At 42.1% G+C, this 143064-nt stretch overlaps 10 protein-coding genes across 17 annotated transcripts; 5 read left to right on the top strand and 5 right to left on the bottom strand.

Moving 5' to 3' along the window:
* The first annotated feature begins 10725 nt into the window (after positions 1-10725).
* LOC117543511 (high affinity choline transporter 1-like) lies at positions 10726-28480 on the top strand. Its single transcript, XM_034211858.1, has 8 exons — positions 10726-10945; positions 19630-19743; positions 21922-22077; positions 22186-22334; positions 23933-24076; positions 24901-25054; positions 26927-27144; positions 27571-28480. Exons 1-8 carry the CDS (start codon positions 10762-10764, stop codon positions 28120-28122), a joined length of 1671 nt encoding a protein of 556 aa, XP_034067749.1. The 5' UTR covers positions 10726-10761; the 3' UTR covers positions 28123-28480.
* Positions 28481-29246: 766 nt separating this feature from the next.
* Positions 29247-32443, top strand: ttc9c (tetratricopeptide repeat domain 9C). 2 transcript variants are annotated; one of them, XM_034211890.1, is made up of 4 exons: positions 29247-29370; positions 30549-30887; positions 31197-31379; positions 31856-32443. In XM_034211890.1, the coding sequence occupies exons 2-4, from the start codon at positions 30551-30553 to the stop codon at positions 32011-32013; spliced, it is 678 nt and encodes a 225-aa protein (XP_034067781.1). In that variant the 5' UTR covers positions 29247-29370; positions 30549-30550; the 3' UTR covers positions 32014-32443. The 2 variants fall into 2 exon arrangements, with proteins under 2 accessions (XP_034067781.1, XP_034067782.1); XM_034211891.1 differs by having other exon boundaries at positions 29288-29365.
* A 69-nt stretch (positions 32444-32512) lies between these two features.
* On the bottom strand, positions 32513-44088 carry si:ch211-168f7.5 (mucin-5AC). Its single transcript, XM_034211889.1, has 4 exons — positions 43431-44088; positions 37531-37750; positions 36308-36550; positions 32513-35854 (listed from the first exon to the last, which is right to left on the bottom strand). The coding sequence occupies exons 1-4, from the start codon at positions 43695-43697 to the stop codon at positions 33360-33362; spliced, it is 3225 nt and encodes a 1074-aa protein (XP_034067780.1). The 5' UTR covers positions 43698-44088; the 3' UTR covers positions 32513-33359.
* Positions 44089-46538: 2450 nt separating this feature from the next.
* Positions 46539-48363, top strand: map1lc3cl (microtubule-associated protein 1 light chain 3 gamma, like). The gene is made up of 5 exons (XM_034211896.1): positions 46539-46690; positions 46799-46992; positions 47079-47134; positions 47239-47345; positions 47566-48363. The coding sequence occupies exons 1-5, from the start codon at positions 46587-46589 to the stop codon at positions 47753-47755; spliced, it is 651 nt and encodes a 216-aa protein (XP_034067787.1). The 5' UTR covers positions 46539-46586; the 3' UTR covers positions 47756-48363.
* A 3261-nt stretch (positions 48364-51624) lies between these two features.
* Positions 51625-65315, bottom strand: ehd1a (EH-domain containing 1a). Its single transcript, XM_034211892.1, has 6 exons — positions 64927-65315; positions 59220-59317; positions 54579-54820; positions 53827-53997; positions 53058-53222; positions 51625-52721 (listed from the first exon to the last, which is right to left on the bottom strand). Exons 1-6 carry the CDS (start codon positions 65313-65315, stop codon positions 52188-52190), a joined length of 1599 nt encoding a protein of 532 aa, XP_034067783.1. The 3' UTR covers positions 51625-52187.
* A 5364-nt stretch (positions 65316-70679) lies between these two features.
* On the top strand, positions 70680-75645 carry ubxn1 (UBX domain protein 1). The gene is made up of 10 exons (XM_034211874.1): positions 70680-70758; positions 71360-71424; positions 72153-72206; positions 72403-72530; positions 73018-73105; positions 73262-73453; positions 73891-73942; positions 74043-74165; positions 74285-74468; positions 75084-75645. Exons 2-10 carry the CDS (start codon positions 71366-71368, stop codon positions 75122-75124), a joined length of 921 nt encoding a protein of 306 aa, XP_034067765.1. The 5' UTR covers positions 70680-70758; positions 71360-71365; the 3' UTR covers positions 75125-75645.
* A 588-nt stretch (positions 75646-76233) lies between these two features.
* On the bottom strand, positions 76234-105932 carry si:ch211-114c17.1 (pre-mRNA-processing factor 39). Its single transcript, XM_034211873.1, is given in 16 exon segments — positions 76234-77077; positions 78350-78521; positions 78871-78945; positions 79033-79211; positions 100501-100772; positions 101206-101320; positions 101322-101336; positions 101709-101863; positions 102267-102384; positions 102605-102709; positions 102795-102975; positions 103253-103420; positions 103570-103688; positions 103809-103934; positions 104257-104498; positions 105848-105932. Coding segments are annotated over 16 exon segments (2169 nt in total). The 5' UTR covers positions 105906-105932; the 3' UTR covers positions 76234-77008.
* Positions 105933-106423: 491 nt separating this feature from the next.
* On the bottom strand, positions 106424-125140 carry ganab (glucosidase, alpha; neutral AB). Of its 6 annotated transcripts, none has more exons than XM_034211881.1 (25): positions 125005-125140; positions 124098-124199; positions 121219-121327; positions 120663-120790; positions 119863-120042; positions 119639-119704; positions 118103-118163; positions 117917-117995; positions 117527-117623; positions 117260-117440; positions 116985-117138; positions 116329-116564; positions 115997-116123; positions 115761-115840; positions 115460-115600; positions 114956-115052; positions 114702-114803; positions 111641-111884; positions 111347-111411; positions 109653-109729; positions 109394-109468; positions 109188-109301; positions 108994-109100; positions 108751-108851; positions 106424-108242 (listed from the first exon to the last, which is right to left on the bottom strand). In XM_034211881.1, the coding sequence occupies exons 1-25, from the start codon at positions 125022-125024 to the stop codon at positions 108133-108135; spliced, it is 2853 nt and encodes a 950-aa protein (XP_034067772.1). In that variant the 5' UTR covers positions 125025-125140; the 3' UTR covers positions 106424-108132. The 6 variants fall into 6 exon arrangements, with proteins under 6 accessions (XP_034067772.1, XP_034067774.1, XP_034067773.1 ...); XM_034211883.1 differs by having other exon boundaries at positions 124991-125009; XM_034211882.1 differs by lacking the exon at positions 125005-125140 and adding an exon at positions 124725-125000.
* Positions 125141-126115: 975 nt separating this feature from the next.
* On the bottom strand, positions 126116-131875 carry ints5 (integrator complex subunit 5). The gene is made up of 4 exons (XM_034211847.1): positions 131450-131875; positions 130266-130518; positions 127671-129647; positions 126116-127275 (listed from the first exon to the last, which is right to left on the bottom strand). Exons 1-4 carry the CDS (start codon positions 131734-131736, stop codon positions 126568-126570), a joined length of 3225 nt encoding a protein of 1074 aa, XP_034067738.1. The 5' UTR covers positions 131737-131875; the 3' UTR covers positions 126116-126567.
* Positions 131876-135824: 3949 nt separating this feature from the next.
* LOC117543545 (phospholipase A and acyltransferase 3-like) lies at positions 135825-139663 on the top strand. 2 transcript variants are annotated; one of them, XM_034211914.1, is made up of 5 exons: positions 135825-135919; positions 137447-137519; positions 137750-137858; positions 138152-138420; positions 138821-139663. In XM_034211914.1, exons 2-5 carry the CDS (start codon positions 137505-137507, stop codon positions 138941-138943), a joined length of 516 nt encoding a protein of 171 aa, XP_034067805.1. In that variant the 5' UTR covers positions 135825-135919; positions 137447-137504; the 3' UTR covers positions 138944-139663. The 2 variants fall into 2 exon arrangements, with proteins under 2 accessions (XP_034067805.1, XP_034067804.1); XM_034211913.1 differs by having other exon boundaries at positions 135826-135919; positions 137430-137519.
* The last annotated feature ends 3401 nt before the right edge of the window (positions 139664-143064 follow it).

Genomic DNA, 143064 nt, shown 5'->3' with positions numbered 1-143064 from the left:
GGCGATCTCGTTATGACAACAAGTGCATGTTAGTGCTGCAATGTGGTTGAAACCATTCGGGCTTATGCTAGGGGGTGCAAGGAATATTCCAAGTAATGGGGGAGTTTTATACAGCCGCCCCCAAATGTGTGCAGCACATTAGGATCCAGTAAAAATCCCTGTGACTACGATGTATAGCAGGCATCTCCGGCAGTATGATGAGTTTAGCGACCGAACGACGATAGGTGCATGCCCGGCGCCGTGGGAGGGCCAGGGAGGGCCAGGCCCTCCCATTTGACATTCCTGCCCTCCCCCAATAAACACGTTTTTTTATTATTTATAACAATTAAAAAATATATATATTTTATTTTTTTAATTATAAATAAACTGTGAATTGTAATGCTACGATGTATGTGATGTCAGAACAACAACAAAAAATCGCAGGCGCCATGCTACGTCAAATAAATGCATGTGTCTGTTGTGATTTGTGATTCGTCCCCATATAGACCAATCACAGCGTCACACTCTGCCGCCTATTCTGGATTTGTTTATTGTGCATTCTGTAGACTCCCATTTCTGTTTGAATTAGAAAATGGACATCAAAAATTGGCTTAAAAGGTCTAATGATTTATTAAAACGAAATAGCGATGAAAGAACTGCAGCCGATGGTGCTGCTGGCGACCCTGCACCTGCCGTTGCAGCAGCACGCCTTAATGTCACAAGCTTGACCTCGGCAAACCCCGGGGCTGAGTTAGCGATGATCTTGGGGTTAATAAACCCAAGCAGGTGAAGCTGGATCGTTATCCAGGGAGATTATTTTCAGGAAAGAAGCGCACTTTTGCCGCTGCATGGTACACAACAGACCATGGCTTGAAGAGTTGTTAAAAGCAGACGCAGCCTTTTGATTCCCCTGTAGACAGTTTAAAGTGACTACGTCTTCATCTGATGCGGCTTTTACTGTCAAAGGTTTTTGCGACTGGAAACACGCATTACAGACTGATAAAGGACTGCTAAGGCATGCCGCATCAAAAGAACACATTTCATGTGAGAGTTTGTGGAGAGAGAGACAGATACGCGAGGAAACAAATAAGGAAATTAGAACTTTGGTGCAGATCAGCTGGCACGGAGCCGTTATTACGTGTCAGCTGTCGTTGATATTATAGCTTTTTTAGCTGTCAACCAACTCCCTCTCAGAGGTGACTCGATTCACTCCACAGCATGTCCGAGTGCAGTGCATAGGAACATAAACCATGCCCAAGGCGGGCTAAACAGTTCAACGTCTCCGTCTCTACTATTTCTCTCCGAGTGCAGCGATGAGGAAGCTGCCATCCGTAACCAGTGTGCCTTGCTCGTGATTTACCAGTGTCTGTGCTGCCACGCACACAATGTTTCAAAGTGGTTGCTACGTTGACCTTTATTTGTGTATGTTTGCGATAAGTGTGCGTCTTTACGCAATGCCGTTGGCTTTGCTGTTTGATATATATTGTGCCGCAGGCCCGCAGCACGTGACGGTTTTGTGTGCCCTCCCATGAAAATCATATGTCCTCCCTTTAGATTTGTTCTGGCGCCGGGTCTGGATAGGTGTGCTTTCCTATAGACACGTCTGCCACCCTGATCCTTCCATCAGGGCTCGGCATCACCTGTTTAACCCTGCCTGCCTACAGGCCAAAGAGCACGTGGAAGTTGTGCGTCTACAACCATTACCACTTGTCCCACAGTTAAATCCGGAGCGGACTGCTGCCATTTCTGACGCTGCTGCAGGCTTGGGAGGTAACGTTGTGTGAACTGAGTCCAAAACTGATCTGCGATGACTTGGCTGTGTCTCCATTTACGTTGGCCGAGGAGCTCTCCTGGGCCATATGTTGCCTGAGGGAGAGAGGCATCTCGCCGCCCCATGAGCAGCAGATTTGGAGTAATGGGATCCTTGTCTGCAATGTCAGATGATACGTAGCCGAGTGGCTTTGAATTAAGGATTCCCTCCACCTTGATGAGGACGGTGAGGAGCACTTCCTCTGACACGATCTGACCCTTTAGGATCACCTGGAGTGCAGCTTTGACGGATCGAATCTCAAGCTCCCAGGTGCCACCGAAGTGTGGAGATAGTGGGGGATTGAAGCGGAAAGTGATACTTTGTTCACTCAGTTGTTCTTGCAGAGACGGTTCCAGAGCAGCAAAAGCCTCTTGCAGCTCCCGGTTTCCACCTCTGAAGTTTATACCTTGGTAGGGTTGCCAACTTCCAGAAATGGAGAAACGGGACACATGCATGTGTCCCCCGCGCGCGTGCGCGCAAAGATTTTCGGGGTTCTGGCGGATTTAGTTACTTTTTTAGTTACTCCACCTCCTCACCTGCTGCGACCACGGTGGGAGGAGGACACAGCTCTTTTAGAATATCCCGAACAGTTTTGGGGCCAAATTGGCTGTTATCATCTCAGCCTTTGTTCTTCCACATTGCATTTTCTTTGCAGTGTTCGAATCACTAAACATGGCACTTGCCAGCTTATTACTGCAGTCCATGCTGTTGTAACTCAAACCATGCTTAACTGTGTGATACACTAATGTTACCTCACATGCAGCAACTTTGTCTTGTTCTGCAGTTGAACTGCCGAAGAATTTAGTTATATTTGATGCACCTTTATTTTGTGTTGCTCGCTAGTGCATTTCTGTGCCAGCATGCTGTTTCAGGTAGTTTTCTTCACCGTGACATATTGAAAACTCCCTCCGACACAAGGTGCAAAAGACCCGAGACAGATCTCAACTCACGGGCTTTACCCAACTGTGTTTTTCTTCCCACTGTTTGTTGTAAGACACAAGTCTTTTATTTTTAGAAGGGCCAGGGCCCAGAACCACATTCTCTCTCTCTTCTCCATTATCACCTCCTCCACCGGCAGTGCTCATTTTCCCACACGACTGAACAGGCTGACATGCCACACAAACAATGATGCCGCGCCCGCGGCCCACCGCAGAAAATCTCACACACACACGTGCGAGCATTGTGCCTGCCCTGTCAACTAAGCGGTCCTAGCTCCCTTCGCATACAGCACACAATCACACAGGCACGCAGCCAGACACACTGCATTGCGCGCAAACAGAACAATATTTTTTATTTTTCCCTTTACATGGGAGTCCGGGACAAACAAAGTCCCGTACGGGACACGCCCTTTTTGGCTCAAATACGGGGCGTCCCGGCTAATACGGGACGGTTGGCAACCCTATACCTTGGTCACTTATTATTTCAAAGGGCTTTCCTCGTCGTGAAATGAAGCGACGCAGGGCCATAAGGAAAGAGTCTGTGTCCATGCTGGCCAGCAGGTCCAGGTGAACACATCTAGTAGTGAGGCATTTGAGGATAATGCCCCAGCATTTTTCCTGTCGTCTGCCTATTTTGATGCTAAAAGGCCCGAAACAGTCGACATCCGTAGGCCAGAATGGCGGCTGGTGCAGACGCAGCCTGGCGGCTGGAAGGTCAGCCATTTTAGGGACGACAGGGTTTCCACGCCATTTTGGTGGCAAACCACGCCAGAGCCCTCCACACGCTGCATTTCACACAGGCTCTCAATATGTCGCCGTTTAGGAGAAGACTCGTAAACCGCGCGTTCACGCTCAACATCACTAAGGGATGAGCGGAGGTGTGTGCAGTGCTGTCCACACAATGCATAATAATGGCCCTCCGTGGGCTTATTACGACCGTGGGTAGGAGGTACGTCTGAGACAGAGAAAAAACCCAAAAAGTTTAAGGTAGACGGATTGAATAGTAAGCCCTGCTGTTTTATTAACCGATAAGTAAAAAAAAAACAGCCGGCTTAGGCAGCGAGCCATGCTGCCAAGTAACCAATAGGCTATTGGCAGCCGGCTTAACCGGGGAGCCTTGCTGCATATTATCTTCCATCTGTCCATTGAACACACGCGCCGCCACTCAGCGCGCCAACCTGCTCTGGATGTGCTGTGGTTGTCATGGTGACGAGCCACGCCAGAGCCCTCCAGACGCTGCATTTAAACAACTCTCCTGTTATCTTAATCAGAACAACCTTCTGGATCTGCACCAGTCTGGTTTTAAGGCAGGTCACTGCACAGAAACTGCTCTCATTGCTGTCACGGAGGAACTGCACACTGCCAAAACTGCATCCCTCTCCTCTGTCATCATCCTGTTGGACCTGTCTGCTGCATTCGACACGGTGAATCATCAGATACTCCTTCGCACTCTCCAAAAACTTGGAGTTTCAGGCTCTGCACTTTCCCTCCTCACCTCATACCTGAAAGACCGTACCTACAGGGTGACTTGGAGAGGGTCTGAGTCCGACCCTTGTCAATTAACTACAGGGGTCCCTCAGGGCTCTGTTCTTGGTCCCCTCCTCTTCTCCCTGTACACAAACTCGCTCGGATCGGTCATTAGCCCGCATGGTTTTTCATACCACTGCTACGCTGATGACACCCAATTAATTCTGTCCTTCCCCGCTCAGAGACCCAGGTCGTCGCACGCATCTCTGCTTGTCTAGCTGACATCTCTCAGTGGATGTCTGCTCATCACCTCAAACTCAACCTTGACAAGACTGAGCTGCTCTTCCTTCCGGGAAAAGATTGTCCCACTCTTGACCTAACAATCAACATCGGCACCTCAGTTGTTTCCCTGACTCAGACTGCAAGGAATCTGGGTGTGACCCTAGATAACAACCTGTCCTTCACTGCAAACATCGCTGCTACAACCCGTTGCTGCAGATACACGCTGTACAACATCAGGAAGATACGTCCCCAGCTGACACAGAAAGCGACTCAGGTTCTGGTCCAGGCTCTCGTCATCTCACGCCTAGACTACTGCAACTCCCTCCTGGCTGGTCTACCTGCATGTGCCATCCGACCTCTGCAGCTCATCCAGAATGCAGCGGCTCATCTGGTCTTCAACCTTCCTAAATTTGCCCACACTACTCCGCTCCTACGCTCGCTTCACTGGCTTCCGGTAACTGCTAGAATCCACTTCAAGACACTGGTACTTGCTTACCATGCTGCGAATGGATCTGGCCCTTCGTACATCCAGGACATGGTTAAACCGTACACCCCAGCGCGTGCACTACGCTCTGCATCAGCCAAACGACTCGCTGCGCCCTCGCTGCGAGGGGGACCCAAGTTCCCAACGGCGAAAACACGTGGGTTTGCTGTCCTGGCTCCAGGATGGTGGAATGAGCTCCCCATTGACATCAGGACGGCAGATAGCTTGCACATCTTCCGGTGCAAACTGAAAACTCATCTCTTTCGACTCCACTTCGAGCGATAGAACTATTAACGAAGCACTTTTATACTAATAAAGGACTGGCTTTTCTAAAGCCAGTTGAGTAGCACTTGAAATGTTTTTGCTCTATGAAACCTGATGTACTTATATGATTCTGTTTTCTTCAAGTTGTATTTTGTTGGACGAACGCACTTATTGTAAGTCGCTTTGGATAAAAGCGTCAGCTAAATGCAATGTAATGTAATTTCACACAGGCTCTCATTATGTCCACTGTAACACATTTTCAGTAAAAGTAACAGTAAAGTGCCGGCAGTCTCTTCACAGACGCCTGCACTTCACTGTAATACCACAGTACTCATACTGTGAAATGACTTTACAGCCTCTTACTGTAAAAATAAAATACAGTATACTGCTGTATTTTTTCAATTAACAGTCAAATACTGGCAGCAGAGACGCCAGCAATACACTGAAATTATACAGTATTCATACTGTTGAACAATTTCAGTTTATTACTGTAAAAAATTAAATAATTCACAGTAACATACTGGTTAGGGGGCTGCCAGTAGATTAGTGTTGAAGATTGGCTGTAAAATAACAGCAATTGCTTACAGTGTTAAACTGGACACCGAGGTGCGTTCACGCTCAACACCCCTAAGGGATGAGCAGAGCTGTGTGCAGTGCTGTCCTCACTGTAATAATGGCACTCGTGGGCTCATTACGACCATGTGTAGGAGGTAGGTTTGGGACAGAGGAGAAAAACCGAGCTGCCTAAAAACCAATAGGTTTTAAAGACAGCCGATTTATGCAGCGAGCCATGCTGCCTATAACCGACAGGTTAGGGGCAGCCGGCTTACCCGGTGGGTCTTGCTGCTTATTATTATCCATCTGTCCATCGAACACACGCGTCGCCACTCTGAGTAATATTCTGAGAGCGTGCAACATGCTCTGGATGTGCTGTGGTTGTCATGGTGACGAGCCACGTCAGAGCCCTCGCCGGCGTTGCCCGTGAAGCAACCCAAGAGGGGCCCGGACCGAAAAGCTGCGAGGGGGCCTCCACACGCTGCATTTCACACCGGCTCTCATCCTGTCTCTGTTTAGGAGAAGGCTCGTAAACTGGACATTGAGGCTCGTTCACGCTCAAACCTGCTGAGGAATGAGCGGAGGTGTGTGCAGTGCTATTCACACAGTGCGTAATAACAGCCCTGGGCTCATTATGACCGTGTGTTACGGTGTGTGCAGGAAGCAGGACCCAAATGCAGATTAAAGTGTCAAAAATATCTCCTTTATTTCAAGGCTATACTAGAAACAAAGACAGAACAGAACACTCACAGAAGACTAAGTCAAAACACAAGACGAACCGACAAAGACAGACAGAAAAATCAGAACTTAAATACACACAAGACTAATCATACAAACAAGACACAGGTGAGGAGGGAGGAGAAAACACAGGGACACCAGGTGAACACAATCGGGTAAATTAGACATACCAGGGAAACTGACAGGGAACCACAGACAGATCTAAACAAAACAAAACACAACGCAGACAGAAAACCAAAGACAGATCTAGACAAGACAAAACCCAGGAGCATAGCGGAGGACCCGGAAGGGATCTCGGGCGGACGGCCCGGGGGCAAGGCAGAGACCATGGAGGGGGTCTCGGGCGGACGGCCCGGGGGCAAGGCAGAGACCATGGAGGGGGTCTCGGGCGGACGGCCCGGGGGCAAGGCAGAGTCCATGGAGGGGTTCTCGGGCGGACGGCCCGGGGGCAAGGCAGAGTCCATGGAGGGGCGAAGGCCATGGAGGGGCGAAGGCCATGGAGGGGCGAAGACCGCGGCTCTCAGGGGGCCGGGCTCGAAGGCGAAGACCGCGGCTCTCAGGGGGCCGGGCTCGAGGGCGAAGACCAGACAGCTCCGGAGGCCAGGCAGGAAGGCGCTGACGGGACAGCACCGGAGGCCGGGCAGGACCCGGTGTCGGCCGGACAGGAACCAGAGCCGGTGGGACAGGCTTCGGCAGGATCCCCCACGGAAGAGGACCAGGAGTTGGCAGGACCCCCGGCGAGACAGGTAACGGCGGGACCTCCAACGGAACAAGACATGGGATTGGCAGGACTCTCAGCGGGTCCTCCAACGGAACAGGACATAGGGTTGGCAGGACCCCTGGCAGAAGAGTCGTCGGCGGGACCCCCAACGGGACAGGACACAGGGTTGGCAGGACCCCCGGCAGGAGAGTAGTCGGCAGGACCTCCAACGGCACAGGACATAGGGTTGGCAGGACCCCCGCAGAAGAGTAGTCTGCGGGACCCCCAACGGGACAGGACATAGAGTTGGCAGGACCCCCAGCGGAACCTCCAACAGCACAGGACATAGGGTTGGCAGGACCCCCGGCAGAAGAGTAGACGGCGGGGCCTCCAACGGCACAGGACACAGGGTTGGCAGGACCCCCAGCGGAACCTCCAACGGACCAGGACATTGGGTAGGGACTTGAGAGGGAACTCGAGAGGAGACTCGAGAGGGGACTCGAGAGGAGACTCGAGAGGGGACTCGAGAGGTGACTCGAGAGGTGACTTGAGAGGGAACTCGAGAGGAGACTTGAGAGGTGACTTGAGAGGGGACTCGAGAGGGAACTCGAGGGGGGACTCGAGAGGGAACTCGAGGGGGAAACTGAGAGGTGGCTTAACAGGGAACTCGAGAGGAGACTCGAGTGGTGACTTGAGAGGGGAATGTTACGGTGTGTGCAGGAAGCAGGACCCAAATGCAGATTAAAGTGTAAAAAATATCTCCTTTATTTCAAGGCTATACTAGAAACAAAGACAGAACAGAACACTCACCGAAGACCAAGTCAAAACACAAGACGAACCGACAAAGACAGACAGAAAAACCAGAACTTAAATACACACAAGACTAATCATACAAACAAGACACAGGTGAGGAGGGAGGAGAAAACACAGGGACACCAGGTGAACACAATCGGGTAAATTAGACACACCAGGGAAACTGACAGGGAACCACAGACAGATCTAAACAAGACAAAACACAACGCAGACAGAAAACCAAAGACAGATCTAGACAAGACAAAACACAACACAGACAGATCGTGACACCGTGTGTAGTAGGCACATCTGGGACAGAGGAAAAAAACTGTGCTGCCTGCTAACCGAGAGGTTAGGAGCATCAGGTTTAAACGTCAAGCCCTGCTGTCTAATAACCACCTGGTTAAATACAGCTGGCTTGCGCCACGAGCCCTGCTGCCGCTAACCGACAGGTTAGGAGCATCAGGTTTAAACGTCAAGCCCTGCTGTCTAATAACCGCCTGGTTAAATACAGCTGGCTTGTGCCACGAGCCCTGCTGCCTGCTGACTGACAAGGTTACAGCCGGCTCTTGCACCTCCACACGCTGTATTGCACAGCGGCTCTCATCATGTCGCCGTTTAGGAAACCGGACATTGAGGCGCGTTCACGCTCAAACCCGCTTGAGGAATGAACGGTGTGTGGAGTCATATCTGTGACATAGGAAACAAGCCCGTGCTGTCTAATCAACTGACAGGTTTTAAAGACAGCCAGTTTGTGCCGCGAGCCCTGCTGCCTAATAACCGACAGGCTATGAGGCAGCCGCTTATGTCATCCGGAGGAGAGCTCTCCTGAACCGGGGGAACGGGGAGATCTCATTAGGCGGCTGCCTTTCCGATGATCTCCGGGAGTTCCTGGAGAATACCGCCTATACGGCAGAGCCGAGATGGCGGATAGAGGGACCCGGTGACCCGGTGTCAGCCCGGCAGCCGAACCTATAGGCTCGGCTGCCGGGCCGACACCGGGCCCCGCCCTGTCTCCCCCGTCCGGAGGAGAGGGAGGATGGGGCCGGGGGAAATGTTTGCTTTCTAGTAAACAGCTCTGAAAAGAGCTTGTGCCTGTACAGTGCTTCTGCAACGGAGTGCGGAAGAAAAGTGGGAGCAGATTGTAGGGACTACTTCCTATTTATACGGAAGTGAGTCCGTAGGTGGGGCCACGTCATAGGTGGGCGTGGATTAAATCTGTCAGTGCTGCACACGTGCAGAGGGATTACCCAATAGCGATAGCCTTAGAGGGCGAAGCCTTATACGAAATAGAACGTGACTGACACGATAAGATGCTATGGTAGCAGCCTTGCTCTTGTTGTTGGGCCTGGTGGAAATGGACTGCTGTGCATTTAGCTGTCCTTTCAGGTCCCTCACCTTTTGGGAGCGTAGGGCAGAATTAGGAGGGAATTCCGTCTCGTAGCGTTTGTGCACTGTTTTGAAATGCCGCTCCTAAATTACTCTTCTTCGATAAAGCCACGCTCGCATTGCAGATGAGACAGATGGACTTTGAATTGGAATAGATACAAAAATAATCATCCTCCCACTCGGAGTGAAAATTATATATTTTGGGCTTTTTTGCTTCTGCCATAATTGCGGTCATGTGTGTGTGCGGACTGTCACTCCTGTTGTTGACACGGACAACGTCAGCGAAATAGTGCCCACTGCCGACCAGCCACGCCCCGACACATAGGGTCTAGCCGGCCAATCACAAAGCTTTGATGCGTTCAAGTGCATTATTCTGGCAAAATGAAAGGGTTTAGAAATTCAAGATTCAAGATCGAAAGGTTTTAATTTCATATGCACATAAACTACTACAGTGTAAAAATGGCAATGCAAATCTTATGTCCCTAGCCCCTCCAACAATGCAACAGTTATATAAGACATAAACAATAAAACTCATTCAAAAATAAAATACAAATAAAAGAATATTGCAAGATGTCTGTATAAACGTAAATAGAATATGATACAAAATTAAATATTGAACAGTAAGATGAAATAAATACGGTTTATTACTGTAGGTTACATTGATCAAGCCGTTACTTCTTGTCCGAGTTTGCAGTAAACATTTGAATTTTGGTTTCACACATTCTTTACACTTCCAGTTGCCCCTCTGGAAAGTTCAAAGAAATTACAAACACACTGCCAAAGGCTGGGGATTGTTCATTGAAGACTGTCAGAAAACAAGCTTCTTAAAATGCAAACAAGCTAGGTCAATGGTTAGACTGAAAGAGCTAATGAAGTGAAAGGACAATACAAATTAAATACAATGAAATTAATCAAGCAAAATCCATTGCTGAACGTTCCACTGTCTTGAAAAAAATGGAGGATAATAATCGATGACGGACTCAGTTAAACACACTTTCAATGGGAATGATGATCTGAAATCCATACAGGAGTTGGACATAGACAAAGACTATCTGACCATAGAGAGAGCACTGGTGCTTTGAAACAGCAATGTTTATTGTTGGCATATTATAATACCGTATTTTGTTTTGATTTATCATGCAATATTATTTTTGAACACTTGGCTTCAGTGATTGTGTTACCTTTTTCCTATGTTACCACTGTCCAGTTGAGGACAGCCATAAAGCTGATGTGGCCAACAAAGAGGAGTTTATCACCCCTGCTATAACTGGAATTAATTTCAGCTTGTTTGGACACACAGTCAGTGAGTTTGAAGGGGTCGGTTGGAGCAACAGTTCTTCATTCAATCCCTCAGTCGTGCACGATGAGTCTAAACATCGCAGGACTCGTGGTGATGGTGCTCTTCTACCTGCTGGTGCTGGGCACCGGCATTTGGGCCTCCATGAAGTCCAATCGACTGAAGAAGAGCAGCCAGGCGGACATTACAGATGTCACTCTGCTGGGGAACAGAGGGATCAGCCTGGTGGTGGGAATCTTCACCATGACAGGTGAGTGTGGGGGGTTACAAATACAAATATAAAGTAGCAGAAAATGGAAATACATAAGTAAGGTACAGTACTCAATAATGAACCTAAGTACAGTACTTTTGTAAAGATACTCAGATACATTCCATCATTGCGTTTTAAACCTGTGACTATAATGGTAGTTGCCAAATGTATGACTGTATTTATAAAGCTGCTTGGAAAGCCCCCAGAATAACGTGTTGTAGCTCATTAAACTGCAGTCTATTACTAGAATGCACAGGTGATCATGTCGATTATTGAGACTGTTGTTCACTGTTGAAAACCAGTGCACTGTTTGATAGTGTTAGGATTATTATATTCGCAGTGATCCCGTTATGGTTCCTTTTTTTAAATGTATTTAATGGTACATATTGATTATATTGTTTGAACACATTAGATTACTCTTTCTGATGCAAGTTAATAATATGTGGACCAATAAAAACAATGTTTGAAACTTTACATTGTTAAATGGAATAGTATTCTGTAAGACAATCTTTACTCGTTCATGTACGGTGGCTGACGGACACGCGTTACAACGGCCCAAAACAATCCCAGTAAGAGAAACGTGCTGCACTTAAAAATTGATGCAAATATTAAAACACAAATGTGACAAAATACATGCAAATATCTACACAAATTTGACAACACATGCGCAGTATTTAGAAAACATTCCCCAATGTAACGAAACAGGCAAATAAAGGCTGCAAATCCAAAATGCTGCAAAGAAAAAACACTGCTAAAAGCTCAAAACACAACAGAAACAGGTACACTAAAAAGTGATTGTCCACAGCTGACTGGAGTGCTTATTTCGGGGATAATAAAGTTGGCCAACTGCAACTGGAAACTTACCTAAAATGTAGGTTTTGTGAATATATGATTCCTTCTGAAATGATTGCAGATCTGCTGAGTTACCTAGATAACCTATCATTTAAAATGTACTGACAATTATGAAACAGACATGAGCTTCATCCCAATACCCCTCCTTGACTCCTCCTTTCCCTCACTCGCGTCCAGAGATGGGGTCGTTACTAAAAAAATGTAATATATTACATATTACATATTACTTTAAAAAAAGTTATATATTACACTACTTCGTTACTCGCTACATAAAGTAACTCGTTACTTTACTCGTTACTTTACTCGCCGAGCACGTATGAACTGCGCATGCGTGAGTGGCAATAACTCTCCTTACCAGCAGGCGGCGGTAGTGTGTATTTGTCATTCAAAACAGGCAACAACCGGAAGACAGAGAAGAAGAACAGACTGCGTGAGAGGCGAAGTCACGCCCATCTACTTCCGGACCATGGGACCCCGGAAGCGAAAAATGTACATTGAATTCAATGGAGAGAGAACACGTATCTTTTGATCCCGTTTGAATTGTGCCACGAACTACACATATGATGTTTGTCAATCTTAAACAATCATTTCCATGTCAAAAAAGTCACATTTTGTCGTAAAACTGCTGAAATATAAGACTATGAAAAATACGCTACTACAAAGACTACAAATCCCAAATCCCATTCTGGGTCGCGTAAGTGATGTCACAGGCATGCTCGGTGATTTATAATAAGACTCGTAATTAAAGCGAAGAAGAAGAAGATCTCATAACTGATTTATTCCCTTCAATAAATTATAGATCGCTAAAAATAAATTCACTTTTACAAGATGCCTGTGTGCTTTGTACCAGGTTGTAGTCATAAAAGTGATCATACCACTTGCTCCTTCTATCGATTCCCGTCTGATGAAAGGACCAGGAGTCGCTGGATCAGACATATCAGGTAATATCATAGGTAATATACATGTTGTGCATGGAACATAGTCAAGTTAGCTACCTAGCTAGTAGCGACGAGTAGCGAGCACGTTAGTTAGCATTACTTTACTTAGCCTTGTCATTTTTAGTAGCCTTACCATGAAGTTATTATTTTATTACATGAAGTAAACCAACATTTTAAACAGTAAGAGTAGTCATGATGGTAAGTATTTCGTGAAACATTTGAAGCGTAGCCTACTGCGCCATCCACCGGGTGCTAAGGAAGCAGTCAGGGAGAGTCGAAGGCAGGCAGGGAGCTTTGCATGACATTCTTCTGGACGTGTTTCATTGTGATGATAGTAAGGGTGAGTCAATCTGTTTGTTGGAAAGACAGTCGTTGTGTGCTTACTGAGAGAAAATTATTAGAAGAGATAATTATTCAAAGTGTTGTTACTTTCAAGTGTTGTTACTGACCTTTTTCTCTTTTATTTTATTTACCTCACCTGTAACTGCTGAGACGTTGAGGAACATGCACACTGGACTGACCTGGCAACCTGATTTCCACTGTACGTATTTGGTTATGGTATATTATTTATATATATCAAAGGCACATTGCACCCCCCAGAGACACACATGTATTGAGTGTGATATTTTGCATAGGTCATGTGAAATCATCTTTACATACTAGAAAACTGTAGGAGCGGCAACTTGTTTTGAAAATTGAATTTTTAATATCCGATAATAAAGTTGATCTGTTTTCTTTATTCTTCTCTCTTCCCAGCTCCACCCATCACCGTTCTCTGTTCCTGCAGGTCCTGCTTGCTAATCAATGCTTTATTTTTTTACACAATTACAAATGAAGTCAATGTATTGTATGACATGAAGTTGTGCTTCATTCTGAGTCAATAATAAATTAATTCTGCCTTCAACTGCAAAATGATTGTGGACTGCACCGACATCCATGTAGCTGCCCCCCAGTAAGATGAACCAAGCAAAGTTGACATAGTCAACATACAGCTGTGCTCTTAAATTGACATGAAGAATTTGTGAAATATTGGTAATTATTTGGAAAAAATGACGGACGATGCAGAAAACCTTTTTTATTTAGTAACAGTGGTCAGGTGAAGCATTTATCCCTACATATGTGTCACACTTAAAAGGCCAAACACACTGTTTGGCCTTAAGAGCTCTGTCTTACTTAGGGTTAAACTAAAACACATACAAGCTGAATGTTACAAGTGCTTCACAATATAAATACAAGAGTGCAGACTGTTTAAACTATGGGTAGGGAGGCTATTTGGCAGGTTTAAATGATTGTTAGTAATGAATTATATAATTTTCTCATTGTAGACGAGCAGACAGGGAGCCAGATGAGAAAAGCCGAATATGCAGCTGCCATTTTCCTCATGGAAAAGAGAAAGGGCCAACTGTATTTGAGTGGACCAAAGAGAAAGGGAGCTTAGCGGTTAATCAGTCCAGCGACCACAGCTACAGCAAAGGGCCAGAGTCTGCAGAAACTGACCCCAAATTCTCCAACGTGCAGTCCGCAGACACCGAACCTGGACCCTCCAGTGTGCAGTCCAGTTGTTCCGCAGACCTGGCAGGGGATACTTGGATGCGAATGGCCAAATATTCAGCAGCAGGCTTACCTGATGATGTAATCCGTATGGAAACAGGGCTTCCTGATCAGGCCATGTTTAAAAGGGTGGCGGGGTTGGTGGAGCGCTTTGAGGGCTCCATTGTCTATTTCGCTGGATGGAAAGTGGAGGGCATCCTGCTGGCAGATCAGGTCTTCATGGCCATGATGAAGATCCGGCAGAATTATCCTCACCTGCACCTTGCACAGCTGTTCCACTGCAGTACCGCAACAGTGGGTAATGTGGTGAACACCATGGTCCATCTGCTCCACAGGTTGCTGTTCAAAAAAATGATGTCCACTGTGCCCAGTAGGCAAAAAAAACAAAACAGCATGCCTGCTGCTTTCCAGTCCTCTGCCTTCAACTGCAGAATGATTGTCGACTGCACCGACATCCACGTGGCCGCCCCAAGTCAGATGGACCAAGCCAAGCTGACATACTCCACCTACAGAGGGATGCACTCCTTCAAAGTGCTCATCTCTGTGGCCCCAAATGGAGTCATCAACTTCTGCAGCCAACTCTTCCCGGGCTCTGTGTCTGATAAGGCCATTATGCAGCATTCAGGCATTCTGGAACATTTAGTGGCTGGCGACCTTATCCTGGCAGACAAGGGCTTCTTAATATCTGATATTGTGCCTGCGGGTGTGATTGTGAACATTCCCCCTTTCCTGAACAAGGGTAAGTTCACAGAGAGTGAGGTGAGAGCTACCAGGGAAATAGCCAAGAACAGGGTCCATGTGGAGAGGGCAAATGCCAGAATAAAGGAGTTCAGGATTCTGGACCTGATTCCTTGCCACCTCAGGAACACTGCAGATGTGCTGGTAAAGCTTTGCTGTGCCTTGGTGAACCTGCAAAATCCCCTGATAAAGGAAGTAGCCAGCACCCTCACCGTTGACTAAGGCAGGGGTTCCCAAACCTTTCAGCCTGCGATCCCCGGGGGGAACATCCAGCTGGCCCGCTGCATCCGCTGAGACCAGCCCAAAGTCACACAACGGCTCTTTTAAGAGCCACCTACACCTTTTCTAAAGAGTTACAATCCTAAGTTATTATAATGATTACACTGGTTCATATTTTACTCAGTTTACTGAACTGTGATGCATGAAACCAGAAGGGGAATTGTTGAGGTTTACTGAAGTTACAAAGATATGAGTATAACAGGTCAGTGTAAAAACAAGCTTCTGTCAGTCATGAATCATTCAAACTATTTATATAACCATGTAATACAGTTATGTAGTAGTTAAGTAAAAGTAATTCTTTATTTATATGTCTTAAATATCCTTTATTTTAGAGGGGCCTGAGACTTAACATGTTTATTGCCCAAAACTGCACTGTAGTTATTGTGCATGTGACAATAAGGCCTTAATATTAGGGCTGCACGATATCAGGAACACATAACACGATAACACTTGCTATATTTGAACAAAAACGTACACATGCAGCATTATTACTTTTTCAACAACATGGGATTTATTGTTTATTAGTTACATATCGTGTGTGTGTGTGTGTGTGTGTGTGTGTTTATTTATATGTCCTCCTCTCTACTGGCCAACACAGGGAGCATATGCTGAGTGTAGTGTTCTCCAGGAGGAGGCGATTTCCATGCCATGCAGGGTCTTTGTTGATGGGGATGATGATCGCCTCCTTCGTGGTCCACACAACAAAATAGCAGATACTCCGGTCTGTGATGTGCAGCTGCCCTTGGACCTGGTGCCAGTATGGGTGATTCTCCTTGAGAACATAAGACCCACCCTCCTCACGGAGACAGAAGGATGGTAACTGGACTGCCTCCGCGATGGTCATGTTCCTCTGGCTGTGTGGACACTTCACCTCCAGCAGGGCAGATGGCTGCACAAGTCCATCGGGTGATGCTCCCAAAACACCCGACTCACTCACAAAGAGACCAGCGTCGATCACTGTCACCCGATAGGCCTGCACAAAAGCCTTCACCCCTTCGGCCTCATTTACAACTCCCCAGTTGACAGCCATGACTCCGTCTAAATTGTAACCCCCAAGCACCCTCTTCATGAGGGACGCGCATGGAGTGGATGAAAGTCCCGACCTAAGCACAGCACCAAAATTGCTGGCTGTCAACCTGTCCTGTCTGTGTAACTGCCACTGGGGATTTGTCCGCTGTCCTACGGTCTCTTGTCAGTCGCATTGAGGCAAGAATTGCCTCAAGCCCCCGACCCCCATGCTCCTTCACCAGCTCCGGCACGGTGACAATGGCCTGATGTTGAGGCTGCGGCTCTGGCTCAGGTGATAAAAGCCATGCCATGCCACACTGTGTGCCCCTCAGTGCAGACCTGAACCAGTCTACATCCTGAGTGGCGATGTCTCTGGCCAGTGGGTTGTATGTCTCCTCTTGCTGTTGATAGAGTTGAGACACCGGGTGGACTACTTTGGAAGTGCCAGGCATCCTCCACTGGCACTCAACATCTGTGGAGCTGATCTGCCACATGGCAAATATTGCCAATGCTGCAGCGTGGCTGCATTTGTACATCTCCTGTGCACAATCACAGACAGCGCTCTGCATCGCGCCATCGTCTCCCATGCAGATCTGTAAAAATAAAGTAAGTACCATTTGTTAGCATGCTATAATAGATTGAATGAGCAATACAAGGATGGTCAGGATCTGGGGGTGGGAGGGTTTATTTTTCCATATATTTGTCTGATTGTTGTTATTGTTTGATTTTTCTGTATTACCTATGAGGTTGTTGTGTTTAATATTCATGAGAATATTTGTCATTGTTCAGATGATAATAAACATTTGCATAAAGCATATTTGTCCACTCATATGTTGATAAGAGTATTAAAAACGTGACAAATATTCCTCTAAGGTACATTTAGAACAGATACAAAATGTGCGATTAATTTCCGATTAATCGAGATTAACTATGGACAATCATGCGATTAATCGCGATTAAATATTTTTAATTGACTGACAGCCCTAATTTTTTTAAATGTGTATGAATACATTTTGAAAAACATTTGATCAACAAAAAAAAAGGATTTGATCAGGATCTAGACTCAGTGTGTAGTTTATTAATTAATCAATGCTCTCTACATTAGGAAAACACGTAAGAGAGGGAGTCACACACAGCTGTGCCTAGATAACCAAACAAATTGACAAGATAACCAAAATCCTTGAATCTACACACAGCAAATAAACTCAAATGACACAAAGGAGATCACACATACAGTATAGTCGATATAAAACTGCCCGCTTCAATCTGAAGAGCAACTAAAACAAAACACGGGAGTGTACCTTGTTCTTGTGAACACTAATGTTATCCACAGCATACACAGAGACCACGAAGTTCTTAAGGAGAAAACTAGTTGCTAAAACAAAACACGTTAGTGTACCTTGTTAGCTAATGTTAGCTAGCTGACATTAACGTTACACATTGCACTCATATTACTCACCGAAACCTTGTAAAGCCGGTCCCGCATGCTGGCTCTTACAGAACCGACTAACTCCCCTTTCATATAGGTACAGTTCTCAACGTGCCCAGACTTGTAGTGATTTTCACCTCGTAAAATACTTGTATTCTCATTCTGAAAGAATGTGGTGAAATGTGCTAACGTGACGGCCATCTTTATGTTGGTGACGCGTATTGTGCGAGACGAGAGACCTGTAGTTCACTGAGCGGTTTCACACGAAAAAATTTGTAACTTCACAGTTTTACCACACATTTTTATTTTTTTGACTTGCAAAATGTTCTTTTAAATTGACAAACATCATATGTGTCATTCGTGGCACAATTCAAACGGGATCAAAAGATAACCTTTCTCTCTCCATTGACTTCAATGTATAATTTCCCGCTTCCGGGGTCCCATGGAGGCTTTCGGAAGGGGAGGGACTTCGCCTCTCTATAAACAAACAACAAATAGCGTGTGCTGTAGCTTCACCTTAGCATGTGTTCTTTGCAGGTGTTTGTTGAGGTTTGACGTGGTGTTTCCAGCAGTGGATAACAGCTTCTGGCCTGGACACAGTTTGCACCTCACCGTCACATTCCTGTCTATTCTTCGGACGAACTCAAAATAATGGGCGTACCTCCACCCCTCGAAAGTTATCGCTGACTCAGCCATGTTTATGCAGCACTGCACGTGGAGATGTGGACGCGCAAATCGCGCAGATTACTACATATAAACCTGCGGCGGAAACCCCTCTCGTCTGTCAGTTTGATTATGACTGATTTTAGTAAGTAACAAAGTAACGCGTGTCGGGGCAATATTAGTAACTGTAGTGTGATTACTGAATTATAAAAGTAGCGCGTTACACCAATCCGTTACCGACAAAAGTAATATTATTACACCCAACTCTGCTCGCGTCCCTTCCTTGCATCTTAGCTCTGCCTCCGTAAAATGCGAGCGAGAGACACGAGGAGGTGACGCGAGGACAGAGGAGTCCTCAGGTATTAATTGGGACGTCCTCGTTCACTCAAACGTCACTCTTAAACGACGTCTGTTAATGATGACATGCGCACAGCCCCTCTCATCGGACTTAACTGAATAACCCCTTAGAACCGGACCATTTCTGGTTAAATATTTATTGAAATGAATGAATCTTTCTCTTGTTAGTCAAGGAATTCAATGTATGATGGTTGGTCCTGCTTTTGTGTTCCGTGTTGGTGTAAAATGTAGCCTACATTTAAATAAAAATATAATTATGGTAATGTGAAGCCTTTTAGAAATGAATTGCACATAATAATTCCCACGGAGCTGTGAGCACTTATGCATTTATGTGACGCTTTTCCACTCATCTTCCAGTTGTCGGTTTTCCTCTGTTGAAATAGACCAGCTGTGAAGGTGGGGGCGGGGCTTTTATACGCACCCCTCCTCCCTCACCCCTCCTCGACTCCTCCGTGTGCATTTCAGCTATTGGGACGTCCTTCAAAATGGAGTGTCTTGATCGATTTCCGGGTCAAGTCCCGGAGGAGGGGAAGAGAGGAGTCGAGGAGGGGTATTGGGATGAGGCTTAACTCTGCGAGAGATTTGGCCAAGTTCGTAATCCCCAAACATCAGCACGTTTTTAGTTTCTTGCTGTGTTTTTTGCATTTAGTTTAATCAGCGCTTTTAGCAAACCCTGCGCATGTTCAAATTCAAAATTAAAATTGCATGTGTTGTGAAGTTGGTGAAGATTGTTTCTTCATTTACATGTGTTTTGGCACATTTGTGTTATATATTTACATCGTTTTTGAAAGTGCACCGTGATTTAAGTGTTTAGGCTGTTGTAGCACATTTGTACTAGTAGGCCACCGTATTTATGTGATTTCCTACAGCTACATTTGTTGGAGGGGGCTTTATCGTCGGGCTGACAGAGGCAGTGTACACTCCAACCATGGGACTGACCTGGGCTGTCATACCAGTAACAGCAGCCCTCTCTTTCATTATTGGTAAGACATAGAAATGGCAATAAGTCACATGAAGTCAACCCGCATTGACCATATTGCTATACAAACCGCTGCTGACGTGTGACCAGGTGTTAGGAGGTCTTCAAAACAGGAGGGGCCCTTTTTACACAAACAGGAAAAGCTTAAAATGTATTCTGAAACGCATTGGGAGCCATTTGTCAATAATATCAAAGTACTAGAAACCAAAGACCGAGTTGATGTCTTACGTTGAAGATTTACTGCAGCTTGTCCTAGTACATGTAACGAACAATACAGGCAAACCAAGAGATGTTGTAACTTTGCATTACGTTGCCTGCTTCTCAAACTGAAAGGATGGAGTCAATTATCACACCATGGTTTATTACGTGGGCTTTGAAAAGGATTGACAAGTTGCTAAGACTGTTGGTAATTGCTTTGTAGGACCCATAGTGACAAATAGGACAAACTTGCTTTTATTCAGCTGTGTATACTATCTAACACTATGTGTTCAAAGCAGATAATAACAATCATAAAATTGCAACAGTCTTTTTGTTTCTGGGAGAGAAAAAGCTGTGTGTCATCGGCATTACAGTGGGAGGAAATGTATAAATGATTTGGCCTAAGGAAGCATGCACAGAGAACCAAATGGGGTCGCAAATGTGATGTTGTGAAACACCGCAGGAAACGCTAGCTGTGGAAGAAAACAATTGTTCCCATGTTGTTGGAGAAGTTTCAATTTTTTCAATGAACCAGTTCAAGGCATGGCCATCAACTAACCCTGTAGTGAAAAAGGTGTAAAAAAAAAAGCCTGGATGGCAGACTCACCAGAGATGGTAGAGACCAAGTCATTGGGCACATTCAGTTAGGCAGTCCGGTGAACACATTTGAATAAAGAGAGCTGTCATCCCCTTTAGAGGGTGAAGCAATATACCCTCAAGCCAGTACCACAACTCAAGCAAGCATTTCCGGCTCACACTTGAGAACATTGGGAGTGGCAAATAATGACAAACAGGACTGAAAATATTATCGTTGACCTGCCTCTCAAGAATACAGATAATTGTCCAATTACCAATGTTCTCGATTTGTCCAAATGTAGCGTGGTACAGAGTGAAGTAGCCCTCCACTACACATTTAATTTGAAAGTCTTTTATTTTGTTCTGCAAAGAGCAAAAATATGTATCTTATTATCACAGTTCGCCACACACACACACACACACACACACACACACCGTGACTTTACTCAAGTGTGTGTTTACGTTCTCTGAACGTATTCACTATCCTAACACAGAAACATAATGAACATCTGCATCAACATCCAAACAATAATCATGTCTACCGAATATTGTCACATTGACCAAATCAATTATGTATCTCTTTTAACTTATTTATTTATTTATCTATTAACTATACACGAGCAGTCCGGGCTCTTTAGACCACCACCAGTGCTAACTACTGGCTAGCCATTTTCAATACGTTACGTTTGCTGAACAAGTAACGTTCATAAACACTACTACATAAAGTCCAACCGGGATCAAAAACTCACACATAACATAATCACTCATCAATTACACAATTCCAACTCTCCGTTCTTACCTGCAAAGAGCAAAAATATGTATCTTATTATCACAGTTCGCCACACACACGCACACACCCACCCACACACACACACACACACACACACACACACACACTTTCTCATTTCTCTAACTCCCCTCCTCGACTCCTATCCTCAAGACCTACATTTTTCAAACAATAAACCAACCATTCCTTATCAGAAAACACACAGACAATTCTCACCACACTCTGAACATGAGCTGTACTAAATACAAATCATGTTAACCATGTAATTACTAATAATGTAGGTATATCAACCCACTGATGGCTCTGTATGCCACACAAACATTCTTATATTAACCCTGTGTTTTACATCACCTTGTGAATTTTTTTGATTGTTTTTTTTTCACTAAAGAAAAAGCTGCCTTTCTGGGATGTATTGATCTAAACAAAATGCATAGTAAAGTGATTTCAGCATATTTAGAGACATTTTAAGAGTTTTAAGCATAGTTTGATGATTATCAGGATAATATGATCGCAATTATTTTGGCCAAGATAATTGGGACATGAATTTTAGAAAAATGCAATGGTAAATCAGTTAAGAACAAATGACACAGATCTGTTTCTCTTTTGTGGTTCAACGTTAAGGTGGACTTTTCTTTGCCAAGCCGATGAGAGACAAACAATATGTGACAATGATGGACCCGTTCCAGATCAAGTATGGAAATGTAATAAGTGGACTTTTGACTATTACGCTGCTCATATCCGACATAATATGGGTTGCGGGAACTCTTATTGGCTTAGGTAAGTCAAACAATTTACATTAAAAGTCCCATTTTGCAAAAAATACAATGTGTTCCCATACTGTAGGATAGAAGAGTCTGCTGTATGTAATTGTGTTTATTTTTATAGGTGCAACAATGAGTGCGGTCCTCGATTTGGACTATAACGTTTGCATTTGGATCTCTGCCGCAGTAGCCATCATTTACACACTGCTGGGAGGCCTCTACTCTGTAGCCTACACAGACATCATACAGCTTACCCTCATATTCTTCAGTTTAGTGAGTTCTTCGCTTGAATAGAAAGTTATTTGAAATACTTTCAAAGATTAAAGATGGCTCTGTTGCTGGCATTATAAGGGCAGCAGTACCTCAGTCCGTAGGGACTTGGCTTGGACTGTGATAACATAAGAACAAATCCCAAATCGAAATGGATTCTTAAGAATGGTTAGGGAATTAAATCCAATATGCTTCAAAATAAAAAACAAAGACCAATAGAAAGATCTTACATGACACAAACAAGATAAGAACATGTAAGATGAAAAGGTATGACAATAAAAAAGGTAATAAAATTCATTTTTTAAAGCATCTTAACCCTTTAACTGCCGGACCAAGAAAAAAGCTATGGAAAAATTAAAACACGTTTTTTTGACTGACCACACAGTTTTGTTTTTATGAGCCTCTACCAAATGGTCGAGCTGGCCTTCTATGATAAAAGTACATTTTCAACAATCATCATATACAGTACAGTATTTGTATGCATCAAACTCAAATAAAGCACAAACTCAAATACATTTGTTTCTTTTATGTAAAATTAGCAATATATACAACCAGATATATTCATAAAAGATAATAAATTATAATTGTAAAAAAAAAAAATGGAAAAAAGTTATGTAAAGTGTTTTTCATGATAAAAAAAATACTTGCTCATCTTACTGTATATGCTGAATTGGCCTAACAGGAAACCACTGGCCTAACAGCAAATGTCTATATCCTGTGTTGGCCTAACTTGCTCATCTGTGTGCAATTTTGGGCTGAATGCCATGCATGAAAGGTGCTATATCAATTATTATCACTCTTTCACTCTGAGACTCATAAGGCAGTACTAGATTTAGTAATATTACCATGAATCTAGCCATTTATTTACCATATTGTATTGGAAAACATCTCTGAAACTCTGAAAAAGTCATATTGCTAGCTTACCATAAAAGGCCAATTCGACCGATTGGTTGAGCATATTTTCCAAAAAATAATTGCACCCTTGTTGAAACTTTTTTTGTGCATGCCATCAAGTTATCTAATTATGTTCAGTCAGTGCCCTGCCACTAAAATATGTCAAAAAGGATATGGTTACCTTACAAAAGTTTAGCAAAAAGAGTGATTTCTTCAGCAGTGATTTTTAGCATTGCCAACTTTCTCAGTTGAAGCTAGCTGAAGGGCATTCTGTTTGAACCACAGTGACATCTAGAGGTTGTTTTGTGCATAACATGTCAACCAAAGGGTAGAGCTGGCTGAATCAGATGGAGTTCAACTTTTCTTTTTCTTTTTTCAACAAGATATCAAGACGCAAATGTGCTCTACCAAATGGTGATGCTGGCAGTTAAAGGGTTTTAAAATCCAATATTTTGTTTAACTGGGAGCCAGTTAAGAGATTTAAAATAAGGTGATGTGTGCAAATATTTAGGTTTAAGTTTATATTCTGGCAGAAATCATTCTTAACAAACTGGAGTTTTTTTAACCCTTTTTTGTCAGTGCATCAAAAAGTGCACCACAGTATTTTAATCTACAGGGAATAAACAACGATCATGCCACCTCACTTTATTAAGGGAATATGCACGTTTAACATTTTTAAATCGGTGGCTTATTTTCTTTTTCTGCAGTGGCTATGTGTCCCATTTATCCTGATGAGTCCCCATTCAACTGACATCACCAAGACTGCTTTCAACTTCACCTACCAGGCCCCCTGGATTGGTTCAGTGGATAAAGACAGAGCGTGGAGGTGGATTGATAATTTCCTATTATTGGTAAGGAATACATTTTGACATATAGAAAAGTGTCAATAGTAGAATGAGTGTTGGAAAGATGGATGGATTAACGAGACTACTGTAGAATATACACATATCAGGGCGACATCTGTTTTAACATGGTAGTAGTAAATGAACTTTTTTCACTAATCACTGATTTTATCCCAAAGATACTGTAGTGTTTATAATATAACTAGGTTGTCTAAAAGCATTGTTTTCTTGCCCACCGCTTGTCTTGAGATTTTAAATGATAATTAGTCCAGTTTATCAGACATACAGTAGAAAGAAGCAGTGGCGACTCGTCATTAGGGACAGCCCCACCTAGTGTCAGCAGAAAGTAATGCAAATAATAATTCCAAAAATATGCAAAAACAAATGTTAAAATATATTTTAAGATCATGTTTAGTCATCTGATTCGTCTCTACATTGCTGTTTTAGTCTGCGTTCTTCCAATTAGTGTGCACAGTGTGTCTATTGAGCCGTGTAGAGCCATGTGGGGCAAGCCCCTCTCTCTGCTGTCAAAATGAATGGGTGCTGTAAAAACTACACTGCGCATGCTCAGAGTATTTTTCTATTCAATGTGTGCGGGAGACGAGAGAGAGCAGCGTATAGCGATTTAAATCAGTAAAACGGAAAGATAATGAATGAAGTGGACCATCTACTGCAGCTTTGGTAAATTCATTTTATGTCATATCTTTTGTTGATCTTCTGTGTTTTGCCTATAGGCTATTGCCCCCCCCCCCCCCCCCATGACACATATGACTTATTTTCCCTTGTGGTCATGTTCAGAATGTAATAATGTTTTTTTGGGGGGGTTTCCTAAGGCTTTCGGTAACCTTGGATATCAGAGCTTCCACCAGAGGACACTGTCAGCTGCCTCTTCAACCACAGCCAGGATCACCTGCTTCATTGCAGCTCCACTAATCTTTGTTCTAGGAATCCCATCCCTTCTGATTGGAGCAGTCGCAGCATCAACAGGTAGAGCCATACAATGAAAGTGGAAACAGATCTCTTTCTTGTTTCCTCAGAGCTACCAACAAACACAGGACATACTTAGATTGGCTTACTTTACTGTCCAAAGCAATAAACAACTGCACAAATCTCAAAGAACTACAATCCCAATCTCAGTGATATAATAAAGGCAGAGTGAACCCCTGCTGGTAATAATTAGGCATTAAGGTAATAGGCAGGTCTAGTAAAACATTCTTCTTTAATAACTTTCTCTCTCTGTATTCTTTGCCTCCTCCATCAAAGTCTGCTTTGCTGGATATAAAGTTACTCCATATGTCCTTTAACTTCACTGGGTAAAGTGAGTAAAGTAGCTACTGGGTTAGTGTGAGCAATTTTGTTGAGAAGGAAACCATTTGTTGAGTTCCCTTTGAGCAAAATGCTCTCTGGTAGTCAGTGCTGCAGTGTGTTTGTTTAGGGCTTTTATTGTGAAAGTCCGATCGCAGGGGAGCATACAGAAATGCATTTCAGGTCCGGACACACCGAACTGACATCAAAGAACTCGTCCTGACCTTTATATAGCCTATACAGTCTATGGTCCCGACGGACCCGACTGTTGTGTCGCCTCACGTCTCCTGTCCTGCGTCTTGGCCAAAAAGTCGCACTGGAACACACCGCAAAGACTTCAGCCGACGGCCAAGTAGAACGTGAGTGGCAATAACTCTCCTTACCAGCAGCGGCGGTAGTGTGTATTCGTCATTCAAAAGAGGCAACCGGAAGACAGACTGCATTATATAACAAATACCGTGTGCGTTCCATTTTCACTTTCGTCCATTACAGACTGTTTCACAGACTGTTTCACATAGCGACTTATAATCGAAAACATGGTTTGTGCCGTACTGGTGGTATCAGCCCTTGGACTGTTGCTTGTGGAAGCAGATAGCAAGAGGCGGAAGCGAACAATTAGGAGAAACCGCACTAAATGGGTGAAATCATGGATACGACAGCGACAAGCTCATGGGACATAAGACCCTGACCTACGGCAACAAATAAAATAGTTACCGTGATGGTGAGGTTTGAAGTACTCTCCTTCCTTCTTGTGTAGGGCTCTAAAAACTGCAGCCTGGTCAGGATCCACTGCTGTCTGCCAGTCTTTAGTGCTCCAGAACTACCCGGAGGGGCAAGTCTCCTGTACCGGGTGTAGGCCTACTGGGTTCGCAGAGAATCCCACTTCTTCTTTAGCTCTTTCTCTGAAGCACACACATAAACTATTTAAGCATTGTGGCTAGTTAGCATGTTAGTACGTTTCTCTGTAATGTCGTACAGAGCTGGCCTCTCCTGAATCAAGCTGATGAGTTGGTCTTCGGTTTCTTCATTCCAGATCGTCATGATGTAAAATAAATTCTTGCGTACAGGTGAGATGAAAATGAAAAATAATAGCCGTCCGTGTGTGCCTAATCGTTTGTTTGCGTACCTCACTTCTGTATCGCTTCTCATGCACCGATTCGCTTAGCTGAACAGCCAATCAGAGTGATTTATTTTGCCGACAGCCTCCGCTCCCGATTCAACATGTTCAATCGGGAGCGGAAGGTGTCGGCATGGCCGAAAAGACACGACGGTGCGGGACGTGCGGGACACACCAATCTGAGTATGGGCGACCGGACGCTCATCGACGGCTAGAGATCTATCGACGGCCGAAATCGGCTTGGTGTGTCCGGGCCTTTAAGTGCAAGGCCTACAGGGAACCAATCTAGTCAGACAGAGTCATTATTCACCAGCAGGCGTTTAAATTGTATAATCAACATGTACTCCATAATGATAAGTTGAAGCAAACTGTCATCTTTTGCCACTTTAAATATAAGAGAGAGACTATGGTAATTTATGTCACATTTTTGGTGTCAGACTGGAACTCTACCTTGTACGGCTCCCCGTCCCCATACGAGCGAGGGGAGGCCGGTCTGATTCTGCCCATTGCTCTGCAGCACCTCACCCCAAACTACATCTCCATCATCGGCATCGGAGCTATAGCAGCTGCCGTGATGTCATCAACGGACTCCGCTCTGTTATCAGCCGCCTCCATCTTCTCATCCAACATCTATAAGAACATCCTGAGGACCAAGGTAAGAGGAGACCTGAGGGGAAGAATAGAGTTGTGGTTGTTATCTCCACTGGAGGCCAGATGATGAGTTTGGTCGTGGCTGTGCATGTATTTGTTTGTGTCAAATATTACTCGACAACTCAGCCTAACCTCTAGGGTTGCTGAATGCTCACTATTCTTAACTAGCTGGTAGCAGCCATATTTGGTCAAAAAATGTTTCAGTAGTAAAAGGTATTGGCTAGGTTAAAAACAATCGTTAGTTTATTTTTCGGCCTTTGTTGTAGCTCAAAAAACTGATATTCACCAAAGTTAGGCAGGATTCTAGAGGAATAAATCCCTGTTTGCTGTCAACTTCACAGTGGATTAGCCTATACTGTACATCTTCTTTTTCGAGAGTGCACTTTCTTCGTTTATTTCTGTTTCAGCTTTTAGGATGTTTTCCCTGCAGGCATCTGGTAGGGAGCTCCAGTGGGTGATCCGGGCCACTGTGGTGTTGGTGGGCTTGGCTGGCACTGCGCTCACCTTCCTAAACAACAGCATCATGGTTTTGTGGATCCTGGGCTCTAGCATAACCTACATTTTCATGTTTCCTCAACTCACCTGCGTCCTCTTCTTCAATATCTCCAACGGATACGGCTCCATTATTGGCTTGCTAGTTGGACTTTTGTTAAGAGTGCTGAGCGGCGAGCCGTCATTTGGGTTACCCATTGTTCTCCACTTTCCAGGTTCCACTCTTGAAAACGGCATATATGTCCAGCGCTCTCCTGTACAGACGATCTGCATGTTGTCCAACATGTTTGCCACTTTGTTGTTCTCCTATCTATTTTCCCTGCTCTTCGATAAAGGACTGATTCCTGATAGGTGGGACGTATTTAAAGTGAAAACCCACAAACCACAGAAGAAACGAATGCTATCGATGAATGATACCACTAAGACAGACAAGGAGGAGAAATCTCAGGATGACACTGAATTAATGTTGACCACAAATCTGCAAGATTGAAAAATAAACGATTTAATGCAATTCTATAATGTTTTATGATGCTATAGCTATTTTTTCCCCCTCTTTTACATCAAAGACTTAATCTTTGTAAAATGATCATCTTTGCCACAGAATGGTGTAATAATTAATCTCTTGTAAATCTCTTGAGTTTGTTGAAGTAGCCTGCAAATATTTGCCCCGCGGTATACCATTCTTTTTTATGCCATAGCCTATATTGGGCGCTTTGACCAAAGATTTAAAAATATGCTTATAATTAAATCAGTTTAAAGTAAGTAAATTGTGTGTTTTGTTACTTCCAGCAACCTATCATCAATAGGAGTCCCATCCATGTCAAACATTCAATGTGGTTAATCAAAAAATCAAGATGAATTGGGTGTAAGACCTACAGTAGGCCTATGTCTGATTGATACATCCGTAAATGGAAATTGAAAAGTTGTTCAACTTAACATAAGGTTTTCAAGTAAGGTGTGTTCAACATATACATCTAACTTTAACTTTTGAAATCACACATGTCAAGTAACTAAGTACATTTACTCAAGAACTGTACTTGTAGTACAATTTTGAGGGACTTGTACTTTACTGGAGTATTTAATTGTGTTGCTACTTAGTAGCCTACTTCTACCCCACTACAATAAAAATTGTGTACTTTTGCTCCACTTCACGTATCTTTAGTTCCTTTGCAGATTTTGATTAATGATGTGAAATATAATCAACACTTAGGCTAAATAAAACGTTAGTTACACCTGGAGTAACATTCAGAAACCCGGCAGCATACAAAATAATTAAAACTAACTGTACCTTTGCCAGCTTTGATAAACACATTATTGCATCAATATTTATGATCGAAACATATGATACAAATTATTCTGAAATGGGCCAATCTACATAATGAGTAGGCTACTTTTACTTTTGGTAGGGTGTAATTTGATGCCAACAATGTTCTACTTGTACTTGAGTCACATTTTGATTGCAGGACTTACAGAGCATTACTACATTCTGGTCCTACTTTGATTGAATACAATATCTGAGTACTTTTCCCACCTAATTTAATAAATGTAGCTAAAATACTGTATATCTGAAGTGTGTAAACGGTAATTCCTGGTTCGGCCTTGCTGTGGCAGTAACGCTTAAAGAAGTTGAAGTTTTGACCACTTCTTAAGAAAACAAGGAAGCGACTCTACAGCAGCAGAATGGTTGTCAACTGTAAGAAGTAGCTGTGCGTTTATTGTCCTCTCAGTGACTTGTAAGGTGAGCAAATATTCCACCAATATAAAATGAACCAACCAGTTAAATGTGCAGACATCCCGCTTTGAACTGAATGAGCGTTAGCTAGTGTGTGAGCAGGTTTAGTTGGCATGGTAACTTTGCTAGCTCGTTAGCTGTAGCTACAAACCGTTAACGATGTGAACATTAGAACGTTCGTTACAAATGTCCCCTTTAGCTAATGTTTCTTAGCAACGAAACAAAGTAGAAAAGTAACTAGCTTAGTAAGTGTCAGTAATTAAAATATAATGCAGTATTTGACTGTCCCTACGCGGGCTGCTGATATTATGTAGTATAGCCTACTGTAAGTCTGTTAACAGAGGTATTAAACAATTAGTACAATAAGTATATCTACGAAACTATTGTATTATTCAGTTTGAAACATAGCCTACCTGAGAGGCAGGTTGACAGCCGCTTAGCACCGTGGGAATGACGCTAGTACAACAATGGGTTGCAACGATAGGCATGGGACGACATGGAAACCTCCACAAATATCCATGCTAAAATAGTTTCGATTTTCGAATTAAAGCTCTGTCAATGGTGTCCAGTATACTGTAAAATGCAGTGCCTTCGATCGTCTTAAACATACTGAAATCACTATACCTTACTTACATGTTGTTAACATGCATTCCATATTTTTTAATGGAGTATTTAGTGAAAATCAGACTAGATAAATGGCCTTCCTGCATTAATCAAGCATAATCATAACGCTCCTCCAAATAAACACTAACAGCAACATTGTGAGTCTGGTCTTTTTTAAATAAGTCCTGTATTTATTTCCTCTTCTCTACCATGATAGCAAGCTAGACAGCTTATTTTCAAGCTACTTATTTGTTTTCACTGTCATCGCTATAATTTAAATGCACCACAATCTACTTCTAGACATGAAATCATGAAAACAATCCTATATTTCTTATCCCTAACAACGACCCCACCCCTCTCCATTAAGCCTGGGTAAACTGCTGAAAACATTGAACAACGTTTTCCGATGCAACATTTTAAATGGGAGTACCTCACAGTGTAGAACTGATTCTGTAGATGCATTTCGTTATTGTTCTGGATCAGATTCACTTTTTTCAAGTTACTCATTGTGATTAGTAAATCTACTTTGAAAAACAGTTGACTGCCAATTTACTTATTAATCACAACTATGTCCATTTCAGAAATGGAGGCTGGAGGGGGGGATGAGAGTATGGATGTGCAGGAAGCAGCGGCAGCATCAGAACCAACCTTATCTCGACAAAAACGGACTCCTGCAAAGCCGACCTGGACTTTGCTTGAGGAGGCCGCCCAAATGAAAACAGAAGGGAATACTTTCTACAGGGAGAAGAACATTCGCTCAGCCATCGGGCGTTATCACCGAGCCCTGCTGGTCCTCAGAGGCCTCGACTCTGATGTGATGGCAGCAGTGAAAGGGTTTGGACCTGAGATCCCTCCTCTCGAACCCGAACAGGAAGCTTCACTGAGAAATACACAAGTGGACTGCTACAACAATTTAGCTGGTAGATCATCTTTTATATGAGAGTTGAGCAAAATCCAGGGCTGGGAAAATGTAGTTAAATATATCTGTTCCATTCAGGTAGTAGCTCTTTAAAAAAACTAATCTTGATATTACTCACTCATGTAGACTCTAGATCTTCATGGTTAGGTAATAGTCATTTTAATTTTAAATGCCCTCTTCAATTGAGTTATGCTTCAAATAATCAACTTCCTTTAGGAGAGAGCTTTTTCATTGATTGCCTGATGAAGGGAAATTGGCAGCTGGGTCTAGTGTGTACAATATTATATATGTATAAATATATCTCTTTCAGCCTGTTTGCTGCAGAAACAGAGTGTTGACTATTCTCGTGTGAGAGACTACAGCCTGCGGGTGCTGCAGTGGCGACCAGGTGATGTCAAAGCGCTGTACAGGGCAGGAGTAGCCACTCTGGAGATGGGGGATGCACACACCGCCAAACAGTACCTCACCCAGGCCTGCAGTGAGCAGCCTAATGGTAAGAAAAGAGACTTTACAACAAGGTTATCTACATTATCTTAAGATGACCAAATCGGTCCACCTGCACATACAAAAATCACTAATTAACATCACTTTTAGAACTTTTAATACATCCTGTAATAGGTTTCAAGATAAAATAGTGACGCCTTCATAAATCAGAACTGGCAAAAAACAAATTGCACTCTATTTCTATTTCATGGAGAGATTTTTTTCTTTCATGAAAGCAAGAATGTGGCAGCTCTTTTAGGAAGCTCGCTAGTTATAGCCACAGTTTTGCCATAAGAGGCTAACATTTGGCATGGAGGTCACGTGTTTGTGAGGTTGTGTATGCATGATATTTCCTCTGTAGGACATTTGGCTTTGTTGCAATATTTGTGGATATATTTCATAAAAATATATTAAAAAGTCAAGCCTGTGTGATAAAAGAAAAGTATGCCTTTTCAAAAATAAAAGTTCTTCATTTTTCTGTCTCAGATGCCAATGTGAAGAAACAGCTGCAGAGGGTTGAGGAGAAACTGAATCGAGAGTTGCAAAAAGAGAAAGCGATGTACCGAGGCATGTTTTCCCCCAGCCTGAAGAGCGGCTCTGGAGAAGGGATAAACCAAACTAACGGAGCCGGTGGAGGAGTTTGAGTCGGCTAGCTAAAACCTCTCAATGAAGCTCAAACTGACAAAGACTGTGTTCAACCTGGACTGATCACAAATCAACGAGGAATGTTATATCATGTTGAATGATGTTACTGTGTCTCCTTTAGGTGTTAATGAGCTGAGCATAGTGAAGTAAGGATTATACTGAGTACTAGAACATGTTCAGTGAGGAAACTGAAGATGTCTCTGCTGAAAATAGAAATGAGAGTTTGGAAAAGTTAGTTTCCTAGCAACTCGGAGGCAAAGCTGAATTTAAATTTGGATTTTTTTTCACATATGCCTCTGAAAACTAAAGTGAGAATCATCATGCATTACTAACAGTTCAGATGATGCCTTCAAGATTGCAGTTGTCTGGTCAGTGCTGTGAATAATGATTTTGTCAGATTTCAAGTAAAATATTTTTTTATAAACATCATCCAAGCTCTGATGTCTCAAACTCATTTGATTGTTTATATAATGTAGGTATTACAGGCAAAATACAAGCTTTGTCATATGTTTCTTTTATTAAACGTAAGCCATGAGAAGTCACATTCTGTCTCAAATAACTTCATCAATATTTATTTGAAAATCCTGAGCACAATATCGAGTTAAAGTGTATTTGCTTGGTTTTGGTCATTATCTGGCCAATATGATTGTACTTCAGAGGCACTGTTGCCTATAAACAAAGAGGAATATCACATTCTCACAATAGCTATTATCACTGAACAAGTCACGGAGCAGCATGCAGAAGGGGAGTGTACATTTACACATTCATACTCATGGTCACAGGAGAACTTTGCGTAAAGCCAACATTATTACTTTATACTCAATATCTTTATACGAGGCTTCTCCAGCCTAGAATAGGTGGCTGTGAGATGGTAAATTATGAATTGTAAAAAAACTCCACTGAAACCAACACAACGTTTTTAAAAGTTGAAAGCTATTTGCAGCTCCTAAAAAGAAAAATTCTCCCTTGTTGAAAATGTTTTGCCCTCAGGGCAATTTTGCAGTGTAAGACAGTGAAATTGATCGGCTGCAAAGCATTTTGATTACACTCTAGAACCCATTTGGAAAAAATGTAACAGACATCTGGTAGTTTTCAGTTTTTTTTTTGGCAGGCTATAAAATGTGTCTTTAGAAATGACGTGAGTTAGACGGAAAAGTATGCATTTTTCACAGACTATGAGCCTGAGAGGAACTTCCATCATATTGGTATTGGAAGAAAGGGCTGTCAGATGTATAATGGTCACTCAGTGAAGCTTGAAGCTTTAAAATGATGGCACTTCCTTTTACATGAATTAAAATACTAACCACAGATGCGTTCACTGTGATGGTAATTTATTGTACAAGTGTCACTTCTTGGATGGCTTTCGTTTGAGACTCAGCGACCTCATGGAGCCAAACACTCTCCTCCCCAAGTCCTTTAGAGACCGAGAGCGCTGCATGGGCATCCTGGGGGGCGGGGAAGGGGAGAAGGAAGGGGAGGAGAAAGGGGAGAGGGAGTGGCAGCTGCCTTCGAGGCTCTGAGAGCGAGAGAGGTTAAAGAGGCTGGCGGTGGACGACAGTCGTTTGTCTTCCTCCTTCGCCCTCAGCAGTCTGATGCCTTCGTGTTTGCTGAGGCCCCCTTGCCCCACGTCTAATGAGGAGACCCAGTGTGCCCGCTTTGTTGGCTCCTCGCCGTGGTTACGAGACACCAGCAAACCTTGGGACTCGCTCCTGAACAAAGCCCTCCTGGAAAGCCTGATGCTGGTGCTGCGTCTCTCCCCTTCCTCCTTCCCCCTCTTCTTCGAGAACATCGGCGAGTTCTCCACTTTCGGCCTCTTGTCGTTACTGCTGGATGGAGCCTTCACCCTCCGTCCCTCCCTCCGCCAGCTTCCGACGCTGTTGCTCCTCCAGCCATAGCCGTACTCGGCTCTGTCCATCTCTTCCTTTTCGCATTCGGACTCTTTGTCCCGGAGGCGCCCCTCGAAGCCCCTCCACAGTTTGTTGGAGGTCTTCCTGGGTGTCTGGGCCGCGGGCTGCTCCTGCTCCTCAGCCCAAGCCGAGCAATAGTCCTCTCTCTTGGCGTAGCTGCTTACTGTGGCTGCCCGGATCAACTTGTGAGAGGAGTGCTTCCCACTGTAAAGCCCCTCTCCCTCCACCCTCTTCCACCCAACAGTTCCTCCCGCACTCTGCCGAAGTGATCCCCCTCTCGGGTGGATCCCTCCTTGCTCCAAAGGAGAGCTCCTCATAATCGTGCGAGGCAGGGAGCACTGGAAGGGCGCATCCCGTCGGAAAACTGAGAGCGGGGTGGCGCCCAGAGGGGACGGCTGGAGAGGCCGGGGAGGGGAGCGGCCCCTGGTGGTGGGACGGGAGGCAGGGGAGGAGGCCGTGGATGAGGGGAGGTCGGATGGAGAAGGGATCTGCTGGTAGTGGCAGTGAGAGGAGTAGTGAGGAGATGGAACGTGGATGGACTGATAAGGGTGTATGGGGCTGCTGCTGTGTGAGAGAGGAGGGGTGAGGCTGCAATGAGACTGGGGAGAATGGGTGACACTGAGAGACAGCTGAATTGGTCTCTGTGGATTCTGGTCGCTCAGTCTGGCGTAGTCATGTGACTGATCTGTCTTGGCCGTGGGTGTCAGGTGAGTTTTGCTGTGACTCCGCACCTCGCCCGCGGTGTCTGTCTGGAAGCAGTCGATGTCCAGCTCCACACCTTGTTCCATCAGTCCCACCACAACAGCCCTGGTGAGGCCGGAGAGGCGGGAGATCTCACCCACCATGGGGGAGTCCTCGCTTATCTTGGGACTGGAGCTGGCCTCTTGGATCAAGCTGCTGCGCTGAGACCCGGGAGCCGATCCAGAACCAAATACTGAAGGTGGAGTCTCAGGCGGAGCGCAGCTGCTCCAGTCTAATGAGCGGCAGAAGGCAGATGACCCAAATCCAGGACTGTGTCCAGACCCTGAAGTAACCTCCAAGGAGCTGCGGTGGCTCAGGCTGCTCGGGCATGTTGAAATGCGAGGGCGGGCTCTAAGTGCGGGGGTGGGTGTGGCGGAGGAGAGCGATGTGGCAGAGGCTGTGGGAGCAGATGCAGAGTTGCTTCTTAAAGCTCCACAGCTGCCATTTTTGGGATTGTCCACACTGCTAGAACTTAAACCGGGAGTCAGGTTCAAGTTGAGGTTGAGATGCAGATTTATGTTCAAGTCCTCTCCAGTGGCTGAGGGGAGGTTACCTAGGTTTATTGAATTCCTAGTGGCTTTTTTTCCGGTGGTGCTGAGGCTGAATCTGGCAGAGTTTCCCAGCAGAGACTTACAGGGAGTGATGTTGGAGGAGGGGGTGCTGCGACTCTCAAAGGCAAAGAGGGACTGGGTGGATCCGTGACTTTTGCCAGGGGTACAAAGGCCTCTGACCTCACCAGGGATGGCAGCTGAAGTGAGATCGGAGGTGGAGCAGGTGACCCGACTGTGGTACTGGCGAGCCAGACGAGAGATGTACTGCTCCAGCTGGGTGAGAGAGGCAGCAGGCTGGAGGGGCAGAGGGGGGACAGAGCTGGACTCCTGAGGGTCATCTAGCTGGAGACCCTCAGGGCTGGGAGAGGCTGATGGCTCCTGGCTCTGGGAGGTGAAAATGGGGCTCTGGAGGGCGACGGCGTGCAGCGGGCTGGGGTAGGGGTACACCTCTTTGGTCCGACGGGACACTAGGTCTGTGCAGTAGCGAGGGTCCAGCTGGGTGTTTGGCTGGAGTGGGGAGAAGGAGGATGAGGAGGAGGTGGATTCAAGAAGTTGAATGAGGGAAGAAACCAGGGAGTCACCGAGTCCCGAGCAGAGGTCAGAGAGAAAGCTCAGACCAGTCTCTTCAATTTCACCTTGCACTGTAAATGAGAAGAAGAGAAGAACTTCAGATAATTGTATTTTACATCAATCCCAATCAGGTTCATTATGGGCTGTCACAATATAGGATTTTTACTTCATGATTTTTGGGGCTGAAATAATTGACTATATTGATATCATGATATCTTTAGAAGTGTAGAGGTGGAGAAAGAGTCTGTAAACAAATGTGTACAAAATGTACAATTACCCTTATGTCCAAAGAAAAGGACAACCAGATGCTCACATGAAATTATGATATTTATATTATCAACATGATCCTTATTTATGCATCATACTGGTATATTGCAAACTTATGATCATCACCGATATGACCATGGCACTGCTTTGAACAGTCTTCTGTTGACCTTTTTGAGCCCGCTTCAGCTGGCAGCTGTGAATTCATATTTACACAGATACATTTACATGACATGGATCTATTGTCTGCACCATCTCACCCGAAGCTGTTGTCCCTTCTGTTGGTTCAGCGTCTCCCTGGCTGCCCTGCAGTGCAGGCGGCTGCTGCTGCTGCTGCTGCAGCGCCCGGTCTGCCCACAGGGGGTCCGTGTTGTCAGCGGACAGAGGGACCTGCTCCCACAGCTTCGGGGGTCGGGCCGCAGGCGCTGATGCCCCCTGAGCTGCATCGCTGGACACAGAGTAGCAAGAGTCCGACAGAGAGCTCCCGCTCACTGAATAGAAACCTTTACAAAGTGAGGAAAATAAATTCAGTTAGTGTGTTACTTAATATATCCATGTGACAATTTGCAACAATTGTTTTGAATAATGTGGCCCAGGAAAAATGCTGCCAACATTCCTGATCTCTCACGTTGTGATATAGTATTCTGCCCATCATGAATTATCTTAGTTATGGATTGTTTTTACTAAGATGTACTGTTGCTGACTTGTTGGATTATTTGTATTCTTTTGTGGCCTGCTCACATATTTTACTACTATAATGTTTGATTTCATACGCTGTTCCATCTGGTCGGTCTTTCCTAGGGAAGAAAAGGTTTTCTGTAGCAACAGTGTAGCTTTTTATATAAAAAGAAATGGGTAATAAGCAAGGTAAAGTTAGGACTGGTTAAACAAAGACACCACCTACAGAAACGCAAACTTCATAAATTCCAAGAGAAAGGCGTCACAGTCACTGTTTGACTAACACTGTTTGAATAAGTTATATAAAGATACAGTGGAGCAAAAACACAACAGCTGTGAAAACATGTTATATCTCCAAAGAAATCACAAAAAACCTTCATTTTGATTGAATATTTGGTCCAATTAAAGTTTGAACTAATTCCTTTCAGGTTCGAGTTAAATTCATTCATTTGTTTTCAGATAGCCTCTACAAGAAAGTAAAGAGAAGTATTAAAACAGGGTTGGTATGAGTGCATAGCAGGGAGAGGAGTGTCTGAGTCGAGTGTAGTGACACAGAGACCACAGTTACAATGAGAGTGGAGAACAGTGTAGCAAGAAAAGCTGGGAAGTTTGACAGCGAGAGAGAGAGAGAGAGAAACTAATGAGTCAAAGTGCAAGCAAACAGAAAAGAAAAAGAGTATGGTTAATGTTTAATGGGACTTACACAAGGTGAGCGGGAGTGATACCAGAAGGTGACAAACTGTTCAGGTCAGTGCTGTGAACCACACATTGTTGACATCTGAACTGTGTGTAAGTGTGTGTTTACCTGAACTAGGCCTGGAGTCACTGTCCAGATGGACCGTACCACTGGGGTCTGGTGTCGGGGGAGAGAGCAGGTCAGATGGGGCGTCCCAGGACAGAGTAGACCAACGTGAGTTGCTCCCCCTTCCAGATGATGAGTGGACCGTTCCGTCCACTAAATGACTGCCACATTCCTCAGGGCTGATCCGACAGGGCAGTACCACTATATCTGAGGGGGAGGGAACCTGAGAAAACAAAACAGGTGGCATGTGAGGCCTGAGGAATATTTACAAAAGGAAATATGACAATATCTTTGACCACAGTATCTAAATGCTATGACTTTGATTGTGTGCAAGTAGAGCATATTAGTTTAAAAATAAAAGGCAATAACGTGTGTTTAATTTAACCCCAGTACAAGAGTCAAACAATTACAGAAAAATGTAAGGCAATAGGAGTTGACCAAAAGTGTGCAAATACTAAAAGTAACAAACAAGTCACCTTGTAGTTTAAACAATATGTAATACGTATGCAAATTATTTACTGTGTTTTCTTTCCACAAGCTATATTGAAGTAGCATTGTTTTCCCATACTGTTACTTCTTGTCTTTTATTAAATCAAATTGTTATTTTTAGGCTTTGACAGCAGTAGCTTGTAGGGGTCACAAGACATTCCACCAATTTCTCATCCTTTAGATTTTATAAAAAACCCTTCCCCATGTTTTTTGAAAAAACATTATATATCATAACAAATATAATTATGGAGATATGAAATGACCTAACCAGGGATAAAAGATTTTTCCTGCACATTTCTCAGTCACATTTAACAGCAGCAAAACTATAACAACAGTTAACACAACTTGTGCAGTAGTAAGGTTTATTTACTTTGATTCATCAGGAATTGTCTACACTTTTTTGATTCTTCATCACTAGGGAAGAAAAAAAGATTAGAAGCTAAATAAAAAATGGTTATTTTCTGGGTGAATTAGTCCATTAAGCGATAAGACCACTGCTTTAAAGACACAATTCCCTCGGTACTGTTACTGCATGTGTAGAGGCACAGTTAGACTGGTGTGAAAATACATGTAGGGTTGAACATCCATGATATCATTTACCAGACATGCTCCATGACATCACACCGATTACCGGAACAGCCAGGAATGAGGCCCCAAACACACTCACACACAACAGCAACAATAACAATCCGCCAGTCAAGTTAAGCAAAGTGCCTCCATTTCCTAGATTAGTAAGTGCTTGGTGGAGAAACCCCCCGCCTCCAATTATCCTCCAAATCCCCAACCCCTCCAGGAAGGCAGCCAAGAGAAGCGCCTGCATTAGACTGATGGAGCCCGGACAACAGAAACACTGTGAGTGGCACTGATCAATCCTCTTGTTCCTGAAGAAACAATACAGGTAGTGACTCACTGCTGGGGTGACAGGAGAGGAGAGGGGGGGGCTTCAGAAGATAAAGGGAGAGGACAGATGACGTAACAAAGGCAGCCGGAGCGGCAGAAGGGAAGGGGGATTGAGTGAGGAGAGAAGAGGGAAGGAAGAAAAGAGGTGGGAGAAGGAGTTACAGACTTTGGCTTGTCTTCGGCTTATCTCCTCTCTTCCTGTGTCCAGATTAGCAGCTCGAACTGTCCCCCTGATTTTTATTTTTACAGTGAATCTAAAGTAATTGGAGGCTGAGTGGGAGACCAAAAAAAGGAAAAGTGAGAGGGACCAGAATAAGAGACAGAAACTGAGAAAGGGTGAGTCACTGAGTGAGTGAAGGCGTCGGAGGAAGGGTGAGTTGGGGAGGGGGCGAACGGTTGCCGGGTGAGAGAGAAGGGCATCTTGAAGGACCCCAACCTCCCCCACACTCCCCTTGACAAATAATCCCCCCCACCCTCCCACTTCTGTAATATCCTACAAGCCAGCCGCCCGTGCTCACCATAGCTACAGCCGCTCGCTCTGCAACTCTCGCTCGCTTCTCCTCCCACACAGAACCACAACAACACAACACGCCTGGCCAAATATTTAACTCATCCTCAGCCTTAACACACACTATCCAGTCTTGTTGCAACTCTTACTGGCATGTACACACTGCTGTCACAAATCCCACTCACTGCCAATTCTTTATGCTGAGAGAAACCATGTGTTTATCATTGTGCACTTGTAAGAGCTGTAACTTTATTCTGTCTATTTAAAGACATGAATTAACCCTTTAAAAAGCTCCCGTATATCTCCAAAAATGTCCTTCCCTTATATCTCCCAAAATGTCCTTCATCTCCTCCATATTATCCCCTAACAACATAATGCATTGCACATGGGGTATAATGTTACACAGAGACCAGTGCATGATCAAATCATAGGAGGCTGATAGACAAATGGGTGGGGGTCTGAAACATGATCTTGCTTCATGTTAGGGAGCAGCACAGCCCCTCTGGAAGTATATGAGGAAAATGCATGGGTCGATTGAACAAGAATGCTACAGCCATCGCAGCTGCACAAGCAACCCACCTCCTGCTAATGAGTGCATTATGTCATTACAGCGGGAGGAATGGCAGCGGTTTGCCATATTGAGGCCGGATGGTTTGGTCAGACAGGAGCGAGTGCGTGGTGAGAAGTGCGTGCTTGTTCTACACGGCGCTGTGTTGATTGTTTCATGCATTATTAATGTGCTATTGAAATATAAAAGACAGCCCACGCTTTACATCTCCATCTCCACCAGCCAAGAGGAGTGATACGCGCTCCTGCTTTTCTGAAGCGCTCAGGTGAATCTTTCATTGCATATGAAAGTATCAGCGTTACAGAGGAGGTTTTTTTCAGTGACTTCAGTGGGATCCCGAGGCAAGAACCAAGAGACAAAAGCTGTCTCACTCCACAAGTCAGGGTAATGGCTCTCCGTGTAAGATGATGCTTCCCAATACTAAACCTAATTTCAAGAAAGGCTGCCTTCAATAAGAGTGCACACAGCATTGCAAATGGATATATTGGCAACATATAATGCATATATCATGGCTGCAACTAACAGTAACCTTTATTAATGAATTCCTTCATCATTCAAGTATCTCATTAGTTATTATTCATTTGTTCTATTAAACAGCTTCAAGTGTGAAGAATAATCATGGAAATGTTATCTAATGCTTTCTTGTTTCCAACCAACAGCCCAAAACTCAGAGATATACAGCTTCCTTTACTGTTGACAAGAGAAGGCTGCACACTTTCACATTTTAGAAGCTGATTGATTTTCTGTCCATTGATTAATCGACTGATTGCTGCTGCTCTACATGTGAAGTAAACCCTGCAGCACAATCCCTACTACCTCAACTCCTGTCCTTGATGTGCTTTCTTCAGCGAGGATAAAAAAAATGTTGGACAACAAACAGTGTTTCAATATTCAGCCTCCGGACCGGACCCACTCTAAATGCAAGAGGAGCTGCTGAAAAGTGTGAAAACACTAAAAAGGCACAAAACATGCAGAACACTTCATTTTAAAGAGCTGGATCTATTAACAATATAAATAGATTGCATTCGGCTGACAGAATATTTTTGGTCTTGAAAATTATTCCTTTTTTTTCTGAAAACAATGTTTTTTCGGCGTTATAACTTTGGTTTAAAACTGTGTCCATCACAAATGCCAGAGCTCATCCCAGTTAGAAAGATATCCTTCTAAAATGTATTTCTCCATCATAGATGACACCATGGAGCCATAATCCCGGCATGCCAAATATGGATTTGCACAGTCCATCTCCTGCCCTCGCTCTGCTTTTAGAGAGAGAAATGGTGAATCGCATTTCAAGAGTTTAATTCCCAAATGAAAAAAAAACCAGAACAAAGCAGTTGTTGGAGTACAGCGCATAATGTGATGAGTCATCTAATCCTCAATTTACTAAATGGTTATATATCTTTTTTTAAACCCATGTTTCTCATAGCAATAAGTAGTGAATTTCAGGTAAAATGATATATAACGTGTTCAGCGATAAAACATTAGGTGTAAGCATCACTTTCCACCTTCATGGTAGTAAATAAACATCTGTTTTCTCTCCCGCTGCTGCACAGTTCAATCTAGATGTGCTCACTTTTGAAACAACAGAAACATCTATTTGTCTGCACTTATGCAAATGTTATGTTTGTGTTGGCGGAGGGCTGAGTGCCAGCTCTGCTACACTGGCAGCTCCCTTCAGAGGTGAGAATGAGCAAAGCTGCTCGGCCTCTCTGCAGGATATCTCAGCTCCGCAGGGGGAGCCACAGAGGAGATGTGGGGAGGTGGGCGGCGAGGAAGGCAGAACATTATGAACCACACTTCCCTGCAGAGGCCCTCAGATGGGAATGCCATTTCTGTCCCTGCTCTGATAAAACTGATTTTATAATATCAACTTGCAGCCAGCTATGATTTAATATCATTTTGTATCATAAAATACTCCGTTCTGCAAAAGGTGACCTCATGTATTAATGTGCTGCTAGCTGCTGACTGATACAGCTCATTAGTATAAAAAATACACATACATACGAAAAGTGTTTGTTACTTTCTTAGAATAACAATAGAATATGGTAAAAGGTAAAACACTCCCTACACCAGCAGACCATGAACACAACACGACATGTCATGTCGTTGCTCCGTCAAATCTAGAAATATCTAAATATAATCCATGACAGACTGATTAACACACACATGACACACTCCTTGTACAATACAGGGTATTAGTCAATCCTTTTTTTGTATGATTATTTGGTCTCAAAGAGCTCATAAAAAAGGTTGCCTATAGGGTAGTAAGGTGTAAGTTATTTGTAAAATTGGTGCCTTAAGTTACAATAAAAAAGGTCATAGCACCTAAAGCATAAACTACTGATGTATTAGTATTATTTTATATATAGTTGGTCCAAAACATGGTGAAAAAATAACAATTATCGATAGTTTCCCAGTGCCCAAGGTGACATTATCAGGCTGCTTGTCTGGTCCAACCTACAGTCCAAAACCAAACGTGCTTCACAGAACAGGATCCCAGTTCTCTGGTTTAAGAAGACTTAGCTCTGAACTCCTGTCATTTTTTAGATCATTTATTCAGCTCCCATTTCTAACCAGAAGATCTTATTGGCTGCCCTCTCAGTCACCTTCTTCCTCTCCTTTCCACTGATTTCCCATCTTGAGGATTTAACAGGTTCGAATATAGTTCATGTTCATAAGGGACGAGACCAAAGACAGCCTCAGTCAGTATCTGGCCTCCAGGATGGGACCTGCTCACATCCTGTCCTCCTCTATTACATGTCAACCCACATTCCTCATGTCCCAACAAAAAAAGACCTGCGGTATGCATTTCAGGACGACGTTGGAAAAAGGGTTACTTTATATGAGGGTGTTGGTGAAGAGCTCATGTCCTATCATTTGTGTCACTACACTGGAACATTCAGGATATCACAATAAAAGATCAGCACTGCATGTATAGCCCGGGTCAGACAGTGATGGAGTCTACCATCATTTTGTATTCTGATTTTAATGCAAACTCGGTGCCAAAGTGACCTTTACTGTTGATTAACCAAAAAACTGCAGCAGTTTGATGACTACAAGCCATCAAACTGCTGGCTTGTAGTTTGATACCTGCACCCTCATTTAACGCCTGTCTCCCATCACATCCTGTTTCTAACCTTGAGGGAGCCAGACAGAAGCTGGTCTGTGCCCTGACATCAATGACATTTGCTCCATGTTAGTTACGGTCACACACACTGCTGCTGTGGAAAATGATCAGGCTGCATGCATGGATGTTCCCTAGCACCATCTCAATCACATGGGTGCACAGCCCTTGGCACAGACATGAGCCACCGGGCAGCGATACAATCTGTCTACTGAGCCGCAGAGGGACTGGCTTGTTGGCAGATCACCATCATCCCCGCATTCATATTTAATAATCTCGTCATGTAGAGCTCAGTGACAGACGCACTGACTGACCTGTTGCCTGCGGGATGTCGTAGAGCCATGCTCGGCTTCCGAGGCGGTGCTCCCCGGAGCTCTGATCCCCTCCTCCGTTGGTAGCTCTGCGGCGTTGGCGGCAGCAGAGGCTCGGTCCTCCAGAGCAGCGTCCACCATCTCCAGGTGTTTGCACCTGAGCAGCTCCAGCTCCACCACACCGGCCAGAGTGGCTTTGAGTCGCTCCACGATGCGGACACGCTCGCTGCCCGACCACAGCGAGTTCACGCAGCTGCGGCGTCCGGCCATCCTCGCAGCGGAGCCCGGGAAAGCGGAACCGGGGCGCACCGCTGACCACCGATCAGTGTCCGTGCAGTGGATGAGAGAAATAAGTGGGCGCTACGCTGCAACTCCACGTAGAGCAACAAGGGTCCGGACCTGAGATAGCAACATGGTAACCGCTAAAATGACCGCGATAAAGAAAATATAATGACCATCTCTAACGTGCCATGCAGCCCACAGCCTCAGGCAGCCCTGCTTACTGGCACAATAACTGAATTAATGAATCCACCGGTACACTGAGGGAACATCAACGAGACCTGAACTCATTTCCTGTTGTCACGATCCTTTTGTTTTTAAATGTCACTTAAAGCCTCCCAGTCCAGTGGAGTCACCATGGTGCTCCAGTACGCTGCGTCCCTATGAGACAATGCAACAGACAGGGGGAGATAACGTTACATGTGGGAGCAGGGGGAGGAGGAGCCGCGGCACCGGAGCTGAGCACCCATTGGCTGGGGAAGTTTTTCGAATGGACGCATAGAAAAAATCCCCCCGAGTGTCCAACTCCACTGTAGAGGATGCCAGAGGGGACAAATACTCACATTCCCACAGTATTCACATGGGGGTTAAAAGTGACCTCAGCATGCTATGGAGCTACAAAAAGGCGTTTCTCTTGTAATAATAAAATTAACAATGGCTTTAGGACGGGCCGGCCATCAGTGACGAGGGCCGAGGCTGACGCGTAAAGTAGCACCCAGATGTTATGATGTAATCAAATTTCAATTGAAACTCGTGACATTTATTTAATCTCAAATGCTCGTTTCTAGGTCGTGTTGTCTGCCCTTTCTATTTAATCATTATTTCATTTACATGTGTTTTATTTTGTAAAAATAGGCCTGTTTGCAGCACAAATACATTATAATCAATTCCTGTATATTTTAAATGTATGTACATTTTTGTGAAAGTGCGTACAATCAGAAAAGATTGCTTTGTTTAAACAAATGAGTCAACTAATTGACTCATCATCAGCAACACTGACACACAGGCAAGAAGCAGTTATTCTTCTTCTCCTTCTTCTCCCGTTCTGTTATTTTTGATGGATGCAAACTCTTTTCAGCCAATTATATATATATTTTCTGCATCTTTGACAGGTGCAGTGTACTTTGCTCTAGTGCCACATTCATCCAGCAGAGGGTGATCTTTATCCACAACACTGCATTTCATTATATTTCCACTGGCTGGTGGCTCAGTGTTTCTTATCCGAGTTAAACTGTAAGTACATCCAGTTGCTGGTTTATATATATAGGCCTACAGTGAAGTTTAAAGTATGAGAATCCAGCAGTATAATTAAACAGCAGCATAAACTGCAGCCTACCAGATAATCACACAGTTGAATCAACATCTCTCTATAATAGTTTCAACAAAAACGTAAGATTATATATATCATGAAGGTAAGATTTAACACTAAAATGTTGTTGTGGCCAGTGGCGGTTCTAGACCAATTTGACTGGGGGGGGGCCACTGGGGGGCCAGTTATTTTATGAGGGGGGGGCACAATAAATGCAGGACGAAAAAGAGAACTAGACAGTATGAAGTAATTGCGCATAAGAAAACAATGCAATACAGTTATTGTTGGTATTTGTTTCAGTACACTTATTTATTTCAGATAGATGTTATAGTTATTACTGTTAGCTTCAGCTTAAGTTATAGTGCAATGTTTGCACTAACACCATATTTATATATTTTATTTACATAAGTGTGTCTGCACAATCTCACATTACAGCAACAAAATCCTGCGGTTTTTGGCAAACCGAGTACCAGAAAATATACATTTAAAAAAAAAAAAAAAAACTGGGGGGCCACAGGGGGGTCAGAGGTCAGTGTTAGGGGGGCACTGGCCCCCCCTGCCCCCCCCCCCCCCTAGAACCGTCCATGATTGTGGCAACTGTTTGAAATAGTGTAACATGGTACTTTTAGAAAGAGAAACCAGGAAGCACGGTGAAACACCAAATCTAGAGGCCTTGCTCTATTTATAACTACATCCAATCTATATATAATGAATACTATTTAAACAACGGGTATATGTTTAATCTTAAACCTTAAACCAATGTTAGCACAGGAGAGAAAGTATTTCAGCTCAAGGTCCACTAAAGCATTTGATCATGATCTTTATCCGCAGAAGTTATCGCCCACCGGAGGACCGTGCAAGAAGTGTTCAGGTCTTTAAGAAAACACAGTGTGTCTTTTACTTAAGAAAAGACAGTGTGAAAATAATCTGTAACGAGTAAAAGGGAAGATTAAAACCTTTACTTCATTAAAAGTATAAAAGTATTAACATAAAGTTCCCATTAAGGTTAATCTTAATCTGTCATATTATATTTCTTTGTAGATTATATTTTTTTATTAATCTGAATCTGCAAAATTACAAAAAATAATAAAACAATTATATATTTTTCAAAAGTAGCAGAAAGTAGGAATATAAAGAACCAAATCAGTACCTTAATATTGCACTAGAGTAAAATACTTGAATTTATACTTAGTTACGGTCAAATTACTGTCGGATTCAAAGTACTATAAGTGCTCCAGAATAAATGCTAGAGGAAGACAGTATATAATGGTATATCAACTTTGAACACAAAAACAAGAACATGCAAACAAGAAAAATGGAAACATATTCTCATCTTTTGCAGTACTGCGCCTGTAAGAGATTTAAAACTTCAGAATCCTCATCAACGCTCGTCAGTGTTAGTATTGATCATTGATCTCAGACCAGCTGAAACAAGAGTAAAGCAAATGTGATGTGTCCTGCATGGCTATCAGACAGTGAGGTCAAAGGTCAGAGTGGAATTCAGAGCAATCAGATCTCTTGATGAAAGTGGCACCGGGTTCCTCTGGACTCCGTTTTCGTCTGAATCATTAATGTCATGTGCTGTTTATGCTCTTCACATGCCCTCATTACACTCATGTTTGTACCCCTCTGTGGATTATGGACCCAATATCACCAGTACATGTGATAATGCCCGGTGAGATAACCAGTATGTGTGATCTGCAGCCCACCAGCACGAGGAGTGTGTCGTTGTTTGTTAGTGTCACATTTTGGACCCCTCCCTGCTCCTTCTCCTTTAAAACAGCAGCTTTGGTAGCAGCTCAGTGGAGTTTGCTAGCTTCCACCCGAGGGGACATCACCGTCAGCCTGGGAAAGACTTTCGTCGTCTCCACCTTCACCGCTGGTCTCTGCAAAGTGCCCTACGAAACTACGAAGAAATGGCACCTTTTGAGAAATCCATGGATTTGCTGATGCCCTTCAAGCAAAGGAAATGCCTGGGTGAGTCTCAATTTGTTATTTACATGTAAACCTCACAAGGCTGAAGTGTAACACGTCTATAAATTAATGCACTTGTTCTTTTTTAGAAACAAGAAAAGATGAAGTATGCAGCATTCGGTCCAAATTCCCCAACAAATTACCTGTGAGTTTGTTGCATGTAAACCTAATTCATTTAATCACCATCAAACTTTATATTGCATGTCAGGGCACAAAAGTTGGCTTATTTCATGTGTTTTTTGTGTTCAGGTTATTGTTGAACGTTACGTCCGTGAAAAGAATCTCCCCCTTTTGGACAAAACAAAGTTCCTGGTTCCCTTCGAGCTCACCTTGGGTCAGTTCCTCTGCCTGCTCAGGTAAATGCTTTGTGCCACTGTGTGCTTGTAGCATAAACAGACTTTCTCCTTCTCACTTCTCTACCTACAGCTTGAGTTTTTTTAGCCTGTTTCTTCTCAATCCAACACTCCCTTCTCTCCACTTTCTCCTACGAGCTGTCAGATATTGTTCTCCGCTTGCTGCCTCCCTCTCTCCTGTTGTTGTTTTCTTCATCAATTTCTCTCTATCTTTCTTTTTCAGGAATAAGATTTCCCTGGAGTCCACACAGGCTCTGTTCCTCCTGGTGGCAGAGAAGAGCATGACCTGCATGTCCTCCAGCATGGGGGAGGTTTATTCCCACTACTGTGACGCCGACGGCTTCCTGTACATCACCTACGCCTCGCAGGACATGTTCGGAGCCCCTCACCCTGCTGCCAGCTCGACCTGCTGAGCCTGAAGCACATAAATAAACTGAGCCGATGCTGGGGACACCACATAGCAGTACGGCATGGTGTTTCCAGTTTTCTGGCCCCAAACTGCATATCAGCCTACCTCAAACTGGACTTTTAAACACAGAAATCACTTTTTTTAATGATCTGACACAACAGCTAGCCTCAATTGACGACTCACACTGATGTTTAAAACATTGATTGTTTGATATTTAAGTCAGTACAGTTGTGATCATCTCTGTTAAAGAAATGTGATGTTTTGTGTCTGTTTTAAGTCTACACTGGTCAAAATCTCCATATGTGCCCTTCAGTTACCTCCAGACATTGCAAAGACACTTTTCGCAGCTGTAATGCCAGTTCAGAGTAAAACCACCAACTTTTCTACTCTACACTAATGGGGTCAATGTCATGCTGGTAATCAGACTCCCTTTTAAGCACTTATGTCCTCCCTCCTCCTCCTCTTTCTCTGACTGCCTCTTCGTTCACTTCCCTTCAAAATGTGAAACTGTGAGGCACTCACTGAAAACACGGATGAAAACCGAATGCTGCTCTGATTTGCTCTGTATCCATTTGTCTGTATGACAACAAATAAATCCTTGTCCTTTTAATGTATTGACTCTTGTGTGATTTTTAACTACACTTCATGAGAGGTGATTTGTTGTATGTACTGTTTACTGTTCATTAAAGGTGGGGTAGGTAAGTTTGAGAAACCGGCTCGAGATACATTCCATGGAATGCTCTTAACATCCCGATAGCAATGAATATCTTAAGTGCTTTGACAAATCCATAACAAAATGTCATCTGTGGAAGCCGTAGTACTGTAAAAAGCACGACCAATCATTTTAGCCGGCCCGGCTAAATTAACTGGATGGTCTACCTGCCTGTCAGCCTTCCATCTGTGCACAAACTTATCTCGTGCCCTCATTGGTCATGTGCGCATTTGTGTGTGTTGGAGGAGGGGCTCTGTAAGGAAGTGGCAGATTTTTTCCGGCTGTGTATTTTCAAATTCGAGCGCACTCGAGCTGGTTTCTCCAAAATCACCTACCCCACCTTTAACACTCAACACGATTTAAAAATGTTCATTCCTTAGGTGACAGGCAAATTAAAAACATAGCTGTCACTGACAGCTATGTTTTTAATTAGCAATCCAGATGTGTTTTGGTCATTTCATAGAGCTTCAGGGGTTTTAGGATTTGTTTTAGGCCACAGAGAAACAGTTTAATCCTTCATGTTAATTGAAAGCATGACAAAATACATTGTTTTATAACCTCTGAGGGCTTTCAAATTATTAAGGCCCCACTGCATTTATCACAGTTGTGCGTTACCCTTTACGAGTTCACTGTGCACTTTTGCTCAGATTTACAGTACACACACATACAGGTGCCTCATTCCTCACCTGCCTCCGAGAAACAGCACTCCCTCCACATGACCGTGTTACATAAGCCTGAAACAGTCAACTTTCTGCAGGGGTTCGTGTGTCAGCGGGCCGGGGGGAGTATTTTTAGATGTAGAAGTGACCCAAAACCCAGAGAGAGGGAGAGAGGGGGGTAAAACAAAGAACACAAAAACAGGGAAAAGCTGCTCTCTGTAAACATGTGGAAGAAGAGATGGGATGGAAGGGGAAGATAGTGACGTGCTAACAGAGGAAGACAGGAAAAAGGAAACAGTGTATGGGAGAGATATACATTGGGGGGGTGAGACAGCTAACCAAACACACAGGGACGAACAGTGACTTCACACCCCTGTGGGCATTTGAGCAGCTCTCTGACGATATATAATCATAACAGAACAAGAGGAACCCTGAGGCAGGCTGTAAACTATCAAAAGCTGTCAGTTCTGATGCTCCTCACAACACTCTGCAGCGGACATTTACACAAGATTATACAAATAGCCACGGGCAGATTATGAGACAATGCCCCCCTGAAAAAAAAGACATGCAAAAGACCCGACACCTCTCAACAAAAAGGAGCATAACAAACTTTATAGTTGTTTAGCCTCTTTTGTGGTTGTTTTGGTATTTCTCTCATTATTGTTGTCTGTGGTTGTGTTTTTGTAGTCGTTTTGAGTCTATTTGTAGTTGTTTAGAAGTCGTTTTGTGATCGTTTTATCTATTTTCATAGTCGTTTGTATTGTCTTTGTGGTATCTTGTGTTTTTTTGCAGCTGTTCTGGTGTCTTTGTGCCTATTTGTAGTTGTTTTATGATTCTTTGTGGTCATTCTGAGTATCTCCCTGGATGGTTCATGCCTCTTTTTTTTTAAACGCCTTGTTTCCACATTCCACATTTTACAAGATGTGAGGCACATTTGGTAAGTGAAGGTCAGTGGGCCATGTGACACTGTTGGCCCCCAGCCTGTGCCCGCTAAGATTGTTAAGCAATCCATCCATGCAGATAGCAATGGGGAAAAGGCAAGAGTGACCTTTATTAACGATTTACAATGACACTTTTGAAAGTTAGGATAAATGAATATTTTGACTGTACTTTAATGTATGAGTTTACTTTAAAAACACCAATCCTCAGATATTTCAACCACTTGTAAGTTTACATAAACTACTTCAGGGTACAGTGAGGTGGAAAAAGCATTAACATTTAACCAAAATGTACATAACATATTATTAGACAGAAAGAAACCAAAACAAAAGGAATTTAATTTCTTTTTTTAAAGATATGGCACACATCTTCTCTGATTTGGAGTCATAAAACGTTGGGTTCTTTTATTCTAGTTTGTATTCTTAATTTCTCCCTTCCCCTTCTTTGTTTTGCATCAATGCAGCAATTTTGCCTTGTGTTATATATGAATGTACAAGGATGTGTTTAATGGTGTTAAAAAGTTCCATACAAATATTGTGGGGGACTAAAAAGGAAGAGCATGACCAAACAAAATGTCATATTACCTGTAATAACTTGTCAAGACACAAGAGAGCACCAGTTGACTTTATCAAAGAGGAAACCTGCTGCCATCATGGTGAAAACTAACAGCTGGTGAGCATCTCGTGTATCTGACGCTGGCTGACAATCTAGTGTATCAGTGTGCAGAATTTCAACGAGTCTCAAAGGAGTAATGCAGATGAGGGAGAGAAGACTCTGAATGCAAAGTGAAAATGAAACAGTGTTTTGTAGAGGAGGACTGGTGAAGTTAGACTGAATGTGAAAACAAGCCACCAATGTGAAAAATGTAAACAACCCGCAGTGAGAGATACAGTATAGAAGTGTGTTTACATGATGATAAGCCTTGCATCACTCACCTGGCTGCTGCTCTCTGGAGTAACAAAGAATCATATGGAAAATAAACTTCAAATAATGTTGCAGTGCATCTCATTTACATTTCAGTTTCTTATAAATACGCCATATTGGATTATGCAAACAGGCCTCCTTCAGTCTCCTCATATGACACTAATAAAGCTCCAGCTTCCTGTCTTTCCGTTTATGATTTGTGCTCATCTGTGTGAGCCTGCACTGCATTTTCTAGCACTGTAAATTGTCTCCATGTGTCCTGAAAATGCTCCAGCGAAAGTCACAAGTGTCTGCCTGCCCGACTGGTATCAATTTGCCCTTTAAAATATGCAGTCAGAGGCAACTTGTGTCATGTGAAAATGGCCTTATATGTCCTGTGGCAGTGTGGGTAATGACTGTTTCTGTCCTACAGAGGGCGGTACACTACACTGAAACTATCAGAATAAAAGTCAGTGTCAGGGTGACCTCTGCCTGACACTGTATGTGACAATCTCCTCAATGACAAATGACTACAGCTAAAGCTTCAATAGTTTGGGTTTTGTCCTCTTCGTTTCACTGTTTCATTCTGATATCAGATTGTCTTGAACTCCAATGTAATATATCATAGAACGAGTCAATAAAAATGCATACGTCTGCGACTCAGATGGTACAGTATTCCTTTTTATTTATCTGGCAAAATAATAAAAAGGGAAGCATTTGGAAAGAGTCAAAGTTAACAGACAGGAAATACAAAAATATAGATAAAACAATTCTAAACAGTTTTGATTTATTTCCTCTTTCTCTCTCCAAATGGGAAAAAAAACTATATTTCTTTGGATCAACATATAATAATATGGACTGTATACTTAAGATGACATCTTTTACACAGGATCTACAAATCCATCATGCAACTTCCAATCCTCAGTTCATGATCCGGCAATGTCCTTTCATCAGTTTGCAAATCAACACCCAGTTAATTCTAATAGATACCTAAATATTATCCCCTAATGCACAAAGATGGACCCCCCCCCCCTCCAGTCTCTCTCTGGGTGAAAAAGATCACAGCTATACGTCCTCCTGGTGCCTGGAGACTCACAGCTTGATGGAGGATGATGCCTGCTTGTGTTTGGAGAGTTCTGAACACGATGAAGAGCGATGACATGGCTGATCTCCAGGCTGTCCTTCCTCCTCCTCCTCCTCCTCTTCCTGTTTCTCCTCCCCCTCTAGGCCTCGAGGGATGAGCCACGTTTGGACGGAGGGATCAGATGTTCAGGCAGCGCGGCGGGCAGCTCGTGGCCCTCCAGCTTCACCTTGATCAGATGGTTGGCCAGGGCGAACTCGTCATCATCGAGGAGGCCATCTTTATCCACGTCGGCTAGCTTCCAGATCTTCCCCAGGACCGTGTTGGGCAGCTTGGACTTCAGCATCTCCTTCTTGGCTGCGGCGCCGGACACCTTGCCGTTGATTGGAGAGAGCGTGTAGAAGATCTCGTCGTATGTGGGCTTGTCGCGACCCACCACCCACTCCAGCTCGTCGATGCCTTCGCTGGCTCCCTCTCCGTAGCCGTGACCGAAGGGCCCCGTCATGACTCCCTCGAAGGCTCCTCCTTTCACGGTCTGGCTGGGCATGGCGGCTTCTTCCTGGCGCACCATGGCCATGAGACGGGCGATGTCGTTGGCGAGCATGTCCTCCACCGCCTCCAGCAGCTTGGGCTTCAGCGCTGCGAACTTGGTGAAGTCCTGGGCGTTCAGCAGCTCCTGCAGGGATGAGGGGGTTGAGAGAAAACAGGAATTGGTGATGGAAATAGATCAGTCTTCAATGGCTACCTATGTATGTAGCATACAAGAAGCAGGATTTCCTGACAAACCAGGAAAAATAAATCTCATCCCCCGTCCTGGCCCATCTGGGCGGGAGAGGGCAGGAAAGAGAAGGCAAAGATGTGAAGAGAGTAAAGGTCAGGAGGTCATTCTACTCTGAACTGTTTGTTTATAAAGCGTTATGCAACACGCCAGAAATAGAGTCAAAGCTGTGATTTCATCAAATATGTAACTCTGATTGATACAGCTCAGGCTCAGGCTTTTATTGAATCTTACCTGCATCTTGACGAGGTTGGGGAAGTCTCCGGGTGAGATCTGGTGCTCCTTCTCGATCCTATGGTAGGTCTCTCCCAGGTTGGCAATCAACTCCTTCTTCTTTGATTCCTTTCCAAACACACTGGGCATGTCCTTCTTCAGAGAGCTGATAATGTAGGCCTGCACCTGGACACCATGAAGGAACAGGACATCTTTTCAGTGATGATTAAACTGTGGTTTTGTATGAACTGAGTCTTTAACCGAACGTCCCAGGTCACAGAATGAACATCGACAGAGGCTACCAATACAAAGTCATATTGACCCCCCACTGAAAAAGTATGTTTTGCAAAATCTTACTTCACTTGAATGTTTGGACTTTACTGTGTTGTTTGACACCAGTAGTCTGTTTTCCCATTTATCTGCTGAAGCAACATGACTAATGAGTATTTTATGTGTTTCATGGGGGACTTTAAAAGTTGTGAATTCATGAAATCTACATAAGACATAACATTGCACTTACTTCTGCCTTTAGTTAATAAATAAACTAAACACTGACAGAGTTGCATAAAACAGGATTTTCTGTGAGAATTCCCCCTCTTGTGGGGTTTGAGGAGAGGGGGTGGTGATGAGAAATGAGAAAGAACGAGAGTGACAATAAGATCCACTCAGGCAACTTTTAAAGTCAGGTGTTTTTCTAGCTGCTTTAGCAGCAGGACAATGGAAGCAGCCCTTTGGTCCTGACCTGAACTAATGGATGGACTGACATGAAATGAGCCTCTAGTTAACTAACCTTGGCGAGGCGTGCTCGTTTGATGAGGTCATTGAGTTTGCGCAGAGCTGCGTTACGTGGCAACGACTGGATGTCCAAGAACAGATCCTGCTCCTCTGCCTCAAACAACTTCCTGTTGTCTGGCACCAACAGGGGCTGGGCCCAGAACGACCCGATGTACACGCGCACCACCTGGAATGACCGTTGCTCAAGTTAACCTCCATTAATCTCTGCTGTTTTTCATTCATCTGGTTTAACCAGAAGCTCTTATGTGTACACTCCAAATAAACACAGAGAAAATAGATATACACGATGTGTGACAATGCAATTCTGGACAGTGAGGTACAAAGTGAAGCAATAAGACAATCTTAACACTTATGTGTCCTGTAGAGAAGCTTCACAAAACACAGCACTCTCAAAGTCAATGAATAATTGTCTACATGTTCCAAAGGTTTCTCTGCGACTGGTTTATGAATATGGCCCCGGATCAAACATTAACTTCACAGTCAGAGAGAAATCATAAGACAAGCCGGGTCACACGATATCAGGTAGCGGTAGTGTTTTGTTACGGTGACAAACTGAGAACACTATGATGTTCCTTAAATCTGACACCATCATTGGGAAAGTCACCTGACCAGACTGATCTAAAAGAGAAACTGTTTCCCTAAAACATTAACATTTAAGTCTCAGATCCCACTCAAATTAAAACATTTTCCATTGAAAGGAATTTGTGAATTACAAAAACATATACGCAGATTTCTGTCTTTTTTTACCTCAGGTGTGTTGATGATTTTTCCCAGAGACCACATCAGCGCTCCGTAGACCCTCATCAGCTGCTGAGTGCTGATCTGGTCGGCCTTGTTCAGCACCACCCTCATTTTGTCCTCGTGGTTCTTCAGGGCTCGGATGACCTCGGAGAACTCGTCTGAGATGTCCAGCTTGTGGGCGTCGAACAGGAGGATGATGCGGTCCACGCGCTCTGCAAACCACTCCAGCACCGCCGCAAAGTCGTACCCTGGAGAGAAAGAAGGAGAGAGCAGCGGATTGAAGACGGGATCGACACAAGCACCGATGTGACCCCTGATGACCTTCAGTATTGCACCTACTCGGATTTAGGATTATATTAGGACCCCGTTAGCTGATGCAGAACATTAAAACATGACCACAGATAAGACATCCAAATGATATTAAAATCAGAAAATAAAAACCCACACTTTTCTGGTAAACATATTACTAAACATTCTCTTAGTCTTTTTTATACTGATAAACACTCAATTCATAAACACTGAATATACATAAAAAAGTGAAATCCTAAAACATTTTCCTTGCTATTTGTATTCAGTTGATTCACGGGATTATCTCCCGCTGTTTTAAAATAGCTGATTGACTGATTGAAGGTCAGGAAAACGTTAAGTCCTGAATGAATTTAGTCCGAATACAACTATTTAACATCAGTTTTACAAAAGGATGCTGTATTACTGTGACTTTAGGAAGGAAAGATAATATTCAGATAAAGTGTCATATCAACTGCTCTGTTTTTTAGTTGTCTCAAGTTTATTTTAGTGACAATTCTGCCTTGACATGTTTTATTTCTGGCTGACATTACACTGGTTTCTTCGGCTAATACTTGGTGATTAAGCGAGTGAGATTCAACTCAGAACAACCCTGTGTATTAGAACCGTTGGTAAAGGTAGGTTCAAAAGGACGCTGCACACTGCTCTGAACTGACTTTAATGGATTGTCGTTACCTTGTTTTCTTCTCATGTCAGTTTGAATGCATGTGTTACATGATTGCACTAGTACTGTGCTTACACATAGTAAACATGCATACTGCAGTGGATAAATACAAGATAAATAAGTCAATCAATTGTATGTCGGCAGGTTAAATTAGTTTTACGTTCATATTCCAAGTAATGTTGATCCATTAATGTTTAGATAAGGACTCTCAAGGCAGGACTGTTTCCCCCTGGTTAGCTATTAACCAGCTATACTGAGAGAGCAGGAAAGGCGTACGAGGGACGGTTTGATTTGGAGAATCCGACGTGGAATGAAATGACTTTTTATCCGGGAAATGTTTCAGCAACGTGTCCTACAAGAAACAAGCCTGATTGTAATGAGAAAAAAAGGAAGCAAAGATCTGAGAGAGGAAATACAAGTGTTACGATAAAACGCCATGCAGTGTCAGTTATGAGAAACTCCGTTTGCTTTTCACTTCCTTTGGTTATTGGAGAAACAAGGGGGCTAAGTGGAATGATACAAAGGGGACTTTTTCCCTGAGCCTCGAGGAGTAAAGGGGAAAGTGAGGAAGAGAGAATTATGGTTCTGATTAGCGTCCGTGTGTCATCTGATTAGAGAAGAATGCAGTTGCTCTCAAAGCTCATCCCGTCTGTCGCACAATCAGATCTAGATCTGCTGCACATGCATTCCAACATAGCAGGCTTTTGACTGAGCCTCAGCACGTGTACACAAAAGACAGACGGACAGAGATACAGCAGATGGACAGAATGAGACCATATTTTACATTTCTAAAAAGGAGCGATAGAGGGGGAGATGGGGGTGAGTAATAGAGAAACATGAATATAATAAAAGATTGACACAGGAATAGATCTTAGACAAAATGAGTTTGCTGTGTCTGAGGAAAGTGAAAGCAGAGGGATAAAAGGGGAATATTTAAAGTCCACAATCCCTGTGGGAGCAGGCCGAGGACATTTGCTCATTCTCTCTCAAGTCTGTTTTTAACACAGTGTGAGGGAATCAGACAGAGAAACAGCTGTTCAAGCCTCAACATACTTATAGCACATAGCATCGACAACTGCTGCGTCTTTACCATGTGGGTCGACATGCAGGGGAACACTCGTGTGCCGATGACAGGTTTCCACATGCCTCATCATCATGTGCCAATCACAGAGCAGAGAGGTAAGAAGTCCAGGCTGTAGAGTTATTCGTCTTAAAATAAAGTCTTATTACTAAATAAATGTCCTGGATAGTTAAATCAATGATTTGACATTTTGGTAAACACTGATTTACTTTCCTGCTGGAAGACAGACGATAAGATCGATACTAATGGCATGTCAGCACGATACATATACAGTTTCAGGTAGGTGCTGGTTAGCTTAGCATAAAAACTGCTACCCCAGTTGTGTCCAGGATCAACAAAATGCACATACCAGCCCCATGAAAACATAAGGGATGCAAGAAAAAAGAAATAGTGAAATATATCCATCTTCATTTTCGTGAAACAAGGTGCCGATGGCTTTTTTTCAGCAAAATCTATTATCAATATAATTGCTGTTCATTTTCTGTTGATCAACTAATTGACCAATTAACCAATCGTTTCAACAGCTCGGTTTATCATTTGCAGTAGATTCCCATTTAGCTTAAAGACATGAGAATGGGCAGCGTGGAGAAATAACTTAAGCGTGGAGACATTTCATAATTCTACTTCAGGGGTATGTCATGTCCACAAGTTTTAAAAGTTCACGTGCAAACATATTCTGTCAGCTAAATTTGCTAAATGGCTTTTTACTATTTTGAGTCATCTGGGAAAGATGCCAACCAGTTCTGTAAAATCACAGTTTCGTTATAGTTTTCGTCACTTCACTGCTCACTCAGGAAGGAACTCTGAGCCACATTTGCTGACATAATCAAAAATGGATCCATAATTAAAGCATTGTGAAATAAAAAGCGTCCATGACTTGACAACACACAATTATATTCTTTCCGACTGTAAAGCTGTCTGAAGTGACACACACACACACACACACACACACGACCGTCACACCTGAGCTGCACAACCAACTCAGACCTGTTTATATGTGACCCAGTGAGTACATTGTGTCTGTGTAGTACAGCATTGTGTCTTTGTTTACATAAAAACCGTTCAGAGAATAATGTGTGAGAGGGAGTGTGTGTATTTTACGTTTGGTTTTCAAGAGTAAGAAGGTATAAACATGTATGTCCAGAAACAAAACTGAGGTGTGAGGCATTAGATTTCCAGATGGAGTCACCTCGACATGAGCCGGCATTTCATTCATGCAGACACTTCCTTCAGATGCTTATCAGAGCATGGCACTACTACTGTCTGTTTACAGTCGCTTGTTTGGCCAGTTTGACAGTGTCTCTTTGCCAACCACCGTACTCTTTCCGTCTCTCCTTTTGCATCTTATAAGGACTACAACTAGCTATTTACAATTTCAGTTATTCCGACAATCATTTACTCTATTCAATTGTTAAACACTGATCAATGAAATGTCAGAAAACACTGAAAAATGGCCAAAGGAATGTTCAAAAAGCTCAAAAGTAATGTCTTTAAATAGCTTGGTATGTGCTACCAACAGTCAGTTAATAGTTAAAGTAGCTCATTCTCAAAGGGAGAAGCTATAACCAAAGAGTGTTTGGCGTCTCTCCTTGAAAAATTCCTTAAATGATGAATCCATTCCTTGAATAGTTGCACATTTCCTGTATAGTGACTCATTTTAGCTCTACATGTTAAACAGTTTTCAATTTCTTTTCTTGCCGTGTGTCGTGGGAAATCCAACTCAATAATAAAGGGCAGATTTCCGACAGTGTAACAGCTCCCTGAGGTGCTGGTGGGAAGGGGTCTTGGGAAACTCTCTGCTAGGTTTGCCATTTTACTCCACATCCTTTCCCTAGAGAACACACAAAACATGTGAACGTGTGCTTCCTCTTAAAGGGGCTTGAACCAGGTAGAGAAAGCAGAAGCTGTGTTCAGCTGTTATCGGCAGCCTGAGTTCTGTAGGATCATCACAAGTCAAGTAAAACTGTGGATGTGGCAAATCTGGAGTGACCCTGTAGGTCACAGCACACGGACGAATGGATAAAGATATAAATGTATTTATTCCCGCACAGTACAGGGAAATGACTCGGGTATAAAGTGATAAATGATACAAGACACATTTAGGGGGTAAACAGCCGCATAGAGGAAATGTTTTTCACATATTGTCGCTAATCTTTTAATATAAACCTGGCTATGTGCCAATCTGAACAGAAAGAAAGAAAAACAAAAAATAAGGAAGGATGTGAAAAAGGATGGTGCAGAAAACCACAGGTACAGATAGGAAATGAACTTCAAAGTGCTTCTCTTGGCTACCCTATGCGTCCATCAGATTGACATGACCTGTTTGGTTAGGCTGTGACCTGAGGGTGTTAGATTTAAATACGGGTTGGACGGCACTATGAACCACACAGAAACACCAGAGTGAGACTTAAGGAAAGGAAGCTTGTACGTTGCTTAAGCATGTTTCCTTTTCATATCTGCACTCGTGACTTCCTGTGGGTTCATTTTGCATGTATGGCATTACAGTGTTGCAGAGCTGCTGAGCAGGGAGGGTGCGGCTCTGCTAAAGGGAGTGGGTGAGTGGGAGAGTAAAGTGCGGGTGTTTACGTCAGCTGACCTCTGCTTATTCTCTGTTTCTCTCCCGACAGGATTCCAGGGGTATCGATGATGCTGATGCTCTCCAGGACGGCGTTAGGCATCTGCGCACACATGAACCTGCGGAGAAAACGCAGCCATGAGAGAGGGGAGGGTGCAGAGTGCAGAGAAGGAAAGTAAAGACAGAAGAGAGAAAGGATCGAGAGTATGAGGCATAGAGGGAGAGAGGGAGAGAAGTCAAAAACCAGCCGCTGAGTGTGCATGCCATATGTATTCAACAATAGCAGTGAACTTTTCTAAATGGCATTCTGAGATGAAAACACATGGCAGCCATCTTACCTGGGTCCAGTTTGAAATGTGCTGTAATTGAAAGCTTTGGTGAAAGTGCCTCTCTTTTCATTAAAGAAGCAAGAAAGCAAATCTCTTGGTTGGATTTTGATTGTTTTCCACCAAGAGAACAAAACATGCTTTCAATCAATGTTGGCAGGCTGACAATAAGTGAGTTAGGATATAATGTCACACCTATTCTTTTCTATTATCTATGATTTAAAGATAAGCTTTCAGAATCAACCGTCAAGTCTCGAGGCAATCACAAAAGAGGAATAATGTTGCATTAAAACAAACAAAGTCGCTGCAGGTGGTACGGAGCGGTTTGGGCTCAGGGTGCTGCCTGGAATACCCTGCAGCTCAAAAGTGTTCATTTGAATAGAATAGGTTAATACTGGTGGGTTGATTTGATCTTGATACTAGGGCTGGAGCCTACACTAGTATGTATATGATTCATCTGCCAATTCATTTCTGGATGATGAATCATTGAGTGTGTTAAAGATAAGACAAAGAAAAGCAGCAAATCCTCAAAATCTAAAAGCTGGCATCAATAAAAACTTGGCATTTCCTGCTCAAAACAATGACTTGAATTACGAATCTATAATCAAAATGGCTAGACAAATCCTTTGTGTTTGACTAATAGATGTATTGTGTCAGCTCCAGTTGACCCTTTAGATCTACAACAGCAATGGGACTACGTGATTCAGATGTTCCAAACAGTGGTGGGGGGTTGTAGGAGGTAACCATTAATGTAGGAAACACTAGTACAATACATAGTAAGATATGAATTGTATGCCTGAGTCTTGCTAATTTAACATTAGTCACTACACAATGGTCTCCTTTAAGCACTGGGGTTTACACATTAAAGGGGAGTGTTGCTCTTCGACAGAAATCAAACCAAGGCACACCCACTATGAAACGTGACAGGATGAGTGGTTTTACATAAAACAATGGTTTCCCACTCAGGACAAAGAAGTGGATTGTTAAAAACACCCCACGGTTCAGACTACTTCTTGCTCTGCTGATCTTCCACTCAAATTGAACCGATACTCACAACATGAGCTCAGAGGCACCGGGTCATAAGACCGGGAGAACCGTGCTTTTACATTCCTGCTGCAACCACACTGAGCGCAGAAACACACGCACTCCATACCACACGTAGGGAGGAGAAAGGAAAAACCAAAGACAAAGAACAAGTATGAGAGAGGGGCTTCTTGCAAATAGATCCTAAGCATGCTATTACATTACAATGGCAGTGACTGCCAAAGATAACAAACATGCAGGTTTTTCCATTCCCTCTCAAAGCTAATGGCGTATGATATCCAGTAGGAATTTTGGCTCATGTTTTCCATTTAACTATCTATCCCGACATTTTCCACATGGAAAAAATGCTCCGATGAATTTGAGCTGGAATTCTTCGAAGCAGAAGACACTTCCAGAGGAACCGAGAGACTAGAGCTCTCCGAGATTCCTCACTGTTTGATGATGTCTCCAGTAAGTGAGAAACCCATCCCCTCTGTGAGGCTGTGGCACTGGTGTGAACCGTGAACCTGGGTTAATACTCTCATGTAATTTGGGGGTCTGGCCCCAGCTGATGAAAGAGGGTCTTCCTCTCAGTCCCCACCTCCTGACCTTCACATTGTAACCTCAACTTCCCGTACAGAAGAGGAAACAGAGCGCTGTGGCTAGCACTAGGGATGTGGACAAGGAGGTTACTTTACAACTGTGTTACTTTTACATTTTTGCCTACTTTAAAATGCTGTTGTGTTTGAAAATAAATGATCTATTCATCAGATATCAATACCTACACACATGTGCATTTGTATGTAAAGATGTGCCTGTGTAACCTCCTCTGAGAAAAGTGCAGAGTCAGTATCCGGGAGTGAGGAGGCCATGAGGAGGACAGGACGGAGCGGGACAGTGCGGGACGGGGTGGCCCGGTGCGGAACTTAAGCTTTGCTGACTCGGGCTTAACTGACTAATGTTCACACAGAGCACAAACACACTGAGACCCTCTGACTGCAGCGGTATTTCAGTTAAAAAGAAGCAGGAACAAGTGTTCAGGATTATGTGCAGTTACTTTTACAGCAACATTTCAGATTCAGTGCAACAAGACACAGTCTGAAACCAGACTGCTCTGAAATGTAAATAATAGTAAAGCTGTAAAAATGTGCAAGCTAGAAGAAAGAGAACACCAGACACTATATTTTGGGTTTTCCAAATCCAAGAGTAAATTGTAGATGTGTGGATCACATCCAAATACTGATTTCTGTTTACTCTGCTTAAATAACTGATTATATTGAGGGGGTAAATCCTATCTGAGGCTGGTAGTTAGAGGCTAATCTGCAGGTTGAATGACTATAGTTAAAGAGCACCACGCTGAGCAAGGCCTTCTGTGCCCCTTTGGAAATGTCATTCTCCCCTTCACCAAAAGCTGTCAACTCAAAATGTGATCTTTCACATCTATATCCATCTACTTCTATGAGAAAAACACATTCAGTCAACCAACAGCGGAAAGCCAACTCAGATACTTTTGGCCTCCTCAAAAGGAAAGTGAAAAACTGGCCTAGTCTGACCTCCAAATGTTTGTCTGGAACTGGTTCCTGAACACGTTTTTAGGCTTGCTTTGGGCTAGTTGCCTGCACACCTGATTACTTTAGTTTAAGGCCTACACATACACCACACTGTTCAAACAGAGATATCGGAAAACAATGGGGCCCAACTTTCCCCATTATCTTGCATACCGAAATACATTTAAGTATCACAAACAAAAACAAAAGAAATACTAAATATAACCTACCACAAACCTTAACATGACTACAAAATCCACTCTGAAATCACTCCTGGCTCCTACACATATGATCATGGGAGCTTTCCCTAAGCCAATGAATGCTCAAGCCTGAATTCAAAGAGAACCACAAGTCACATGATCTCAGAGGATTGTTTCCAACAGTTTGACAAATGATGCTACAACGGACAATAGCCTTTGTTTATACAAAAATCTTATCTGGTTTCCCCTCAAGTCGGTAATAAACTCCAGAGGTGAATCTCTGAGGTCTGACACCCCCTCTCTTTTGAGCGTGTTATCCGAAATGCATGACTTCACTTTTCTAAGTTTGACTGATTCTTTTTGGCAGAAGCTTTCACTCATGAAAGATAAAGCAAACACTCTCACACAATTGAAGGAAGGGATCCCGACGGATAACAGTAAATAGGCCTGGGGAATTGTCAAATGTAGTCCTGTTACTAATACAATATATGGCCACTCAAACCACCTGATAACCTCAACATAATAACAGATCAAGATCATGAATGTCAAGTGTCCACAAATAAGTCATTAATGTATTATTTGTTAATCTGTTTTGCTGGCTTTTCCTGTATAGGGTGACACCACCACTCTGGCCACTGGGCCTGTAGAGAGGGGGTATACCCACATCCTTTACAGGAAGTGACACCATCAACATTTGGATGTCAGCCCTCTGATGTCATCTGAAATCCACCCACAATAGATTGGATTAAGATGTGTTCACTAAACATCGTCACACTGGCTCTGCCAACTTCTGCATTCCCACCTAGCACTCTGAGTTCTCTCTCTTTGTAATTCTCATCTTGCATTAATCAGTGAGAACTCAACCTGTGCAATACTTGTGAGTCATGTGAGATCTTGCCAAGAGGAAGTTTTTTCAGACTTTGCCATCAGGCCTAAGGTTCACTGAGTGATTCATAAAACTTTGAGAAGGAGGTTCCCTCCGGATCTCTGGGTAATGTGGATCAACCTCTGATTAGCTGAATGTCCTAGTGTAAAACCTGCTGACTCAATGAAACACTACTAAGAGACGGTCTCACAAAAACCTTTAAACCTTTGTGATAAGGTTTCATATCGCCTACAGACAGGTGGAGTGAAATAGGGAGTTGGCTCGCAGGCCTCCACTGATGAGTTAACACTTATATGACCGAGGGGTAAGGGGCTTATGGCACCTACATCCGAGGGCAGGACAAGGTCAGCATGTTGCCTAGCAACACTAACAACTATTTCTACAGTAAATTCAAGAGGCCATGCTGTGACATTGGGACAAATTATATGTGGTGTAAAGAAAGAGAAAAGAGAGTCAGCTTACTAGATAATGCTCCCGTGAACATTTATCTTCCACCAAAACTACATATTTAAATCTATGTTCATGGGAGCATTAGCCAGTGCTTGGAATCTTGTTCCCCCGTCCAAAACCTAGTAAATATGGTCTGGGTTAGGGATTTGTTGACAGATGTTGCTACTGAGATATGACTTACCATATTGTAGTGACCTATCCTTATTGCATATTTATTATTTTATTTGAAAAAAAATTAAATGATCGTGGTTTTTTCAAGGTTATGTACCAAACCCATTGTTCTACCTGTATAATATGATTTGAAGGCCCTCTAGGTGATCTCTTTAGCACCACAACACTTCATTCAGAATGGTACATATTTTTACGATACCAAATATTATGCCACATACAAATTAGATTTTGCATTCGATATTGCCAGATCAATTAAATGTATTGTTCAGTCCTGGTTTGGTTGTGCAAGTTTTGGTATACAAAATAAAAATACTTTGTTTTGTACAAAACAGTCTGTCAGCAGTGTCCACGACAGGAGCTTTAAATACAAATAAGTATGAAGTAGGGCAAGGTGAATGCTAACTGGCAAGACGTGGTCCAAAGTGAAAGGACTTAAATGATCAGATGTTATCAATTATCAGGGATCAGATGTTGGAAAGCACCTTGCGGTCACTTGCTTTGCCATACACAGAGGGGTTTACATGTTGCTGTTGACACTAAACAACCACATTTTCTCAGGAGGATGAAAGAGGGAGAACTCTCACACACACTTGGCTCTGACACTGCTGGGAACAATGTGCAACAGCATTCTGTGAATGTACCTGTGTGCTGCATGTAGGGACATGCAGAGGGGGCATTTAAATCCTCTTCTGTTATGACACAGTTCTTGACAAACAGCTGTATTAACACATGATATTTAAAGACAGACACAACCTATTCATTTCAATCACAAGTGGATAAATAAACGTAGGGCTCTAACTGCTCAGTTCCAGTGGTGTAAAGTAACTAAGTACATTTACTCAAGTACTGTAGATAAGTACAAGTTTGAGGGAAATGTTTTGCTACTTTGTACTTCTACTCCACTACAATTCAGAGGTAAATGGTGTACTTTTACTCCACTATAGTTACTTTACAGATTTGGATTAATGATGTGCAATATAAACAACACTTAAATCAGACTTTAGTTACACCTGGAGTAAATTCACAAGCTACCCTGCAGTATACAAAGTCATTAAAACTAGCTGCACCTTTACCAGCTTTGATAACATTGCCTAATAACTCTCGAATGTGGTCTGTGGACTATACCTGTTAAGAAACGCGTTGCCAAAGGCGTTGAGTTTGCGGAAGGGCTTCTTGGGGTCGACCACCAGAGCATTACCCGGGATCACCCCGTCCTGCTCGCCGTGCATCACCGCGATGAAAGAGTCCGTAGTCGGCTCCGGGCCAATCCGCATACCAGGGAAGTCCTGCTCCATGAGATGCCGGATAAAGGTGGTCTTTCCGGTGGAGTACTGACCCACCAGGAGGACCATGGGTTTGTTGTCGAAGTCGGCATCTTCTAGCGCCGGGGAGTGGAAGTCGTGGAACCGATACGTGTCCTCCAGCGGGAACAGCTTATTCCGGTAGAGACGCTTCAGCCCCTCCGACACGTTCTGAAACAGCTCCGGGTCCTTCTTCAAGTTCTTTCTAAACATGATGTCAAGCTTTTGTTTTAGTTGACACAACTGTGCCGGTCTCCCCTTCGAATATTAATCTGGTTTAGTGGTGTGTATCTCTCACACCGTCCGGAGAGTAGCTGCCTGCTGGAATGAAGCGGTGGCTGGGCGAGGTCTTGAAGTTTTTGTCCCCTCCCTCCTCTCTGCTAGCTAGCCACGCACTGCGAGGACTGCCTCCTTCAGCTGACGTTGGCTAATTCAGGATAGCCAATTACACTAGCCACAAATACTCAGTAAATTAGCTATATTAAGCTATATGTGGTCTGATACAACAGAACTGTGGCGGTGTAAACGACACAGCTGCTCTTAGCGGTTAGCTAATTCGCTTAGCAACCGGCTGTCAGTTAGTGGGTTAGTGAACCCAGAGCGGTATAATAGGCTCTGAGTGAACCCCCAAAGAAGGCTGGCACAAGGATACCGGAAATGCACATCTTTCACAATAAAAGCTTCATCGGTTACACCTAGTTCAGTATCTGACACACTTTGTAATATGAATGGAGGGCCTTGCCTCAAACTTGTGATAACACCATTTATCAGGATTGTTTGGGTTTGCAATATTCCTCATATCAATGCCACAGTGATACTGACTCTCATACTCAACTTTACTTGTATATCACCTTTTACAATAACATTGGGCCCAAGTGTCTTCATAAAAGACAATAAATAATTAGCAAGAATAAAACGTACAATAATAAAACCACACACTTTTAAAAAAGTGCTGTTTTTATTGTAATATTGTGTGTATTCTTCTATAGTTGTGTATTTTTAACACTACACTCTTTCAACCTTTTGTTGTTTTTGTGGTATCAATGAAATAAGACACGTGAATTAACGCTTTATTATAATAATATCAATAATTATTAACTAATGAAGTTGACCCAAACATCCTCTCCCAAAAAAATGTCTATCCTTAAATAAATGTCAAATTGTTTTTTTATGTCTGTGATGTTATGGCTTGACCTTCAGCCTATTCATGTCAGTGAATTGTATTCAGTACCTCTTTTTACCCTACAAGAAATGTTGTTTAAATATTCAAATGTGGTTTTGGTTTCACGTGGTCATTTCTGATAGTAACCACATGTGGCACAAGGAGGCCTAAACTTGTTTCTGTTTTGCTTTCACTTCAGTTAATATAGTGGATTTGTTGGATTGGGGGATGTGAATTTTGAACCTTACTAGTTTCTGCTCGACTTTCTAACACCACACTTTGAGCTGTTCTTTGCAGCTAATAGAGTGAAATGTTTGCGATTTATAGATATAGTGCCTTGTGTGTTTATGTATTTTTATATTCATATATCAATTTCACAAACACACAGACACACAAACACACACACACACACACACACACACACACACACACACACACACACACACACACACACACACACACACACACACACACACACACACACACACACACACACACACACACACTCACACACACAACGTATGTATACAATGATAACACATGATGATCACATGTTTTTATCTTTTCAAACGGCACACAGAAACAGAAAAGAAAGACAGTTTAACAGGATGTAAGGCATCAGCTTTATTGTAAAGAGCAACCTGTATAGAAAAAAAGCATCAACGTGGTACATCATTCAAAAACAGCAAAAAGAAGGTGTTCCTTTACACAAACCATTTTGACTTTGAAAGTCAGATGTGTAAGCTACAGAGAGTCCGATATGTAAGCGAGTCCCAGCACCTTCTTTTTTACGATGACAAGAGGTGTCCCACCACAGATAACAGCAGCTCCACTGGAAGCCAGAGTTGTTCCATATGGAGATGCTGTTACAGCTGGTGAGACCCACAGACAAGGCACAGCTGACGGAGCATGAGAACATGGAGGTGGTATTTATTTCATTACATTGTTGGTTGTATAGTTTCCTCTAGAAAAATGAGAAAAAAGGTGGTAGTAACACCAAGTCTTTGGAAATATCATAGGGTGTGATTTAAAAAAACAAAACATTTTCCTTTATGTGATTATGTTCATTTGACAATTAAAATATACATTGAACCACCAACCTACCTCAGTGGGTCCAAACACTAAAACAGATTTACATGATGGAACAAATGACTGTGACTCACAAGTGAAATGGACCCTTTTAGACAAAGATGGACTTGTGTTTCACTGTTCCTAGTGGGATGGGTTGTTATAACAAAACGGTGTTATTAGAACAAAGTATCACTGAAAATGCTTTTGTTATCTTTATGTGCACAGTAACTGACCTTGCTCTGCTGCAAATGCCCTGCTTTTGTAAACGTCTCTTTCTTTCTTTTGAGGTCCTAGGTCAGGAAATGTTCTGTTTTGTAAAAAAAGAAAAATGTATGGAAAATTAAAAATGTATTGTAATTTATTGATTGTATTGTTCTTGTCAATTTAAGTTTTATTAGTGTTTGTTCTCATTTGATATATGTTTTTTAACTGTGTTTTAAATGTTAATTGTTTGTTCGATGTTGAGTCATGTCAAAGGAGATTTTTTTCTTTGTGACAGATAATAAAGCTTATCTTATAAAAAGCCACTCCCCAACAACAAAAACAACTATTGAACATGCCCCTCTTTGTTGTGTGTGTGTTATAAAGTATAATTGTCCCAATACCTTAAACCTGCCAGATCCCAATAACGTTGCAAAGTTAAGAACTTGACAATACTACAAATTTGAACTCCATGGCTCCTGTGTGATAAAGTTTGACATGTGAAATAATGCTGCCCTCTTTTGGTCGGGCACCAACGACTACATGAAATCTAATCATTTTACTGCATATTTTTATCTGAGCCCTTGTGATAATTCCACCCACACCTAATAAAAAGGTTTGTAAAATATAATCCAACATAGTCTTACATCTTCTGATCTTGGGTTTTACTGCTTCTTTGAAACATGTTACCCTTATGACACCAATAAAATCAGGGTCAGTCACTCAATGAAAGTGAGATAGGAGTCAGGAGGAAGTGCTTTTCCTGCAAATATATCTTGGCCTTTAGACCATCAAAATTAATATTTTACACACAGGCTTTGATATGGCTTCTAACATAAGTAATAAACATGAGTGTGCATCTTTTACTTGTGTAAACCTCATCCCATCCCATAATCCCCCCTACTTTATCCAGGCTGAGCTTTGACCCTTAAACCTCTCCTTCCTTGAAAAACATGGCCATAAAGCAATTTAAGGGTAGACTGAAGAGACCTTCACTCCTGTTGTCTCCTTGGACTTTGCCCACCCAGATATATATTTTTACCATATAATTACACCGTGAAAGTGGAGAATCAGTATTGTGAATCTCAGCGCTAAAATAAGAATGAATGTGTTAATCATAAAGTCTGCAAAAAACGTATCATCTGGTCAGTTTTGTGACAGAAAATCATATTTGAGAATAAATATAACATTTTTAAGAAAGACTTTTGAGATGCATGGTTGACCTCAACACTAAAATAGACACCTTCACTGGTACTCTTTAGACAAGAGTATATTTCAGGTCAAATCTATCGAGATAACCTCCTATATCCTGAACAGATCATATTATATCCATTTTAGGATTCCTGTGGAAAACAGTTATAATTGTTTATGAATATATATATATATATATATATATCAATTAAACCAACTATGCACGTTGCCTGGCAACTAATATATCAGGAAAGCATTTGCAGTTTCATCAATTTTTCACTCATTCATAAAATTCCCTTGATAACCATTTTGCATCTGTCTTCATAACCACTTACTTCCCTTCAAATGAGACAGAAATGTTGCTTAAAGGATGATCTGTGATTGAAATGTTACTAAGCAGAAGAAAGTAATGCTTAGGTTTCAGGAGTGGATGCACAGATAATATTCAATACAAAATTACACAATTTTCTTGCTGTAAACACACATTACAACTGTGGTATATATGCCCCATCAATAAAATGTAAAGTGAATAAATTGAAAGGTTTCTTTGATTTCCAATTCTCAGTTGATTAGCCACATTTAAATGTACAAAAAAGGTTCATACTCACCAAGTAAGGCTCATTTCAGTCATTAATTATAAATAGGAAGTCAGAAAAAGGGAAATAAGAATGAAAAACATCAGGTGAAAGTGTGAGGAAAAGCAAGACAGAAACGGTATAGGGTAAAAACAGGTAGTGGGTGAAGAGGAGAGACAGAAGTGAGCAGGCTGAGGCAGAAGTTGGTCCCTGAGTATGGCAGACTCCTGAATGAGAGCGGCTTAAGACTGCGTGGGGGAGAGAAAAATTAATCATTAAACTCACTGTAAATATGTAACAGACCAAACCTTCTCGTAAAAGTCAGCAAATTGCGTTTTGTTTGAACACCCACTGACAAAATCATTCAAGATGGAGAGCAGCCAATAAGTAAAGCCATCTATAGCATATCAAATCTGCCTTCTCACACATAGGCCTTTCTATGCACTTTATCACTATTTCCTGCCTCTGCGGTCACATTTTACAAAAACTATACACATCCAACTCATTGAAGACAGATTCAATTATAATTAAATGCTAATAACTAAATGGAGAGGAAATAAAACACAGCTCTTAAACTCAAGAAGCATATGGCAAGTCTTTGTATATAACACACCACAAAGACACATTTAGATAACATTTAAAACAGTAATTTAAGAGATCAAAGCTAAAAAGGCTACAATACATTAAAAGGCAGTGAATGTGCAGTAAGTGCAAGAAGAAGAAACTAAGTACTATTGATTTAGTAAAGGGCTGAGGCAAACAGAGAACTGTTCGGCCTTGATTTAAAAGAACAGAGATTGGCAGCGGACAATGTTCCTTATGATAAATAAAAACTGAATGCTGCTTCATCATGTTTAGTTTTGTCTCTGGGGAAAGAAAGCAGAAAGATTAAAAATGTGTTTTGGCCCAAACCATTTGAGACAAAAACATTTGCAGATTCTGTTTTATAATACAAAATGCGATCAATTAATATTAATAAATTAGGATGTATTGTTATGGAAAATACAAACGTTATTATTATTTCAATTGCAACCCAAAACCAGGAAGTAAACATGGTAAATCAAAATTGATCCCCTTTTATTAGCTGAGAAGCAAGATTAAAGTAATAAACACATAAACGTTTCATAAGTATAGTTCAATAAGGATATAATATATACTATTCTGAAGTGAGCAGTTTTGAGTAATTCGTATTTGTTCTGTTGGCAAATGGCAGTTAAATATATTCTGATGTTGATAATGTTGTACTTACTTAAATGAAAATATTGGATACAATTTTGTTCTGGTGATTAAGTAAAATAACTGGGTACTTCCTCTAACTAAATGATTATTTAATACATTGAAAAATGCTCAAATTGTCCGTTAAGAATGATCGCAACACAAAAAAAACGCTTTTCTCCTTCGGTGCTGTTTGACCTATGCGGGTTCCCCTACAGTTGAAGCGGTGTTGACTTGATGTGTGAGTAGCTAACTAACGTTGTCTCCATTAATATATTAGCTAATATTAACTCTGTACGATATAAAATAACATATGTGTGGCTTTACGTGTAAATACAAACACACATTAATAGTTAAAGTGACGGAGAGCTTATAAGAGTTCCTGGTCGTTTCTAATCGAGCTAACAGGCGAGGCTTCTCAGCTAGCTTTCGCAATTCGAACGTTAGCCACATTAATGCTAATTTCAGCACTAACAACGATTTGTATTATAATTAATAGGAAAAATAAGAAGTTATACTTATGATATTAAATACTTACAACTACAGATCACTGGTTAACATGTATTGTGTCAGGCTGCTGGCCGAATACATGTTAATATTTGTTTCCATAGTGCTATATTCTGACTAACGTACCATGGTAATGTTAATGTGAGTTAGCTCCTTTACACAAAAAGCCATGAGCTGTTGTGTTGATTTAAGATATCGATTCATGTTATCACAAAAGGGGCTTGGCTAAATATTGTGAATTACTTTATTATTCTTATTAGCAAATCGCAGTAGGGTAACAACAATATGTCCAATTGAAAGATGATGACTGTGTTTGTCTATACAATGTGTTTCAGGTCAAAATGGCAGAGCTAACAACACTAGAGAGTCTGATGGAGATGGGCTTCGACAGAAACAGAGCGTGAGTGATACCAAACCCCAAAATACATCCTGGCTAATTTAAGTGTTAGATTTGAGACGACTTTCAAGGAAGTGAAAGTGAAACCGGCAACGTTTTATGCATTTGATTGGACTTTTTTTTTTTTTTTAAATTTATAAATCTAATGTCTTAATTACTCCCTAAATGTTAAAATTACAACCTTAAATATTAAGGACTATGGGAACTTGGGTAGGTACCCACCTTGTGTTGCTGTTACAAATACATGACTGATTGAATGTTAGGAAAGAGTATCTGTTGTATAAGAAACAATAGGTCAAATACAGGCAGGCTATTTGTAACTTAAGAGCAAACGACACCAGATTCCCAATGGAAGATATGAAGGGCTGGATAGAAACCGGAGTGTCACAACCTTTGTATTGCCAATCGCTTGACATACAACTATCATATTTTGTTTCAATGTAAGAAAGAAAGCATAATAAATGTTAAAAAAAGGTTCACCGAAGTATTATTTGAAACCGTCCATTCTTTTTTTAAAAATACGTATTGTTAATGGAATAAGGTAAGCCAACATTTATTTAAAAATAAGGGCGTTTTTCATTTAATTATTTATGTAAAATGTGTAGGCGCGCCGTGTTCCATCTTTTGTTATTATCATATGGCCACATTGTGCTACATACCATGCGATCCGTAGCTATTTATTTCAATAAAACTGTGTAACATTGTAATAAACCTGTCTGTCCTGTTTTCAGGGAGAAGGCGGTAGCCAGCACAGGGAACCAGGGAATAGAACAAGCCATGGACTGGTGAGTGACACACACACAAAACATATCAGTGTTGAACTGACGCGTGGACACGGTCCTCTATCATCACCGAAGGTCCCACTCCCACGTCTCTCTCCTAAAACCCTCCTGTGCTACTCTTTCCCCGGCATACTATGGACTCTTTTCCTTAACAAAGTAAGTTTGCAGCCCTCATCTTTACTGTTTGTTTTCTCCTCAGGTTAATGGTACATGAGAGCGACCCAGACATCGATGAGCCCTTCGTGCCGCCTGTAGGGAATGTGGTGGGGGGAGCAGCCGTCACCCAGTCCCCCACAGACGAGCCGTCAATAGCAGACCCCGCTGAAGGTAAGGAAGAAGCAGACATTAAAGCCACCTAGGCATGCACAAAATGACACCTTCAATTTGTAAATGTAAGGTATATAGTGTCATTTTGTGCATCAGGTTGACGCATGGATTAAAGGCAAACACATTATAGTTAACAATGAGTTATTTATAGCAGGATATGATATTATCCATGCTGCCCATAGCCAACCCTGTTCAATAGCATGTTTTTCCATCTATAAGCAACATCTAAGCCTGGCTGTCCCAGTTCATTTCAACTGAACAATATATGAGTTCAGTTAGGAGTCAGGAGGTTAAATGGTAGCTTCACTTGATTATTTTCTATGTCAGTGTTCAGTGGTGGAGGTTTTCTGCTTTGTGGTGTAAGGTGTGTAGGTTAGCAGCATTATACTTTTAGCTTTCAGTCATGGTTGACATTTAAACCCCACACAATACAACACATCCCTTTTATCTTCATTCACTTTCTCATGTACATTTGTTTGGGCTGCAGGGACAGCAGGTGGAGACGGCAGCATCGATGTTGATGACCCTTCAAAAGTGCCATTGTCAGAGGAGGAGAGACTTGAGCAAGTGAGAAGGTAAAAGTGCACACAACTATTTGATATTTGATCACTTAAAATATAATCTATGGTCATGAGTTTGGCAGCCTAACAAAAATAGAAGTACTTTATTTTCTGTTTATTTAACCCTCATTATATCAAAGTGCTAACATCTTTCGTCTGTTTTTCATTTAGGCTAGAGGAGCTGATGCGGCTGAAGCAGGCGGAGAGACGAGAGCGAGAGCGGGCAGAGGAGTTGGAGCGGGAGAAGCAGCGGAGGAAAGACGGCCAAGAGCTGCAGCATATTCGCCAGAAGCTGCAGGATGATGATATGAAGAAACTCAGCGATCAGCGCATGAAAGAGAAGATGGAGGACAAAATGGCGAGGTAAGAGATTCATGACAACACAGTATTATTATTATTATCTATCTATTTACACTCGGTAGTAGTAACAGCACTTTTCATTGACCACAATCTATGTTTTAACAGGAATTAAAATAATAATGTACTTTAACATCTCTAGAGGTGTTCACTCTCCCTGTTTTCCTTTCAATACAAATATTTTCCCAAATACGGAAATGACTATTTGCAGTCTTATCTCTTCCTCGTTATAATGTATGAGTGCAAAAGAAGCAATTCAAAAACACTGAGCGAAGACCAGAAATGAGTGACATGTTCAAATGCAGTCAGACAGAGATGCTTTTAGGTTAAATCAGCATCAAATTAGTCGATCTAACTTTACAACACTCCACCACTGTCAACGTTTGCAACTACTCTAAGTATTTAATGCCTGTTACTGTGGGCGTGTCTTTTTTTCCCATCAGGCAAAGGGTTAAAGACAAGATTGCACGAGACAGAGAGGAGAGGGCACAGAAGGTAAGCCCAGCCATTGTTCACCTCCTTCCTTGTAACATTCATTTAGTTTAATTTGCTACTGATGTTGGAACCAGTAACAACTTATTTTTTATCCATTAAGTTTGGAGTTGTTTCCCCCGCGAGCACGGCGACATCGTCCCAACCTGCCCAGCCCACCCCCCCGTCCCCCACCAGTCACGGCCCTCCACCCACTAAGAAGGAGTATGACGAGTCCAGGATACAGGTACAGACACACACACACGCTCCTCACAACACTTCAGCAAGACAATAATTCAAAGTTGTGTAATTAGTTGTTAATATTTCTCAATTGCCGGTTTTCTTTTCTGCTTCTTCCCGCTGCAGATACGCCTGCTGGACGGCTCCACCCTCACGGCGGTGTTCAAAGCCCAGGAGCCGTTGGCGGCCGTGCGCGTCTACGTGCAGGTGAACGGCAACACACCGGAGGGTCAGGACTTCACACTGCTGTCCCCGTACCCCCGCAACGAATACACCGAACTGGACATGGAGAAGCCCCTCAAGGAACTGGGTGAGCACCGGGCGTTTACTCTTATGGCTCTACGAAATGTAAACTATTCGAATGGACCTTTTGAATGTCTGTTCTCATTTCTCTCATTTCTATTTCTTTTTGTTGTTTTTCTCTCTATATAAATGTTATATATGGTGATGTTTGACTGCCCCATTAATACAGATGTGTTCCTTCCTTTGTTTGCGGCAAAAGGTTTTCTAAGAAAGGCTTAACGCCAACAAATGTGGATTTTGACTTTTGTACTTTTCATCACCCTGAAGTAAAAATGCTATGATCACACTAGTAGGACACAATCCTACTTAGCCACTGCGGATATCTAATGATTCTACAAATAGTACAATACTTATCATACTAGTTAGCTAAAGAGAATCAATAGATGTAGGGTTCAAACATTTTTTGCAGAATTTGAATGTTGATCTAGAATTAAATTCCAACACAATTAATAAAGCAATGTACTATTCGTCACAGCCCTAAAAAAAAAGAAGAATTTAATCTCAGTGTTTGTGACAATAGTTTTTGTATTTTAGTGTCTGCATGGACCTTAAAGTGCCCGCAGCTCCACACACTCCCAGTTTCTGACCTTTTGTTCTGTGTCTCTCCTTTGTGTCTCTGTAGGTCTGGTGCCTTCAGCTGTGCTGGTTGTTATCAAAAAGTGAGATCAGGAGGGTCCGCTCTGTGAGCCTACCTCACCACTTCCACTGCAGAAACACAGGAGACACAGGAAGCAGATTGAACCGGGAACAGAGCCTCCACCTTTCAGTATCACTCAGCAAGCCAGCTAACTGACCTGAAGCAGAGAGGAAGCTGTGTGTAACTACTTTAAGAAGTGTAACTCACTGACTGCTGCCCTTTGCCATGCTGGGCGTATAGATTGTTTTGTGTGCAATGACTTATGGACTTTTAATTCAAGTGAAGATAGCTGGCTTCTGACGGATACTGATGCATTTATATGAAGTATACAGAATCTTTCAATTTTAACCTGATCCTTACAAAGCAAAGTACCACGGAGACCTACCCGATCGCTTCTGAAAGGGCCTTACATTTTATCTCTTGATCTTCCTGATTTTGTCATGCTCTACTTTGCTAGTTTTTTTTTTTATATAAGTTAAAATGTATGGACGGGTATGTCTGCATTATCACCAAGAATCTACTTAAATAAAGCCGACTCTGAGAAATATGATGGTGGACTGGAATTTCTAACAATCACTTATTCAACCTTCTTTAAAATAAGTCTGTCAAAGAATTACCTTGAAAAGACTCAAAGCAGTGATTGATTGCATACACACCTGGATTTTGGGTCTGAAAGTGTTTGGGTCTGAAAGTGCCCAGCTGTTAAGGGGAAGTTATATAGCCTTTTTACAAAATGAAACTAAATGTGATACTACAGATGTAAGCCTTCAGTAGGATCAAATAGTTTGGGGGTTAATGGAAAGGAAATGAAAGAAACTACAGTGAGACAGTTTAACATCGTTGAAGTCATTTCATGGGATTTGTTGACTGAAAAAAAAAATCAGCATCCTTTTAACAAATGTATTTACCACATACAACATATTGTGCACACTTAACACGGTTGTTTTTCAGCAAAGATATTTGTCAAATTCATCATGTTTGACTTCTAAAGATATAATGAGTGGTAAATGTTAGGGATTTTATTGAACTATTTAAAATTGGAACATGCTTAAAAATACTAGCGAGCATCTGCAGTACACTTGTTTAGGATATTAGACATCTAGTGAACTGGAACTCTGACACACAAAGGACACACTTTTGGTTGGTAGCACCTGACAGAAATGTAAGGGATGTATTATCAAAGGGAACAGGGGAAGATCACAGCCTCTGTAACCCACCTGCTTTAAGATGATTAAACTGACAACTTTATGATGATCACATTTTCCTAAAGTTCCTGCTGACATGAATTCGAGGTGATGCACACTAACTCTTTCCCAACTATGAAGAAGACGCTGCTGTAGAAAAGAGCAGCCAAGAGATTTATTTTCACAATTAATGAGGTTGATTTTTCTCCCTCAGTATGGAAGTACAAGCAAACAGACACGCGACACAAACAGCACTGTTGTGACACACTATAAAACACCTTTATATACATTAGAAAAAACAACAAATAGCCTACTCTGGAATGGTACAAAATATTCGATCACACATGACCTGTAAAGTTGGATGACTTTTAAACCAGAGCGATGGGGCTGGGTTTGCAAACAATTACAAAAATATTTCTGATTAAAATTGAGAGACACTGATGCACTGAGAGTGTCACCGTTTCCTTTCCTCATATCTGCACCCCTCCCTCAGAATCAACACTGAAATTACACGACATGCTAAAAGAGCTCATCTCCCGCCTCTCATTCAATTCATTCCAGGACAGTGAGGCGACTCACGGATGGGACGGAGAGGAAAGGATGATTTGTTTTTTATCATGTGGACCGGTAGGACTGCGTGGTTCAGTTTGTTGTTCAGCTGAGGACTCATCCTGGGTCAAAACGTTTCCTGTGTTTTTTTTGGTGTCACAGTCACAGTTGTCCCCTTTAGCTGGGAGGATAATAGCCTTGGTTGTAGTTCCAGTTCTGGTATCCGTAGCTGCCGTACTGCGGTTGCTAAAAACAAATCAGAACAAACAGGAAATAAGGTACACAGAACCAGGGTTGTTGTTGTAAACTAAAAAAGCAGTGAAAAATAAAATGGCAAACAAACTCAACTGAACCGATATTGCCTGGCTAAAGATGTATATAAAAAAGAGAGAAGCATAAAAAACTCAACAAGATTACTTTGAGGTTTTGACAAGAACATGATTTATGTTTAGGGATGGGTATCGTTTGAAATGTATCGATTCCGATTTCGATTCCGGTTCTGCTTATCGATTCCGGTTCTTATCGATTCCCCGTTTCGATTCCAAAATTGTAAAATAAAGAGGTCAAACGTTTAGATAACAAAAATATATTTATTCTTAAAAGCTTTAACTGAAATTGTTACTAAAAAATATACATGCAATACAAATGTATTGCACAATAGCTGTGCTTTATTTTAACTGAGCTATGCCTGTGGCAAGCTATTAACAGGCATTACACTTTGCCTTTTCTTTTTCTTTTTTAGTGTAGTGGAGCCTCACTTCAGAGTGTTTACCGCGACCTATCTTTGGTGTTATGAAGTGACTGAGCTCGTGAAATGTCTACGGGAGGGCGGGGGAGCATCGCTGCGGGGCAACTGTGGACCTCTGTCGCCTGTCAGCGCAACTTACATGATGCAGTTTAAAAAAATGAAGGGCGGTGCCGGCCGTCAGCGTACCGAGCCGGCCGTCAACGGCCCGCTGACGACCGGCCGTTCTGTGATTCTCCAGGTCCGCCCTGTATTCCACCGGGTCACCGCAGCACCGCGGTGCAGACGGACCCGCTGGAATACAGGGTCTACCGCGTTTAGGAACCGTTAAGCAGAACCGAAATTGTGTATTTTGTATGGGTACCCGGTAACCGGCATTTTCTTATCGGTTCTCATCTGGAACCGAGTTTCGGTTCCCAACCCTATTTATGTTAATAATGTATTGTATTAGAAGTAAAGTAAAATGGTACCAATAACAACAAGCTCTTTGGGGCAAACCTTCAAACGGCCAAACGTTTTATGTACCCCAATTTCTACTGCCTAATGTCTTCCAGAGTGTCGCTTCAATAGTTGACGTAAGGTAATGGTCAAATAATCAATATACCAGTTTTTGTCTGAGCAGCATCATTAAGCAAAGTTAAAGGAAATACTTTAATGAATAATCTTTGTGTAATGTGCTTGCATTCATCTGTACAATCTTTATTCCTAAATGCTTCTGTGTTCATGTTAATACTCCAGCCTGAACAGTGATGTGACTACACTCTCCACCCTACCTGGTACCAGCTGCTGTATCCCCCGTATCCGGCCTGAGCGCTGGCGTCAGCGCCCATCACGGGGGGCGGGGGGGTGGTGATGGGGACATGCGGCATGGTGGGCGGATCTTGTGCAGACACAGCAACAGCCGAGCCGTCTTCACTTTTCATCAGCTTCTCTGTTTCCTCATCTCTAAAAGTCACATTTTACAAATGATTTAAATGCATTGGTGTGTTGGTTGAGATAAAAAAACATCAGAAGGGCACAATATCAATAAAATGAAAACTGATTTTAGACTATTTCTGGATTTATATTTGAAAAACGTTAAGAAATAAATTGTCCTAGGACTGAAGGTTAGACAAAAAGCTTTGTTCAAACTCAGAAAGAAACATAATTAGTTTCCCTTCAAAATAAAAGCAACACAATTGAATGTAGAAAGCTCACTTCTTTTTCTATACATCTAGGAGCTGCAGAAAGTTACATTCTTTAGAAGTTGCTAACATCTAAATGACATAAAACAAATCAAAGTCAATGGATTTACCCGTTCTCTGCTTCCCTCTTGGTTCCGCCCAGCTCCTTGAGCAGTTTCTGGTGCTCCTCGTAGACGGACAGCACGCTGCAGAGGAAGCAGAGACCATCAGGTACAACACTCAGGTCAGAGAGGAAGCTTTATACGCACAGGAGACCTATGTTGACCTCTGACCTCTCTATAGAGTTGCTGTAGTCCTCTGCGAACTGCAGGCCTCTCTGTGAGAAGAGGATCTTGGTGTGTGGGGCGAGGGGAGCGGCCAGAGCTCGCGTCACACACTCCTGCACCGCCTCGGCCGAGGGGTCGCCCGACACCTCCAGCTCCAGCAGGTTCAGGTGCAGCTTGTCGTTATCCTGAGAGACGGAGAACATTAAACACCAGAGTTACTTTGTGACTTGGGTTTTACCTTCTTGTTTTTGTTTTACTCCTGAAGGTACAAGTGTGATTCTGATCATTTTACCTGCAAAGTTTTACATTTTCATCCATTACCATTCAAAGTAGACATGGAATATAAGAAGGGAAATGGATAGGGATGCTACTAATGTATTAATTTTCATAAATCTACAAAACATTTGCTGAGACCTGGATATAATAATTTTATTTGACAGGAAGTCTATAAGAAAACCTGAATATTGATTCTACAATCAGTGATGCAAACACAGGTATGGTGAAAAAAGAGAGAACTATTCGAAGCAGAAAAAAAACAGCGTAATATACTGTGACAACCCTATGGTTGTCCACCAGTTGGTGCTGCTGTAACCTGTGTTTCTTGTAATCAGCAGTGATGGGACCCACCTGTGGCGCTTGATTCCAGGATATAAGAGGGCTGCAGAACAGGCTCTCTCTCAGCTGCCCTGCTCGGTGCAGCAGGACACCGCTCCTCTGTTCTGTTTTATTGTTGGTTGTAACCACTGTGTTGGATAAAATAAATGATTGTTTTGGGCAACTCCGGTGTGGAACTGTTGTCCTTATGTTGCAAGCAGAGCCAGCTTGTAACATATGGGGGCTCGTCCGATCCAAGAACCAGGTGATCGTTGTTTACTTGATTTGTTTGCCTTGATTGTGTAGACAGTTTGTTCCTGGTGTGGGGCATTAAGGAGTAGTTTTGGAATTACCTTTCCTGATAGGCATAAGCAACATCTCCTTCAGGGGAGCTTGTTGGTTTGTTATTTTTGTGCATAAACATGATTCGACATATTTTTGTCAGGGGTACACGTCCGTGGCTGTCTTGGTGAGTAACGGCTTCGCTGGGGCTTTACCGGGTCATTGGGTAAGTGTTTAAAACACCTGTCGTGGCATGCATGAAGACTAGGGTGAGACAAGATGGCTAGTATTGGGTAGGCAGTTAGATAGGGGAGAGGTATTCCAGAGTGAAAAAAAAAAATATATATTTATTTGTTTAGGTGTCTGTGCACCAGGTTCAAGGGAGTTTGCATAATCATGGCTACATTGACAGATTTTGTGAAGTGTCCCAGTGTGGAACTACTGGAAAAATGCACTAAAGACCAACTGTTAAAAATTGCAGAGCATTTTGAGGTAGACGTTCCAAAGCAGGGTCGTAAAGACACCATAGTGACTATGTTACAGGCCCAGTTGGTACTGCAAGAAGTTCTGCCAGCGGTGGCTGGCGATGATGGTTCCGAGGAGGAGTTGGCTGAGAAGGCAGCTATAAATCCGGAGCGGCAAAGAATTGCAGGTTTTTCTTTGTTTGACTTTGGTGAAATGACATTTGAACAGAGAAAGGAAATAATGCTGCTGCAGTACCAACAAGACAGTGAACGTGAGGAACGAGTAAGTGCTCGTGAGGACCGGGCTAGAGCTCGTGAACAGGAAACTGAGATGGAGCGTTTAAGGTTAACTACAGTGGTGCAGGAAGCTGAATTGCGACAAGAGCGTTACAAGTTGGACCTCATCCAAGAGGGTAAGCTTTCTTCTGGGGTGTCCCCAGCTACTTTTGATGTAGCTTATAACTTGAGGTTGTTACCGAAGTTCGAGGAGAAGACTGTAGATTCTTTTTTTGGACTTTTCGACAGTGCTCTGATTCAGAGAAAACATTGCTGTTACAGTGTGTGTTAACTGGTAGGGCTTAAGAAGCATTTTCTGCATTAAAGGGATAGTGGAAATCCGCGAATTTTGGGTTTAACTTATGTATTTTTATTAAAAATAAGCATAATAAACCATTTTTTTTTATTTCATGCGCCTAGTTTCATTTTATTTTCAATTTTACTGCGCCCTCTCAATGAAACGAAATACTTCGGGAATCGTCGGGAATCTTCGGGTGATGACGAGAGCTCAGGAAGACGGGCACAAACAATGGCGGACATTCAATAGCATTTGCATGTGAATAGCCGACCTTTATTATGGTGAATAGATGTGTTTTGTATGGCTGTAGTGCGACAGAAAAATTCTACGTGACACAACGACATTGGATTAACCTTGAGATGCGTTTTTATTCCGTTGAACACAACTTTTGATCACAAATCAAAAAAGGTAAGACGTAATTATTGTAATATTTTTGGAACCGGATGTTGTTTACTTTCTCTTTTCTGGCTGATAGCTCCAGGAATTCGAGGTCTTACAGTGATGACATTACATGTGTGGAATCTGTGGAGTCTCAGCTTTAAATCGTATATCTTGTTTGTGCAGTTAAGATAGTAATAAGGGCATTTCTACCGTGTGTTGTGTGTAAAAAAGCGTTAGCATTGTTTCGCTCAATGCTAATTCAAAGGCTTGGTATTACTCTTGTGTTTTTTCGAGCTAACAATTGTTCTTATTGTCAGTTAGCGGAGTTTCTTACCTTTTTAAAAGGGTATGAAACATTAATAGTTTCATAAATGTTAAGAAGCCCTGAGACATGTGAGAGAAAAAAAACTGTGGGAGGGGTCCACTGGGGGGACCTTCGGGCTTAACTGGTTAACAATGATTCATATTTGTAAAGGCTACAGGTGATCTTAAGATGCGTGAGCTATGCTTAGGGACCTACTAGTCAAGATTATTTGTGCGTAGGGGTGCATCATCTGGCGCCTGGTCCTGGTCATCCTCGCCATTGCCCATGCCGTGACCCAGATAGCAAAATATATTAATTCAACATTGGATTTTGGTTAGATTGGTTATTTTTGGTTGAGGTTGAAAAATCAATGTTGATTCGATGTGTTTTTACAAATACCATTTCAACGTTTGAAAAAATGTTGTTGAATCAATGTAATATAGATGCCGGTTTTTCAACGTTGAAATTCCCTACATTGAATTGACATTGTTTCAACGTGTGGCGCTATCCCCTCTCGGGCGAGATCATGACCCAGCGTCGGAGGCGGGGTCTGGTTCTTTCCTATGAGAGCTGCTGTGCATGAAGACAAAATGGCCCAATTTTTGAGAGCGAAACGTCACAGATTACCCGTCATGCCTGTTGCACATTGCACTTAATCTTGAAAGCACGTTGGTCACGTGAAAGAGCGTACACCTCAGGGTGTGGAGGAAGGCAGGCAGTTCAGTTGCCGCCAAGCCGCCTGAAGAGAAGAGACCGATATCACAAATCGGTAAGAAATGTAACGTGACCGTTGTGCATGCCTACTCTATATATTCACCTCAGTTACACCCTGTTATGTTTTTTAGGCTATTCAGAGCGCAAAAGAGGGAACTAATTACTTATAATAATATATATCATCAACGAATTTAACGTCGTTCATCCCATGACGCAGTTGATATTTTATTGCCCTGACTAGCACCTAGCTAACGCAGCGCTAGCTAACATAATCTGACATTAAACTCTACCATCCTACAGAAATTACATAAAGTGTCCACTGATGCAGTCAAGCTAAAGCATTATTTAGGATATTTGGGTGAAATTGTGCATATTTTTTGTTATAATATAGCCTATATCATAAATTAATTAAACAGTTCATCGCATGACGCAGTTGATATTTTCTTGCCCTGGCTAGCACCTAGCTAACGCAGCAGATACACTAGCTAACACAATCTGACATTAAACTACCATCCTACTAGGGATGCCAGCGATTCATCTATTATTCGTTACAGTCTCCATAATCGAAGATTATTTTTAAAATTCGATTTTATTTATATATCTTTTTATTATTTATGTTTTTTGTTTTGTTTTCTGGCTTAGTTTCAACCAAAAATATAGACTAATAATAGTAATGGTATTAATAATTGTAAATGGCCATTGGTCACAACACCAGTTTTGACTGTAAAACTTGGAGGAAGCCAGCAGCAGCTTGCACCGACCCCGCCGATTTTGATCATGGTCAGTTTCTGGCATCCCTACATCCTACAGAAATTACATCAAAGTTGGTCTGATACAGTCAAGCTAAAGCATCATATAGGATATTTGGGTAAAATGTATGTCCTAGGGGTCCTGGACTCCTGGTTGAAGACCCATGGAATAAAACGTGTAATTCTAGGGAATTTCGTCAGTAGTTATATTTGCATTGCACCAGGGGGCTGATATATATTTGTACTGTTAGTTTATGCATACTGATTTTTAATCTGCTTTGTTTTCCTCCATTTTCAGGATTATACTACAAGACGAGTCAAGGGGATCACTGCAATACACAAGGCCAAGTAAAGTAATTATAGCAGCCTCACCTCGCTTTACCTAAGATGGCTTCTTATTGGTCTAAAAGACGTAGAGTCATCAGAACTGTAAGGGACATGGAGAAAGATATCCTTAAGGAATACGAGGAAACTCTTTATAATAACAAGTCACATTTAGACCCCTGTGTGAATAGGGAACCACCCTTCAGAATCTCACACGTTTCCCAACTAGATACACCACTAGCTTCCCATGTACACATGGAAAATGATCATACTGATGGTAGTTTAGCTGGAGATGATGTTGAATCAGATCATGTACAAATGGGAAATGATCATACTGATGGTAGTGTGGCTGGGAATGTTGAATCAGATTCTGACTCCGACAGCCATGACGAGCATCAGCCTAGTCAGGATCTGCTTATGAGGAGCCTAAGATATTGGGCAACATCCTACTCAATCAGTCTGGTTGCTTTGTCTGCTCTGCTGTCCATCTTAAAGCTTTTTCACCCTATGCTCCCTAAGGATGGAAGAACTCTGCTTGGAACACAACATGATGTTGCAACCACTCAAATGCAAGGTGGCGAGTACTACCATTTTGGATTGGTGCAAGGGATACTTTCACGATTGAAATGTTTGAGTTTACCAGTGAGCCTCAGAACGCTTACTTTACAGTTCAACATAGATGGTCTCCCTCTCTTTAAGAGTTCAAGACTTCAATTCTGGCCTATACTTGCAATTCTGAAATGTGATTATACTAAGTCCCCATTTATTGTCGGTATCTTTTGTGGTTTAAGCAAGCCCAAGTGTGTTGAGTATCTGCAGCAATTTATTAGCGACCTTAAAAATGTACTGGCTAATGGCGTTGTTCATAATGGTAACCGATTGAAAGTACTGGTTTCCTCATTTGTGTGTGATGCTCCAGCCAGAGCCTACGTTAAGAATATCAAGTCACATAATGGCTATTCAGGGTGTGACAAGTGTGATCAACATGGTGTGTGGAGGAAGAAAATGACTTATCCTGAAACAACTGTCAGGCTCAGGACAGACTCAAGTTATTGTGATATGATTGATGAAGAACATCACTTGAAACAGACACTCAGTCCTTTAACAGGGACAGTAAAGATGGTTTCTTCATTCCCAATAGATTATATGCACCTCTGTTGTCTTGGTGTGATGAGAAAACTGTTGAATATGTGGTTAAAGGGCAATCCAGCCAGTAGGCTTCCTTCACAAACTGTTAACAGTATATCAAGCAAACTGCTGGGGTTACATTCCCACACCCCTTGTGAATTCAATCGCAAGCCAAGGGGTTTGAATGAGCTGGATCGTTGGAAAGCTACAGAGCTCCGATCCTTCATACTGTCCCTGTAGTTCTGAAGGATTGCCTTCCCAGTGAGATTTATGACAACTTTATGTTGTTTTCAGTGGCCATGTATTTGTTTTTGTCTCCTGGAATTTCTGGCCAAAAGGTTGAATTAGCGCATAGATTGATTATTTCCTTTGTGGAACACTTTGGACAGTTGTATGGCAGGGATCAGATTGTGTTCAGTGTACACCAGCTTATACATTTAGCCGATGAATACAAACAATTTGGACCTTTAGATAATGTTTCAGGATTCCCTTTTGAGAATTATCTTGGCCAAATAAAGCATCTTTTACGCAAGCCACACCAACCTCTACAACAGGTGGTCAAAAGGTTGTCAGAACAGCCATGTTGTGAGGTTCCATTACCAACAGATGAACCAGTCTTACAGAAAATCCACACTGATGGTCCACTCCCTCAACATTTCGGTGTGCTGTACAGTACACAAAGGTCTCCAGTAGTCGTTTTACCTTGTCTACAAAGCAGGGGGATAATTGTATTGAGGTGGGACATAGTATTGCAGTAGTGCAGAATATAGTCCAGGAAGAAGATGAGGTATATGTGATCTACAAAAGGTTCAGACACCAAGAATCATATTACACTTATCCCTGCGAGTCCTCATGCATAGGTACATACAAGGTTAGAGAGTTGTATGACAATATCGGGGTTGGTAAACTTGGATGTATCAAACGTAAATGTGTTCTGTATCCAGAGTCAGAAGGAAATGGCCTCATAGCTATTCCAATAGCTCATATGCAGTAGCATACCGCTCATACTGCTGGGCGAGTAAATGACATCTTATGATTTATGAGCAGGTTTTTTTTTTAATCATTTACATTATTTCCTTTATTGTATACAGAATGGAAAGGGAGGTGGTGCTTTGGGTCGTTGTACTTTTTCCAAATGGCGGAGCTGCAACAGTTCTTGCCAGCTGGTTCAGTCTAAAGGAAGGTAAATTGTTATGGCCCCAAAAAACATGTATTTGAAGGCCCTTAAAGAACACATGACGGCCCATAAAGGATGGACCACATATGCGAATGTCCGGCTCTTGATTACTTGTGGTAAGTAGTCACTGCATTACTATTGTCTATTTTCAAGTGTATATAGGTATCCACACGTTTTATAGATGGCAGTTTGAATGTGTGTGTGGTGCCATACCACATATGACATACGTGTCACAAGTGAGACTAGTCAGTAAAATGTCATCCTGTTATTTTATGCTTTTTCTTTTACAGACTCATTGGAAAAGGCCAAACGATACGAAGAAAAGTATGTGAATACTGGATGTCCAACCACTGATCTGAGCTCTGAGGACGAAGCAGGTGAACGTGGGAAAAGAAGAGTAAGGTACAGTTGAATTCCTGTAGGAGGTCAGGTTCCATGTCTGGCCTGACTTTAACCCTTATCAAACAACGTCGCATTGATAAGAACCAGTATGCGTGCATAGGCTGGAACCAAAAGAACCCAACCGCTCATAAGATGCAATGGAAAAGTGGTCACAGCACTCCCAGTGTGGAGGAAGCAGGCTTAGGATGTTTACTTTGATCGCTCCCTCTTGAAATATATAATCCTTGGTTTCTGTGTAAACAATAAGTAAAACCCCCACCTCCAGTCCTGTGATAGACTAGTGTCATCTCTATGTGTACCTGTACGTCAAGCGGCCTCATTCTACAGAAATGGGCCATGGGGCAAATTAGTTCAATTAATGGGAATGTTGAATGTTTCATTTTTATTTTCCAGGCCAAATCCTGTGTACATGGAGTCAGATGGGGAGTCAGAAACCAGCTGTGTGAAGAGAAGATTTGCCAAGCCACCTGATGTTCATTGTCCTACAGTGCTCCCAGAACCCAGCCAGTACCCCTCAGGACCAACCCCAAATGCAAGCAGTGGTATGTCATTACTTATTAAAATGGCAGGAACAATATGTAATTGCATGTGAGCTTTAATTTACAAGCATTTAGTTCCTCCAACAATACATTCAAACATCAGTCATGTGATATGTGTTCAAAAGTTACAGCATCCATTATTCCTGTCTTTTGTTCCCTTTTAGCCTCTGGAGGAAGCCACTCGGAGGATGTTCTGTCAATTCACCAGGCTGACAATGGTAAGTGAACCACTTCACACTAGGGATCGACCGATATGGCTTTTTCAAGGCCGATACCGATTATTAGTAATCAACGAGACCGATAACCGATATTTGGAACCGATATACATTTGCAGTAATATCAGAAAATCTTGGTCTCAAAATGTAGAATAACACAAACTCCAACACAACTTCTTTGAAATGCCTTTTTATGTTTGCTGAACTTTTCAACATCTTAAAACTGGTTTCCTCTCTGTGACCCTGAGTAAAGTCAATGAAATAGAAATAAAATAAAAACTACTAAAACTTGTTCTGAACTTCTGATATTTGAGTCTCACTCATTTAGTAGTCCCAATTCAGCAGCACCAGATTGTGGTACAGAAAGCAGAGTTGCTGCGAGGCTCCACTAGCAACCCCCCCCCCTCACAGTTTATCCGCTGCGAGACGCTACCCTGTGTAACTGATAGAATTGGATCGGGACATTGCTTGTGTACAGAGTGGTGACTGCAACCAGAGAAACGGCCGCATCAGATCCAAAGTTTTATCGGCAATTTGATTTAAAAAAAAAAAAAAAAAGGCCGATAGCGATGATCTGTAAAATGCGGAATATCGGTCTGGATAATCGGTCGACCCCTACTTCACACTACTACCTCCGGGCGGGCAGTATGTAAATGTGCTTTGTCCGAGTTACAGCATTCATAGTTCATGTTTTGTGTTCTCTCATTGTAGGCTTTTGTGGAAGCTATTTGGCGGAGTTGGACCAGTCAATGGACCACTGTAATGATGGTAAGTAAACTAATGGTGTAAAAGTCAGGCACATTCATGTGGCTGCCGATGACAATTTATTCAGGACACCGGAAATATGACCCAATGTTTCAGTCTCTCCGAAACGTTGGTCATATTTTCTGTATCCTGAATAAATTGTCATCGGCAGCCACTTGAGTGCACCCCTCGTTATTAAGTAGACTAATAGGCTATTATGTGTCTTTATCTTTGGATCACAGGAATGATCAGCACCTTAGGTGGGAAACTATTCTTTAATTACTCACTCTGTAGTCAAGTGTGTTCATCCCTCAGGTCTCCTTTATCTAAAGTTGGAAAGTAACTATATGGGGCTAGCTAGGTGCAATTGCTATATGGTGCTCATGGATAACAACTTTGATAGTGCTCATTTGCCTTATTTAGTTATTTCTCTCTTTTTCTAGGATTGCCAACATATAACTCCAGCCCCTACCACGCTATGCCATTAGAGAAAGGAATGGTATGTATTTCTCATCTTAAATGTTTTTTTTTTTGGAAAATTCCCAAATTCATGTTCAATATAAAGAATGAATAGCAGCTCAGTGGCCTCGTGGTTAGTGTCCGCCCTGAGATTGGGAGGTTGTGAGTTTGATCGCCGACCGAGTCATACCAATGACTGTTAAAAATGGTACCCGATATCTCCCTGCTTGGCACTCAGTATCAAAGGTTGGATTGGGTTAAGTCCTTGCGACATACTAGCATCATGTCCAGGGGGTGTACTTGTACATCATGCTGCGGAAACAGGATATCGGCTCCTATGGGCCAATGGTTCTCATGGCTTACTTATAAACAATTAATAATGGTGTCTTGTCTTTTAGACGGCGGTGCCAGCTATGCACATGGCTCAAGATTAGCTGACTTCAGCGCACTGGGCTTGGCTCACCTGACCCCGCAGCACCCATCCCACCCCCTTCAGCTCCAGAAACACCACGGGGGAGATTATATGGAGAGGAATCAAGCCGAGTGTTGAAAGGCAAGTATCATTTTCTGAGCAGGTTCTTAACCGTACTGATGCCTTCTGAATTGAGAAACCTATCCCTTGTGACTTTCCCATCTTTTCATGTTTTTTGTCATGGTGTTAAGGCTTAAAATGTAAGCACTTAAACCTGCACTATGTAACCTTTTTGTGATTACAATGTTATTTTGTCCAATCTGTATGGTAGTGTTAATACAATATAACTTAAAATTGGGGTGGTTGATTTTGGTCTCCCTGCTCTTCTATTGAGACATTTAGATCCTTTATCTAGGTGAGACATGACCTTGGTTTGACAAAAATTATGACTTTATAAACTCAGTGGTAAATATTTCAGCAGTTGTGCTGGAGACCTGTGTTCAAATCCAGGGTAAATAGGAAAGTTACATAGTGCAGCTTTAATGGTTACTGTTGGCAAACACTTATCAATGAGTTACTTAGTGTCATTCTAAATTATTGGAAATTAAAAATCTATCCTTGAAATGTAAATTAAAACCTTTATTTTTTTATTTTTCAAGACATTGCTGCCATGAGAACCACGAAGATGCTTACCGAGCTATGTATGGAGGTGAAGCAGATCTCACGTGACATTAACTTTATAAAGACGGAACTTGCTAAACTAAACATTCATGGAGCTGGACCAGAGTCACAAGAAGACAACTTCCCCATAATGCTTCCACTCACCAACGAGGAGAAGTTTGATGAGACTGAAGCTGCTTTGAGGGAGGAAGCAGTCCGTCGAAAGATGGTGAACAATTTTTACACAAAGCATTTTCTCTATATTCTGTCGAGGCTTCTAATATTTTCTGTATGCATTTGCAGGTATCCTGTGGATCCTTATAAGTTTTAAAAGTCTTACATTTCTTGTTTGAAATCTTAAGGGCTTATGTCTGGAATTGTAGGAGTGGATGCATTACATTTCTTTTTCACTTGGATGTGTGTTTGACAGAAATATTGTAAAAATACGCCTCGCGAATCACGATAATATTTTTCTTAATCAATATTTGACAATTTCTTAGGATTGCCAATTTGGTTGTTGGCATTGTTTGTCGATTAGTTTGGACACAGTAGTGGTCTTATTTCTTCCTTAGAGGTAATACAAATGTGTTCAAATTCATTACATTTGTATTTATTTATAAATGAGAAGATGTCTATTTACATAGTACACTGTAGCACACTAATCATTTTCTCTCGTCTGTTAAGATTACCCGCCTGGCATTAGTCGGAGGGACCAACTCGGAAAATATGATCCGGCGAATGCTATCCGCTGCCATGACAAACAGTCTAGCCTGCATCTTCAACTGGGTGGGAAAGGGAGAGAAGAGGGCCTTCAAGGACACGCTGATAAAGGACTGCATGTTTGGTGAGCCTGCACCTCAAAATACTAGGTTTACTACTTTACAACAGATTTGGCAAATATTGAATTTAATTCATAAGTCTTTTACATTTCTTTCTCAAGTTGATAAGAATGGATGCAAAATGCATCCATTCTTATCCTTATCTTCATATAAGTGGTCCTCATTAATGCTCATAATAGGATGGCAGCATTTCTGTCTACTCGCTCTGCATCTCAAAGGTGGGCTGTGGACATTTCAGAAACCTGCCTACCAGTGGCATTATTCCTAGCTAATTGGAAATGACCATTGATGATGTCACTGATGGGCACGTTTCTGAACTGTCCACTACCGTCCTCTGAGACACAGAGCGAGTAGACAGAAATGAGTAATAGTGTGAATCAATTATATGAAGATGTGGTTGATGGGTGAATTGCTCAATTAAGGCCGCCTGAAAACCTAGTACACTAAACAGTACACACTGGAACGCATCCATTGCAGCTTTCTTCTTCTTATTATTTCAATAAACAAAAAATGTAACTTCTTTTTTTTCAGCTGCTGCTCGTCAATTTGACCGCAGGCTGACGGAATTGACATTCAGGGTTGGAGTGCAGAAGTGGCTACGTTACGCACCAGAGAGGAATGGCGGTGTACCAAGGAAAAAATAGTTAAACGGACATTGTTTAAAGTTGGGGTGTTTTCGTTCATGTTGAACTGGGGTCTTATAGATCTGAGTTTATAGTTAAGACTGCCTTTCCACCGAGTATGACAACCCTGTTTGCAGTTGCCAGGTTTTTATGTCATCTGGAGTTTCAGAGCAAATATAATTTGAACTACAGTTGATGGCCAGATCATTGTCTCTAAGGAGCTTCCTCCACTTAAAGGTCCCATGTCATGCTTTCCCGGTTATTACCCGTCCCCTTGTTGTTATGTAGCTTTTTCTGCATGTAAATGGTCTGCAGAGTCAGAAACCCTCAAAGTACACCCTGTAGCGAGTAAAACTCTAACACAGAAAAGACCTGTCTATGCTGCCCCAGAACTTCTTCCTGAGTAAAGTGACGTAACGGGCATAGTGGCGTAACACACACTCAGCCTTATCTTTTCTCAGCTGCGGCTCCGTGGATTTACACACACAGCCTGGCTGTGAGTGTGTGTCTGTGTGCTCAGGCTGAGTTCCTGTGTCTCGCTGATGTACAGCTGTAACGGTGGTGAACCTCAGTGATTATGTGTTACAATGGTGTTAGCAACCAGAAAATGACACCAGTAATGACAAACTGATGAGAATGCTGCGTGGGGTCTGGGTACCGTGTTGGCGGGATGTTGCGGGGCTCGCTGCTCGGCTCGAGGAGCAGACAGTGTGAGCTGGATTACTGGTGTTGTTTCCTGGTTGCTGCGTGGGGTCTGCGAGACACAGAGGAACTCAGCCTGAGCACACACTCACAGCCACGGATGAGAAAAGATAAGGCTGAGTGAGAGTGTGTGTGTGTCACACCACTATGCCCGTTACGTCACTTTACTGAGGAAGAAGTTCTGGGGCAGCATAGACAGGTCTTCTTTGTTAGTTTTACTCGCTACAGGGTGTACTTTGAGGGTTTGTGACTCTGCAGACCGTTTACATGCAGAAAAAGCTACATAACACAAGGGGACGGGTGATAACCAGGAAAGCATGACATGGGACCTTAAGAGACAATGTTTTTCGTGCTTGTGGACAAAAGATGTTAAAGATGTTCATATCATTGAATCTGAATAAATAACTGAATAAGTAATGGGCTCTTTTTTTGTTTGTTAATTTTAGTTTATTTTCAATGTCCGACATCAATTGCAATCTTCAGCATGACAATATCTCAATGTTGATTCAATGACTTTTTGCAATCTGATAATAACATTGTTTCAATGTATAATGCAATGCATAATATAGTTGAATCAATGTTGATCCAATTCTACATTCTTTCAATGTTGATCATATCATAATTGAATTGAGGTTGATTCATTGTTGGGATTGGTTGAAAATTCAATGCTGATCATAACGAGCACATTCACTATTGTTTCAATGTCTGACTTCAATGTTGAACACAATCTTCAGCGTGACCATATCTCAATGTTGATTCAATGACTTTTTGCTATCTGGGGAACCATCACCTCGGGCTCGGGCTCGAACAAATAAGGACGTAATGGTCCATCGTCTGGCTCAATATTGTCACCATCGTCGCTTACTGAACCGGATTCAGATTCAGTTACTAAAACGACATTTTCGTAGGAAAGCCGAGAGGATGTTTCTGACTCGCTATCATCACTGGATACCTCGTACAATCCTTCTTCTTTGTCTGGTATATTTGCCTTTCCACGTTCATTCTGCATAGACGCCATGGTTTGTTATCGTATCGTCTTCCTAAGTTTTCGTCACTTCCGGTTTGGCTGAGTCGAACATTTCGTTTCTAAAAAACTTCGGGGAAGCTGCAATAAAGTGCTTCTAACATGCGTAAGGCAATTATTATATTTTTTTAATCAGGTGTGATTGTTTTGGTACGTAATTATGCTTGTATATAAGTTAAAACGAAACTATTTGAGGTTCCATTTCCACTATCCCTTTAAGTATGGCTGACAGTGAAGATTACTTAAGGGTAAAGACTGCAGTGCTAAAAGCTTATGAGTTGGTGCCTGAGGCCTACCGTCAGAAGTTCAGGAAGCTAAGGAAGTCAGAAGGACAGACCTATGTGGAACTTGTTCGGGAGCTGACGATGAAATTTAATCGGTGGGTCATGGCTTCCGAAATAGTAAATCTTAATGATTTGAGGGAACTGTTCCTTCTTGAACAATTAAAAGATATTCTTCCAGAACGCGTTGCTACGTACCTGAATGAGAATAAGGTTAAAAATGTAACAGACGCCGGGGTGTTAGCTGATGAATACACGTTAACACACAAGATTCATTCAGGGGAGAAATTTGACTGGGGGAGCAGAAATAACTGGTCTGGTGACCCCAGATGTAAAGTAGATCTAAGTACTTGCCCAGTACTTGCAAAAACCAAGGGACTCCAAAATGTTCAGTTTCCCAGGCCTGTTGCCCTTGCAGCTTCTCCCCACAAGGTTGCTAGGGATGAGGCTATAGCTGCGGGTTAAACTCTATACTACCCCACAACCAGTTGCTGCTGCGGTTTCTAACTACGGACCAGCCCTGCAAGAGGTGAAACCTCGCCCCTCCCAGTTGGCAGATTAAATTGATCCAGGGTATGCCCCTTTCATAAGAGAGGGTTATGTGTCTTTGCAAGGAAGTGAAACTAAATTCCTTGTTAAGATACTGAGAGACACAGGTGCTATCGATTCATACATAACTGAGGGCGTTCTTCCATTTTCCTCGGTAACGGATACTGGAAGTGGTGTATTGTTCAAGGGAATGGGGATGCAGTTGTCTGCTCCAAAGCATCGGTTGGTGTTGTCCTGTGATTTACGGCAGGGTGAGGTTGCCATGGGAGTCCGGCCATCTTTGCCTGTTCCGGGAGTGGCAGTCATCCTCGGAAATTATTTGGCTGGCGGCAGAGTGTGGCCTGATGTGCCTCTTTCACCAGTGGTGTCCTCTAAGCCAGTGAGGGGCGAGCTTGCTGACCCTGAGAAGAAGCTGACAAAGGTAGTTCCAGCTTGTGCAGTAACACGAGCCCAGACCTATAAAGCACAAGATAAAAAAGTGCAGTGCTCGCTGGGTCCTAAAACGCTGTTCTGCTCAGAGGGAGTGCCCCTGTCAAAGTCCCCCAAGAGCCCGGGGCTGGTTAAAGCAGAGGGGAAGGCCCCGTACTGCACTACACCGGTGAGCCACATGCGCTTCCTGCGGCCTGTGTCAATCTACTCCCCTGTGTTTGACCGCAGAATCTCCAGGAAGAAACTCAGCTATGCAGATGAAAGTGAAGGAGAAGCCGACGAATCCGTGGATCACGTTGAGTGAGTCAGGGCATGAATGTGAGAAGGGTGACAGTGGCGAAGAGGACACTGGGAAGGACTTCAAGACAACTTTCCACAGGTCTAAAAAGGGGTCCAGCTTTCAGTTCCTGGAGCAGAGGTATGGCTTTTTCCACTGCAAGAAATGCAACATCCGGTAGGAGAGTGCGTATGTTTGGTGCATCTCTGGAACCAGTAAGGTGTACTACAAGCAGCTCTGCCGGGAAGTGTCAGGTTGGGTTTAACCCCTACAGGGTGGAGCCCATCCTCTGCAAGGACTGCTCTCAGACTACCTGCAACTGTGAGAAGAAGCTGCGGCACATTAACATGAAGAGGCCTCACCGCCAGGACCTGTGTTGTCGATGAAAGGGCTCGAGGTTATCCTGCGACGCCACCTACAGCTTCAAATACCTCGTCTGAGCTGCCCTGCATGTTCGCTCGGGTTTGGAAGCTCCCATTCCTCAGCAGACATTCAGTACATGACACAAATGGAAGTTGACTCTCGTAACGGACTTTAAGATCTTCATATATTCTCCTACCAGCGAGTAGATGGAGATCTTTTGGTGGTTTTATTTGAAGCAATCTCAAAAAATCTTTGTTTCCCCTAATTATCCTGGAGCGTGACTTAAACATAAACTATTTTTGTAAGGAAAAATTAAATAAGTTTCATGTAGTAGCTGTAAGTATAAGCTCTGTTATTGGTTTGGATGTTTCAGTGTCTTGGGGCAACCCAGTCTCACAGCATTTCGTGTTCCCCAACACGATTTTTAATCTATTGATTCGTGTTCACCAACACGATTTGCCCCTTTTTTTCGTGTTGCACAGCACGATTTTAAAAGCAATGTATTTCTACTGCCTGCACCACGTCTTTTTCTCCGGTCGGGTCGTGGGAGACCGGAAGCTGTGTGGTTAATAAAAACATGTTCTTACTCAATATCAAGCCACAATTATTGCTTTTATTTTTAAATCGTATAATTTCGGACTTTTGTTGCCGTCTGTGAGGAAAATAAATGGGGCTCAGAGCCTCAGGATACGGAAATCTGTATTTTTAAATCTTTTGTTCCTTCTAATTTGTTATTCTTTTCAAAATAACACACTGTTATTTACTCACCAATAACACACAATGCTTTTATTTATTGGTTTAATTCCATAATATCGGGCTTTTTTGGCGTCCGTCAGGAACTGAATTTCAAAATAAAAATAACCGGAAACAGACGTAGGCCTATAAGGGACATTTCGAGCATCATTGCGATTGTCAACATTTCTGAGTTTAGGATGGCCGAAGACACTACACTACCCATAATCCCCAGCTATCGTTTAGGACTACAGTCCCCGTAAGGTTACGCAGAGCGTCAAACAGCTGTGTGAAATGGAACGAAATCACGCCAGACTATCCAAAACTGGAATCGAACGCCCCCCCCAGAACATGCTGGCTATTGTGTTTCGCAAAATGTTCTATGGGACGTCTCTACTGAACGTTTTCCCCACAATTAGAAGTTGCAAGTATTAAACACATTGGTGTTATCAAATGTAAAACATATAATTAATAAATGGGTGAAAATCGCTTGTGTCCATAATGCGCAGCATTAATACCCACATGACAGCTCATTGTTACTTTGTAATTCTACTCCACTACAATTCAGAGGTTAACCTGGTATTTTTACTCCACTGCATTTATTTGAGTTACTTTGCAGATTCTGATTAATTATGTGAAATATAAACAACCCTTAAATCAGACTTTAGTTACACCTGAGTAAAATTCAGGTAAGGTGATTGTCAAGTGCCAACAATCAGGAGAGATATTTGATAGTTGGTGCTTGAGAAGACTAAACATGTATCTGCAATTGACATGAATGGAAACGTATAATAAAGTATATTCATTACTCGTTATTCTCTACTAATAGTTAATTAAAGACTGTATATTATGGCTATTTTGCACATCCCTTTCAAGATTTTCAAAGGTTTATTGACATATCATATACACAACTACGGTGTAGTTATGCAATGAATGAAACACTTGGGTCACAGGTTCCTCAACAGTGCATTACAAGACATCTATCAATATGTGTGTACCTCCACCATTAAACTGTCATATTCTGCACATTTCTTATTCTATCTACATACATACGAGTATAATTCATATGTATAATATCAGTTAAAATAAGTGCTTCAACATAGTTAACATTGCAGGAAAGCAATATATTAGACGTTAAGTACTTTGTCAGGCTTCATATTTATCTGTAGATAGATACCCCCAACGTTTTTTTCTTATTTAAAAGAAGACCTTAATCTGTTATTTAATGTTTAAATAAAGGTTAATTCGTTTTTCTGTTTTGCACCTCCTATTAATATCTTTGTACATTCTGCACTAAACTGTTTTATTGTAGAGATCACTTATAGTATCTTCTTGATTTTTTATATTCTATATTTATACTTTCCTCCTATGAAAGTATGTACTTTTAATATTTTTTTAATCAAATAAAACACAATAATTCAATAACGTGCTTTAACCACTAGGCGGTGCACACAAGGTACACACAGCCATAATAACTTTGTATTATTAGTGTAGGACACTTTCAATCTGGTTTCCGCCCCCATCACAGCACAGAAACAGCACTGGTGAAAATCACTAACGACCTCCTCATGGCAGCTGACTCCGGACTACTAACTATCCTCATCCTCCTTGATCTTAGTGCAGCTTTTGACACCATTTCCCACAGCATCCTCATTGACAGACTGACCTCCATCGGGATCACTGACACACCCCTCCTCTGGTTTAAATCATATCTCTCTGGCCGCACTCAGTTCATCCAACTCAAAACCTTCAAATCACAGCCACTTCCAGTCACAACCGGTGTTCCCCAGGGCTCTGTCCTGGGGCCTCTTCTTTTTATCATCTATTTACTTCCTCTTGGCAATATCTTCCGTAAACACAACATCCACTTTCATTGTTACGCGGATGACACCCAGCTCTACTTGTCCTCCAAACCAACCACCATCCTCCCTCCATCCTCCCTGTCTGACTGCTTACAGGACATCAAATCCTGGTTTTCCTCTAACTTTCTCAAACTTAACGACAGTAAAACCGAGGTTCTCCTCATTGGCTCAAAATCCACCCTAACCAAACCTGACAGTTTCTCAATTACTATAGACAACTCTTCAGTCTCCCCCTCCCCTCAGGTTAAGAGTCTGGGTGTCATCCTCGACGGCACACTTTCAATCTCACATCAGTAATATCACTCGGTCTGCCTATTTCCATCTACGCAACATCAACCACCTCCGGCCGTCCCTTAACCCTAAGACCACCGCCATTCTTGTTCACACCCTGGTCACTTCCCGCATCGCCTACTGCAACTCCCTTCTCTTTGGTCTCCCTCTCAAATCCATCCACAGACTTCAACTGGTTCAGAACTCTGCCGCCCGCATCATCACCAGAACCCCCTCCATTAACCACATCACTCCTGTTCTTCAGCAACTTCACTGGCTCCCCGTCAAATCCTGTATCGTTTTTAAGATTCTGCTCCTGGTCTTTAAGGCCATCCATAACCTCACTCCTCTGTACCTCTCCGACCTCCTGCACTATTAACACACCCATCCGCACTCTCAGGTCTTCTGCTTCCCTCAGCCTCACTGCACCCCCCTTCCGTTTAACCACCATGGGGTCTAGAGCCTTCAGCCGCTCTGCACCCCGCCTCTGGAACTCCCTCCCACCTGACATCCGCAACACTGACTCTCTCCCCATTTTCAAATCACGCCTCAAAACACATCTCTTCACACTCGCATATCCACCCTGATCATTATCCATCACACATCCTCTGTTTTATTTATTTGATTTGTTGCATTGTCTTGTTTATGTTTCTTATGCTGGTGTTAGGTATTGTGTATCTTGTTTTTTTATGTGTTTGTACGGCGACCTTGAGAGCCTTGAAAGGCGCCTATATAAAATAAATGAATTATTATTATTATTATTATTATGTTTTCGTACAACATCTGAAAATGTGTAGTTTTATGCATGCTTTCACATAATTTTACAGCATATTGCTATACTATTTCAGACTCAGTATTTACATTCTTACATTCAAAGAAAATCAGTAATGTCTTTAAAAACTACAGTCCTTTTATATCAGCTGTGCACCGTTATGGTGTAAATATAACCTATCTGTGAATTAGATCAAATGTAAAAGTCAGCCGAATTAGTGTTGATACTGCAAGGAGACGTATTGTGTGAAGAGAAATTGAAGATGTTTAATTGTTGAATATATTTATGATCCACGTCAATTATTCAGTTTCGGCGGCATTTTCTCAGTTTTTCCAAAGGTCTTCTCATCAGGGCTCTATAAATAAAGAACTACGGCAGATCTGTAATATACAATGCAGCCGAACCGTGTATTACAATGCCGTTATGTGATGACTTTCAAAGAGAAAAGCAAGAGCGCTCGGAATTAAGTATTATTTTATTCTTTTAAAATGTTTTCCGGATTTCATATCATATAAACACCAAATCCCAGCATGCATTGCTGCTAAAACATCCAATAAGCGAGCTTAAAACCATAGCTGAGGATCTTGGGTAATCGCTCGAAATGCCTACGTCTGTTTCCGGTTATTTTTATTTTGAAATTCAGTTCCTGACGGAAGCCAAAAAAGCCAGAGATTATGGAATTAAACCAATAAATAAAAGCAAGGATTATTGTGTGTTATTGGTGAGTAAATAACAGTGTGTTATTTTGAAAAGAATAACAAATTAGAAGGAAAAAAAGATTTAAAAAATACAGATTTCAGTATTCTGAGGCTCTGAGCCCCATTTATTTTCCTCACAGACGGCAACAAAAGTCCGAAATTATACAATTTCAAATAAAAGCAATAACTGTGGCTTGATATTGAGTAAGAACATGTTTTTATGAACCACACAGCTTCCGGTCTTCCTCGACCCGACCGGAGAAAAAGACGTGCTGCAGGCAGTAGAAATACATTGCTTTTAAAATCGTGCTGTGCAACACGAAAAAAAGGGGCAAATCGTGTTGGTGAACACGAATCAATAGATTAAAAATCGTGTTGGGGAACACGAAATGCTGTGAGACTGGGTTGCTTGGGGACACTTCTTTTATGGGGGGGGGGTGTGTGACAACCTTGTGGTTGTCCACCAGTTGGTGCTGCTGTAACCTGTGTTTCTTGTAATCAGCAGTGATGGGACCCACCTGTGGCGCTTGATTCCAGTAGATAAGAAGGCTGCAGAACAGGCTCTTGCTCTCTCTCAGCTACCCTGCTCGGTGCAGCAGGACACCGCTCCTCTGTTCTGTTTTATTGTTGGTTGTAACCACTGTGTTGGATAAAATAAATGATTGTTTTGGGCAACTCCGGTGTGGAACTGTTGTCCTTATGTTGCAAGCAGAGCCAGCTTGTAACAATACCATCTGACAAAGGCCTGTGCTATAATGCTTCAATTAACTCGCGATTCTTTATAATATACTCAGATCAATAGGAGACAGAGATGTTAAGTTATAAATCAAGGGTTTATATTATTATTTACAGCAGGGGTGGGGAACCTTTTTCCTTTCAATTTTTACAACATCCTCCAAGGGCCGTACAAATGATTGAACTCAACCTCTGCTTAAAAAAACTAAAATCACAGCCCATTAATTTGGCCTTTCTTTCATGCTGTGCAAAGAAAAAGTAACCTCTTAATCCAGATATCTCACCATGACTCGCGCATGCACGTGCACGGTTGTGGCATGACCACCAAAACAGAAAGATATGGACACAAGATGTGTGCAAATTTATTTAGTTTCCTATCCATGTGAACATGATTTAAGTGGGGGGGACCTAACCCCCTCTAGGGGGGTCCGGGGGCATGCTCCCGCGGGAAGATTTTTATTTTTAAATATTTAAGTTAAAAGCATCAATCTGGTGCACTTTGAGAGCAACATGACGAGATCTATGGATACATCTCTCAACACCCAGATGAAACAGAACTGTAAGCAGATTTTTCTTTTTGGATATTTTACAAATCACTCTGCTTTTAAACTCTATTCTTGTTATTTTTAACAACTTTTTTTGTTACTGTCATAGTATTTTATACCTGTTTTTCACTTTTCGGTTCTCCACGAATTACACAAGTCACCCAAATCAGCGTTAAAAAAGCGGGAAGCGCCGAAAAGCGACTAATTTGCATCACTTGGTAAAAGAAAATGGTAAAGGACAGACATCCAGCAACACTCATTTTTAAAGCTGAAATTAGATCATATTCAGCACGATTTCACACATTTTGCTTGAAAACAGTAGAAACAGTTAATAACCTATCAAATACTACCACTACTTCAATGATAGGGAAAGGCCTGTTCTACATCTCCAGAGACAATGTTTATGAATGTGATGACTCAGTCTGACTGCTAGAATATAATAAATCAGCAGGTTGGTACCATTAATAAAATAGGCCTACTGCAGTAGAAATGTGTGTATATTCCAAAACGTCAAATCAATACATTCCAACCACCAATACGCAAATTGTTTTATGGAAGTAAATCAGGATCTCTGAATCTGTGTGGAATCAACGGAGATGTGTGTAAAGCCTGTGATGATCTGAATCGTGTGGGTGTAGCTAACTGTCTCACCGGACTGATCTCCAGCGCCTCCTGCAGAACTCCTCGGGCTCTGTCTGGGTTCCTGCCGAGCTTCAGCAGCAGGCGAGCCAGCTTGATGGAATAAAAAGCGTGTAACGTGGGCTTCTCTTTGGACTCCTCCACCGCCTCCCGCAACAAGGCCTCTGATTGGTCCAGCTGACCCGCTCGCCTCTCCAGAGCCGCCCTGCGAAGACGGACCACCGCCAACCCCGGGAGCGATTTCTCCAGAGACTCCAGCACCCGGCGCGCCTCCGTGAGGTCGCCTGATAGAGAGAATTTGTTTTTATTTGGAGGATATATGACAATATTTAATCTATTACTGAGAATAAGCATCATGTATTTAAACTCTTCCAAATATCCTTTTTAAAAAAAAACATAATCCGACAAAGTTTTCAATAACTATGAACATACTGAAAAGAGGGATGTAGAGTAAACAAAATGGTCATCAACTTATCTTATTGAACAACAAAGGCTTTAAAACTCCATAAAGTGCGGTCGTGACTGTCCAACATAAAAAACCCAATTTCACCATGTATGAGAAAATCTGTTCATCTGTAGGTGAAGTGAAAAAAGGATTTCAAAGACATTATTTGGGATTATAAAGTGTCTGTAAACTATATAAATCAGTAAACAATGACGTTTTCACCAGAATGAGCTTTGCAAATGTTTTACGAGGAAATGTGAGTTTTGCCGTACCGTGCCTCTCCTCGAAGGTGGCCCACTGCAAGTGGATGTTGGGTTTGTTCGCCAGGTGGACCTCACAGGCTCGCCTCAGAACGGGCCGCGCGCCTCGTCCCACACTCTGCGTCTCCCAGGTACTGGTTGTACTGAACGACACACAAGGACGACGTCACACAGAGATCACATGTACACCCAAATGTCTCTTACTCATCTAATTTGTAGGCTCACAAGGAAACACACACACTATGTTCTCTCTATTAAGACGGTCTCACACACACACACACACCACATCAATCACACACACACCACACACACACACACACACACACCCACACACACACACACACACACACACACACCACACACACACACACACACACACACACACACACACACACACACACACACACACACACACACACACACACACACACACACACACACCACACACACACACACACACACACACCACACACACACACACACACCACACACACACACACACATTTACTCCTTACCCTGATCCAGAACTCCTCATACAGAGCGCAGGCGATCAGACATCGCTCGAAAAGGATGCGGACCTTATAGTCGTTGCGAGAAACCGCAGTATCCTGTGTTTCTTCCTGAGGCTTTGCCGTGACCTCTGACCCCTCTGTGTCCGCCTGGTCTGGATCTAGGCAGAGACAATGGCGTCAAAACAGTAATATATTTCAAATATAAAAAACACACTTGACCACAATATTAAAAATACATATTCTTCCACTTACCTGGATTGCTTTCTATTAATCCAGATTGTTTTGGTGTGAGTTGCTGAGTTTTCAAGTTAAAGCCCCAAAAAGAGATTTCTCTTTCTACAGATCATGACCCTGTTACCCAAGATAATATAAACAATATGACGCTACTTTGAGCATCGAAAGCCGGTTTCAATCTAGTTTCCTAATATCTGAGAGTAGTCAGACATCTCTAAAAACATTTTAGCTGAATAGGTAGCTCGACCAGTAAAACTGTTTTTTTGACTTGGGGTTTATCTGGGCCCTCTGAAGAAGGGCTGGGATTATATGACAGCATGTGGTCACCTTGTTGGGGGTCTTTGGTGTCCGAGTTCAGCTGAGCGATCTCCCAGTCCAGGTAGGTGTGCCAGGCTCTCAGCTGGACGCGGTCCAGGGGCTTCACGTGGAAGTAGGGGCGTTTGATCTGTGGGACAAAGAAAGAGCGATTGATTAGGCTTCTTTTACCTCTTGTAGAAAAGCTAAACGTTTTTACTACTAAAACACATAACATTTAAATGACCAAGCCCCTGGATTGACCAGTTATCAAGCTTTTTGTTTCGTGAATGAATAAACAAAAAATATGGTGAGGGAGAAACAGCAAAAGTCGAGTTTGAGAGAAGGGAAGGGAACAAAAAGAAACTCACAGCGTCTTCAAAGTTCCATCTCTTCCGGACTTCTCCCTCGTTGTCCTGGTAAACGTTGTCCCTGCGAATCAGCACCTGCTCCCTGATCTTCTGCATCAATTCCTCCTAAAGAGAGCAGAAATTATATTTAATTCATCTATTTTGCGATCACTAAAGAATACATGTTTCAATCGGTAGATGTGTTACTCACTGAGTCTGTGCCCTCGGGGGTTGCGGGCTCTTCCTCCCCGGGCGGCCTCTCCTCCTCTTCCTCCTGAGCCTGCTCCGCTCGCTCTGCTTTCTGAGTCTGACGACAGAACGCCCTCAGCTCCTCGTACTCCTCCGGGGAGAGGACGTCTTTGGGCTCATGGCCGTTCAAATGTTCCTTTAACCTGAAAGTGGGCAGGAGAGGAGGACGGAGCGAGACACAAAATGAGATTAATAGGAGAAGAAAAAGAGTGAACAAGTGTTCAAGTAAAATGGGAATATTCGATCAAGATTACAAAATATTATTACAATAGGAAACAAACAATGCTTTTGTCTTGTGATTTTCGTAGAAGCAGTTTAAATAGGCACACACACATTAATCTCCTGTGTGTATGTGTGTGTGTGTGTGTGTGTGTGTGTGTGTGTGTGTGTGTGTGTGTGTGTGTGTGTGTGTGGTCGTACTTGTCGTAGTGGGTGTTGTAGAGCTGGGTGGGGGCTCTGAGGACTCGGTCCAGGACGGCTGCTGCGTTCTTCATGTTGCCCTGCTCCTTCTCCCACTCCACATACAGATCCCAGAGCCGGTCTGAGTGGAAGTCCAGACCTGCCGCTGAAACCCCCTCCTCGAACACACTGGGGATTGAGAACGGACAATAAGTAAGGTATGAATACAGCTCTCACAAACAGACCCTTTATTCTGATATTTTATCTTCAATTTCCATTCAAACAGAATAAAAACAAAACAAAAATACAGGTCAAAACAAAGTCTTAAAGGAGAGTACCTGCGAATCCGATCGGGGGACTCGGGCAGGTTCATGTCCAGAGTCCCCAACAGCAGATTGATGTAATGGATCCACAGATCTACACTGAGAGGGATGACCTGGAGACCCTGAATACACACCTGACACAACAAACCACAACATCAGTTTTTAAGAACCAGTGGAAAACACTTTTTTAAAGCACATATTTACATAGTTGTGGGGAAGAAAAACAAGGCACAGTATATTCTTTCCCGTTTTACCTCCTCTGCTTTGTTGTTGTATCCTGCGCGGCGCTCCAGGTCAGCGTACTTCTTCCAGTAGCCGTAGCAGAGCGGGTAGCGAGCGAGGAAAGCCTCCAGTGCTCTGCGAGACGCTGTCATGTGACTCTGAACAGGAGAGGAAGAATGTTTAAATGTCAAGCGAGGCTACAGCAAGCCTCCAGAGATCGAGTGTTTTGTGACGTCATGGGGACTTAAAAAAAAATACCAAAACATGATGTATATACTGAATACAATTAATAAATAGAGACAAAACTATAACAAAAAATCTGAAACAGACCAATATACAAAATTAAAAACAACCTAACTAAATAACAAAACGTAAAAAATCTTATAAAACAAAAGAAGAAAATAATAAATAAATGTATTTTCCTACATCGTCACTACACTGGTTCCCCCTTCTCTCTCTGGTAAAGCCCCAAACACACACCTCTTGCTCGCAGTACTGCAGCAGGTCGGTCCAGCTGGTGAAGTCCTGAGGATTGTCGTGTGCGGCCTTCCACAGCCGCTCAAAGTCTGCAGGTATTTCTCCCTCCTCGTCCTCTGTAGCCGGGGGCATGCAGAAGGTGGCCGGGTCGGGGCCAACGGAGACCTGAGGGGCCTCTGGGGGGCTGCCGTTCTCTTCGGACATCTCAGTCGGAGGCAAGGCAGGAACCTCAGAGGCCTCCATAGCTGAAGAGGAAGTCAATCAAAAAGTCAGACAATCTACATTTAAATAATTAAAGAGCATAATACAGGGACGCTCCATTTGAAAGCTACTTCTTTTACCCATCGTTCTTTTCATCGGAAAAGTTGTAACGTATTTTTACTGTAAAAAAAGAGCAGGCCTGCCAAAGGCCATTATCCTTTTATTTAAAAAACGGTCATTTAAATTGATCTGAGGTAATATTTTCATCACAGGCCATGGATGACTGGCCAAACAACAATGTCTTAACCAGCCGTTTTTTTTTTAAAACAACAACTTCAGACAACTATTTTTAATCAGTAAATAAAAGACTGAGGAGTTGTTTGCTGTGATGTTGCACTCTGAAATCTTGCTTCACTTCTACACGTTTATCTCATTGTGGTCATTTTCTTGAGATGCTGTGGCACAGAAACTCAGGATGTTGAGAGGACGTATCTAAAAAGAATACTACTAATAGACATCCATAGGGAAAAAGGCATTGATCAATTTAATGGAATAAGATGTTATTAATGAACCTTTCTCTGCTTCCTGTACACGTTTGTGAAAAATGGCCAAAACAAAAACAACAACAGTGAGTGAAACCCCACATGCTTTAAAAATTATAATAAAAAACTAGAGGTACAACAAACTTTAAGTAGAAGATTCATAGTCTGTAAAGTGTTTGTATTACAGCAAGATCTCTCAAGATAAACAAGCAAGGTTAGTGGAAACTGTTTAAAATAACAATGAAGACCAACTCAAGACTATCATCGCAAAAAACGTAACGAAAACATCACGATAATAAAAGAATAAAATCTCGTACGTATGTTTTTATGTCACTGTACTTGTTCCCTATTCACCAGCCAAACCAGATATGCTGCTAAAGTACAACACGTATCTTTGAACAAACACATTGCAAACACACCCAAGAGAACAAAACATTGAAATGCTATTATTAGGCTTTTATTCTTGAATCGTTACACCTGCAGAGCTATGTTTCATTCATTAAAACCAGTTTACGGGTTGGAGCTCCACTGCAGCGATGACTACACTACATGTTGGATGTTTTGTACATAATTAAACTAATAATAAGTTAGCAGAAGCTCAACACTTAGTCAAACCCAGGGAGGAAACATTTAGTGAGTTAAAGTCAGTGAACACAACACTGTGCTGCTGTTTGGGGCTGTGTGTACTTGAAATCCCGTTAGCTTAGCCTAGCTCCTCATGCTTGTGTATCCTTAAAGCAGATACAACCGGAGCCTTAACTTGAAATCCTTGCAGGTGAAAGGAAAGCCCAGTTATATCTATCAAATAACGTAAGTGTGCATTGTATATTTATTAAGGTTATTGAAACTACCTGAGGACTCTTCCAGCTCCCCGTTGCCGCTCAACTCGTCACAGCCTTCTGCCGCCATGATGGGAAACAACGTCTCGCTGACGTCATTAACATGCGACAAGACACCGATGAACACTTTTAATTCAAACAGCAAAACATTAAACAGCAAACATTAAATCATTAAACTGTGATATTTATCCTCATCTATGCTGAACAGACAATTCATGATTCAACATAATCAATGTACACAAGCAATATTAATAGCACAGAAAAATTGTAAGTGATTGTAAGTTATTAAGACATGAGTTCATTGGTCAGATCATATAAGAGATCTTTTGCAGTTTCCATTAACTTCAGGGAATTAACAGTGTAACGTTTTATTATAGTAGCACGTTATTATTTGGCCTTAAGAATAAATAATTTATCTATAATTAGTAAAACATTCATGTCTGCCTGAGACAGCAGTTGGTATAATGTTTCAATAAAATACTCATTGAACTCAAAACATATTCTCAACAAATATAAAAACGTTGCCGATATGAACCAGTGTTGACCCCCGTTAATGTAGGAGATCGTAATGAAGTACTTTTTCGTCCATTTGATACAATTGTTTTTATTTCACATATTACAGTTACACAACTATATATTCTTACCATTTACTCAACTTGACTTTTTATTCGCTAGTATTCCTACCTACATAAATGTTAATTTATTATTCAGTTTTTTCTCATATGAATGTACAATTGTTTGTTTTTTTAATAAAAGATGACATTTGTTGTTTAAAGACAGACTTCATACCTTTGAGAAAATGGTAAACCAACAACATAAGTAGGAAAGAATAAAAATGGAAGTTCTTTTACATTTGGTCAACTTTATTTTCACTTGGTTTAATCTTTTAGAGTACATCCGACAACTTTGACAGTCAGTTCCTTCACTTCTATTTCCTCCAATTCAAGCCATCACCAACAAAATTGCAGCAACATGTACATTTATGATCATAAAAACAATCGAGCAGACAAACTCAAAACTCCTAAAAAAGGTCCAACGATCCGACTAGTTGGGACACAATCCAGAGTCTCCAGAAAATGATTGGAATATTAATCTACACTCTTCAAGAAGTGTATCAAAAGGCTTTATATCATCATGAAACATCTTTAAAGATTCAACACCTTAATTAAGATCCAAATGAAGCACTGGAGATGCCACATGGTCCCGACACCTAGTTAAACATGAACAATCTAAACATCTTTTAAAGTTCTCAAATCACGCTCAAGTGCATTAAAAAGAAACATATCTAGTAAACAAAGCTTGGAAAATAAATCAATAAAAAAAGGAAAGCATGTCAACAGCATCATCCGCACACATCAGTGGTTCAGTCCCCGGAAGCGATTCCCACTGCCAAGTTTGTTCAAAAGAACGCCTAAAAATCCCGTCTCTGTGCACCAGCAGAACGACCCGAGCCCTTCCGTACTGAACAATGAATTATTTCCATGCACATACATTTATCTCTGAGGCCACATAGGAATGAACTTGCAGCTAAGAAAGAGGCTTTCCATTTGATGGCACCAATAAGTTCAGCAGGATGAAAGTAACATGTGAAGCCAGACAGCTGATTGTTGGCAAGCCCTCTCCAAAATCTATGAAATGTGGCACGAGTAAAGAAGGTCGAGGTTTGCGCTGAATGAAGTGCTTGGCTTTAAAGAGGGGTGGAATGCATGTTGAGAGCATTAAGTCAGAAACAGATAAGAGGAAATCAACGGCAGGTGGGGCGAGTCTGCTTTGACCTTCATTTTAAATCCCACAGTGATCTTTCTTCTGAGTGGATGGACAACAACGTAGAAGATTAAAGAAGAAAAATTAGAGTGCCTGCAGGTTTTCTTTCTTAACCCAATGGACTCTTTACAATTACATTATTTTTTTCAATTATTATCTATTTGAAAAATGTGACAAAGATGATTATCTATCTAGAAGTAACCTCCTCTTGTTGTTGTTAGGTATTACAGTGCGACTGAACACAAGAGGGACATGGCAGCAACGTTACGTGGCTCAGCTCGACTGACAGGTCTACATGGGTTTGAGTGTGTGTGTGTGTGTGTGTGTGTGTGTGTGTGTGTGTGTGTGTGTATATATATAATGCATTGTGTGTGTTTATGTCCTTTATTTTTCATGACGGCTATCCTGTTGTCTTGCTGTAGTTAGTCATGGACATCAGCGCTTCCCTCTCACTCTCTCACTCTCTCTTGCTCTCTTGCTCGCTCTCTCTCTCTCTGGTCAGTCATTTTCTCCTCCTCCTTTCCTCTCCATGGTTACTGAAGCATCACGTTCCAGTCTGCTCCGGCGTTCATGCCGGGCTTGCGGAGCGTCAACACCGACATGGAGGCGTCGAAGTCAAACTCTACCTGGCTCTCCTGACCATCTTCAAAACAGAAAGAGTGTTAGAATAAAAACTTTTGGGAAGAATAATCTCACAGCGGAAACATTCTTTTAAATCCTTAGGGCGCAACATGAGAAACCAACGACCTTGAAGAAACAGTGTTAATTTGGTTAATGAAAACTGATTGAATATGGTAATGACATCCTTTTCCCTATAACTAAGACGATATAGAAACCACTTTAACTCAATCAAAATCCTTTATTATTTTTAATGACAACACAAGGGCTTGGGAAAACAAGGTGATAGTTTGGAGACACCAGATTTACCAAAATGTTCATAATCAGAGTAAAAAATAAATAAATCCCAATAGTTTTCATCAACTGGAATCATGCTTAAATTACTTTCTTTGACTAAGATGGCTACATTTTAGTCTACCTGAATTTGCCCCAAAAAACTGAATAATATTCCTGAAAAATTAATAATTAAAACATAACAGAAACTCAGCCCCCTTTATTAACACATTCTTAAATAAGCACTTATCTCCACTCACCATCAGTCTTCAGGAGCACCTTGCTGGGCTTACTGGCTCCCAGTATGACGATGCGTTCGATCCAGGAGCCAGTGGAGAACTGGGCCTCTGGAGCCAGGTTACTGTGGAACAAGCAAAGACACATTCAATTCCCTTATGTCAACTATAGAGAAACACCTACGATACAAATCATATTGGTTTTTAGATTATTTTAGCTTAAACCTTTTTTCTACTGAACTGAAACAGAGAACACTCATGACTCACACAGAAGAGAGGACGTTGTTGGCGAAGGACAGCCTCCTGTGGATGAACTCCTTTTCATAGTTGAAGGTGTGGCCGTCGTCTATGTAGAGCTCACCCTCTGCAGTTCTCTGTCAGACAGAAGGTCAACATGTCAGAAAGGACTATATGCAACCTTTCAAAAAAGCAGTGGATGACAGTTTTGACGATTGAGTTACCTGCAGGTTGAGGGCTACATATAAGGTGTAGGGATCCTGCATCATGCAGGAAGAGGACCGGCGCACTCGAATCTTCCTGGGAATAATGGAGCCTCCACGCTGGAACACAGGGATCTGAAGACAGGAAGCTCCATATTAACACCAGAGGAAACAAAGCAAATAAACTGCTATATAAGGCCTTAAAGTGAAGAAATGGAGTATCTTACAGAACTCATGGTGACGGGGATGTAAAGGTTCTGGGCTCCGTTGTGCTTCTGGAAGGTGTGGACGTCAAACCAGACCTGAGGAACACAAGCACAAGAGTTACACCAACGTTTGTTCAACACAATGGACACCTGAAACGGCGGTCATCTCCTATAGAGAATGTTTAAATCTGAAGTTCAACCTAAAGACACCACAAAGAGACAGTCACTGTACGGCAGAGTCCCAGATCTGAGGAGCTCTGACTGTGCTTCTTCCTCTCACCTGGTCTTTCCCCGGCAGGTACGCAGTGACCCCCCTGGCTCCCTCTTCAGTAACTGGGTGCACCAACAGGTCTCTCCCTGTAACAATTTAATTCAAAATGTAATTAAAGTCTCACCTCGTGTAAGTCAGCTGTTTCAGGGCTCAACTGAACAGATCTACACCAAACAAGTTCTATCATTATGTCACAACAGTAACAACAGCATGGTTATTCTATAAACAGGGGTGCACATAACTTTTTTGCCCTGGTTCTCAAAGGAGCACCTGGAGATGTTGCTTGGTGCTCATCCTTAAAATGAAATAAACCGTAACTTTGAGGGGGTCTTGACTTTATTTGCCAGACACACGGCACTGAACACACAGAGGTGAACACAGTAACACACATGCAGAGGTGAACACAAGACAACATTAGCACGACCAGTAATCCTACAAACTGTCATCACTACCCTCCTGACTGTTCTCCTCACTGTCTTCCTCTCTGTCAGACATGGTAGCTGATGATGTAGGCCTACTTCTTTCTCTCTGGTTGAGTCTGTGATTAGCTGCTTGCATCCACAAGTCAACAGCTGGGTTTGGGTCGAAAGTCTCTGTTGTCATCTTAGACAAGTGGATGTAATCAAATAAGTATGTGAACATAACCAATAACCTACCATAGCCAATAACAAATGAATGTAACTTATTTTATTTGTGTTGTTCATTCATATCTTATTTTACCTTAACATTTATTTATGCATTTTTTTTAAATCTCTCCAGTTTTAAAGGATATTTTAATTGGTTACTGTCCTATAGTATACATTGGAATGATTTAAAACCTGTTTATCCCAATAATTATAAAGGAGTGCCTTGGAAATATGTGTTTACATAAATTGCGACCAAACCGTTTGAACTTAGACAAAGAGTCCTTTACCTCACTGAGCTGTAGTTAACTTATCAGCCTCTCAGTCTGACTGGAGAGGACTCTCCCTCCACATTATTGTAGAAACATCTTCTTCTTATATCCGTTAGAGCAGCTAGCACGGCACCAGATTCTAATAACAACAGCGCTGGTACCGGTGCACCCTCCCTCTCTCCCTCGCATTTTGGCTGTGAGCTGCGGGCGCCAGATAAGCCAACATCCCCCATTTTCATCACTTACAGCGCCCATCGTACAGGGCAAATGAAACGTGTAACCGGGGTGAAAAGGGTGTTACATTTACTTAATTATGAATATTGTTACATCAAGGCCGAAAATTAGGATGAGCCCCAACGGTCAAAATGTTTTTTTCCCTCCCAGAACTGCCAGCGCAGCGACTCCCCAGATCTGGCGCCTTAGGCGAACATCTAGCCAGTGCTACGGGCCGGCCCTGAGTTCATATCATGGTTCATACATGTATGCAACTCGCAAATATCTTTCTCTCTCTCTCTTCTCTCTCTCTCCCTCTCTCTCTCTCTCTCTCTCTCTCTCTCTCTCTCTCTCTCTCTTCTCTCTCTCCCTCTCTCTCAATGTTGGTACGCAAATGCGCTTTGTTTCAAATTACCCGGTGCTCTTTTTTTGGCAGAGGTGCGCATGCGCACCAGTTATGTGTAGCCCTGTCTATAATCATATATATTGTATCATTTAGGAAGCAACTCTGACCAGCAAACATGTTTGTTTTTTAAAACTAAAATCATAAATCGATCTCACTTTTAACAAGAAAATCTTTTTTTTTCTTTCTCACCGATTAAGAACTCGTCTTCCAGAGCGAAAGTAGCAGGATCCTCAGGATACTCCACCCACAGAGGTCTGAAACAAGGTAACATTATTTCATATGTTATCCACATCAAAGCAAATGACTGAAAACGGCAGTAATTAAATGAACATAAAAATAGTTTTCTGTGAATTTAGTTTTTAATGTCCATTTCCCTGTATTGGGCAAATAATGCACATTGATGGGAGATGGTTTTGTAACTCATCACTACAGGGTAAGAGGACATAAACTATTTGCCCCATAAACTATTTGCCCCATCCTCACCTCATGATGGGCTCCCCGGTGCGGTGAGCGTGGTAAAACTGCAGGTACCAGTAGGGCAGCAGGGTGTAGCGCTGGCGCACGGCTTCACGGATCAGCGCAGTGTTTTCTGGACCGAACAGCCAGGGCTCGCGGCGGGGGGTGTCCAGGTGGGCGTGGGCCCGGAAGAAGGGCTGGTACGCTCCCGTCTGGTACCAACGCACCAGCAGCTCCGTGTTCGGAGACTTGAAGAAACCACCAACGTCAGCTAGGAGACAGACAGGTGGGGTCAGTGTTAGTGCTGGAGCTGGGCTATTCAAAGGAGGGTGTACATAAAAGAGGCAGACACAACGACCTCCTGAGATCTTCTACATCTAGAGCTTAACCCGAAGGGGAAGACATTTGTTTTTCTTAAACTAAACGCAAGTTTATTTAACCTCAGTGCAGTGACAAAACCCTGATCAAATCATGAATATGAGATTCAAACACACAGTGAGCATCGCTGCTAAATATAAATACAACAAGGGAACCTGCGCTCACACCATGGCAACACCTCGTGCATTTATCAGTGCATGTTTCCTTGACAACTTAGTTAACAAACTAACATCTATTTCCGGGAATATCTCAAAATCCTGCCTCACTGTGGGGTTTGAAATAGATTCATTGTCATTGCAAAAGTTCCATGTTACCAGAGGCAAAAGCAGTTCAGTGCAGAGTATATTAACGTAAGTATAGGAATACATATATATATATATAAAGATACTGACATGTTATAAAAGTACAGTACATCATACGTTGGATATCAAAACAGTGTGTTACTATAGTTTAGATGTATGGACAATAAAAGTACAAATACACTTTAGGTCTGATGTATAGAGTAAAAAAACAAAAATATAAAACCATGTTAATATCAGTTTCTAAAATGTCTTAATATCATGAATTGCTACAATAAATCAAAAGTAGGAATGCACGATAATTATCTGCACGATAATTATCGGTCCGATATTAGGAATTATGACGTCATCCCGATAAACCCGATACCAGTATTAATAGCCCCGATAATATACAATATATTTTTTGGGTAAAAAAAAAGAAAAAATACTGCGGTGTGGGTGGATTGGGATGAGGGGCGCTTGTTTTTCACTCGGCTCCTCCCGTTTTGCCAGTACTGTGGTATTAGTGGTTTAGGAAGAGGGGAGTTCTTCACAAATCCAGCGCTCCCTAACTCATGCCTGGCTGTGACGTAAATGGTGTGCGGCCGTGAAGCCAGGACGGTAAACAAACATGTCGTCGGTGGTATGAGCGATGGAGCTATGTGCAACTCAAGGCATATGCTCGAACCGGAGCTGCCTGGACGCTGCAATCATGTTGCGCACTATCCGTGCTGAGTGTGCTGACTTTTCGTACAATGTCCCACTGTCTGGCTTCCTGCATAAAGTCAAGTGCTCGGCGCAGTTGTGGCGAAATGTCGCTCCTCTGTTTTCATTTAAACAGCTCCTTATATCCGTTAGCGCAGCTAGCTAGCACCAGATGCTAACAACAACAATGCACGTAAGGTCTCTCTCTCGCTCGCTCGGGCCACACATACACACACCCTCCCGGTCCTCCAGATGGCCAGTCGGTGCCTGCCGGTGAGCGTGGAAGTGTGGTCTGCCACAAGCGGGCGGCAGGAGCGGGGCTGTCAGCATCAGCTTGTAGATGGTATTTTAAACTCGATGCGCTCTGAAACTACGGGGCGGCCAAGGAAAAAAAATACACATGCGTTAATCGCGTTAAAATAATTAGTGGCGTAAAAATGTTTTTGTTATCGGTATCGGTCTTGAGAAGCAGGAAGTTATTGGTATCGGTATCGGTTTCAAAAAACCAATATCGGGCATCCCTAATCAAAAGGCAACATTATTAAACTCAACATGGTATAACAAGTAGTGTTGTCACGATACCAACATTTTGGTTTCAATACCGATACCAAGTCAAGAATTGCGATTCCGATTCTTTTTCGATACTTTTCTTAAAAAAAGGGAAACAATCTTAAATGTAATTATTGTGCTTTATTTCACACCAGAACCATAACACAAACTTTTAAACAATGAAAACAATAAACAAAATAAATGATAAGAATTCGTATTAAATAAAATTCAGCATCATCTCAAACAACTTTTTTATTTTATAAAATATAATTGTTTTAATATTTTATTAACATAATATACAGTAATATAAATAATTATTAACAAAATATATATTGCAGATGTTAGCCACATTGGTAAGTTAGCTAAAAAGATAGCCATATTAGACAGTTATCATTGCCATTAATTGCCTCGTTTGTCACAAAATAAATTACACTGGTTTGACTTAGATTTGAGGGCATGGGCTGAGCATGATGTAATTATGTTATCTATCACATTCGCTAACCTGTCTGGATGCCGGTTGGCGAGGTGCTTAGCCAAGTTTGATGTGTTGGCTCCCTTGGTTTGCAGGGATCTAAAACATGTCTCACAGACAGGCCTCGTGGTGTCCGTAGGCTTGCCCTCACTGTCAGAGATATAGCTCAAATACTTCCAAATTTCGCTTCTGGTGTCTTTTTTGTCAACAAGCCGAGGCGCAGCGGCAGTTGCACTCCCACTTGCAGCCATGCTTCTCGTTTTCTCACATGCTCTGGCAGCTAGCGCGTGGCCGCGTGCACGAGAGAGGGGAAGGACTTAGAACGTGCTTGAGAGGGGCGGGACTGCAGGCACGGCTGCAGTGCAGGGAGTGGAAGCAGAGCGCTGAACACACACGGCTGTTATTAAAACGGCGCTTTCTCACCGGAGTACTTTTCCCCGTCATTCTTAAAGTACCGATACTAATGAAACGGAGGAATCGTACCGTTTGTAACGGCAGGGTATCGCGGTACCTTTCAAGTATCGGTACACCGTGCAACACTAATAACAAGTACTGAAAAATACTTAAAAGAACAGCTTTGAACGGCAGAAACAAACATGTTCAGCCATTCTCCGAATAGCTTGTTATTCAAGCTAGTTGGCCATTTTACCAAACCAACGGGACAGACCACCGGGGTAACAGCTGACTGTGAAGCTCGATCACTCACCACCACAGAAGGAGATGCCCACCAGGCCCAGGCTCAGGCACATGGGGATGGAGATCTTCAGGTGTTCCCACTCAGCAGCATTATCTCCGGTCCACACAGCACCTACACACACAAACAACTCACACTCAGGACGCTGCGCTAAAAACAGCCTGACATCGAGGTTTCTAGAGAAGATAGACATTTATTTTTTCTGGATGAAACCTCAATTAAAAGTAAGGTAATATATGCAGCTTAGCAGAATGGATCCTGCTTACCGTAGCGCTGTGAGCCAGCGAAGAAGGCTCTGGTCAGAACAAACGGTCTCTCGACTCCTCCGGACCTCTGGATCAGACCCTCCGCGGTGGCCATTTGCTGCAGGTTGCACACAGGATAGTCAGAGGGGGTATTTGGACCATTTTAAGAGCATATTTTGTTCTCTTAAAAAGAGATATTGTGAACTATGACCTAGAAAATCCTTTTAAAAACCTTGTGTACAATATTTAAATTGCCCCTTGTGGGAAGTGGTAGCAGAATATCAAGGAAAAATGTAATGATATCTATTGCTAAAACACAGATTTCTGCACTATGAGCTCCTGGTTTGGTGTGGTTCAGAAATGTTCTACCTGCTTTGACCCAACTGGATTTTCTCAAAAATGATCTACAGTGGCCTACGCAACAATAGTAACAATCATGCATGAGCAGCACCCAACCAAAGAAATATGAAATGTTCGGAAATACACAAAAAAGGTTTCAGCCATAGACAGATTGTGAGCACTCACCACATAGAAGCCATAAAGGTTGTGCACGTCGCGGTGCTCCCAGGCTCCGTGCATTGCGTCCTTGTGCATGGTCACCTCCGGTCCGTTAAACACTGACGGCTCGTTCATGTCGTTCCACGTGTCAAGGTTCTCCATGGAACCCTGGAGAGCGGAGGGAAAAGGTGGATATTATGGGAAAGGTGTCATTTTGAATCCACGAATAGTCGACAAATCTTGGAACAGAATCTAGAATTGCAGATATCCTTTCTCAAAGAATTCAGTGTGAATGGCCCGAAAACCAACAACTGTGGTCCGGACTCACCTCGTACTGATTGTAGGCGAACATGCTGGCCCACCAGTCCCTCATGTCTGCTCGGGTGAAGTCTGGATAGCCGGCACTACCTATAGATGATCAGTTCACAAAGGAATGCGAGTGAAATAAACATTGGAATGATCTCTCTGCACATTTGGGTAAACATCACTTTAAATGTTTCTCAGTAAAGATCCAGTTCATAAAGCTTAGTTATAAAAACATTTTCTGCATTCATAGTTTCTTACCAGGCCAGCACCAGCCCTCGTAGTCCCCGCCATCTTTATTCTTGATATAGAAACTCCGAGAGCGGATTTCATTATGGATCTTGTAATTGCTGTCTACTTTGATATGAGGGTCCACAATGGCCACCATCTATAAAAAATACACAATAACAGAAGACTGAGTGGAAAGTGTACATGCTAGTCCTGAAGGGAATTTACTCAAACGTAACAAATCAACACCACTTCTATGGTTATTGTAGCATGAATGAATTTACAAGTGAAAAGTTGAGGCTCCACATTCCAGTAGCTGTGGGGAACTATCTGCTGGTATATTTTGGATTATTGGTCATAATTACCTTGCGTTTCTTGTCACTGAGACCCTGCAGCATCTCCTTTGGAGTTGCAAACTTGTGTGGATCCCAGGTGAAGTAGCGCTTGCCATCAGTGTGCTCAATGTCGAGCCAGATGTAGTCATATGGGATGTCGTGCTCATCGAAGCCCGCATCCACTGCAGCCACATCCTCCTGGTCGTTGTAGTTCCAGCGGCACTGGTGGTAACCCACAGCAGCGAGGGGGGGGAAGGCCTGGGTGCCTGATGGACAGCAGGGGGAGGAAGAAAAGTGAGGGCTGAGGAGGACAGTCGAACATGTTGGGCTGTGCTAAATATCAATATTATATTGATATTACGATAAGTCACAAGAGCGTAAGATGTTTATATTGTAATATGACAGTCTTGTGTTTTTCAGGTTTTAAAGTCTGCATGACACACATTTTCCAATTTGTATTATATCCTTACCCAGTAAGTCATTATGTAATTTATAATTATTATTTTAAACATCTCATTATGTAAATATGGTATAAAAAGCACTGATAGTAATTCCACAATATTGTTGCAATATGGAGGAATTTAGTCATAAATATTATGACATTTCAAATAATGTATATGACCTCGCTTAAACTACTGGAAGCGTGGGAAATAGGGCAATAAGTGTTTGTCCGTCCATCTTCCTACCTGTGAGGGAGGCATACTGAGAGAAGACATCTTTGGGTGTGGGCCCGAGCATAATGAAGACATCGATGATGCCGCTTTCAGAGATCCAACGCACGTCGGTCTGTGGAGTCTCATTGGAGCCTTGAACATAATCCAGCATTTTTCCAAACACAGTCTGAAAAGAGAGACAATAAGTAAGAGAAGCTCTGGTGTTACAGACCCCAACTGCTCTTTTTTGTCTTATTCTAACAAAAAAACTCCAAATAACGAAGGAAGAAGAAAAAAAATGCACATACTTTTCCAGCTGTGTTGGAGCTGATATCCACCCAGGTCTCCGCAGCATTGAGCCAGAAGACGCCGGTGGTCCGCTGGGCGTTGTGGGCCAACATGACGGGGACAGCGCCGTAGAGGGCCATGGGGTTGTACAGCTCGTACTGGAACACGTCCAGGTTATAGAGGCGGTATGGATCTCCATTTCTGAAACAGAGAAAGAAACACTCAAAGATGCAACCAGGCAACTCATATTACACTTTATATGTGAAAAAAGACTTGTTGACGCTCACTCTGTGGTTTTGAGTCTGAGGGTGTCTGCATGTTCTGGGATGCCGTAGACGTGCTCCACACCCGGCAACGAGAAGTCCAAGCTAACAGCAGATGGACCTGTGAGGCGAGAGCAACCGATTATCAGTTAAGAGGAGAGTTAACCTAAAAACATCATGACACTAAAGACCTGCACTGCACCAAAGACATTTCTGTATCTGTACTTCTAGGCATGATTGTGCGGTTAGCCTAGAGGAGCAGGACATATATATATATATATATATTGTAGTGAAAACAAGGCAACAGTGAGAAGAATGTGACAAAAACCAACAGCAACCTGAAACTGCTTGGGGTTCAGGGAGATATTAAGAGTTTCACTTTAACTTGCAAACTGAAATACAAGTATAGCATACCATTAGGTTTGCTGTCTGTGTGCGATTTAAAAGTTTCCTCCCACATCCCGTCTTCATCTTTCTCTTCCTCTTTTGCTGCCTGGCAGGCAGACAGGGAGAACAGTAGGATGATTCACAAGCGAAGAGACAGCGTAGAGCATGTTATAATGAACTTTTTATGTTCATTCTTATTTTAGCGTGTAGTACCTCGGGCTGGGCTGCTGGATCGGCCTCTTCTTTCTTTTCAGCCTCTGGGTCTGCCTGACTGCTACATAATGGAGTGAGGGGTGATGACGGGAATATTGGAAAAAGAGAGATGTGTCACTTTGGCAGAGACTATCTTGACACGATAATATGGGAGTATAATCAAACTATAACAAAAAGGAAAACATACAAACAGGGAGGTTGGTAAATGCCCCAAGAATCTACAATGAGTACTAACAAAAACTCTACAAGGTTAAGACTTCATCAGCTTTAATGAAGAAGGGGACTGAGCAGCTCCCTACCTTGTGGCTACCTTAAGCTCGGCATTATGGGATAGGACCTCTAGAGGTTGCTACATGCAACACCTGGTACCCAGAGGGTCCCCCGGGTACCATGGTGGGATCAAAGCCTTAGCATTGCATCAAGTGATAGAAATGTGTCGGACACACGCAGCTGTGGGGGGGGAGAGGTCTGCAGCCCAAGCAGGAGGCAGAGGTGCCAAAAAGGAACTTATTGATGAATATGGATTTATTCATTATTTCAAATGATTTGATAAAAATAAATATTTGATGAATCTATTTATTCAAATTAAGGATTTAGTTTGACGATGTTTGAATTTGATGCGTTAATTGTTAATGTTTCACTCTAACATTATTCATTCATCTTAAACTGCAGCCACACTGCGTACGTGGATGCAGGACGGTCTTAACACACCACAAACACAACATAATGAGGGGGCCTACAGAAGCATTTCTCCACAATAATAAGAGGATTGGTCCAGAGCTCTAAAGAAGCACAGTTCCAAAAAAATAAAACTGAAAATGTCCCAATTTTAGGAGCTTTGGACACTTTAAATAAAATGCAAACTGAAGTAAAACCACAAAGACAGTGTTGCGGTTAGGTTTGGGAACTGGGCTGCAGTACTATCAAATAAATCACTTGTTTTCTGTTTGGTGTGTTTGTAAAGAGAAATGATCTTTTGTGTCTTTTAAACTAGTCAACACCTGCTGCAACTATCTTATTATGTTATCTATGGAAGCTCTCACCATGAGCTGAGAAAGCGGGGAAACTAGTGTAAGTCAACAGAACTGCTCAGGACACACAGTCAGTCATGCAGTTGCTTTGTTAGATCTAAAAAAGGGACGCTACATAGACATTTAGGTTAATCTGACAGACAGGAAATCACAGCAGACCCTAAATCATTCAGGTGAATGTGTTTTTCTTTCTCAGGATGAAATCAGGATGATTTTTCTTTGTTTCATGAAATGAGACTAAACACCTACACCCTGAGTGGCAATTACTTATTATTAGTTTCAACGACCCTTTAATGATAACAGGGGCGGGATCGACCCTTTAATTACGGATCAAATTAAACACCAACATGCACACACACACGCCCCCCAAATCCCTCTCTCATTCACATTTATTGGAGGGTAAACACTTAACTTGGTGCGATGGGAGTCCCTATAATCTTTGTCACTATTGGCAGCATTAGCACAAGGAACAGGATACACACTTACAAATCTTAACGGTCTTTACCTAGAGAATACTCTCTTGATATTATTCCACACGCTAGCCACTGTGCTAGTTACTTTATAGGAGAAACTAGGATGATAGGGAGAAGACAGAACAACCAGTCAGAGACAATACTCAAAAAACAAACCATTTCATGGGAACAAAAATCTAAATCATCCACTGAGTGAAGACGTGGATTAAAAAAGGGTTGGCATTTTGGGCATGTGTGTGCATGCGTGGTTTCTCACGTGTCCTTGCGCATCCTCAGGTGCTCAAAGGCCAACAGGCCGCGCGAGTTCAGCGACATCACCACGTCTCGTCCCTCCATGATGTCCAATCGGAAAGGCCGGGCGCTGAGGATGACTCTCTGAGACTCCGCCCCCAGGGACAGCACCACCCCGTTCTCATCCTGAGACAAGAGTGACAGGCTGAGGCAGGGAGAGAAAGAGGGCGAGAGAGAGGAGGTAAAGTTAAATAAAAGGTTTGGTTTGAAAACAAAAAGTCAAGGGAATTGTATTTAGGCAGTAACACCCTCTGTTGTTAGACAGCTTACTTCAGGTAAAACCAAACTCCTCTCACCTACTGAAAAAAACATGTTAATGTACAGATAGTTTAGGAGGTATTTTTTTAAATCCTAGTTAAGCAAAACTAAACTTCAGGGTTGAACGTCTAAAATTTGATTCTGAGGGATGAAGCCAGAAGGCAATTATCTGGAAGGCTGGCTTCTCTCCAAGTATGCTCTTTTATTTCACTGGTAGATTCTCAATCAGGTTATTCACCGTGGGAACATGCCTCAACCTAAAGTAGAACACAAAATGTTTTTGATTCCACTAAATATTATCTATGCTCTTTATTGACTTGCTCTTTTTCAATAATGTAAATCTTTCTACCCCAAAAGAATGTGAGAGGATTTCAGGTCCAAATGGAGACTAAGAAAAATCAGTAAATAAGGAATACATTAATAAAAAAGACACTGGGAGTTTGATTCTGTCATATCAAGACCTCCACCCCCCCACCACACACAGTTGATAACACCCCTAAGACTCACGGCTCAGTCGGCGGCTCCCTGATGAGCACGTCTGGGACCTCATAGCGAGGCTTCAGCGGCTTCAGCTCGTTAATCTTCACCCTCGTCATGTTTCCCTGGAGACGATAGAGCTCGAGCAGCAGGCGCACCTGATAGCAGATGCAAATAGAGAGATAGTGTGAGAGAGAGAAAAGGGAATGGGGGTCAGAGGGAAAGGAGGGAGATGGAGGAGAAGCATAGAGAGTACAGAGGAATTTCATTATAATCTAATAAAGTACAGGTCGGCCTACGGGTTCAGCCAAGGGACAGTTTTTCTTTGGCATTACACTAAGCCATGCAAGGCATTTGACTTTGATAGCTGGGGAAACTGCTGACTTGCATTCATTATATCATTCAGATGACCTAATCAGGGAATTGGCATTAATATAAGGCCATATTGTCACTTGTTAACAGTTTAATAATTTAATTTACATTTGTGATTTTAAGTACATCTTACAGACTTGATGTAATTGCCTTCTTCCTTCTGACAGCCATGCTTTCCTCCATAGTGAGCTGCTTCTGTAAGTGTGTGATTTACCTTGTTGTTGTCATTGATGAGCTGCAGCGTGAGTCTGGTGTTGGTCAGCTCCATGGTCTCCAGCAGCGCTCGATAGGGAGACTCACCAGGCTTCAATGCCCGCTGACGCCTGTTTTTAAAATGTAATAAGAAGTGTGACCACCGTTGATAAATCAGTAACTGTGTGCTTTTTCTAGATACAACAACTTAAAGAGCCTGTGACAGCATCCCAACAACTGTTGTGCAATGAAATATTGGGCTACTAGTAATCTCGAACCGTCAGTTTAAAAAAGAAAAAGCGATACCGTTCCGTTAAATATCAATAATTTCGAACATCGCGGGGAAATTCCTTCGACTCATTTTGAAGTTTTGGGGGAAGCCGGAAGTGACGTCAATGCGGGAACGCTTCACTGTGCGGCGAGAGAGCCAAACACGGACAAAGTGCGTTGTCATGCGTAGAAATGGTGAATTACTGAGTTTAGGCACGTTAATAACGTTGTAATGAAGTTGACTACAGTATATTCATATTTGTCAGTGCTTTCATGTCAAGTCGGCGAACATAAACATAAATGATCGTGGTGAAGATGATGATTACATTAGGATTAAAAATCGGTAGTGAGAGCTACTGAATTTCCTCCCGTCGGATGTGATATAAAAACAAATCGATTATTTTTGTAGTTGTAAACTCAAGTGGATGAAACTACATGTATTAGTGCTTTCATGTCAATTCGGCGAACATATGATAGATTAAATGATCGTGAGGATGATGATTAAAAATCGTTTGTTTGAGCCGGTCTGATGAGAAAACAAACCGATGCTTTTTGTAGTTGTAGTACACCAACATGGATTAAACGTGTGTTTTTTTCACCACAATGTTGGGGAAATTAATGGATAAAATGCACGGATTATTATTATTATTCCCACTCCGATCGGGACACTAGGTCCACCGTTTCCCCGCAGCGAGGCTCCCCCCGTTGACAGTTTACGTGGGCTGGGTGCAGTGGCGGACTGGCCATCGGGACGAATCCCGATGGGCCCGTACCGAAGTGGGCCGGTCGGATAAGTCACTAGCACATCCCCCATAGGCGGCGCGTGAGGCTCAGGTTTGGGAAGGCTAAATAACTTTTTTTACGCCTCCGGCGTCTATAGAAAAGAGATCAACTCAGTGTGCGGAGTTTAAATCTATCAAGTCATATTACAGGATAAAGGAAATACAGTTTAAACTGCCGTATGCAGAGAAGACTCCGACGTGTCGCACTTATCATTCATATTACATCATCGATCAGATCATCGATCATATAATATCATAATATATCATATATTTCCTTATCTGAGTCAGCTTCTCCAGCCGTATCTGGCCGTGCAACACTTACAGTGTCACATACTCTATGCAGAAGTATTATTTTAAGCAACAAATTATGTTGACGAAACACTCGAGTCAAATGTAATTAAAGTCAGATCCACTCGTGTCTTAGACGTGAACGCGCTCTCAGCTGGTGAGAGAAACCCTGGCTTGATTTACCGAGTTGATAACCAGCGTCGTAGGACCGCTTAGCGAGATCTTGTTTGTTAGTTTGTTGTTGTTAGTTTGTTTGTTACTCAAACATATCCAGGGTCTGTTGAACTGGCTTCGTAGTACAGGGCACAGGTGGCTGGCAGCGCTAATGTCAAAGACACAGACATTGCATTATATTTGTATTGTACCAGGATGCAGTGACACAAATATTTACATATTTACATTTACTATCTACAGCACCCGCCGCCCCTGACATCCCCCACTCCCCCCGTTGACAATTTACTAGCGGTACCGAAGTGGGCCGGTCGAGAGTCCCGGGATGATTTTTAGTCCCATTCCACCACTGGCTACATGACCGTATGATCGCCCATATTGACGCACCTAATAAACTTCTAACAGATACAACATAAACCGATCCTTCAGCCTCATGAGCTCTCAGACACGTTCAACATTAATCTGTCATCGCTGTCTGAGCTTGCTGCTGTGTGCGCCATCGTGCGTTTACATGCAGATGCTGGGATCCTGAACGGTGCAGCTGGAGCGCTGTGCCCGCAATGACGTCACACATCATTTGGCGGGACTTGAAGAATCCCCGAGCAGATCCAGAAAATGGTCAACATTGAAGGGCAGATTAATGGTTATCAAAGTACAAATATCCAAAATCAGTTCAGTAACGGTTTTCAAGGGGACAATATTTACTCAAATTGATGGGTTTGGATGATGGGGGAAACTCGTGTCACAGGCTCTTTAAGGCAAGTCAAATGTTTGAGGGGCATCTCATGTATGTATACATTTCCATTCTCAGTTATTTCCTAACTTCACAGTTCAGTCATTGTTGGCCTCATGTTTATGTCAATGATGGCATTTTTCCTAGTTCTTGTCAATGAAATTGCTCACAATTGTTATGTTAGCTTTCCATTGAATAGATATCATGGACCATCTTGAACCAATGTTCTATCCCTGGAGGCTCTGTTCATACCTTTTCCTTGTTATATCTTTTTGACATGCTTTTAGCTGAATTTTTGCCAGATATTTATATTTTCTTTGTAGATCCCCCTCAGTTTTCCCTACGTTCATCACAGTATAGGTGTTTGGAAGAAAATATCCTATAATTGATTGTATAGTATAGTGGCATTTACATTATTCAAGAGGAGCTACTTAAAAGACAAATGTCTTTCTTTCTAGTTTTACCTGCCACATCCCATATTTACCCTATACTTGGCATGTGCAAATGTCATTCCCTAGTAGAACATTAATAGATTGTATTTATAAAAAAGGGACAATGTATCATACACATTAAAATGATTATTTATTTGACATTTAGCCATGTTGAGCTTCCTTCACACTGCTTGGTGAATGTATAATTTGTCTATCTTGCACTCACTTGCAGAAGGAGCTCTGGTCACAGGTCTTGAAGTTGCCCTTGTCCACAGCCCAGGTCCCACTGAGGAACACGGCCAGCCAAAGCACCAAGACAGGCGCCATCCTACGAAGAAAATCAAGAAGACAATGTAGACTTTATGGTCACCTCACTAAATCATGAACTCACATTTTGTTGAACAATACACAGATAATTACCCAAGAGGACCCCTACCAAATTACAGCACAAGCGCATGAGTTAGGGTTATACAAACTACCCACACACATCCGGACTTTGATCTCTCTAAACTGGTCAAATGTGTCCTCCAGTGAAAACGTCAAAGGCAGCTAACCAATTTCCCGTTTCCTCAACCTGCTTCAGTGTGCATATACAGTAACATTTAACATCTAAAATCCCGTTTTCCCTGAGCCTGCATGTTAAGACTTACTTCCAGACCTCACTGCTCCTGTCAAACAGGGTGACGTGCTGTGCTTGAAATGATGAGACAATATTAGCTAGCGTATCCGCTAATGTGGGCTACAGTTAGCTTGCATTCAATCGGATTTTAGGAACAAAATACATGAACAAAACAGGCCCACATTTCTAAAACGACAACGGTGATATGTCAGTGTTTAAGAGACGGTGTATTACCTGGTTGTTTGAAATCAGTGTTGCTGTTAATTTCCTTTTAGGATCAGGATTATCGTGCTAACCGTGCTAACAGCGGCACTGTCAGTTAATTCAATTGAAGAGGTTAGAGACTGTTCCAGAGTGATTTAAACTAGTGGCCATTAAACCCTCAACCTATACATTTGATTACATATCCACCAAGTGTTTAACCCCAGTGTTAATCTCATGGCCTCCCGCTATATTATTATATATCACACAAATTATAAATGTAGGATGAAACAGCGGACCTGCTTTGTCTTACCTTTCAGTGAAGGTGGCCATCTTGGATATGCTTCCGCTAAGCTCCGCCCATATCAGTCCGTTACAAAAATCGTAGAAAAATAAATAACTGACAAATTGGTTGCTGTCTTTCTTTAAACTCGTAAACAAATTATAACATTTACGTTATGTATTTTGATAATAACCAATCTTGTTGTTATCTTTTGATCTTGTTCCTGATAAAGTAGGATGTAATGTGAACTTGGTTTGCATATTCATCCTCTCAGGCACGGACACGTCACCCCAAGCTGCATTTTGATATTTGTTCAGAAATCTCCAACTGATCCCTCTGCAAATAACAAATGTAGTCGAGGTCGTACTATATTATGTATAGCTTTCTCGATTACTGATTTATCTCAAAATATGGGTGTCTTGACTTGAAATAATTGATTTGTTATCTTATCATTATCATCTCATTTTGAGATAGCCTACTAATTATTTTGGTTCTCGTTTTTGAGATAGCCTACTTATTAATTATTGTGAGAAAGATATTCATTATTTTGAGATACTAAGTCATATTTGTGAGAAAGTCAATCAATACTAAGTAATTTTTTTGAGAAGAGTTCATTGTTTTAAAAGGCTTCTTAATTCTGTAGAATAATATTTAACATATTATAGTTTATTTGTTCTGCCCCTTGTAAAAACAATTACATTATATATGCATTATAATGTACAGGCGTTTGTCCAAACCGGTTCTGTTGTTTACAGGAAAATTAGTGGAGAGATGTTTACTGGTGTATAAAATACCTACTATTGAAGCAAATACAAAATCTGCTAGTTTTTTACTTTTGAAAATGCTTTTTATTTTCTTTTTTACTTGTGAAAAACAGTTGACTTTACCTCTGAAATAATTCAAATAAATACTTCTAAAGAAAATAAAAACTTAAATTCCAAGAAGGAAAACCACCTTCCTGCGTTTTTATGCTCACTTTTAAGCCATCACAATCAAAACGTTGGAAACCACTGGCTCAGAGGATTTACAGTATGCAAAAAAACATGGAAATGCGACACTGTGGTGTTCACTTTAATCACCAAGAGACTGCTGTGATAAAACATTTGACCATTAAGAAGGAAATTCAATTCAAGACACTTACAAAACTACGACCAAATTATTTATTTTGTTAAGTGGTTGAAACAACAGCTTAGGGCATATAACAATAGATGCAAGGCATGTTTGTAGCCACAATTTCAGAACGTTGGTCAACTGAAAATGATACAAAACTAACATTTAAGTGATTTACCAGAGTACAGTTGTAATTTCAAACAAAATTAGACATTAAGGCTGTGTTTTGTGTGAATAATGTCTGTGCTAACATAAATGTGTGTGCCATTTCTCATGTACCCTTGTATTCGTCACAGAAACAACTAGTAAGAAACCTATGAAGTCTAAAAAAATATGGTACAAAAAGGCACACACTCACACACAAACAAATGCACACATCTATACTTTAAACTTGAGTACAGTGAAAGCAACTTTGCAGTCCTCTTTTGAACCAATGTAACACAGCATCCTGTCTATTCTACACAGTTTGCTCCCCACTACTCTTTAAAGCTGGAAGCGCCAGCACAGATGTCCCAATCTGTCAATGTTTTTATGCAGCACGCTATGAATCGGTGCCACGTATCTTGCCACGTCGCCGTCCCGTGAGAAATCCCTGCAGAACAACCCCTTCTCTGAGTTGAAGATAAACTTTTGGGGCATGGGCCCATTTCCTCTCACATACTCCCAAACAGCCACTAGCAGCAGCCTCACTTCGAATGGAGTGAGGTGAGGGAAGGTTTCGTGGACGTTTGCCAGCACAGGGGGCAGGAGCTGGCCCTCACCCATGCAGGACACCAGGAGGCAGGAGGCCTGGAGGTGCCACGGGGAGTCTGTGGACAACACCTCACGGGAGGCCTCCCAGTGAGCCAGCAGAGTGGCGAGGAGGCCTCTGAGCACAGCTGAGCAGTAGCAGAGAGCCGGGCGTCCCGCAGCCACCACCTGCAGCAGGGGGAAGAGCACCGGGTGGGCTTCAAAGCAACGCCGGATGTGGATGTCTCGCTCCACTGTGGTGCGAGCGTGCTCCTCAGGGGGCCAGGACAGCTCACCGTTGGCCACATCTGGACAGACATTTTCCACCATCGTAACTGCAACTACCTTGGCTGCCTCGGCGTTGATGGGCAGCGGCTCGTCGGGGTCAGAGGGAAGTCGGGAGCCGTTGAGACCAGAGGAGCTGCAGCACTGGACGACGACAGCTAGCAGAGTCTGGACGTTCTGCAGAGAGAAGACCATTTTTCAAATTACACATTTTCAGTGCAGCTGCAGAGCATTAAAAACAAATACAGCTAAGTAAATCAACTGAAATGACTTCGAAGGTGTAGTTGAGTCACATGCAGGATGTTTTTTTATACATTTCTGTTTCTTTGCTTGTGCAATATTCAGAATTGCGTGAGCCATCATATAGATCTTCTTCCACCCAATGAGATTTAAAAATGTTATTTCCTATCAAATATTTAAGTTATAATGTAGTTTCATGTTAAAATTGAATGAAAAAAACAGCTGAAATGAGCATTCCTGACTGACTTCATCAAGAAGCGCTTTTCTAATTGGCATTAGCATTGGCCGCTCTTGAAGCTGCACTAATCATCATCTCAAATTGTGAAACTCACCTGCATGACCTCTGATGGGTCAGTAAGCTGTGCTTCAGTGCGGACCTTCAGCCCCTTGCCAATCACCCCGGCATGAAACACAGACCACACGCTACCAGAAAAGTTGACGGTGGTGCCGAAGCGACAGTTGATATCCAGCAGAGAGGCTCCGATGTCAGGAGACACAGACTTGGAAGGCAGAGGGGCCCCAGACATGTCTGCGATCTGCCCTCCAAACAGGCCCGCGTTGCCTTTATGGAGCGCCCCCTCAACGAGCTGCTGGAGCACCGCTTTGAGAGTGAGCGAAGAATACGCTGCAAACCGGGACAACAGCAGGACTGAGCAGTTCACCTCCTCGCACGCCTGTCCCCCGTCTCTCTCCAGCTTCCCTCCTTCTCCTCTTCTCCGCAGTGCCACAAAGAAATGAGTGACAGCAGCACGAGAGAGCAGGAGCAGGTGTGCTGGGGAGGAGGTGCGAGGCAGAGGGCTGCAGGAGAGGAGGCGCACTGTAGCGTGAGATACATCTGGGTCACCATGGAGAAGGAGGGGGCCAAAATCATGGAGGTATCCTGAGACCGCTGAGCCCACCTGGATGGCCATGGAGGACTGAACCCCTGAAGCTCCTCTCCTCTCCTCATCCTGACTCTGGATGGCTGCGGCCATGTTAAGCAACAGCTGCGTCAGCTGCTGGGTCCCCAGAGTGTGTGTGTGGATCTGGGCCACACAGCGAGTTACAGCGGCGGGAATGAGTCCTGCCATGCAGGAGGAGAGCGTGCTGTGGAGCTGCCAGGCCAGGGCCAGCTCCTCCAGGTTGTGGGCCTGTGTGAGGAGCTGGCAGAGGGCCTCAGTGGCCACGCTGGGACCCCCATACACCGACAGCAGACACAGCAACTGGTGCAGCCACAGGTGACGCTTCCTTTCCAGGCGCAGTGTCTCGGCACAGAGCTCCCCTACGTGAGACTGCAGCTCCTCCAGGAAGGGGATGACCCTCCGGGGTTGAGTGGAGGCAGAGCGATGGTGGTTGACTTCAGCTCCCTCTGAGCAGTTGAAGACCAGTTTGTGGAGATGCAAAAGCAGCATCTGGAGGAGTCGATCGCAACCTTCTCTGACGCCTTCGTGAGGGGAGGGCGTGGGGCCTGAGATGATGACGGAGGCTGGCGTTGCTGTGTCTGCCAGAAAGCGGAGGACACGGGACCCTCCCGATGGGCTCTGGCTAATAAGATGGACAGCCAGCCCCAGCATGTTATCCAGCTCCTCTCTGGGGATGCCCTGCAGCACGGCCTGCAGCTGCAGCAGGACCGGAGGGCGCAGCAGCTCCACCAGCTCTGCTGACACCGCACCAAAGAGGTTGGGGGACATTGCAGCCAGCTGGAGCAGAAAGGGAACTGCAGCACGACGAAGCTGAGGGGAACTCTCCCAGGACGTTGAGGATGAAGTGGGAGATAGAGGGCTGGATGGACACAGACTTTCCTGAAACATCCTGAGCAGCTCCTTCCTGATGCTGTCTGAGTGGTGCACTGCGAGGTGTCCAAGGATTCCCACCACTGAGCCAATCTTTGGCACTCTGCTGCCTTTATCCACTCCCATCGCCATCAGCCCTGTGTCCTTAGCACCGTGAGAGCAGAAGTCCTTGAGCCCACATGCCAAGACTCGGCTGATGATAGTACCTGGGAAAGCAGAGCCGATGTGAGCAACCACCCAGTCGAAATGTGGCGAGTGCTGAACCGAGGTGTCCAACAGAGCATCCACACACGCGTCAGGGCACCAGGCCAGCATGGCAGCCAAACACTGGGAGTAGGCCTCCATGAGGGAGCGGGTGGCAGCACAGGACATCCAGAGCTGGAGCAGCTCGTTGAGGCTGGAGGAGTGGGGGGCCACTCTGCGGCCGGCATGCTTGCTGCTCAGCTGGCCCAACAAGTCCACAGCCCAGGCGGACACCAGAGGGGCCCAGGCCCGGGGGTTGAGACGGATGAACTCTGACAGCACACCATGAACCTCCTGCAGACAAACAGAAGATATTAATACCTTTTACTGGGACATTTTTGCCAGAAGAAAAATGTGGCTAGTGAGATTGCAGGGGTTCTGTAACTCATGCCATTTTAAAAGAGTACACTTAAATGGAAGCAATGAAAAACATTTTCAAAGAGTTTTTAATACAGGGCATACAATGCTATGCCAGTTGTTTCCTTAATAAGCCTAAAACACAAAGTTAATCAGGTCTTTTAGAAGGCTTTTTTACTGGATTGTGATTGTGAATTTAGGGCATTCTACTGTTTGTTATTTTTTCTTAGCAGAATGTTGCTTTATAAGAAGAAACCATTTTCTTAAACAATTCTATACTTACATTTTAAACCTATAATACTCCTTTACAAATCAATAATTTGGTGTCAAATTATGATTTATTTAGTAATTAGACGTTTATTAAGCAGATCTCTAATAAATTAACTACCGATTGACTTATCAAATAGTCTACACAAAATCCAAGAAGGACTTAATGAAAGTGGCATGAGAAAAATGTCTTAAAATCTTTATGAACCATAGTATTTCTGATTCTGATGTCTGATTTTCAAAATATGGTAATAACTAAATTCTATGAGTGTCCTTGTGTCATCGCACCTGTATGATGTCCTCCAGGTTGGAGCTGACCCCGGAGCTGTTATCGCTTTCTGTCTCCAGGTTGTGCAGGAAGGCGGAGACATACTCATCGTAGACGCCCCTCAGATGCTCCAACACCGCCCCCCGACAGGCCGGGACGGAGCGCAGCAAGCGCACGGCACAGCGGGCGTGTTCCCGGACACTGAGCTTCCGACCCTGGACGCTGTCAAAGCCACTGATGAAGGACTTGATCTCCTGGGAGAGTTCCTGGGCGCTGCAGGAGAGGAGAGGACACGATGAAATGATGGGAAATATGTGAAGTTTACTATCCACAAGTAAAAAGTTAAAGAAAAGGAGTGACAAAAAGACTGTATGAATGTGTTTGAGAAGGGAAAGTCCTTTCAGATGAGCTATAAAGATCTGTTTGTACATACTAACAAGAAAAATGACCAGCAATCCTACCTGTCAAATATCATAATTTAAATTGATGCTACACAACCAAATATTGGTTGATTTTTTGCAGAGAACCGATCAATAAACTTACCGCTTGAGCTGAAACAATCAGTTGATCAACAGAACAACAATTTAAAATTCAGTTTTTAGCCTCTCAAATATGGAGATTTCTTGCTATTTATTTGCTTTGTAATTTATTAAGCTTATTATCTTTGGGCTTTAAACTGACAAAACAAGACACTCAAAGACATCACCTTGAATGGTTGGACACTAGAGTTACATTTTTCATACATATATGTGACTTTTAATGAACATAAACGTTGTAGGCAGACCATATATCCACTCTACAAAATAATAGTATTAATGTAATCAATCCTAAATTGCATTGCATTTGCAGCCCTAACATATATTCCATTTCAAGAGTAGTATCCATCCAAAACATTTGATGAGGTATTTTGGTGTGTTGGTCAGGACAGTTTATTACTGTATAACAACATTTTGGCTCTAACAACTTGCCATGTGTTCAAGTCTTCTTTGAACCTTTAATAGAGCACATGAATAATCCATTACATGAAAGGTACTCAATGTAAACCTGACATATGTTGCTACCCCATTAACTTTTAACAAGTGCTGCCATTATAGAACAGTATAGCAGCATGTTATAGTCTTACCCTCTGACCTTCATATAGTTAAGTGAAATACAGAATGAACAAAAGTAACTTTAGAGAGTAGTTGTTGTGTGAGACACTCACCTCACGGCAGTCTGCGGGGTGTGAGTGTGTGAGCTCTGCATCACTTTCAGCGGACTCCCGTCCAACACCACAGACATAGTTTGGTCTTTTAACATCAAAGAGTCACACCAAATCCTCCACTCGGCTGCGGGGCTTCGAGGGGGAAAGATTGTGACAGATGTGTGTTGTTTTCTCTGTACAATTTCAGGACAATAATACTGGAAAGGGCGCTCCGAAGCCGGAAATTGGGACTTCTTCGTTGCTACAAAATGTAAACTGACATTAACAGTTGACGTCACTGGCGACATCTAGTGGTAGTGTTTTTTATTTATTGAGCAAGTGACGGTATTTATTTCATAGATAGGCGTGTAGACTCTAGCGCGTTTTGAATATAGTCAGCTGCTTGAAATTGATAACAAATCAGTAAAAGATAATGGAGACCTTTTGATCTTTCTGCAGAGTTTCATGATGAGCGTGCAAATATGGGATTGGTTTTTTAAATGTATTATTATGATAATTAGTAGGGGAGAGTGGGGTAAATTGAGCCATTTTTTTAGTTATGCTGTCCTCTAAGGAGCCAGTGGTTCCCAACCTGGGGGGCGCCAAAGATCGCAGGGGGGGCGCCAGGCCTCAGATGATTTGAGGCCAAATATCATTTAGACTTTTTATTTTATTTATTTGTTTACATACAATTGTAAAGCAATACATGATTGTCACTAAAAGCCTTGTCTCTACATTACAATAATAATAATAAACATTGATTAATTAATTTGAATAACAATTCAGGCATAAAAAGACATAAATGTATAATTATTTCTTTAATAGAAATGTTTCTTCTGCCCGTAAAGTGTCCAAACCGGGCTTTTCTGGATAAGCGCATTTTTAAAACATTGTCCATGCCGGTTTCAGTTGGATTATTTGTTACAGTTGCTGCGATCAGATCGGTCTCTTTTGAATCCACATAAACACATCGGCAAAATCCGGTTTACTTTGAGCATGTGTTTTAAACAGTTTAATCCCTTTGTGAATTGTTTCCACTTCCGCGCCGTCATTTAATTTCTTCATACAGTGGGAATCCAAATGAATTAATCATGAGTCCAATAACAATCAAAGTCACTCCAATAGTGCTCCTTCATTACGCTTTCATCCTCCTTTAACAAAATACTTCACATTCATCTAGTTTGTGACAGTAGTTGTAGCATTTTTGAGACTTTTAAACTTGAATTAAAGCTGATGCCTGGTTGCCAGCCTGGCAACCACTTTTAAAAGTTAGCGTTGAGCCCTGGAATTGATTAATGTAATTTGTGTTACACTTATTAACTATACTTTATGGTTTAGGACTTAAATACAAATATTTAAATAAAAAGAACATTTTTGTATTGTGTCTAAGAAGGACTTGAATAATGGTTTGGAGTGTACTTGTATTTTACTTGAATATTTCCATTCTATGCTAATTTTTATTTATTTGTATTGTATTTGCTTAATTTTAGTGAATATTCTTCAAGAAACTTTTTATTTTTTAAATTATGTTTTATGGCCCGACAGTTTTTTTTTTACATAGGCTACATCCCAAAATGTTCTATCATGTTGGTTATTCGAAACCACATATCACATTTTGACTGGCTGCATTATCCACTAGCTATACAACAAATTGAGCATGCAGGATTGATTTGAAATCATTGGGTCACATTACCTTTTTCTGTTTGTCTCTCAGAGGTGTCGCCCTTTGGCTGGCAAGGACACAACATCTCTCAAAACATGAAAACTCGCAAAGATTATAAAGGAAATTAAAACATAGTAGGGTTAGAATTAGAGTTACAAGGGGACAACAACAGATTGATAAAGAACTCATTAAAGCGAGTGACTATATATTTTTTAATCCTGTATGTATTCCTGTATTTATGCATTTATTTATTTTTTACTCATGTCATGTTCTGTCCTCCATACCTGGCTGCTCGTCGTGTGCATAAAGGTACAAATTCACTCAAAATCCCATCACAGCAAGACCTATAGTTGGGCATTCATTGTCTTACAAACACATTGGTGTTCCAGAGATCTATGTGTTGGTTTTCCATGCAGGTGCTCAAGGTTCAAAACCCAGTGGAGAGACATCTTTTGTCTTCTGCTATGCCTATGTTAAATCTGGAAAATGGTCCCCATTAGTGACATTTTGATTGCAATACTTTTACTTGTAACAGAGTATCATTACATTCTGGTAATTTTCTCTTAAGTACAAGATCTGAGTACTCTGTTAGAATGAACCGAATGTCAGTTAAAGAAAAATCAAATGGAAAATAATTGTATTAGAATAATACAAATATTTCGATAATTAAATTAAGTGTAAATGTTAATAATAATACAAAACGAATAAGAATAGGGGATAAGGGGGTAAGTTGAGCCAGTGGGTAAGTTGAACCACCCCCTGTAACCAGGCAACGCCTTATAGTTGTAATCAAGTGACCAGAGATTTTGCAAGCTCCACGCATTTCTCATTGCCTGTGAAAGAGAGATACTAATTTTTACAAAAAAAACGTTTTTTGCTTGTCAAAGTACATTTTCTAGATGTGAGCTATATCGGCTGTCATGTCAAAAAAAAAGTATCCAGGTTTAAACACATATTGTATGTGTTGATGTGTTTGCAGCGTATTAAACCATGTGAATCATTAAGCTAAAGATGACTCTGAATTTTAATGCTAGGCTATTTTTTCTAAAATGGTGGCTATGGGGTAAAGTGGGCCTTGGGGTAAGTGAGCCAGTTTTTCAATGGAGAAATTAATGAAAGTAGGTCAAGTTGATAAGAGCTCATTGTAGGCTACATTTAAAGTTGAATTTACCCTGTGTTTGATTGGTAAGATGTATGAAATTGTATCACCATTTGTATGATTACTTTTCCTTTTAACATGTTAAAAAAAAATCAATCAATTCAATCGAAATTTATATTAAAACTATTTGAAAAACTAAGCTTGTATTTGGTTTGTTATTTATTGTTTATAATTACCTATAATATTTGTTGTAGGTATGCCCAGGTTTGAACAGGTATGCCCAGGTTTGAACCGTGGTTCAATTTATCCCCTGACCTGGATCAACTTACCCCTACACTAGTAAACTTGTCCACCCTCAATTGCTGGTATACAAAATACCAGTGCGGTTGTTCTTCACAGATCCCTCACAAAGGAATTGAGCAAGTCACTAGTTTCTTGGTCATCCATTGTCTTCCTTTCAAATGTGGGTTTTCTTGACCTTTGTGCTGACCCCCACCATAGATCCATTGGCCCTTCAGCATTGAAGTCTTGGATTGGCCAGACTAATACATTTCGAATGTTAAATTATTAATTATTAATGCTGTAAATTACCTTTAATATGTCTAACTATATTTAAAATGTGTTACCTTTTTATAGAAGTGATTATATTTGTATGCCAATATTTTTCTATGGTAAAGTTTCGTTTAGAACTTTTATTTTGGTAGTAATAAGATCGGGACTCTTATTTTGAAGGAACTTTTACCGGAAGTGAATGCACAACGAAGCAGAATTCAATTCAAAACCTTTATTTATCCAGGTAAAATCCCATTGAGATCAATGATCTCTTTTTCAAGGGAGACCTGCAGCAGTAGGTTCCACAAGAAGACATAAACAACAGAACAACAAAAGGACATCATACAGCAAAATGTACAGGGATTACAATTTACATATTTAACCACAAGTACAGGTACCAACAGCATCTGATTTTGTAGCATCCAACCGAGCTTTAAAAACATGTAGTGGTCCTAGCTTGGTAATTTTCCATTCTTTTTGCAGACTGTTCCATGTTAGTGGAGCTGCACATCTAAAAGCTTTCTTCCCTAAGACAGTCCTAGCACCAGAATCAGAGCAGAATGTACATTTGCCTCCCAAGACTTTACACATTTGCTCTTTGCTTTTCGTTCGGGTTCACCTTGCGCTTTATTAGTTGAATCACTTTGAACATTCGTTTGAGATGTTGACGGGTTGGCCGAACGTTTCACCCCATAGTCAAACAACTTAATTTGCTTAATTAAATATCAGTCTTAATACAACAAATAATTAACATTTATCTATTTTTGGGGTGCACATTTTGCTGTTTGCTGTTCTTATTTATTTATGTTAGAAACTGGTTGCCACTGATGGCAACCAAAGGCCAAGAAGTGATTTTTTAGGACAGAGCAACTCAAAATGAATTGTTTTCATCGGGGAACCGATCTTGAAATTGTACTTAGCCTTCTTAAATATGCTTAATTACTTCCCACCTCTGGTACTGGCAACGGTAAATAAACATTCTCCAATTATACAAATATATTTATTTATTATTATTTATCACTTATTATGTAGTGATGTAGTGTTTTTGTTTTTGTTTGAAGCTAGCAGCTTTTATTTTGAAGGTCATAAGCTCACAGCACCAACCAGCTGATCTTCTAACAGCTGAGCTCTGCTTTCAGCGTCGGTTTGGTTCGGACGTCGCCCCTTACATTTAAAGGTAAGAGCACTGTCTTTCAGTAAAATAATATTCACAAAGTGTACTGTCATGTGATGACAGTACACTTCACGTGATGCTGTGTTTGAAATCTGATGTCTGCACAGTGTGGTTTGTATGATGTAAATATGGACCGAGTAGCTGTCGGCTGCCTCGCTGTGTCATGGCTTATTTTGGTTTGCCATAATGTAAAAGAGAAACCGAATGACCCCCTCTTCCTCTTATTACAGTGACATGATTTTTGTTCAAGCGTTAACATCGAAAAAGACGGGGGGGGGGGGGGGGGGGACACACTTTTCCCTCATGGCAAAACAAAAAAATGGTCCATATAAGCTCGTCGGTTTATTATAAAGTTAAAACTATGACAGTATAAAACAACAGTTCCTCAATCATTTTTATGAATGTTATATTAACCTTAACAGATATGTTGATTTAACATTATAATTGTTTTGGAGGCTGTATGGTGTATGGTGCTGTTGTAGTGAATGACGTGTCACTGGGTGTGTGTAGCTGTGTTTATGTATGCACCACAAACACCAAGGTATGTGTAAACCTACCTGGCAATAAATCAGTTTCTGATTCTGATACATTCAACTGCATCTCAAACTCAGCCTCCAATTTCCAAAATGATGAACAACTGAAAAAGAAGATGCCTCTTTAAAAAGTTTCCTATTTTTTTTTAATTCTAACCTTCACAAAGATAGGATTTTACCATAAGACTTGTTTTTGACTGTAGTTTTATCTTGGTCATTTGTGAATATAAATGTATATTTAATTGAACACATTATCTATTGATATATTATATTATATTATGCAGCATTAAATTCATCAAAATGTTAAATGTGAGTGCATTATTAATATTACATTTACTCAAGTATTGTACTTAAGTACGATTTTAGGATACTTTACGTAAGTATTTCTATGTTATGCTACTTTGAACTTCTACTCCACTACAATTTGGAAACCAATATTGTACTTTTTACCCTGCTAGATTAATTTGACAACATGTGTTACTAGTTACTTAACAGATTAGGATTATTCGCAAATATAAATAAACTAAGAAATAAACTATCCTATAGAGTTATAGGTAAAATATCCAGCAGTTGTATATCGAGTGATCAAAAGTAGCTCCACTCTTACAATGTTGTGATGAACACATTATTGCAAAAATAATAATAATCCAGTAATTTCATATATATTATTCTTAAATGGGACATTACGCACAATAAGTACTTTTACTTTTGGAAATGTAAGTGCTTTTATATGGCAATACTTTTGTAATTATGAATGAAGTTGAAGATGTAACAGAGTATTTTTACAGTTTTACATAAGTAAAGGAGTACTTCTTCCACCACTGGCTCTATGCATAGAACAATTTCCCTTTTGAGCTAACAAACAACATTTGTAACAAACAATCAGAAAACAGAGGTACATTTTCTCTAAGGGGAGAATGAAGCAGTACATGGTTTTACTTTTTGATATCTAATGTTGTATGCCACTATTTGGACTATAGAATAATTTGTCCTACAGGTGCTGCAAGTCACCAAAGAACACAAAGGAGTGGAAACCAGGTGAAATAAACGCTGACATGGCGCCAACACTGGTAAGGAAATAATCACTTAATTAAAAAAAATTAAATTAAACCATAGTCGGTTTTTTTAAATGTGTTTTGTGTTCTTTTATGCAAGGATGTGTCATTATTATCGTGTTATAGTAGCCTATACTTATCTTATCTTAGTTTAACACAGAGGGTCATTTCACAATGAACCGCAGTTGTTGCCAAACAAAGTCTGTTGCAAAGTCAAACATTTTTTCTGTCTGTCTTAATTCAAGTATGATGTAAAACCAGAGGTCGGGGATTTGATTGAGATCTACAGGGGAACCTATCAGCACTGGGCTGTGTATGTGGGCGATGGCTTCATTGTCCACTTGGCACCGCCTTGTGAGTCCCCTACACACACACACACACACACACACACACACACACACACACACACACACACACACACACACACACACACACACACACACACACACACACACACACACACTCACTGTCACAAACAACACCCTAATGTACTGACACATTACATTTATTAGACCAGAATAAAAAAGAAGATAATTATTTGTTTGAAGTTGTTTATAATTCCTAAAAACAAAATATCTTGCAGTATTAACTGCCCACATAATCACATCGGTTCCTCTCTCTTTTTCTTTCTTTTTGTTTGTTCATAGCTGAGGTTGCGGGGGCCGGTGCCAGCAGTATCATGTCTGTTCTCTATGAGAAGGCCTTTGTGAAGAAAGAGGATCTGTGGGATGTGGTGGGAACCAACGAGTGGAAAATCAACAACAGCCTGGATGAGGAGTGCGAGCCCCGCCCGGCAGAGGTCATTGTGAGGGACGCCTGTGCGATGGTCGGTAAAGAGCTGCCATACTGCGTCTTCAGAGGGAACTGTGAGCACTTTGCCACCGAGCTGCGCTACGGAAAAGCAGAGTCCCGGCAGGTCGGTTTAGACTCTTTTTTTTTTAAGGGGGGGCTGGAGTAAAAACAATTACCATTGTAAACCAAACATGTGCAACAAAAATATTCAAATAAATCATAAACTGCAGAAGTAATATAGTAATAAATGCAACAAAACCTACTTTTCCTGAAAGACAGACCATTAACAGGCAGTCAACTGTCTTGATTACACTGACAAAAGCATTTTTCAGCTGTCTCTGGTCTTAAGTCCTAGGGTGTAACCTCACTGTTGATCTTATCTGTGTTGAGGAAGTCACCCCCGGCAAAAAAACATACCATATTTCAAATCTAAAGGCCAACCATTGACATTGAAATATATTTTTAAAAGTTAAACTAAATGTATAAATGACTAACTAACATGTGTCTGTTGTTTCCCTGTGCAGGTGCGTAAGGCAGGACAAACCGTCATGGTGGCCGGTGCGGCTGCGTTTCTGGGTCTTGGTCTCGTGGCTCTGGCAGGAGCTTTTTTCGGAGGCGGCAAGAAGGAAAACAAGAACGAAAAGTGATACAAGTCCCAGGGCGCCTCTTCAGGGAAACATGAGAAGATCACCAGCAAAGCCTGCTTCCTATCATGATCACTCACAGGAGACACTGACTAATTGACATATTGTTAATAACCCAAAAACCTGGTTGATTTCTATCCTGCATAGTCATCTTTACCTCCATGTGTCCTGCATGCCTTCCCTGGTTTGACTGACAATGCAAAGCTTTTTGGGTGTGATCAAAGCCATGTATTTTTCATGGCATTCTAACATTTATAGCATACATGAGCACAACAAACTAATTTGAGTAATGAAGCAGCCAATACAGAATATGTTAACATGTTTTAAAATAAAATGAAGATTTTGAAGTTGAATGTATATGTTTCGGATTGTGAAGGATGTGAGAGGTTAGGGAGGTATTTTTCTATTTATTAAAAACAAAACATTGATATTTGTTAGTTGCTAATGAAGATATAATATACTTGAGTCAAACTTAGAAAAATACTATTTTACATAATCAATTAACACTAACTAAATTGTAATTACATTTTATGCAAGAGCACAGTCACTACGACCTTCTGTTCAGTGTAAAAACACTGATGAACTTTGGGTCCTATCGAGAGTAGACGTGTCGACTCAATTAATTCTACACATTTGCAGTTTTGTTATGAAATGAGTTCACAAGTTAACTGGAAATTCACAACACGTTGTCTTCCTCTTTTGAATAAAGAATAATTTGTGTGATTCTGGAAGTTCTTATTATGTTAAGAAAAGCCATTTAATATTACCTCTGAACAGTGGCGACTGGTCATTAGGGGCAGGTGGGGCACAGCCCCACCTAGTGTCAGCAGAAAGTATTAAAAGTAATGATTACAAAAAAATGCAAAAAATAAATTAAAAAAAATATAAAATATATTTTAAGATCATGTTTATTCATCTGATTCGTCTGTACATTGCTGTTTTAGTCTGTGTTCTTCTAATTAGTGTCTACAGCAGGGGTGCCCAACCTTTTTTGAACCTAGAGCTACTTTTAAAGTTGCCAGTCTGCTGAGATCTACCAGTCCAAATAGAGAGTTGTAGCCATTACTGACAGCCTGCTACCAGGTAAATACACACTTCTACTTGTATAAAACTGACCTTTGTACGATGAATACTTCATAAAATACTGCAGATCCTTTATCTTACCTCTTTCTAATCTACACACATACAAGTATTTAACTGAAGTTACACAACAGTGTTGTTGATACAGAGTTGGAGTTTATTCACACGTCACTACAGTGGGTAATGTTTTCAAGAAACATTGAACAGTGCTGCCACATATGACACAGGGAAACAAGAAAAGACTCTGAACCCTTTCTTTGCCATTATATAAAAATAGTGTTGCTACAAAAGTATACATTCGGCTTACTAATAAGAAAACTCAGATCTGAAGCTACACAGGAATTTGCTGCCAAAGTGCAATAAAAAAGACAAAATTAATAGAATCAAACTATTTTTTTGTTGAATATAAAAAGAAATGCCTTTAAAATAGGATGCACGCAACACTAGTTTCTTAACCTGAATTGATAATAGACTATAATCAATGTAAACAGAACAGATCTTAATGTTTGCATTCTTATACCATTTTGTACAATAATTATAATGAATAAGTTCAAACAAACTAAAACTTACAGCTGATTAATAACGGTATCTAACTTGAGTTTTTATGATATCAAAAACCTGTTGAAATGCTACTGTTATTTTTACTGTCCCCCAAAAGCGCGTCAGCAGCCTCCAGGAATGCTTCTTTCACAACTTCGCCGTCTTTAAAAGACTTCATGTGTTTCGCAAGAACGTGACTGACACGATAAGATGCTCTGTTAGCAGCCTTGCTCTTGTTGTTGGGCCTGGTGAAAATGGACTGCTGTGCATTTAGCTGTCCTTTCAGGCCCCTCCCCTTTTGGAGCGTAGGGCAGAATTAGGAGGGAATTCCGTCTCGTAGCGTTTGTGCACTGTTTTGAAATGCCGCTCCTAAATTACCCTTCTTCGATAAAGCCACGCTCGCATTGCAGATGAGAGACAGATGGACTTTGAATTGGAATAGATACAAAAATAATCATCCTCCCACTCGGAGTGAAAATGATATATTTTTGGCTTTTTTGCTTCTGCCATAATTGCGGTCTTGTGTGTGTGCTGACTGTCACTCCTGTTGACACGGTCGGACAACAACGTCAGCGAAATTATAGTGCCCACTGCCCACCAGCCACGCCCCGACACATGGGGTCATGCCGGCCAATCACAAAGCTTTGGTGCGTTCAAGTGCATTATTCTGGCACAGGAACATTATGTTACAGGACATTAACGATAAAACAGAATGTTGTTGTTCTATTTTTAGACACATCTCGCGATCGACTGGGAATCTCCTCGCGATCGACCGGTCGATCGCGATCGACTGGTTGGGCATCCCTGGTCTACAGTGTGTGCCTATTGAGCTGTTTTGAGCCATGTGGGACAAAACCCGATCCTGGCCCTCCCTCTCCCTGTTTAAGTCAATGGTGACTGTAAAAACTCCACTGCGCATGCTCAGAGTATTGTCCTATTTAATGTGTGTGGCAAAAAAATAATGACCATAGGGGCATAGTGCTGCCATCCCCACCATACGTCATCTCACATAATTCAGAGCTGATTGGCTGTAAGTACGTGTGCCGCGAAAAGTGTGGTGTGTGAAGAGGAGGAGAGAGAGCTGCAGTGAGGCGTCCTAAAACCCGGAAGTAAGCTGCGCATGGCTTCCCTCCACAAAAAAGCAATGATATTTCTCCATAGGATTTTAGAAAATAGCTCCAAATAAGATCTGTGGGAAACACACCTGTTAGATAAATGCACGTTTTGTTCAGCCGGATAATATCCACATGTCTACCCTACTTTTATAATTTTCGAATCATAAATCTATTGATTAGATCAGATTTATGATAGACTTTTGAAACTACAAGAACATAAGGAGGACTTTTACAAAAAAGTAATAGAGATTTTTGTCCAGAAGGATAGGCAAATGGACTTCATCTTCATGTCAAGGTAAGACTGCAATTTGATTGAAAATGGGATCTTACTAAGAGAGAACAATTCAATATTTAAATGATACAATTACATTTTTTGGGTATCCTTTTGTTGAACTGTCTGTTTAAAATTAATTGAAGCATCAGACAAAAAAAGCTTTTGAAAATAATATTATATTTTGATTTAGGTCAAAATATAATATTTGTAAACCTGAAGAGTCAGAGCCTCACCAGCCATGAACCTCAGAAGCTTATATATAGACATCTAAGTTTCATCTAAGAGTCTCCCTCCGCAGCCGGGTGGTGTAGTTTTGGCACAATTCCGTTGTACAGACCGACGTTAACAGCAGCCCTGTCTGTGCACACGGAGACCGACTCTGTCATCCGGTGATCTAACCGCCTTCTGGAAAAGCTTCACAAGTACGTCGGTACGCAAATGCGCTTTGTGACACAATTGACGGTACGCATTTCAGATTACGCACATAACCTGCGTACCAGTTATATGTGCACCCCTGTACTACAGCAAAAGTATTCTCCGTCGGGACTTCCTGCAACAACACCACGCCGTTATCAAAGATGTTCTATTGAGAAGACGATCACTACGTGACAAAAGTTTTCAAAACCGTGGCTACTGAAATCCATTTTACTAACTGCTGTCTGTGCAATTTACTCCGCGAGTTGGCAGACTTTATTTTGCTTACTTTAACATCATTTTTCATGGTGGGGCTAAGCCATTTCTTGGTATGGGTGTAGCCTACCCCAGCGCTGCCACTGGTGGCACACGGAGCGGGCCATTCTGCACATGCGTTAAATGCGTTAAATATTTTAACGCAATTAATTCAAAAAATTAATTACCGCCGTTAACGCGATAATTTTGACAGCACTAGTTTTTACCCTTATTTACCTTGTTGGAGTCGGGAGGCCTGTTAACTTATTAAGTATTCAACCTAATATGGAGACCTCAACAACCTCTGGATAATCTTTATATAGTTTTTTTATTTTATTAGTCCAGGCATTAAGAAAACCGTTTCTGAGTTGCCTGTCTGCACCTCAACACAAACCAATAACTTTTATTTTGTGGTGCTTAGCTTAAAGTAAACATCACAAAACATT

This window comes from Gymnodraco acuticeps, unplaced genomic scaffold (assembly GCF_902827175.1).
Source record: "Gymnodraco acuticeps unplaced genomic scaffold, fGymAcu1.1, whole genome shotgun sequence".
Lineage (NCBI taxonomy): Eukaryota > Metazoa > Chordata > Actinopteri > Perciformes > Bathydraconidae > Gymnodraco > Gymnodraco acuticeps.
Note: the sequence above shows the minus strand (reverse complement) of the source record. Positions and strands in the feature narration are given on the sequence as shown.

Excerpts from the sequence above, each read along its gene's own strand:
- LOC117543545 (XM_034211914.1), top strand. Across the intron at positions 137,859-138,151 it reads TGTCCACTTGGCACCGCCTT|CTGAGGTTGCGGGGGCCGGT; the intron begins GTGAGTCCCCTA and ends GTTTGTTCATAG. Across the intron at positions 138,421-138,820 it reads GAAAAGCAGAGTCCCGGCAG|GTGCGTAAGGCAGGACAAAC; the intron begins GTCGGTTTAGAC and ends TTCCCTGTGCAG.
- ttc9c (XM_034211890.1), top strand. The coding sequence starts at position 30,551 with ATGGAGGCTGGAGGGGGGGATGAGAGTATGGATGTGCAGGAAGCAGCG. Across the intron at positions 30,888-31,196 it reads CTGCTACAACAATTTAGCTG|CCTGTTTGCTGCAGAAACAG; the intron begins GTAGATCATCTT and ends TATCTCTTTCAG. Across the intron at positions 31,380-31,855 it reads CTGCAGTGAGCAGCCTAATG|ATGCCAATGTGAAGAAACAG; the intron begins GTAAGAAAAGAG and ends TTTCTGTCTCAG.
- ints5 (XM_034211847.1), bottom strand. The coding sequence starts at position 131,736 with ATGTCGCCAGTGACGTCAACTGTTAATGTCAGTTTACATTTTGTAGCA. Across the intron at positions 130,519-131,449 it reads ACCCCGCAGACTGCCGTGAG|CGCCCAGGAACTCTCCCAGG; the intron begins GTGAGTGTCTCA and ends CCTCTCCTGCAG. Across the intron at positions 129,648-130,265 it reads ACCTGGAGGACATCATACAG|GAGGTTCATGGTGTGCTGTC; the intron begins GTGCGATGACAC and ends GTTTGTCTGCAG.
- ganab (XM_034211881.1), bottom strand. The coding sequence starts at position 125,024 with ATGGCCACCTTCACTGAAAG. Across the intron at positions 117,441-117,526 it reads CTCAGACTCAAAACCACAGA|AAATGGAGATCCATACCGCC; the intron begins GTGAGCGTCAAC and ends TCTCTGTTTCAG. Across the intron at positions 115,601-115,760 it reads TCGCCTACAATCAGTACGAG|GGTTCCATGGAGAACCTTGA; the intron begins GTGAGTCCGGAC and ends TCCGCTCTCCAG.
- LOC117543511 (XM_034211858.1), top strand. The coding sequence starts at position 10,762 with ATGAGTCTAAACATCGCAGGACTCGTGGTGATGGTGCTCTTCTACCTG. Across the intron at positions 25,055-26,926 it reads AGCAGTCGCAGCATCAACAG|ACTGGAACTCTACCTTGTAC; the intron begins GTAGAGCCATAC and ends TTTTGGTGTCAG. Across the intron at positions 27,145-27,570 it reads AGAACATCCTGAGGACCAAG|GCATCTGGTAGGGAGCTCCA; the intron begins GTAAGAGGAGAC and ends TTTTCCCTGCAG.
- ubxn1 (XM_034211874.1), top strand. The coding sequence starts at position 71,366 with ATGGCAGAGCTAACAACACTAGAGAGTCTGATGGAGATGGGCTTCGAC. Across the intron at positions 72,531-73,017 it reads AATAGCAGACCCCGCTGAAG|GGACAGCAGGTGGAGACGGC; the intron begins GTAAGGAAGAAG and ends TTTGGGCTGCAG. Across the intron at positions 74,469-75,083 it reads GAAGCCCCTCAAGGAACTGG|GTCTGGTGCCTTCAGCTGTG; the intron begins GTGAGCACCGGG and ends GTGTCTCTGTAG.
- si:ch211-168f7.5 (XM_034211889.1), bottom strand. The coding sequence starts at position 43,697 with ATGGCCGGACGCCGCAGCTGCGTGAACTCGCTGTGGTCGGGCAGCGAG. Across the intron at positions 37,751-43,430 it reads CGACATCCCGCAGGCAACAG|GTTCCCTCCCCCTCAGATAT; the intron begins GTCAGTCAGTGC and ends TTGTTTTCTCAG. Across the intron at positions 35,855-36,307 it reads AGAAGGGACAACAGCTTCGG|TGCAAGGTGAAATTGAAGAG; the intron begins GTGAGATGGTGC and ends TCTCATTTACAG.
- ehd1a (XM_034211892.1), bottom strand. The coding sequence starts at position 65,315 with ATGTTTAGAAAGAACTTGAAGAAGGACCCGGAGCTGTTTCAGAACGTG. Across the intron at positions 54,821-59,219 it reads GAAACAGAGAATAAGCAGAG|GGTACGACTTTGCGGCGGTG; the intron begins GTCAGCTGACGT and ends CTTTCTCTCCAG. Across the intron at positions 53,223-53,826 it reads AACGAGCACGCCTCGCCAAG|GTGCAGGCCTACATTATCAG; the intron begins GTTAGTTAACTA and ends CATGGTGTCCAG.
- map1lc3cl (XM_034211896.1), top strand. The coding sequence starts at position 46,587 with ATGTCATGTGCTGTTTATGCTCTTCACATGCCCTCATTACACTCATGT. Across the intron at positions 47,135-47,238 it reads AATTCCCCAACAAATTACCT|GTTATTGTTGAACGTTACGT; the intron begins GTGAGTTTGTTG and ends TTTTGTGTTCAG. Across the intron at positions 47,346-47,565 it reads CAGTTCCTCTGCCTGCTCAG|GAATAAGATTTCCCTGGAGT; the intron begins GTAAATGCTTTG and ends TTTCTTTTTCAG.